The sequence below is a fragment of the Perna viridis genome, chromosome 4, assembly GCF_037379345.1.
Source record: "Perna viridis isolate PV_CMFRI_1.1 ecotype Kerala chromosome 4, ASM3737934v1, whole genome shotgun sequence".
NCBI lineage: Eukaryota > Metazoa > Mollusca > Bivalvia > Mytilida > Mytilidae > Perna > Perna viridis.
Window position 1 is genome coordinate 44455830 of NC_142448.1, and position 121896 is coordinate 44577725.

Consider the following 121896-nt stretch of genomic DNA (forward strand, 5'->3'; position numbering starts at 1 on the left):
TTCAAGTAGTATGGTTGTGTTCAGAGTAGAGTCTATTTCAGATGTGAAGAGGGTATATGTTTGATTTGGAAAGTGATACTGCAAGTAGTATGGCCATATGAAGAGTACAATTCACATCAGATAGTTTCGTTTTAGTAGAAATTACTAGTCTCAGTAGTAAGCCAATTTATGCCAACACTCCGTATTATATGTGATGACTTCGTACTTTCCATTTCAAGTAGTATGGTCATGTTAAGAGTATGGCACAATCAGATGTAATGAGCATGTTTGATTTTGGTAGGAAAGTGCTTTTTCAAGTGGTATGGCTATATTAATAATAGGGTTTGAATAACATATGATGGGTATGTATGATTTTGGTTAGGAATTGCACTTTGAAGTAGTATGGCAATAGTTATAGTACAGTCCGCGTCAAAAAAGATGAACATGTATATTTTGAGTAGGAAAATGCTATGATAGGTATTATAGCAATACTAAGAATACGGTAGAAATGTGATGTGATGAGTTTGAATGTTTTGGGTAGGAAAACGCTAGTTCATATAGTACCGATACATTATGAGCATATACGAAAAAGATGGAATCAACAAGTACACTTTTTGTATGAAAACCCGTTCTTACGTTGTCAATCAATGTTTAGAGTACATTAGGTATGGTTGGCTATATCAAGAGCACAGTACAAATCAGATATAAGAACATGTGTGAATATGTGTGAATCTGTTAGGAAAGTACTATTTTTAGTTATATGCCCATGTCAGCAGTGGGAGTCGGAGAAAATGTAATGACTATGAATATTTTGGGGTAGGAAAATGCTATTTCAAGTTCTTTGGCTATATTTAGAGAGAAGTCGGCAACTGATGCGAGAATCACATATGTGTTTGGTAGTTAAGTGCTATCTCAAGTGATTTGGCCATATGATGGGTACTGTCCACATCAGATGTGATGTTTTCGGTCGGAAAGTGCTATTTCAAAGAGTATGACAATGTTATCAATAGGGTTCGAAACAGATGTGATGAGCATGTACGATTAGGTACAAATGTATCAAATATAATGAGCATATATATTTATGTTGGAAAGTGCTGTTTCAAGTAGTTTTGTTATATATTATGAGTGCTGCTGGCGTCTTATGTGATGGGCATGTACAATTTTGTGAGGAAAATGCTGTTTCAAGTAGTATGGTTGTGTTCAGAGTAGAGTCTATTTCAGATGTGAAGAGGGTATATGTTTGATTTGGAAAGTGATACTGCAAGTAATATGGCCATATGAAGAGTACAATTCACATCAGATAGTTTCGTTTTAGTAGAAATTACTAGTCTCAGTAGTAAGCCAATTTATGCCAACACTCCGTATTATATGTGATGACTTCGTACTTTCCATTTCAAGTAGTATGGTCATGTTAAGAGTATGGCACAATCAGATGTAATGAGCATGTTTGATTTTGGTAGGAAAGTGCTTTTTCAAGTGGTATGGCTATATTAATAATAGGGTTTGAATAACATATGATGGGTATGTATGATTTTGGTTAGGAATTGCACTTTGAAGTAGTATGGCAATAGTTATAGTACAGTCCGCGTCAAAAAAGATGAACATGTATATTTTGAGTAGGAAAATGCTATGATAGGTATTATAGCAATACTAAGAATACGGTAGAAATGTGATGTGATGAGTTTGAATGTTTTGGGTAGGAAAACGCTAGTTCATATAGTACCGATACATTATGAGCATATACGAAAAAGATGGAATCAACAAGTACACTTTTTGTATGAAAACCCGTTCTTACGTTGTCAATCAATGTTTAGAGTACATTAGGTATGGTTGGCTATATCAAGAGCACAGTACAAATCAGATATAAGAACATGTGTGAATATGTGTGAATCTGTTAGGAAAGTACTATTTTTAGTTATATGCCCATGTCAGCAGTAGGAGTCGGAGAAAATGTAATGACTATGAATATTTTGGGGTAGGAAAATGCTATTTCAAGTTCTTTGGCTATATTGAGAGAGAAGTCGGCAACTGATGCAAGAATCACATATGTGTTTGGTAGTTAAGTGCTATCTCAAGTGATTTGGCCATATGATGGGTACTGTCCACATCAGATGTGATGTTTTCGGTGGGAAAGTGCTATTTCACAGAGTATGACAATGTTATCAATAGGGTTCGAAACAGATGTGATGAGCATGTACGATTAGGTACAAATGTATCAAATATAATGAGCATATATATTTATGTTGGAAAGTGCTGTTTCAAGTAGTTTTGCTATGTATTAGGAGTGCTGCTGGCGTCTTATGTGATGGGCATGTACAATTTTGTGAGGAAAATGCTGTTTCAAGTAGTATGGTTGTGTTCAGAGTAGAGTCTATTTCAGATGTGAAGAGGGTATATGTTTGATTTGGAAAGTGATACTGCAAGTAGTATGGCCATATGAAGAGTACAATTCACATCAGATAGTTTCGTTTTAGTAGAAATTACTAGTCTCAGTAGTAAGCCAATTTATGCCAACACTCCGTATTATATGTGATGACTTCGTACTTTCCATTTCAAGTAGTGTGGTCATGTTAAGAGTATGGCACAATCAGATGTAATGAGCATGTTTGATTTTGGTAGGAAAGTGCTTTTTCAAGTGGTATGGCTATATTAATAATAGGGTTTGAATAACATATGATGGGTATGTATGATTTTGGTTAGGAATTGCACTTTGAAGTAGTATGGCAATAGTTATAGTACAGTCCGCGTCAAATAAGATGAACATGTATATTTTGAGTAGGAAAATGCTATGATAGGTATTATGGCAATACTAAGAATACGGTACAAATGTGATGTGATGAGTTTGAATGTTTTGGGTAGGAAAGCGCTAGTTCATATAGTACCGATACATTATGAGCATATACGAAAAAGATGGAATCAACAACTACACCTTTTGTATGAAAACCCGTTCTTACGTTGTCAATCAATGTTTAGAGTACATTAGGTATGGTTGGCTATATCAAGAGCACAGTACAAATCAGATATAAGAACATGTGTGAATATGTGTGAATCTGTTAGGAAAGTACTATTTTTAGTTATATGCCCATGTCAGCAGTAGGAGTCGGAGAAAATGTAATGACTATGAATATTTTGGGGTAGGAAAATGCTATTTCAAGTTCTTTGGCTATATTGAGAGAGAAGTCGGCAACTGATGCAAGAATCACATATGTGTTTGGTAGTTAAGTGCTATCTCAAGTGATTTGGCCATATGATGGGTACTGTCCACATCAGATGTGATGTTTTCGGTCGGAAAGTGCTATTTCAAAGAGTATGACAATGTTATCAATAAGGTTCGAAACAGATGTGATGAGCATGTACGATTAGGTACAAATGTATCAAATATAATGAGCATATATATTTATGTTGGAAAGTGCTGTTTCAAGTAGTTTTGTTATATATTAGGAGTGCTGCTGGCGTCTTATGTGATGGGCATGTACAATTTTGTGAGGAAAATGCTGTTTCAAGTAGTATGGTTGTGTTCAGAGTAGAGTCTATTTCAGATGTGAAGAGGGTATATGTTTGATTTGGAAAGTGATACTGCAAGTAGTATGGCCATATGAAGAGTACAATTCACATCAGATAGTTTCGTTTTAGTAGAAATTACTAGTCTCAGTAGTAAGCCAATTTATGCCAACACTCCGTATTATATGTGATGACTTCGTACTTTCCATTTCAAGTAGTATGGTCATGTTAAGAGTATGGCACAATCAGATGTAATGAGCATGTTTGATTTTGGTAGGAAAGTGCTTTTTCAAGTGGTATGGCTATATTAATAATAGGGTTTGAATAACATATGATGGGTATGTATGATTTTGGTTAGGAATTGCACTTTGAAGTAGTATGGCAATAGTTATAGTACAGTCCGCGTCAAATAAGATGAACATGTATATTTTGAGTAGGAGAATGCTATGATAGGTATTATGGCAATGCTTAGAATACGGTAGAAATGTGATGTGATGAGTTTGAATGTTTTGGGTAGGAAAGCGCTAGTTCAAATAGTACCGATACATTATGAGCATATACGAAAAAGATGGAATCAACAACTACACTTTTTGTATGAAAACCCGTTCTTACGTTGTCAATCAATGTTCATAGTACATTAGGTATGGTTGGCTATATCAAGAGCACAGTACAAATCAGATATAAGAACATGTATGAATATGTGTGAATCTGTTAGGAAAGTACTATTTTTAGTTATATGCCCATGTCAGCAGTAGGAGTCGGAGAAAATGTAATGACTATGAATATTTTGGGGTAGGAAAATGCTATTTCAAGTTCTTTGGCTATATTGAGAGAGAAGTCGGCAACTGATGCAAGAATCACATATGTGTTTGGTAGTTAAGTGCTATCTCAAGTGATTTGGCCATATGATGGGTACTGTCCACATCAGATGTGATGTTTTCGGTGGGAAAGTGCTATTTCACAGAGTATGACAATATTATCAATAGGGTTCGAAACAGATGTGATGAGCATGTACGATTAGGTACAAATGTATCAAATATAATGAGCATATATATTTATGTTGGAAAGTGCTGTTTCAAGTAGTTTTGCTATGTATTAGGAGTGCTGCTGGCGTCTTATGTGATGGGCATGTACAATTTTGTGAGGAAAATGCTGTTTCAAGTAGTATGGTTGTGTTCAGAGTAGAGTCTATTTCAGATGTGAAGAGGGTATATGTTTGATTTGGAAAGTGATACTGCAAGTAGTATGGCCATATGAAGAGTACAATTCACATCAGATAGTTTCGTTTTAGTAGAAATTACTAGTCTCAGTAGTAAGCCAATTTATGCCAACACTCCGTATTATATGTGATGACTTCGTACTTTCCATTTCAAGTAGTGTGGTCATGTTAAGATTATGGCACAATCAGATGTAATGAGCATGTTTGATTTTGGTAGGAAAGTGCTTTTTCAAGTGGTATGGCTATATTAATAATAGGGTTTGAATAACATATGATGGGTATGTATGATTTTGGTTAGGAATTGCACTTTGAAGTAGTATGGCAATAGTTATAGTACAGTCCGCGTCAAATAAGATGAACATGTATATTTTGAGTAGGAGAATGCTATGATAGGTATTATGGCAATGCTTAGAATACGGTAGAAATGTGATGTGATGAGTTTGAATGTTTTGGGTAGGAAAGCGCTAGTTCAAATAGTACCGATACATTATGAGCATATACGAAAAAGATGGAATCAACAACTACACCTTTTGTATGAAAACCCGTTCTTACGTTGTCAATCAATGTTCATAGTACATTAGGTATGGTTGGCTATATCAAGGGCACAGTACAAATCAGATATAAGAACATGTATGAATATGTGTGAATCTGTTAGGAAAGTACTATTTTTAGTTATATGCCCATGTCAGCAGTAGGAGTCGGAGAAAATGTAATGACTATGAATATTTTGGGGTAGGAAAATGCTATTTCAAGTTCTTTGGCTATATTGAGAGAGAAGTCGGCAACTGATGCAAGAATCACATATGTGTTTGGTAGTTAAGTGCTATCGCAAGTGATTTGGCCATATGATGGGTACTGTCCACATCAGATGTGATATTTTCGGTGGGAAAGTGCTATTTCACAGAGTATGACAATGTTATCAATAGGGTTCGAAACAGATGTGATGAGCATGTACGATTAGGTACAAATGTATCAAATATAATGAGCATATATATTTATGTTGGAAAGTGCTGTTTCAAGTAGTTTTGTTATATATTAGGAGTGCTGCTGGCGTCTTATATGATGGGCATGTACAATTTTGTGAGGAAAATGCTGTTTCAAGTAGTATGGTTGTGTTCAGAGTAGAGTCTATTTCAGATGTGAAGAGGGTATATGTTTGATTTGGAAAGTGATACTGCAAGTAGTATGGCCATATGAAGAGTACAATTCACATCAGATAGTTTCGTTTTAGTAGAAATTACTAGTCTCAGTAGTAAGCCAATTTATGCCAACACTCCGTATTATATGTGATGACTTCATACTTTCCATTTCAAGTAGTATTGTCATGTAAAGAGTATGGCACAATCAGATGTAATGAGCATGTTTGATTTTGGTAGGAAAGTGCTTTTTCAAGTGGTATGGCTATATTAATAATAGGGTTTGAATACCATATGATGGGTATGTATGATTTTGGTTAGGAATTGCACTTTGAAGTAGTATGGCAATAGTTATAGTACAGTCCGCGTCAAATAAGATGAACATGTATATTTTGAGTAGGAGAATGCTATGATAGGTATTATGGCAATGCTTAGAATACGGTAGAAATGTGATGTGATGAGTTTGAATGTTTTGGGTAGGAAAGCGCTAGTTCATATAGTACCGATACATTATGAGCATATACGAAAAAGATGGAATTAACAACTACACTTTTTGTATGAAAACCCGTTCTTACGTTGTCAATCAATGTTTAGAGTACATTAGGTATGGTTGGCTATATCAAGAGCACAGTACAAATCAGATATAAGAACATGTGTGAATATGTGTGAATCTGTTAGGAAAGTACTATTTTTAGTTATATGTCCATGTCAGCAGTAGGAGTCGGAGAAAATGTAATGACTATGAATATTTTGGGGTAGGAAAATGCTATTTCAAGTTCTTTGGCTATATTGAGAGAGAAGTCGGCAACTGATGCAAGAATCACATATGTGTTTGGTAGTTAAGTGCTATCTCAAGTGATTTGGCCATATGATGGGTACTGTCCACATCAGATGTGATGTTTTCGGTGGGAAAGTGCTATTTCACAGAGTATGACAATGTTATCAATAGGGTTCGAAACAGATGTGATGAGCATGTACGATTAGGTACAAATGTATCAAATATAATGAGCATATATATTTATGTTGGAAAGTGCTGTTTCAAGTAGTTTTGTTATATATTAGGAGTGCTGCTGGCGTCTTATGTGATGGGCATGTACAATTTTGTGAGGAAAATGCTGTTTCAAGTAGTATGGTTGTGTTCAGAGTAGAGTCTATTTCAGATGTGAAGAGGGTATATGTTTGATTTGGAAAGTGATACTGCAAGTAGTATGGCCATATGAAGAGTACAATTCACATCAGATAGTTTCGTTTTAGTAGAAATTACTAGTCTCAGTAGTAAGCCAATTTATGCCAACACTCCGTATTATATGTGATGACTTCGTACTTTCCATTTCAAGTAGTGTGGTCATGTTAAGAGTATGGCACAATCAGATGTAATGAGCATGTTTGATTTTGGTAGGAAAGTGCTTTTTCAAGTGGTATGGCTATATTAATAATAGGGTTTGAATACCATATGATGGGTATGTATGATTTTGGTTAGGAATTGCACTTTGAAGTAGTATGGCAATAGTTATAGTACAGTCCGCGTCAAATAAGATGAACATGTATATTTTGAGTAGGAGAATGCTATGATAGGTATTATGGCAATGCTTAGAATACGGTAGAAATGTGATGTGATGAGTTTGAATGTTTTGGGTAGGAAAGCGCTAGTTCAAATAGTACCGATACATTATGAGCATATACGAAAAAGATGGAATCAACAACTACACCTTTTGTATGAAAACCCGTTCTTACGTTGTCAATCAATGTTTAGAGTACATTAGGTATGGTTGGCTATATCAAGAGCACAGTACAAATCAGATATAAGGACATGTATGAATATGTGTGAATCTGTTAGGAAAGTACTATTTTTAGTTATATGCCCATGTCAGCAGTAGGAGTCGGAGAAAATGTAATGACTATGAATATTTTGGGGTAGGAAAATGCTATTTCAAGTTCTTTGGCTATATTGAGAGAGAAGTCGGCAACTGATGCAAGAATCACATATGTGTTTGGTAGTTAAGTGCTATCTCAAGTGATTTGGCCATATGATGGGTACTGTCCACATCAGATGTGATGTTTTCGGTGGGAAAGTGCTATTTCACAGAGTATGACAATGTTATCAATAGGGTTCGAAACAGATGTGATGAGCATGTACGATTAGGTACAAATGTATCAAATATAATGAGCATATATATTTATGTTGGAAAGTGCTGTTTCAAGTAGTTTTGTTATATATTAGGAGTGCTGCTGGCGTCTTATGTGATGGGCATGTACAATTTTGTGAGGAAAATGCTGTTTCAAGTAGTATGGTTGTGTTCAGAGTAGAGTCTATTTCAGATGTGAAGAGGGTATATGTTTGATTTGGAAAGTGATACTGCAAGTAGTATGGCCATATGAAGAGTACAATTCACATCAGATAGTTTCGTTTTAGTAGAAATTACTAGTCTCAGTAGTAAGCCAATTTATGCCAACACTCCGTATTATATGTGATGACTTCGTACTTTCCATTTCAAGTAGTATGGTCATGTTAAGAGTATGGCACAATCAGATGTAATGAGCATGTTTGATTTTGGTAGGAAAGTGCTTTTTCAAGTGGTATGGCTATATTAATAATAGGGTTTGAATAACATATGATGGGTATGTATGATTTTGGTTAGGAATTGCACTTTGAAGTAGTATGGCAATAGTTATAGTACAGTCCGCGTCAAATAAGATGAACATGTATATTTTGAGTAGGAAAATGCTATGATAGGTATTATGGCAATACTAAGAATACGGTAGAAATGTGATGTGATGAGTTTGAATGTTTTGGGTAGGAAAGCGCTAGTTCAAATAGTACCGATACATTATGAGCATATACGAAAAAGATGGAATCAACAACTACACCTTTTGTATGAAAACCCGTTCTTACGTTGTCAATCAATGTTCATAGTACATTAGGTATGGTTGGCTATATCAAGGGCACAGTACAAATCAGATATAAGAACATGTGTGAATATGTGTGAATCTGTTAGGAAAGTACTATTTTTAGTTATATGCCCATGTCAGCAGTAGGAGTCGGAGAAAATGTAATGACTATGAATATTTTGGGGTAGGAAAATGCTATTTCAAGTTCTTTGGCTATATTGAGAGAGAAGTCGGCAACTGATGCAAGAATCACATATGTGTTTGGTAGTTAAGTGCTATCTCAAGTGATTTGGCCATATGATGGGTACTGTCCACATCAGATGTGATGTTTTCGGTGGGAAAGTGCTATTTCACAGAGTATGACAATGTTATCAATAGGGTTCGAAACAGATGTGATGAGCATGTACGATTAGGTACAAATGTATCAAATATAATGAGCATATATATTTATGTTGGAAAGTGCTGTTTCAAGTAGTTTTGTTATATATTAGGAGTGCTGCTGGCGTCTTATGTGATGGGCATGTACAATTTTGTGAGGAAAATGCTGTTTCAAGTAGTATGGTTGTGTTCAGAGTAGAGTCTATTTCAGATGTGAAGAGGGTATATGTTTGATTTGGAAAGTGATACTGCAAGTAGTATGGCCATATGAAGAGTACAATTCACATCAGATAGTTTCGTTTTAGTAGAAATTACTAGTCTCAGTAGTAAGCCAATTTATGCCAACACTCCGTATTATATGTGATGACTTCATACTTTCCATTTCAAGTAGTATTGTCATGTAAAGAGTATGGCACAATCAGATGTAATGAGCATGTTTGATTTTGGTAGGAAAGTGCTTTTTCAAGTGGTATGGCTATATTAATAATAGGGTTTGAATACCATATGATGGGTATGTATGATTTTGGTTAGGAATTGCACTTTGAAGTAGTATGGCAATAGTTATAGTACAGTCCGCGTCAAATAAGATGAACATGTATATTTTGAGTAGGAGAATGCTATGATAGGTATTATGGCAATGCTTAGAATACGGTAGAAATGTGATGTGATGAGTTTGAATGTTTTGGGTAGGAAAGCGCTAGTTCATATAGTACCGATACATTATGAGCATATACGAAAAAGATGGAATCAACAACTACACCTTTTGTATGAAAACCCGTTCTTACGTTGTCAATCAATGTTTAGAGTACATTAGGTATGGTTGGCTATATCAAGAGCACAGTACAAATCAGATATAAGAACATGTGTGAATATGTGTGAATCTGTTAGGAAAGTACTATTTTTAGTTATATGCCCATGTCAGCAGTAGGAGTCGGAGAAAATGTAATGACTATGAATATTTTGGGGTAGGAAAATGCTATTTCAAGTTCTTTGGCTATATTGAGAGAGAAGTCGGCAACTGATGCAAGAATCACATATGTGTTTGGTAGTTAAGTGCTATCGCAAGTGATTTGGCTATATGATGGGTACTGTCCACATCAGATGTGATATTTTCGGTGGGAAGGTGCTATTTCACAGAGTATGACAATGTTATCAATAGGGTTCGAAACAGATGTGATGAGCATGTACGATTAGGTACAAATGTATCAAATATAATGAGCATATATATTTATGTTGGAAAGTGCTGTTTCAAGTAGTTTTGTTATATATTAGGAGTGCTGCTGGCGTCTTATGTGATGGGCATGTACAATTTTGTGAGGAAAATGCTGTTTCAAGTAGTATGGTTGTGTTCAGAGTAGAGTCTATTTCAGATGTGAAGAGGGTATATGTTTGATTTGGAAAGTGATACTGCAAGTAGTATGGCCATATGAAGAGTACAATTCACATCAGATAGTTTCGTTTTAGTAGAAATTACTAGTCTCAGTAGTAAGCCAATTTATGCCAACACTCCGTATTATATGTGATGACTTCGTACTTTCCATTTCAAGTAGTATGGTCATGTTAAGAGTATGGCACAATCAGATGTAATGAGCATTTTTGATTTTAGTAGGAAAGTGCTTTTTCAAGTGGTATGGCTATGTTAATAATAGGGTTTGAATAACATATGATGGGTATGTATGATTTTGGATAGGAATTGCACTTTGAAGTAGTATGGCAATAGTTATAGTACAGTCCGCGTCAAATAAGATGAACATGTATATTTTGAGTAGGAAAATGCAATGATAGGTATTATGGCAATGCTAAGAATACGGTACAAATGTGATGTGATGAGTTTGAATGTTTTGGGTAGGAAAGCGCTAGTTCATATAGTACCGATACATTATGAGCATATACGAAAAAGATGGAATCAACAAGTACACTTTTTGTATGAAAACCCGTTCTTACGTTGTCAATCAATGTTTAGAGTACATTAGGTATGGTTGGCTATATCAAGAGCACAGTACAAATCAGATATAAGAACATGTATGAATATGTGTGAATTTGTTAGGAAAGTACTATTTTTAGTTATATGCCCATGTCAGCAGTAGGAGTCGGAGAAAATGTAATGACTATGAATATTTTGGGGTAGGAAAATGCTATTTCAAGTTCTTTGGCTATATTGAGAGAGAAGTCGGCAACTGATGCAAGAATCACATATGTGTTTGGTAGTTAAGTGCTATCTCAAGTGATTTGGCCATATGATGGGTACTGTCCACATCAGATGTGATGTTTTCGGTGGGAAGGTGCTATTTCACAGAGTATGACAATGTTATCAATAGGGTTCGAAACAGATGTGATGAGCATGTACGATTAGGTACAAATGTATCAAATATAATGAGCATATATATTTATGTTGGAAAGTGCTGTTTGAAGTAGTTTTGTTATATATTAGGAGTGCTGCTGGCGTCTTATGTGATGGGCATGTACAATTTTGTGAGGAAAATGCTGTTTCAAGTAGTATGGTTGTGTTCAGAGTAGAGTCTATTTCAGATGTGAAGAGGGTATATGTTTGATTTGGAAAGTGATACTGCAAGTAGTATGGCCATATGAAGAGTACAATTCACATCAGATAGTTTCGTTTTAGTAGAAATTACTAGTCTCAGTAGTAAGCCAATTTATGCCAACACTCCGTATTATATGTGATGACTTCGTACTTTCCATTTCAAGTAGTATGGTCATGTTAAGAGTATGGCACAATCAGATGTAATGAGCATGTTTGATTTTGGTAGGAAAGTGCTTTTTCAAGTGGTATGGCTATATTATTAATAGGGTTTGAATAACATATGATGGGTATGTATGATTTTGGTTAGGAATTGCACTTTGAAGTAGTATGGCAATAGTTATAGTACAGTCCGCGTCAAATAAGATGAACATGTATATTTTGAGTAGGAAAATGCTATGATAGGTATTATGGCAATACTAAGAATACCGTAGAAATGTGATGTGATGAGTTTGAATGTTTTGGGTAGGAAAGCGCTAGTTCATATAGTACCGATACATTATGAGCACATACGAAAAAGATGGAATCAACAAGTACACTTTTTGTATGAAAACCCGTTCTTACGTTGTCAATCAATGTTTAGAGTACATTAGGTATGGTTGGCTATATCAAGAGCACAGTACAAATCAGATATAAGAACATGTGTGAATATGTGTGAATCTGTTAGGAAAGTACTATTTTTAGTTATATGCCCATGTCAGCAGTAGGAGTCGGAGAAAATGTAATGACTATGAATATTTTGGGGTAGGAAAATGCTATTTCAAGTTCTTTGGCTATATTGAGAGAGAAGTCGGCAACTGATGCGAGAATCACATATGTGTTTGGTAGTTAAGTGCTATCTCAAGTGATTTGGCCATATGATGGGTACTGTCCACATCAGATGTGATATTTTCGGTGGTAAGGTGCTATTTCATAGAGTATGACAATGTTATCAATAGGGTTCGAAACAGATGTGATGAGCATGTACGATTAGGTACAAATGTATCAAATATAATGAGCATATATATTTATGTTGGAAAGTGCTGTTTGAAGTAGTTTTGTTATATATTAGGAGTGCTGCTGGCGTCTTATGTGATGGGCATGTACAATTTTGTGAGGAAAATGCTGTTTCAAGTAGTATGGTTGTGTTCAGAGTAGAGTCTATTTCAGATGTGAAGAGGGTATATGTTTGATTTGGAAAGTGATACTGCAAGTAGTATGGCCATATGAAGAGTACAATTCACATCAGATAGTTTCGTTTTAGTAGAAATTACTAGTCTCAGTAGTAAGCCAATTTATGCCAACACTCCGTATTATATGTGATGACTTCGTACTTTCCATTTCAAGTAGTATGGTCATGTTAAGAGTATGGCACAGTCAGATCTAATGAGCATGTATGATTTTGGTAGGAAAGTGCTTTTTCAAGTGGTATGGCTATATTAATAATAGGGTTTGAATAACATATGATGGGTATGTATGATTTTGGTTAGGAATTGCACTTTGAAGTAGTATGGCAATAGTTATAGTACAGTCCGCGTCAAATAAGATGAACATGTATATTTTGAGTAGGAAAATGCAATGATAGGTATTATGGCAATGCTAAGAATACGGTACAAATGTGATGTGATGAGTTTGAATTTTTTGGGTAGGAAAGCGCTAGTTCATATAGTACCGATACATTATGAGCATATACGAAAAAGATGGAATCAACAAGTACACTTTTTGTATGAAAACCCGTTCTTACGTTGTCAATCAATGTTTAGAGTACATTAGGTATGGTTGGCTATATCAAGAGCACAGTACAAATCAGATATAAGAACATGTATGAATATGTGTGAATTTGTTAGGAAAGTACTATTTTTAGTTATATGCCCATGTCAGCAGTAGGAGTCGGAGAAAATGTAATGACTATGAATATTTTGGGGTAGGAAAATGCTATTTCAAGTTCTTTGGCTATATTGAGAGAGAAGTCGGCAACTGATGCAAGAATCACATATGTGTTTGGTAGTTAAGTGCTATCGCAAGTGATTTGGCCATATGATGGGTACTGTCCACATCAGATGTGATATTTTCGGTGGGAAAGTGCTATTTCACAGAGTATGACAATGTTATCAATAGGGTTCGAAACAGATGTGATGAGCATGTACGATTAGGTACAAATGTATCAAATATAATGAGCATATATATTTATGTTGGAAAGTGCTGTTTGAAGTAGTTTTGTTATATATTAGGAGTGCTGCTGGCGTCTTATGTGATGGGCATGTACAATTTTGTGAGGAAAATGCTGTTTCAAGTAGTATGGTTGTGTTCAGAGTAGAGTCTATTTCAGATGTGAAGAGGGTATATGTTTGATTTGGAAAGTGATACTGCAAGTAGTATGGCCATATGAAGAGTACAATTCACATCAGATAGTTTCGTTTTAGTAGAAATTACTAGTCTCAGTAGTAAGCCAATTTATGCCAACACTCCGTATTATATGTGATGACTTCGTACTTTCCATTTCAAGTAGTATGGTCATGTTAAGAGTATGGCACAATCAGATGTAATGAGCATGTTTGATTTTGGTAGGAAAGTGCTTTTTCAAGTGGTATGGCTATATTAATAATAGGGTTTGAATAACATATGATGGGTATGTATGATTTTGGTTAGGAATTGCACTTTGAAGTAGTACGGCAATAGTTATAGTACAGTCCGCGTCAAATAAGATGAACATGTATATTTTGAGTAGGAAAATGCTATGATAGGTATTATAGCAATACTAAGAATACGGTAGAAATGTGATGTGATGAGTTTGAATGTTTTGGGTAGGAAAGCGCTAGTTCATATAGTACCGATACATTATGAGCATATACGAAGAAGATGGAATCAACAAGTACACTTTTTGTATGAAAACCCGTTCTTACGTTGTCAATCAATGTTTAGAGTACATTAGGTATGGTTGGCTATATCAAGAGCACAGTACAAATCAGATATAAGAACATGTGTGAATATGTGTGAATCTGTTAGGAAAGTACTATTTTTAGTTATATGCCCATGTCAGCAGTAGGAGTCGGAGAAAATGTAATGACTATGAATATTTTGGGGTAGGAAAATGCTATTTCAAGTTCTTTGGCTATATTGAGAGAGAAGTCGGCAACTGATGCAAGAATCACATATGTGTTTGGTAGTTAAGTGCTATCTCAAGTGATTTGGCCATATGATGGGTACTGTCCACATCAGATGTGATATTTTCGGTGGGAAAGTGCTATTTCACAGAGTATGACAATGTTATCAATAGGGTTCGAAACAGATGTGATGAGCATGTACGATTAGGTACAAATGTATCAAATATAATGAGCATATATATTTATGTTGGAAAGTGCTGTTTCAAGTAGTTTTGTTATATATTAGGAGTGCTGCTGGCGTCTTATGTGATGGGCATGTACAATTTTGTGAGGAAAATGCTGTTTCAAGTAGTATGGTTGTGTTCAGAGTAGAGTCTATTTCAGATGTGAAGAGGGTATATGTTTGATTTGGAAAGTGATACTGCAAGTAGTATGGCCATATGAAGAGTACAATTCACATCAGATAGTTTCGTTTTAGTAGAAATTACTAGTCTCAGTAGTAAGCCAATTTATGCCAATACTCCGTATTATATGTGATGACTTCGTACTTTCCATTTCAAGTAGTATGGTCATGTTAAGAGTATGGCACAGTCAGATCTAATGAGCATGTTTGATTTTGGTAGGAAAGTGCTTTTTCAAGTGGTATGGCTATGTTAATAATAGGGTTTGAATAACATATGATGGGTATGTATGATTTTGGTTAGGAATTGCACTTTGAAGTAGTACGGCAATAGTTATAGTACAGTCCGCGTCAAATAAGATGAACATGTATATTTTGAGTAGGAAAATGCTATGATAGGTATTATAGCAATACTAAGAATACGGTAGAAATGTGATGTGATGAGTTTGAATGTTTTGGGTAGGAAAGCGCTAGTTCATATAGTACCGATACATTATGAGCATATACGAAGAAGATGGAATCAACAAGTACACTTTTTGTATGAAAACCCGTTCTTACGTTGTCAATCAATGTTTAGAGTACATTAGGTATGGTTGGCTATATCAAGAGCACAGTACAAATCAGATATAAGAACATGTGTGAATATGTGTGAATCTGTTAGGAAAGTACTATTTTTAGTTATATGCCCATGTCAGCAGTAGGAGTCGGAGAAAATGTAATGACTATGAATATTTTGGGGTAGGAAAATGCTATTTCAAGTTCTTTGGCTATATTGAGAGAGAAGTCGGCAACTGATGCAAGAATCACATATGTGTTTGGTAGTTAAGTGCTATCTCAAGTGATTTGGCCATATGATGGGTACTGTCCACATCAGATGTGATATTTTCGGTGGGAAAGTGCTATTTCACAGAGTATGACAATGTTATCAATAGGGTTCGAAACAGATGTGATGAGCATGTACGATTAGGTACAAATGTATCAAATATAATGAGCATATATATTTATGTTGGAAAGTGCTGTTTGAAGTAGTTTTGTTATATATTAGGAGTGCTGCTGGCGTCTTATGTGATGGGCATGTACAATTTTGTGAGGAAAATGCTGTTTCAAGTAGTATGGTTGTGTTCAGAGTAGAGTCTATTTCAGATGTGAAGAGGGTATATGTTTGATTTGGAAAGTGATACTGCAAGTAGTATGGCCATATGAAGAGTACAATTCACATCAGATAGTTTCGTTTTAGTAGAAATTACTAGTCTCAGTAGTAAGCCAATTTATGCCAATACTCCGTATTATATGTGATGACTTCGTACTTTCCATTTCAAGTAGTATGGTCATGTTAAGAGTATGGCACAGTCAGATCTAATGAGCATGTTTGATTTTGGTAGGAAAGTGCTTTTTCAAGTGGTATGGCTATGTTAATAATAGGGTTTGAATAACATATGATGGGTATGTATGATTTTGGTTAGGAATTGCACTTTGAAGTAGTATGGCAATAGTTATAGTACAGTCCGCGTCAAATAAGATGAACATGTATATTTTGAGTAGGAAAATGCAATGATAGGTATTATGGCAATGCTAAGAATACGGTACAAATGTGATGTGATGAGTTTGAATGTTTTGGGTAGGAAAGCGCTAGTTCATATAGTACCGATACATTATGAGCATATACGAAAAAGATGGAATCAACAAGTACACTTTTTGTATGAAATCCCGTTCTTACGTTGTCAATCAATGTTTAGAGTACATTAGGTATGGTTGGCTATATAAAGAGCACAGTACAAATCAGATATAAGAACATGTATGAATATGTGTGAATTTGTTAGGAAAGTACTATTTTTAGTTATATGTCCATGTCAGCAGTAGGAGTCGGAGAAAATGTAATGACTATGAATATTTTGGGGTAGGAAAATGCTATTTCAAGTTCTTTGGCTATATTGAGACAGAAATCGGCAACTGATGCGAGAATCACATATGTGTTTGGTAGTTAAATGCTTTCTCAAGTGATTTGGCCATATGATGGATACTGTCCATACCAGATGTGATGTTTTCGGTGGAAAAGTGTTATTTCTCAGAATATAACAATGTTATCAATAGGGTTCGAAACAGATGTGATGAGCATGTACGATTAGGTACAAATGTATCAAATATAATGAGCATATATATTTATGTTGGAAAGTGCTGTTTCAAGTAGTTTTGTTATATATTAGGAGTGCTGCTGGCGTCTTATGTGATGGGCATGTACAATTTTGTGAGGAAAATGCTGTTTCAAGTAGTATGGTTGTGTTCAGAGTAGAGTCTATTTCAGATGTGAAGAGGGTATATGTTTGATTTGGAAAGTGATACTGCAAGTAGTATGGCCATATGAAGAGTACAATTCAAATCAGATAGTTTCGTTTTAGTAGAAATTACTAGTCTCAGTAGTAAGCCAATTTATGCCAACACTCCGTATTATATGTGATGACTTCATACTTTCCATTTCAAGTAGTATTGTCATGTAAAGAGTATGGCACAATCAGATGTAATGAGCATGTTTGATTTTGGTAGGAAAGTGCTTTTTCAAGTGGTATGGCTATATTAATAATAGGGTTTGAATACCATATGATGGGTATGTATGATTTTGGTTAGGAATTGCACTTTGAAGTAGTATGGCAATAGTTATAGTACAGTCCGCGTCAAATAAGATGAACATGTATATTTTGAGTAGGAGAATGCTATGATAGGTATTATGGCAATGCTTAGAATACGGTAGAAATGTGATGTGATGAGTTTGAATGTTTTGGGTAGGAAAGCGCTAGTTCAGATAGTACCAATACATTATGAGCACATACGAAAAAGATGGAATCAACAAGTACACTTTTTGTATGAAAACCCGTTCTTACGTTGTCAATCAATGTTTAGAGTACATTAGGTATGGTTGGCTATATCAAGAGCACAGTACAAATCAGATATAAGAACATGTATGAATATGTGTGAATCTGGTAGGAAAGTACTATTTTTAGTTATATGTCCATGTCAGCAGTAGGAGTCGGAGAAAATGTAATGACTATGAATATTTTGGGGTAGGAAAATGCTATTTCAAGTTCGTTGGCTATATTGAGAGAGAAGTCGGCAACTGATGCAAGAATCACATATGTGTTTGGTAGTTAAGTGCTATCTCAAGTGATTTGGCCATATGATGGGTACTGTCCACATCAGATGTGATGTTTTCGGTGGGAAAGTGCTATTTCACAGAGTATGACAATGTTATCAATAGGGTTCGAAACAGATGTGATGAGCATGTACGATTAGGTACAAATGTATCAAATATAATGAGCATATATATTTATGTTGGAAAGTGCTGTTTGAAGTAGTTTTGCTATATATTAGGAGTGCTGCTGGCGTCTTATGTGATGGGCATGTACAATTTTGTGAGGAAAATGCTGTTTCAAGTAGTATGGTTGTGTTCAGAGTAGAGTCTATTTCAGATGTGAAGAGGGTATATGTTTGATTTGGAAAGTGATACTGCAAGTAGTATGGCCATATGAAGAGTACAATTCACATCAGATAGTTTCGTTTTAGTAGAAATTACTAGTCTCAGTAGTAAGCCAATTTATGCCAATACTCCGTTTTATATGTGATGACTTCGTACTTTCCATTTCAAGTAGTATGGTCATGTTAAGAGTATGGCACAGTCAGATCTAATGAGCATGTTTGATTTTGGTAGGAAAGTGCTTTTTCAAGTGGTATGGCTATATTAATAATAGGGTTTGAATAACATATGATGGGTATGTATGATTTTTGTTAGGAATTGCACTTTGATGTAGTATGGCAATAGTTATAGTACAGTCCGCGTCAAATAAGATGAACATGTATATTTTGAGTAGAAAAATGCAATGATAGGTATTATGGCAATGCTAAGAATACGGTAGAAATGTGATGTGATGAGTTTGAATGTTTTGGGTAGGAAAGCGCTAGTTCATATAGTACCGATACATTATGAGCATATACGAAAAAGATGGAATCAACAACTACACCTTTTGTATGAAAACCCGTTCTTACGTTGTCAATCAATGTTTAGAGTACATTAGGTATGGTTGGCTATATCAAGAGCACAGTACAAATCAGATATAAGAACATGTATGAATATGTGTGAATCTGTTAGGAAACTACTATTTTTAGTTATATGCCCATGTCAGCAGTAGGAGTCGGAGAAAATGTAATGACTATGAATATTTTGGGGTAGGAAAATGCTATTTCAAGTTCTTTGGCTATATTTAGAGAGAAGTCGGCAACTGATGCGAGAATCACATATGTGTTTGGTAGTTAAGTGCTATCTCAAGTGATTTGGCCATATGATGGGTACTGTCCACATCAGATGTGGTTTTCGGTGGGAAAGTGCTATTTCACAGAGTATGACAATGTTATCAATAGGGTTCGAAACAGATGTGATGAGCATGTACGATTAGGTACAAATGTATCAAATATAATGAGCATATATATTTATGTTGGAAAGTGCTGTTTGAAGTAGTTTTGTTATATATTAGGAGTGCTGCTGGCGTCTTATGTGATGGGCATGTACAATTTTGTGAGGAAAATGCTGTTTCAAGTAGTATGGTTGTGTTCAGAGTAGAGTCTATTTCAGATGTGAAGAGGGTATATGTTTGATTTGGAAAGTGATACTGCAAGTAGTATGGCCATATGAAGAGTACAATTCACATAAGATAGTTTCGTTTAAGTAGAAATTACTAGTCTCAGTAGTAAGCCAATTTATGCCAATACTCCGTATTATATGTGATGACTTCGTACTTTCCATTTCAAGTAGTATGGTCATGTTAAGAGTATGGCACAGTCAGATCTAATGAGCATGTTTGATTTTGGTAGGAAAGTGCTTTTTCAAGTGTTATGGCTATGTTAATAATAGGGTTTGAATAATATATGATGGGTATGTATGATTTTGGTTAGGAATTGCACTTTGAAGTAGTATGGCAATAGTTATAGTACAGTCCGCGTCAAATAAGATGAACATGTATATTTTGAGTAGGAAAATGCAATGATAGGTATTATGGCAATGCTAAGAATACGGTACAAATGTGATGTGATGAGTTTGAATTTTTTGGGTAGGAAAGCGCTAGTTCATATAGTACCGATACATTATGAGCATATACGAAAAAGATAGAATCAACAAGTACACTTTTTGTATGAAAACCCGTTCTTACGTTGTCAATCAATGTTTAGAGTACATTAGGTGTGGTTGGCTATATCAAGAGCACAGTACAAATCAGATATAAGAACATGTATGAATATGTGTGAATCTGGTAGGAAAGTACTATTTTTAGTTATATGTCCATGTCAGCAGTAGGAGTCGGAGAAAATGTAATGACTATGAATATTTTGGGGTAGGAAAATGCTATTTCAAGTTCTTTGGCTATATTGAGAGAGAAGTCGGCAACTGATGCAAGGATCACATATGTGTTTGGTAGTTAAGTGCTATCTCAAGTGATTTGGCCATATGATGGGTACTGTCCACATCAGATGTGATGTTTTCGGTGGGAAAGTGCTATTTCACAGAGTATGACAATGTTATCAATAGGGTTCGAAACAGATGTGATGAGCATGTACGATTAGGTACAAATGTATCAAATATAATGAGCATATATATTTATGTTGGAAAGTGCTGTTTCAAGTAGTTTTGTTATATATTAGGAGTGCTGCTGGCGTCTTATGTGATGGGCATGTACAATTTTGTGAGGAAAATGCTGTTTCAAGTAGTATGGTTGTGTTCAGAGTAGAGTCTATTTCAGATGTGAAGAGGGTATATGTTTGATTTGGAAAGTGATACTGCAAGTAGTATGGCCATATGAAGAGTACAATTCACATCAGATAGTTTCGTTTTAGTAGAAATTACTAGTCTCAGTAGTAAGCCAATTTATGCCAACACTCCGAATTATTTGTGATGACTTCGTACTTTCCATTTCAAGTAGTATGGTCATGTTAAGTGTATGCACAATCAGATGTAATGAGCATGTTTGATTTTGGTAGGAAAGTGCTTTTTCAAGTGTTATGGCTATATTAATGATGGGGTTTGAATAACATATGATGAGTATGTATGAATTTGGTTAGGAATTGCACTTTGAAGTAGTATGGCAATAGTTATAGTACAGTCCGCGTCAAATAAGATGAACATGTATATTTTGAGTAGGAAAATGCAATGATAGGTATTATGGCAATGCTAAGAATACGGTACAAATGTGATGTGATGAGTCTGAATGTTTTGGGTAGGAAAGAAGCGCTAGTTCATATAGTACCGATACATTATGAGCATATACGAATAAGATGGAATCAACAACTACACTTTTGTATGAAAACCCGTTCTTACGTTGTCAATCAATGTTTAGAGTACGTTAGGTATGGTTGGCTATATCAAGAGCACAGTACAAATCAGATATAAGAACATGTATGAATATGTGTGAATTTGTTAGGAAAGTACTATTTTTAGTTATATGTCCATGTCAGCAGTAGGAGTCGGAGAAAATGTAATGACTATGAATATTTTGGGGTAGGAAAATGCTATTTCAAGTTCTTTGGCTATATTGAGAGAGACGTCGGCAACTGATGCGAGAATCACATATGTGTTTGGTAGTTAAGTGCTATCTCAAGTGAGTTTGCCATATGATGGGTACTGTTCACATCAGATGTGATGTTTTCGGTGGGAAAGTGCTATTTCACAGAGTATGACAATGTTATCAATAGGGTTCGAAACAGATGTGATGAGCATGTACGATTAGGTACAAATGTATCAAATATAATGAGCATATATATTTATGTTGGAAAGTGCTGTTTGAAGTAGTTTTGCTATATATTAGGAGTGCTGCTGGCGTCTTATGTGATGAGCATGTACAATTTTGTGAGGAAAATGCTGTTTCAAGTAGTATGGTTGTGTTCAGAGTAGAGTCTATTTCAGATGTGAAGAGGGTATATGTTTGATTTGGAAAGTGATACTGCAAGTAGTATGGCCATATGAAGAGTACAATTCACATCAGATAGTTTCGTTTAAGTAGAAATTACTAGTCTCAGTAGTAAGCCAATTTATGCCAACACTCCGTATTATATGTGATGACTTCGTACTTTCCATTTCAAGTAGTATGGTCATGTTAAGAGTATGGCACAATCAGATGTAATGAGCATGTTTGATTTTGGTAGGAAAGTGCCTTTTCAAGTGATATGGCTATATTAATGATGGGGTTTGAATAACATATGATGGGTATGTATGATTTTGGTTAGGAATTGCACTTTGAAGTAGTATGGCAATAGTTATAGTACAGTCCGCGTCAAATAAGATGAACATGTATATTTTGAGTAGGAAAATGCTATGATAAGTATTATAGCAATGCTTAGAATACGGTACAAATGTGATGTGTAGGAAAGCGCTAGTTCATATAGTACCGATACATTATGAGCACATACGAAAAAGATGGAATCAACAAGTACATTTTTTGTATGAAAACCCGTGATTTACGTTGTCAATCAATGTTCATAGTACATTAGGTATGGTGTAAAGAGGGTATATGTTTGATTTGGAATGTGATACTGCAAGTGGTATGGCCATATGAAGAGTACAATTCACATCAGATAGTTTCGTTTTAGTAGAAATTACTAGTCTCAGTAGTAAGCCAATTTATGCCAACACTCCGTATTATATGTCGTATTATATGTGATGACTTCGTACTTTCCATTTCAAGTAGTATGGTCATGTTAAGAGTATGGCACAATCAGATGTAATGAGCATGTTTGATTTTGGTAGGAAAGTGCCTTTTCAAGTGATATGGCTATATTAATGATGGGGTTTGAATAACATATGATGGGTATGTATGATTTTGGTTAGGAATTGCACTTTGAAGTAGTATGGCAATAGTTATAGTACAGTCCGCGTCAAATAAGATGAACATGTATATTTTGAGTAGGAAAATGCTATGATAAGTATTATAGCAATGCTTAGAATACGGTACAAATGTGATGTGTAGGAAAGCGCTAGTTCATATAGTACCGATACATTATGAGCACATACGAAAAAGATGGAATCAACAAGTACATTTTTTGTATGAAAACCCGTGATTTACGTTGTCAATCAATGTTCATAGTACATTAGGTATGGTGTAAAGAGGGTATATGTTTGATTTGGAATGTGATACTGCAAGTGGTATGGCCATATGAAGAGTACAATTCACATCAGATAGTTTCGTTTTAGTAGAAATTACTAGTCTCAGTAGTAAGCCAATTTATGCCAACACTCCGTATTATATGTCGTATTATATGTGATGACTTCGTACTTTCCATTTCAAGTAGTATGGTCATGTTAAGAATATGGCACAATCAGATGTAATGAGCATGTTTGATTTTGGTAGGAAAGTGCTTTTTCAAATGGTATGGCTATATTAATAGTGGGGTTTGAATGGCATATGATGGGTATGTATGATATTGGTTAGGAATTGCAATTTGAAGTAGTATGGCAATAGTTATAGTACAGTCCGCGTCAAATAAGATGAACATATCTATTTTGAGTAGGAAAATGCTATGATAGGTATTATGGCTAAGCTAAAAATATGGTACAAATGTGATGTGATGAGTCTGAATGTTTTGGGTAGGAAAGCGCTAGTTCATAAAGTACCGATATATTATGAGCACATACGAAAAAGATGGAATCAACAAGTACATTTTTTGTATGAAAACCCGTTCTTACGTTGTCAATCAATGTGAGTACATTTGGTATGGTTGGCTATATCAAGAGCACAGTACAAATCAGATATAAGAACATGTATGAATATGTGTGAATCTGGTAGGAAAGTACTATTTTTATTTATATTCCCATGTCAGCAGTAGGAGTCGGAAAAAAAGTAATGACTATGAATATTTTGGGGTAGGAAAATGCTATTTTAAGTTCTTTGGCTATATTGAGAGAGAAGTCCGCAAGTGATGCGAGAATCACATATGTGTTTGGTAGTTAAGTGCTATCTCAAGCGATTTGGCCATATGATGTGTATTGTCCACATCAGATATGATGTTTTCGGTGGGAAAGTGCTATTTCATAGAGTATGACAATGTTATCAATGAGAGTGTTATTTCAAGTAATATGGTCATGTTGAATCAGATCAGATCGGATAAGCAGCTTTAAACAGGGTTATAACTTTCTTTTTTGAATTGTTAGGTCGTGTTAAGTGGATGTTCGAATTAGATTTTACGAGCATGAATAATTTGGGTAGGGAAGTACTACTCCAAGTAGTATAGCTATGTAAAGAGTATATAATAAACATGTTGAATTGGATTAAATTGATATTTGAAGCAGAATGACTATGCTAAGAATGCGATTAAAATATAATGTGATGATATGGAAAGAAATGTGTTTTTAGTAGTATGGATGTGTTGAGAGATCGGTCATCATTAAATATGATGTGATATTATGATTGTAATAAGAAAGAGCTCTGTCAAGTAGTATGGCCATATTTAAAGTACAACCCACATAAGATGAAATTAGGATGGATGTTTGAGTAGGAACGTGCTATTGTTATGTTAATAATATGGTATGAGCCTTATGTTTTGGGTTGAAAAGTGCTAGTTTACGGTAAAGCTATGATAAGAGAAGAGTTCAAATCAGTTTGATGAACATGAATGATTCTGAGTTAGAAAGTGCTCTTCCAAAGAGTGTGGTCATGTCAGGAATGTAGTTCACTTTACGTCAGATTTAATAATTATGTATGTTTTGAGTTTAAAATGTGCTATTGCAATATTTAGATTAAAGTTTTAATCTGATGCAATTATCATGTGTACAAAACTTTATCTCACCAAGTATGTGGTACGGTTCGCAACAGATATAATAGGCATGTACTATTAAGATAGGAACGTGCTATTAAAAGTTGTTTGGCCATGTTAAGAGTAGGTTTTGAAGCAGATGTAATAAGCATGGATGCTTTTTGTAAGAAAGTGTTGCTTCAAGTAGTATGACCATACTAAAAGTACGGTTAAAATCAGGTGATTTTATGTGTAAACATGCTATATAATAAGAACGTGTTAAGAGTACAATACGCGACAGATGTAATAAGCATGCACATTTGGGGGTAGAAATTTGCTCTGTCAATTAGTGTCGCTACATCAAGAATATAGTCTGCATCAAACTTAATGAGCATATATGTTTTGGGTAGAATAGTTTTTTTTCAAGTGAAATTAACATGTTCAATGTAATATTCGAATTAAATATCATGAGCATGAATAATTATGCGTATGAAATTGTTATTTTAAAACGTAAGGCCATGTTAAGAGTACCATATGCAATAATCATGCAAATTAAGGGTATGAAATTGCTTTCCAAATAGAATGACCATTTTAAGAGTAGCGTTTAAATCGGATCTGATGTAGGAAGATCATATTAAGATTATCAAATATGGTTAGCATGTATAATTTAGGTAGAAAAGCGACGTTCGTAAGGTGAATGGCCAAATTCAGAGTACATTCGATCAGATGTGATGAGCATTCATTTATTTGGTAGGAAAACGTAATTGCACATAATGTTGCCATATATCGTCATTATCATATGTAATTATCATTTATACTTTTGGGTAGGAAGTGCTATTTCACGCGAAATGGCCATGTTTATAGTATGTTTCCAATAAGATGCGATGTACGAATATTACTTGGGCAGGAAAGTACTATGAACATTTCAGAAGTACTATCTGTAGCAGTTATGATGAAAATGTATGTTTTGGATAGGAATTTTTTTTCAAGTAGCATTGAATGTTGCGGATACAAACCGCCTCTGATCAAAAAAGCATGTTTGTTTTCAGTGGTATTATGTTGGGTTTTTTTCATGGTATATGTATTTCATTGTAAAGAAAAAGGTTTGCAACAGATGTCATAAGAATGCACGTTATTATGGTCATGCTAATTGTACGGTTTGCAACAGCTGTGATGTTTTGGGTAGAAAGCGCAATTTCATGGTAAGAGCACGGTACGAATCGAGTGTGAAGAGCATGTATGATAGGTAAACGCTACTTCATGAAGTATAGCTATCTTAAGATTGATTGATTGATTTAATGTTGGAGTCTAACCACTGAGCAGCGACATTTTAGGTATATCCAGGCGATGAAAATGAAATGAAGAATGGGACGGGACACAAGGATGATAGGGTCGGCAAAGTTTGATTGCCTCTGGAAATAGGGAGAGGAGGGTATGGTTGGGCAATTCATCCTCATGTGGAGGAGCTCAATAGTTCCTATCCCGATAGAATGCCATAGAAGGGTTCTTTAACATGCGAGGAACAAGGCATTTTTTCAAACACGTCGCACCACTATGGTTTGTGGCCAGGTTTTCCGTATTATTGGCTGACGACTCCAGCATGTGGCATGCCTAGGGTACACCATTCCATCAATCGGGCACCACTTTAGACTTCATACAATTATGCCTCTTGAACAAGGGTATGTTGCTACAAAATACTCCAATGTCAGATTATTTAAAAGTAAACATTTATTAGTATAAAGATGCTAGCAATGTTCCGCGTTAGTGATCATACTTGGAACTGGAACATGGTAGATATAAAAATATACACCGTTAAGAGAGAAGTTGACAAATATGCAAAGTTTTAGATGAGTTTTCAATTGCAAAATAAATGAGGGGTTAAGGGCAAATTAAAAAAAAGTTTTGTCAGATAAATTCCCAGATTTTCGCCAGCTTGACTCTTTTGATAAACTTATTATTATTCTAAATTAAGATATGGGTGATTTACCCATTATTGTAGATTTAATGAAGCTGTCTTTAGAAGTGTGAAAATGAGGTCCACATTGGTTAAGTGCATACGTATTTAATCATTTTTCATTTCATTTCTATGTTTCAATAGCTTAATATGATTTAGTGTTTCTTCTTATATTGTATTTGTTTCTTTACTTATCCTATAAGGGTTTATATTCAATAAAAATACTATAAAATTAACTAAATCAATAAAATGATAATTAAAATATACATTTTATAAAGATATATGAAATGCTCTTTTGTAGAAACTCTTTTGAATTCTGAACAAGATTAATCTAATATTGGTCTGAATTGAAACTTGTAATATTAATATTACAGTGCAAGGTAAAATATACTTAACTCCCCATAGTGCTTATTATTACCAGATATCCTCTTTTGTAACCTACTAGGTGTTTTACTATTTTACAATTTGACCTTCATATGAATGATGAGTGATTTCGTATCATTGCAAGCCTCGTTATTTTTATTTTTGGAAGGAAATAGCTGTCAATCAACATTTAAGCTTTGAATTTCAGTTCAACAATGAACGTATGTGTTTGATTTACTACCACCCTAAATAATAGTTGACTGGTGTGTCGTAATTCATAGTTGTAGGTAGAATTTTACTATCTCGTTACTACCAATACATGTGAGTTCAAAATTTGTCATTCATTCAATTGCTTGCTTTACTTGAGACTGTTAATCACATCTTCTTATCTATTGCTTAGACATGAAAATCAGTTCAATATTTGGTCTGGTACACAAGTTACACAAAAATCATTTCGTAAAAAGGTTAACAGTTATTGACTCTTGAAACGCACACGAGGGCCGATTGCAGTGTAAGTTTTATAATTCAGCAAGGACATCATAATTTGCAAGTATACTTGCAATCTTGGTCGGCCGAAGATTTAAACAAAACAGGCATAACGACATGTATCTGCAAATGGTGTTTCAAAATGTGAAAACAAATACTATGTGTGTTAACAACAAGCGGGTTAAGCAGGGTCTTGTGCAAAACTTTGTATTGTACACCCAAGGAAACCACAATTTAATATTCATTGGAGGATGCTGCTACGATCAAATTTGAAATAAAAGACAGGATTGAAATTATCGGACAATAAAAAGTCACGACAGTCATAAAATAAAGGAAGGCAGGACGGATTATTGTTAATATACATTTTTGTCTATATTTAAAAATTTATTCATTTAAAAGCCAACTTAACATGTAAGTTTGACTGTACGATTCATGAAAAATGGTATAATTTCCGTGTGCGAAATGTAATTTAGTAATCTGGTGAGAAGTGTACGAAATATGGCAGATTGTTCAAAAGTTTTACAATATTGTTTGATGTTAATGATTTGAACCGTTTCGTCTAACAACCACTTTCACATTGAAAATAAACATTTATTTTTATAGTTACAGTAAAATCAAAATCAAGGCAGATATGATATATTGAAAATGTAAATATAAACAAGCTTAATTTCACCTCTGTTTTCTCCCTGATTTTGGGTTAATAAAAAGTAACACGGATGGTTCGATTGATTGTAGCACAGTTCGTATGCTTGTACTACCTGATACAAAGATACATTTATTAAGATCCTTCAAAACATCATTAATAATTCTCTTAATGTTAGTGGTGCGTTTTTTATATTAAATTGCATGATTTTATACTAAAACAAACCGTCTGATATCTCACAAGCTGTCTTTGTCAATGACACTTGTATATAGCTTTTTAGCAGGTCGAATGCACTGACAAAATGTGCAATACCAATACTATCAGTGTGGTCGTCTTTTATAGGGAATGAGATTATGAGTTAAACTTTGAAAGAAAGTTAACCGCACAAAACACCCTAAAAATGCAAACGGTCTTATTAGGTTTAGGGAGCTTCATTAACTGGTACTTGGCCCAATAATATAATTTTTATAGCTTATATTAAATCTCTATTCGCACGACTTCCAGCTATAAAGAACAGCCAGTATGATGTTGCTGTTTTATTAAAACAACATCAACATTATGGCAAGCAGCTATCTTAACAAAATCTGGCGCACATGCATGTTTCAAAATTTCAAAGATGGGTCTCATTCAAAATTGTAACACTTATAGTGCAGACGAGAATTGCTATGTGCAAAAGAAATAATTTCAAGCATCTAATCAAAATATGGTCTGTTGGGGAGCGTTCAGTCATCTGCCATCAGTAATTACATTAAGGTTGTATTTACAGAGGCCAGTTATTCATTCCTTAAATTATAGTGTAGACATGTTGTGACTAGAATGACAAGTGAAATGTCATCAAATACTTCAGCAAGTTTGTTTTTAATGATGTTTTTACAGGGTGTTAAATGTTAAATTCTAACCCATTGATTTCTCATTATATAAATGGAATACCACATAGTTAAATTTTTAGTAAAGGTCAAAATGTTCAGTCAACAAGCGAAAAATTACGATTTCAATCATTTAAATAAAACGTTACAAATTCCATTATTTAACTATAATTGAAAATGTAAATATCCATCGAGTCCAATGTACTATTCAACTCTTAATTCAAGGTACAAATGTTTGTATAGAAGTCTAGTAATTAAAAAAAATAAAGCACTTTTATAAAATAGTTAAAAAAAAAAACACTGATGAGTCGATTAAATTAATTTGAGTGTAAGAAACCCAGCATTTAAGTACAAAGTCAAAAATATTCTAAAAATACTACGATTGTTCTGGACCAATTTACAAAGCAATGCATCATTAAAGAGTCGCGAAAAACAGTACTTGTTTGGTTATAAAGTCTAGAAAAAATCATTTATTAAAATAATATATTTACAATATTACTACTTTTATATTTAGCAATGATAATCAAACAAGTATAATAGTAGCTAGAACATATTCACCTTGAATGTAAAAAGCATATATAGCATTCTAACACCCCCTAAATACAAATCAAAATGCTATAAAGCTTACAAAATTGTAAAACATGCTTTTTCAATATTAATTTCTACCTAAAATATGGAATTGGTTGGTCAACCAGATCTGGCTTCTCCTTGCACAGGACAGCTCCAACTTAAACGTCGTTTGCGTCTACAAAAAGTATGAAAACATTTTCTTAATCTGGAGATTTTAGGACCGGAAAACTAGTCAACAGTGATTTTATATTTTCAACAGTTATCTTGCATTTGCCATTCGACCGAAAGATGGGATTCTCCCTAAGACTAAGAAGTTGTGTTAAATGTTCAACGGCAGTAGCAAAATTAGAAAACAAATATCTAGAAAAATTAAACATGACCATATACCTCATTATTTGCGTTGGAGTAACGAAATGAACAATTGCTTCAACTTTAGCAATAAGGGTTAGACATGTTCTTGACATCAGCACCATGAAAACTGATATATTCAACGGGTCATAGTTTTCCTTTCCTCGTTTTTCTACCCCGGACTTGACTTTTTATGAGCAAGTAGGCGGGTGTTTCTAGAAAAGCAGAGGACGCTTACCCTACCGGTACATCTGGTCCATGCTCCCAGTTTTTAGTGGAGTCCGAGTTGCTCGTTTGTTTATGTTACTTTGTATGTATGATTTTAGTTACTTTATGTTTTTTGTTGTGTATGTCTGTTTTCCATGTCGGGTCTTTGTCCCTGCATTACATTATTTTGATTACCGCTATAACCTTGGTTCCCTTGATTACTCCTTGACCTATAGTATGCATTAAGTAGTCAACTGTTGATTTTCAAACTTCGAGATTAACAGTGAGATTAGCAGTTGATAACTTATCAGAAGTTCCCTCTAAATATTTGATGGGATCAGACCACCTATAACCACATACAATTAAATCATCAATATACATGGTAACTTACACACTGTGCATCAAACAGTCACATGTGACGTGTTATTAGTATCTAATATTTCCAAAAGTCCAATGACCATAAAGGGACGACAAAAGATTTTCTCCAACTAGTCAAAAAGGAAAGATAATAGTTGACCGACGCAGAACATAACACAGTTCTATCAGATGCTCTTGTTTCCGTTAAAAAGGTGATTTATTGTCATTAAACAGTCCTAGTTTGGGGAATTTTATACATCGCATCTTCCCATAAGAACTTGAGATAAAGAATACTACAGACATTGTTGATTCGGCCTTATATCTTGACTTACACTTACAAATCGATGGTAAAGGAAACTATTGACAAAGAATACGCAAACGCGATGACTTTTCTTTCCGTATTGTCAACTTTCTTTTCAATTTCAAATTTTCTTTGCAAAATTTCTTCAGTATTTGCGTATAAAGTTCACAAATCACAAATCATAAGTCAGAGCTTGCCGTACCTACACAGACTTTTTGTACCACTCTAGAATTCTTACAGTTAGACTTTTGGAACAGGTTTACTGATGCTTCCAGATTGAAGTCATCACAAGAAGTTACATGGTCGTCATCAGGTACTCGTGGATAGTTACTGTGTTATCTGCACCATAATAACCTATCTGTTGAACGTCTCAAATTTTCTTTCTTTTCTTTTTTTTTCTCCGACTTCGTACTTGACTTTTTATGAGCAACCAAGTTAGTGTTTTTAGAAAAGAAGAGGATGCCTACCCTACCAGTACACCTGGTCAATGCTCCCAGTTTTAAGTGTAATCGATAACATTCTATTGATTTCCGCTGGAATCCTGGTTCAGTTGATTACTCTTTATAAGCATTTAAACAGTAGAAACCGTATTTCAATTGATTACAGAAGAGCTCACTGAATGTGTATTAATCTGATACTTACGATGTTTTATACTAGCAGTTACAAAACCTTATGAAACCATAATTCAACTCAAACAAGTATAATTTGAGGATTTCTTTCGACAAAGTCCTGAAAAAAAAATTCGATATTTATATAATGCCGTTCTATTCCAGAATTTATTGAAAAGGAAATTCATAATCATGCTGATATAAGTTTAAGCACTGTGTTAACAAGATGAGTTTATGTTTAATATCTAGCTAAGAATGTCATACAGTAAAAAGGAACAATGATTAACCCGAAATGACTGAAAGGTAAGATAAAAATGCAGTCACAAAATACTTTTTGTTTATAACAACACCTTGATTCTGCACATCTAGAGCAAGTACATGTTTTTATATCAGTTTCTCCCAAAAAAGGTATAGTGTGAATGCAACATTTTATTTTCAAAAGCGCTTACCAATAATGTATTTACTACCGGTCAGATGCCATCTTGAAATACAAATAAGGAATGTCGGATAACTTTTATGAAATAATGTATACAGAGGAAGATGTTTACAAAATGCTGGAATTTTTAATCGACAACATATTTGTCCAGTGTGGTGGACGTGTTTTTAAAGAAACAGTCGGCATTCCAATGGGAACAAATTGTGCTCCTTTACTTGTTGACCTATTCCGTCACTCTTACGAGGCTGACTTTATAGCTAATCTGATCAGAAAGAAAGAATATCGTTTGGCTAGATCCTTCAATCTCAGTTTCCGCTATATAGATGACGTATTATCTTTAAACAATCCTAATTTCGGGGATTTGATACATCGCATCTACCAAAAAGAACTTGAGATATAGGATACTACAGACACTGTGAAGTCAGCCTCATATCTTGACCTACACTTAGAAATCGATGATAAAAGAAAACTATTGACCAAACTTTACGACAAACGTGATGCCATTTCGTTCAGAATTGTCAACTTTCCTTTCATCTGTGGCAACATCCCTTAGGCTCCTGGGTATGGAGTGTTCAAATCACAACTCATACGTTATGCCAGAGCTTGCCGAAACTACGCAGACTTTTTGTATCGCGCTAGAACTCTAACAAATAGGCTTCTGGAACAGGGTTATGTTGCTACAAGATTGAAGTTATCACTACAGAAGTTTTATGGTCGTCATCAAGAACTCGTGGATCGTAACGGTGGAGCCATCAGCACCATGAAAACTGATTTATTCAACGGGTCATAGGTTTCTTTTCCTCGTCTATCTACCCCGTACTTGACTTTTTATGAGCAACTCGGAGGGTGTTTCTAGAAAAGGAGAGTACGCTTATCCTACCGGTGCACCTGGTCCATGCTCCCAGTTTGTTTTTAGTGCAGTCCGAGTTGCTCATGCACTTTTGTTACTTTGTATGTATGATTGTAGTTTCTTTATGTTCTTTGTTGTGTATGTCTGTTTTCCATGTCTGGTCTTTGTCCCTGGATTAAATTCTTTTGATTACCGCTATAACCTTGGTTCCCTTAATTACTCTTTCATAACGAATCTTTGGCTTTAGTAGAAAACAAAGAAAATAAATAGTCAAAGAATTGTCCCTAACTCTTAGCAATAACACTTTCAAATAAACTCATATTTGCCAATGTAGAACACAGCTTTTTCGTTTTCTTATAACCTTACCATTATATAATGATGTTATAACATACAGTGCAAACAATGTTTTACATATATGTTGGCGATTCAGAACATCTCAAACTGTCATGAATATGCCTATTTTCTGTTCAATAACACATCAGAATAAAGGGCTTTGCAGTTGATTTCTGCTGTAGTGTAAAAGACGGATACTTACGTTTTGATACAAGGGTTGTAAAAACATTCATGCCCATCTTTGTTTCGCCCGAAAGAGTCTATTTTGAGGAAGGATTTCGCCCAAGTCGTTAAAAAATACAGGATATTCATATAATGCCTTCACTATCCGATACTTGTTTTGAGAGAAATTTTGTATACACTGATAGAGCTGCCCGCTGTAAAATGATTTTTTTTTACCTTAATAATATGGCAAAGAACGATGATTCTCTCTATGATATGTTTAAAATTTAAAGTAAATACATGTATGCAATTAATCTTACGAAAATATGTTTCGCCTAAAAGGACACATTTTGAGTATTTGTTTCGCCCAAGCTCTGAGAAAAAATACAGGATATTTTCATAATGCCGTTGTATTCAAGAATTATGATATAAAGTTAAACATTGCATTAAAAACATGAGTTTGCGTTTAATATCTAGCTAAGAATGACCTCCAGTACAAAGAGACAATGATTAACCCTTCAATGGTTGAACAGTAAGATAAATATGCAGTGACAAAATACTTTTTGTTAACAAGAACATCGAGATTCTACACATATAGAGAAAGTCCATATTTTTTCTTTATATCAGTTTCTCGAAAGTAAAGGTATAGTGTGAATATAATATTCTATTTTAAAAAGCGCTAAACAAAGATTTATTTACTACCCGTCAGATGCTATCTTGAACTACAAATTAGGAATGTCGGATAACTTTCATTAAAAAAAAGTGTTTTCATTACGAATCCAGGGCTTTAATAAAAAAAAGAAAATAAATAGTGGAAGAATTGTCCCTAACTCTTAGCAATTACTCTATCAAATAAACTCATATTTGCCAATGTAAAAACAGCTTTTTCGTTTTCGTATAAACTTACCATTATATAATGATGTTATTACATACAGTGCACAAATTTTATACATTTATGTTGGCGATTCAGAACATCTCAAACTGTCATGAACACATATGCCTTAATAAAGTGCTTTGCAGTTAATTTCTGCTGTAGTGTAAAAGACGGATACTTACGTTTTAATACAAGGGTTGTTGAAATTTTCATGCTCATGTTTGTTTCGCCCAAAAGAGTCTTTTGTGAGGAAAGATTTCACCCAAGTCCTAAAAAAAATACAAGATATTCATATAATGCCTTCGCTTTCCGATATTTATTTTGACAGAAATTATTATATACACTGATAGAGCTGCCCGCTGTAAAAAGATTTTTTTCTTTGATCTTAATCAAGTAGAAATTATCATATGGTAACGAACAATGATTCTCCATAAGATATAATTAAAATGTAAAGTATGCAATCAAGTTAAAATACTTTCTTCTGCAATATTGAAATTCTATACATAGTGTATACATTCTTGCTACTTTCATTTCAAAATTTAGAAAAATTGCTTCGAAGCCAATAATCAATAATTACCTACTCATAACAGATGAAAGTTTGAATTCCTCATTAAACACACATATCGGGATAATGTAAATTTAACGAAAGTCTAACTATCTCTACGGCTTGTGATTATTCATTTCTACAAAGAAATTTAGCAATAGAATTTTCTTGAATTCTAAAACATTCACCATTACATGCCCGGACAATTATGTATTCATCAACCTCATATCTTTCAGCATCCGTCAACAAATCAATTCATAACTTCTAGTACAAGCTATACTTGAAATTTAACGCCTATTGTTTTGTTACAAAACCTACAAAAACTGATGCACAGATATGGGATCTTCTAAGAGAAGTCACTCAGATAAAAGAAATATTTTTTTATCATTACATGTATGTCATCTCCAAGAATCATGAGCTCGAACGAATCGATACAAAACCAACATTTTATTGATCAAACACATATTGTCGTTAACGGTTTCGGCCATTCTTAACATCTCAAATTTTTATGAGAACGCAATGTTTCTGTGCATTAAAGCATTAGAAGTCATGTAAAATAATATGTGCATTGCAGTTGATCTGTGCTGAATTGTGTATATGTATGATACTTATGCTTACATTTAAAAGCTGTTCAGATAAATTGTAAAAATATGTTTCGCCCGAAAGAGCGTATTTTAAGGAGAGGATTCTCCTAACTCATGAAAATGATACAATATGTTTTTTTTTATAATTTCATGAAAACGCAATGTTTTTGTGCAATCAAGCATTAGATACCGTCTTTAAATTTATTGCAGTTGAATTTGACGAATGTGTAATATTAGGATACTTATAGTTTAAAACTCACAGTTCACTGGGAAGATTGTTCCATAAAGTGGCAGCTGCCTTGTCGAACCTACGATCACCGTACGATTTCGTTTTCACTCTTGGCGTTTCAAGTGTCACAGAGTTCTGGGAGCGTAGTGATCGTGATGGGCGGTATAGACTCAGAAGTTTTTTGAGATATGCTGGAGCGATACCATGCAGTGCTATAAAAAAGCATAAGATAAGTTTGCATTGATATCGGTATTCAACAGGTAACCAGTGTAGGTCAATTAAACCAAGTGCTATGTGGTTATATTTTCTGCGCCGTGATATCAATTTGGCGGTAGCATTCTGAACTCTTTGAAGCTTGTTCAAGCCACTAGATTTCATGTCATATATAAAGGAGTTGCCGTATTTCAATCTCGATGTTAGAGTTTTGCAAGCACTGTCCGTAATGTAATAACGAATTCGGCCAATCTTTCTGATTGAAAGAAAACATGACTTGGATACAGTGGGAATGTGTTGTTACATGTTTCATGACTTGTCTAAGTGTATCCGATAGGCTAAGAAAATATACAATAAACTCTGGACCCAAAAACAGGTCCCTGCGGAACGCCAAAGTTTAATTTGATCAAGTTGGATTGGATGGCTCCCACGGATACTTGTTGAGTCCTACTTTCTAAATACGAGAGAAACCATGAAAGAGCAGAAATTGCCGTAACGTCGTAATGTACACGTAATAATAATGGGTTAATCATTGTTTCTTTTTTACTGTACGTCATCCTCAGCTAGATATTAAACATAAACTCATGTTGATAATGCAATGCTAAACTTTATATCAGAATTAATATACTTTACATATCAGTAAATTCTGGAATACAACGGCATGATATAAACATCCTGCATTTTATTTCTCAGGATAAGGGCGAAATAAATCCTCCAATTGTGCTCTTTTAGTCGAAACGTAGTTTCGCAGGGTTTTGTATCTGTTAGAATACGAGTTTATTGATCTATTCTATCACTGGCATTTTTAACACAGTAATGTTATGTTCTGAATTTTTTTTTTTCAATGGAAATATTTTTTTATTGTTTTTAATTCTTATTTCATTCAAATGATAAATATATCAATTTCTAGATATTTTTACTTTTGCTATAATTTTTAGATTCAGTAATTCATTCTAATCTTGGTTGAGCTTTAACAGATTGCTCGTCATTCATGAGCTGATGTCCTCAACACAAGCTGCAAGTCGTGTGGATATTTCGGAGCAGTTGTCAATTGGTTCAATTACTAAATATATCTGCGAATCATTAGCGTAACAATGATTAAGCATGTCATGTTGTCTGAAAATTTCTATCTAATATTTTTATACTATTTAAAAAATGTTTTAATACTTAATTATGCTTTAATTACATAGTTTATAATTATTTTTTGTTTTTGTTTTTGTTCGTCTTTTCTTTTCTTACTTTACAAATTTCTATATATTAGATACATAATTACTGTTCTGAAAAATATTTCTCTTTTCACATTCTTTTGTATAATTTTAGGTGTTGATTACTACGTACTTTGTATTGTATATCATTTATATGCTGTAAAGCGCTTAGAGTAAATGCTGTTTAGATTGGCGCTATATAAATATTGTAAATAATAACTAAAAAAAATGGTGTTGTCATCACCAAGCTAAAAGCTTAGAAGAATGATTTAGTAAGTATGCCTTAGAAGAAAACTCGAATAATAAACAAGAAAAGTCTGATACATTTGATTACAAAGAAATAATTATATCAGTACGAATTTGTGGATAATAATGCATTACAAAACAGGATTTATCCTACTTATTTCTCCATTACATTCCTGAAGATTATTAATCAACCTCATAATTCGTTGACATGAATTTGATATTTTTCTGGTACAAAAGGAAGTGTAATCAAGAGAACCAAGATTCTAGCAGAAAAGAAAATAATATATACCAGGGACAAAAACAGACATCAGTAACAGGCACACACAACGAATGACATGCAATAACCAAAATAATACTTTACCCTTAACGAAATGTTTTATCACATATACTGCAACGACTAATGTAACTGTAGCCTTGGTTACATAATTTAATCAATCATAAATTGAAAAAAAATCTGATAAAATTATGTTTGCCATTGTTGAATTGATATCATACTTGATATATTTGTGGAAAACGAATGCTTTATTGATTATACCTATCTGATCAGTATTGCATTTTATTATTCATCAAATAAAAAAAGAAATAAATAAGTTTGGGATGCAATAACGGGACAGATTTTTATTCTAACAAAAAAACTTAATTAAACACAAATGCCCATTTACATTTGTATAGGGAGCAGCAGACGATTTGACATTCTTTCAATCAAACTTGTGAAGGATCATTGTCTGATACGTAGTTATCTAAAGAAGAAGCATATACATCCCCGGGTTGTATCAACCATAGTATTGTAAATCGTTTGTTTGATCTCTTATAAGTTACAAGTAATGATAATGCGACAGTAAACGACGCCTACATGATTCAGAAATGCCTCAGTATATCTGCTTGTAACGACACCGAGTCATCGATCTCAAGTTTTTTTTTCTCCGTGGTTATTGAGTAAAGTGAGAATTTTCCTACTAAACAATGGACTCCTACAAAGCCCGCAATGTAGCAATTGGTTAAATCTTGCAGTTTATTTATACACCTGTCATCTCTGGTAGCCTTGATAGAGAATAATATGAATTTTTATCTTATATGACAGAAGTAGCTAATATTTTGACAAACATTTCTCCTTAATTACTTCTTCACATACCGACTTTACACGCTATGCAGTTTGATGACTAAACTGTTTAATGACATTACTTTCATTATTAATTATTTCAACAATTCTTTCTGTATCTATTAGAAGGTATAACATATCTGTGACATAACATCCTGTTGTCAGAAAACAAGGACAAAAGCAAATTATGTGTAAATACAACACGTCAATATTTTATAAATTTTGTTTAACTAGGTCAACATAGTACATTATAGTAAATTTTGATATTAATGTCTATGTCCAAATAAGGACAAAACGTCATTTGTCTGTTAGATATTTCCAACCAATCAAATTGTGTTGTAATGTATTTTACATCGGTTAACAACTGTCTCTACAATATATATATATATATATATAATAAAGAAATTAATGAATTTGTAAAGTTCGTTCAATGACGATTATTCACGTATTGACGATATAGGCAGGTACCCAGATGAAAGGGCATTAAACCGAAACGGGTGACTAAATCAGTTTCAGGTTAAGATATGTCATACATTGGCATACTGGGTATTCGCATGCAAAAGAAAAAGGAATGTAAGTTTCACCTAAAGTCATATATTTTGAGTGAAATTTTTCTCTCAAACTGACAAAGGCGCATATATATATATATTCGCCCTTGGCTTTTTGGGCGAATACGATATTTTCCGATATTGGAAGAATTTGTTTGGTCGTAAATATTTATTAAATTATGAGGCATTTTTTTTAATATCGGAGGTTATATAGTGTTATTTTTTGCTGGTCAATCGATTGGTCAGTTGTATTTTTAGTTTAATTTGATAAAAAAAGTTCTCCCGATCAAATTTCTCCCTTATTATATAATACTCAAGTGAAAAAAGATGTTTTGAAACATGGATAGGTTGTGGGAACCAGGAAAAGAGGATCATTTTTTAGGGTAAGTGTAACACATTATCAACAACAGCATTTTCGTTGAGATTTTCTCACCATTTCAATAAAGAAAGACACTTTTTAAAAGGATTGAAGAGCAAAATTTTCTCATGAAAAATTCTACGATTGTATGGGACTTGAATGTTCCAGAACAGAGCCTCGAAAGATGGCCACACCCATACATGCGTTTTTTCTGACTGTTATCCGAACCTAGTCATTCCAAACAGGTAACCACCCTTTTGCTATAAGGAATTTATCGGACCTTTTCATAATTGAGGATAATTAGACCCGAGACGATTTGACAATCTTCTTCAATATTACTTTTTACAAAAAATATGAAATTGGTTGGTCAACAAGATTTGGTGTCTCCTTGATTAGGACAGCTCCTACTTAGTGAAATTAGCACTTGATAAATTATCAGAAGTTTGCTCTAAATATTGATGGGATCAGACCAGTACTACATACAATTGAATCATCAATATGCATGCTTAACAAACTTACACACTGTGCATCAATCAGTGACGTGCTATTAGTATCTATTATTTCCAATAGTCCAACGAGCATAAAGGGACGAGTAAAGATTTTCACAAACTAGTGAAAAAGGAAGGATAATAGCTGACCGACGCAGAGCATAACATTGTTCACTCAGATCCTTTTGTTTCCGTTATAAAGGAGATTTATAGTCAATAAACAATCTAGTTTCGGGAATTTTATACATTGCATCTACCCATAAGACCTTGAGATAACGAATACTAAAGCCACTGTCAATTCGGCCTTATATCTTGACCTACACTAACAGATCAATGGTCAATGACATTATTGACAAACAATACGACAAACGCGATGACTTTTCTTTCCGTATTGTCCACTTCCTTTTCGTCTAAGGCAACATCTCTTCAATATTTGCGTATAAAGTTCAAAAAGCAAAAGTCATAAGTCAGAGCTTGCCGTAACTACAACGACTTTTTGTATCACGCTAGAATTCTTACAGTAAGGCTTTTGGAACAGGATTACTGATGCTTCAAGATTGAAGTCATCACACAGTTTCATGATCGTCATCAGGAACTCGTGGATAGTTACTGTGTTATCTGCACCATGATAACCTATTTGTTGAACGTCTCAAACGTCCTTTTTTCTTTTGTCTACATCGGACTTTTAATGAGCAACCCAATTAATGTTTCTAGAAAAGCAGAGATGCCCATCCTACCAGTGCACCTGGTCAATGCCCCCAGATTTAAGAGTAATCCGAGCTGCTCATTTACCTTGTATGTATTATTTTAGTTACTTTATGTTCTTTGTTGTGTTTGTGTGTTTCCCATGTCTACTCTTCGTGCATTGATAACATTCTTTTGATTTCCGCTGGAATCTTGTTTCTATTGATTACTCTTTCTAAGCATTTAAACGGTAGAAACTGTAATTCAATTGATTACAGAAGAGCTCACTGAATGTATATTTATCTGATACTTACGATGTTTTATACTAGCAGTTACAAAACCTTGTGAAACCATAATTCATCTCATAAAAGCATAATTTGAGGATTTCTTTCGCCCAAGTCCTGAACAAAAAATATAGAATGTTTATGTAATGCCATTGTATTTCATAATTTATTGAAAGGGAAATTCATACTCATTCTGAAAAAAAAATATTTGCATTGCATTAACAACATGAGATTATGTTCAATATCTAACTGAGAATGACATATTGTAAAACCAACATGAACAATGATTATCTCTAATGATTGATAAGTAAAATAAAATATACATGCAATGAAAAAAAAATCTACTTTCTGTTTACAACAAAATCGTGATTCTGCACATAAAGAGCAAGTCCAGGGTTTTTTTCTCCTAACAGTTTCTCCCAAAAACGTATAGTGTAAATGCAACTTTTTTATCTAAAGCACTAAACTACAAATAAGAATGTCGGATACTTTTATTAGTGGTAACAAAGAAAACAAATAGTCACTTATCCCTAGCTCTTAGTAATTACTCTATCACATTTCCTAACGAGAAGTAAGTATTACATAAATTCAAATTTGTCAATGTAAAAACATAGCTCATTCGTATTCGTACAAACTAACCATTATATAATTATGTCATTACATACAGTGCAAAGATTATTCTGCGTATGGAGTGTTCATATTACAACTCATACGTTATGCCTTGGCATTCCGAGACTACGCACACTTCTTTTTGTATCGCGATATAATTCTAACAAATAGGCTTCTGGTGCAGGATTATGTTGCTACAAGATTGAAGTTATTTCTACAAAGGGTTTATGGTCGTTACTATGAACTCGTGGGTCGTTACGGTGTATCAATCTGCACCATGAAAACTGATTTGTTCGACGTGTCATAGTTTTCCTTTCCTCTTTCTTCTACCTTCACTTGAATTTTTATGAGCAACTCTGCAGGTGTTTCCAGAGAAGCAGAGGACGCTTATCATACCGGTACACCTGGTCCATGCTCTCAGTTTTTAGTGAAGTCCGAGTTGCTCATTTGCTTTTGTTACTTTGTATGCATGATTTTAGTTACTCTATTTTCTTGTGTATGTCTGTTTTCCATGTCTGGTCTTTGTCCCTGGATTACATTCTTTTGATTACCGCCATAACCTTGGTTCCCTTGGTTACCCTTTCAAATTATATGTAGAAAAGCGATGGAAATGGCCACAAAATGCCGCATGACCCTACGTTTTGAAAGTTATCTTTGTCTCATGAACCTTAAGGAGTGATATATAAAACTGCTTGATTTTTACAGGTTTATTCACAAGGGGCATCACTTAAAACATGGGTTTGCATTGGAAGCGATGGGTGTTTTTTACTGAATTTATTCCTACAAAGATAATTAGATATAGAATGATATTAATTGCTAACACTTTTATCATTACCCGCCGACATGATAATGTATTCATCAACCCCATTTCTGTCAACATAAATATAATATGAGATCTTCTAGTACAAGAAATACTTTAAAGTTAACGCCTATTGTTTTATTATATATACCGCAAAAAAACTAATCCACAGATAGGGGATCTTTGAGGAGGATTGTAAGAGGAAAATATATTTTTCATAAGTATTTCATCTCTAAGAATGAGCTTGATTGTATCATTATTAAGATACAAAACCAATAATTCTTTGATCAAACTCATATTGTCGTGAAAGGTTTCAGCCAATCTAACATCTCAAACTTTCATGAAATCGCCATGTTTCTGTTCAATAACGCATAATAATTCCTTAATCAGGTACATTGCAGTTGATTTGTACAGTAGTGTAAAAGACGGATACTTACACTTTTATGTGCTGAATTGTATAAATGTATGACACTTATGCTTACATTTAAAAGCTGTTCAGATATATTGTAAAACATGTTTTGCTCGAAAGAGCGTATTTTGAGGAAAGCATTCGCCTAATTCCTAAACATGAAATGATATATTTTTATAATTTCATTAATACGCAATGTTCTTGTGCAATGATGCATTAGATGCCGTCTTTAAATTTATTGCAGTTAAGTTAAACGTATATGTAATAATAGGATACTTACAGTTGCATATTCTGGCAGATTCAAAACCTTTCGAAACTATTTTTGACCTAAAATAGCACAATTTGAGGATTTGTTTCGCCCAAATCATGAGAAAAAAAATACAGGATATTTATATATTGCCATTGCATTCCAGAATTTACTGAAATGTAAAGCATATCAATTCTGATATAAGGTTAACATTATATTAACAATATGGGTTTATGTATAATATCTACCTAAGAATGACATACAGTTAAAAGAAACAATGATTAACCCTAAAATGATTGAAAGGTAAGATAAATATGCAGTGACAAAATTCTTTTTTGTTGACAACAACATCGTGATGATGCACATAGAGAGCAAGTCCATATTTTTTAACAACGAAAATGAATGCACAAGTATGGGATCTTTTAAGAGAAATTATTCACATCAAACGAAAAATATATATTTTAATTACAGTTAATTTGTGCTGAATTGTGTAAATGTATGATACTTATGCTAACATTTAAGAGCTGTTCAGATATATTGTGAAAATATATTGCACCCGAAACAGCACATTTTGAGGAAAGGATTCGCCTAACTCCTGAAAATAATATAATATATATATATATATTTTTAATTTCATGAATACGCAACATTTTTGTGCAAGTAAGCATTATATATGTCTTTAAATTTAATGCAGTTGAGTTTAACGAATGTGCAATGATAGGATTCTTGAGGTTTTATATTCTAGCAGATAAAAAACCTTGCAAAACTATGTCTGGTCCAAAAGAGCACAATTTGAGGATTTGTTTCGCCCAAGTCCTGAGAAAAAATACAAGATATTTATATAATGTTGTTGTATTTCAGAATTTAAAATAATTTTAAAGTATATTAATTCTGATATCATTGCATTAAAACATGAGTTTATATTCAATATCTAGCTAAGAATGACATATAGAATGAAGAAACAATGATTAACCTTAAAATGATTGAAACGTAAGATAAATATGCAGTGACAAAATACTTTTTTGACAACATCGAGATTATTCACGTATTGAGCAAATCCATCTTTTCTATATCAGATTCCCCCAAAAAGGTATAGTGTGAAATGAATATTTTTTTTCAAAAGCTTTAAACAATAATTTATTTGCTACCCGTCAGATGCTATCTCGAACTACAAATTAGGAATATCGGATAACATTCATAAAATAATGGCGTCATTACTAATTGTTGTTTTATTAGTAACAAAGAAAATAAAAAGAATTGTCAAAACTTATGAATTTTCAACTCTTTATACTTCTATTCCCCATACTCAATTAAAATCCCGATTTAAAAACATTATGCATATTTGTTTTTCCAAAAAAAAGATGGTACAAATATATAGTTCTTGGTAGAAATTTCTCACACTTTGTAAGAAATATTTGTCCAGTGTCGTCGACGCATTTTTTCAACAAATGGTCGTTATTCCAATGGGAATAAATTGTGCTTCTCTACTTGCTGAGCTATTACTTCACTCTTATGAGGCTGACTTTATAGCAGATCTGATAAGAAAGGAGGAATATCGTTTACCTAGATCCTTTGATCTCAGTTTCCGCATTATAGAAGATGAATTATCTTTAAACAATCCTAATTTTGGGGATTTGATACATCGCATCTACCCCAAAGAACATGAGATCAAGGATATGACAAACACTGTGAAGTCAGCCTCACATCTTGACCTACACTTAGAAATCGATGGTAAAGGAAAACTATTGACCAAACTTTACGATTATCGTGATGACACTTCATTCAAAACTGTCAACTTTCCTTTCATCTGTGGCAACGTCCATACAGGACCTGCGTATGGAGTGTTCATATCACATTTCAAAAATTATGCCAGAGCTACCCAGACTTTGTATATCTCGCTAGAATTCTAACAAATAGGCTCCTGGAGCAGCGATTATGTTGTTACAAGATTGAAGTCATCACTACAAAAATTTTATAGCCATCACCATGAACTCGTGGATCGTTACAGTGTATCAATCTGCGCCATAAAAATGATTTGTTCAACGTGTCATAGTATTCCTTTCTTCTTTCCTCTACCCCGGACTTGACTTTTTGTGAGCAACTCGGTGGGTATTTATAAAGGGGCAAAGGACGTTTGCCCTACCAGTGCACCTTGTCGATGCTCCCTGTTTTTAGTGGAGTCCGAGTTGCTCATTTGCTTTTGTTGCTTTGTATGTATGGTTTTGGTTACTCTTTGCTCTTTGTTTTGCATGTCTGTTTTCCATGTCTGGTCTTTGTCCCTGGATTACATTATTTTGATTACCGCTAGAACCTTGGTTCCCTTGATTACTCCCCAACTCCTAGCAAATACTCTATCACATTTCCTAGCTAGAAGTGAGTATTCGTCACACTCATATTTGTCAATGTAAATAATAACTAATTCGTTTTCATGTAATCTTAATTATATAATGATGTTATTACATACAGTGCAAAGGTTATTATAGGTATGTTGGCGATTCAAAACATCTAAACATTTCGACAAAACGCCATGTTTTCACTTACGCATAAAGATTCCTAAAAAAAAAGAGTATTGCAGTTTATTTGTGCTGTAGTGAAAAAAAAAATCTAGTGCGTTCTCCCATAATATCGAGATTGGATTACGGCATCTTCCTTTTATATGGCGTGAAATCTTGTGCCTGTAACAAGCTTCAAAGAGTTTAGAATACTGTCGCTAGATTGATATCACGACACAGGAAATATGACCACATAACACCTGTGTTAATTGACATACACTAGTTGACTGTTCCATTCCGATGTCAATACGAAGTTATCTTATGCGTTTTTAAAGCACTGCATGGTATAGCTCCAGCATATCTCCAAGAGCTTCTGACTCTATATCGCCCATCAAGATCACTACGCTCCCAGAACTATGTGATACTTGAAGCGCCAAGAGTGCAAACGAAATCGTACGTTGATCGTGGGTTCGACAAGGTAACTGCCACTTTATGGAATAATCTTCCCGGTGAACTAAGAGTTTTAGACAATTTTAACATTTTTAAATCCAGACTTAAAACTTCATCTTTTTAGGACAGCTTATGGTGCTTTTTTTTTTTTTTTTTTTATAAATTTTGACGTTATTATGTTTTATTGATGTTCTATTTTATCAATGGTATTTTTAACACACTATTTTTCAAATGGTAACATTTCTTATTGTTTTTAATTCTTATTCATTTAAATGATAAAGTATTTATATATAACCTATTCCCTAGATATTTTTTTTACTTCTGCCATAATATTTAGATTCAGTAATTATCTTATTTTTTTACCATTGAAATAATGTTTTGATACTTAATTATGCTTTAATTACATAGTTTGTAATTTTTTTTGTTCGCCTTTTCTGTTTTGGTTTTAAAAATTTCTATATCTAAGATAAATGATTACAGTACTGCATAATTTTTTTTTATTTTCACTTTAATTTGTATAATTGTAGGTGTTGATTACCACGTACTTTGTATTGTATATCATTTATAAGCTGTGAAGCGCTTAGAGTAAATGTAGTTTAGATTGGGGCTATACAAATATTGCAAATAATAATAATAATAATAATAAAAATCAGATCAAAAATGATTTATTTATATTTATGTTTGTCATCACCAAGCCAAAAGCTTCGACGAATGATTTATTAAGTATGCTTCAGAAGATAACTAGAATAATAAACAAGAAAAGTCTGATACATTTGATTACAAAGAAAATATTATATCAGTACGATTTTGTGGATATAATGCATTACAAAAACATGATCAAGGAATGTATCCTACTAATTACCCCATTACATTCCTAACGATTATTAAACAACCTCATAATTCGTCGACATGAATTATATGTTTTTTTCTGGAACAAGTGCAATCAAGGGAACCAAGATTCTAGCAGACATCAAAAGAATATAGACCAGGGACAAAAGCAGACATCGAAAACAGACACATACAACGAATGACATGAAATAACAAACAAATAATACTTTACTCTAAACGAAAAGTTTTACTACGTATACTACAACGACTAGGGTATGTTTAGTCTTAGTTTTAACATTTATTTAATTACTTCTTCACATATCGAGTTTACACGCTATACGGTTTGACGACTAAATTGTTTAATGACATTCCTTTCGTTATTAATTATTTCAACATTTCTTAATCTATTTGAAGATGTAACAAATCTATGACATAATATCATGTTGTCCGAAAAGAAGGACAGAAATCAAATTATGTGTAAACAAAACATGCCAATATTTTATAGATTTGTTTATCTTTAACTAGGTCAACATAGTGCATTATAGTAAACTTTGTTAATAATTTCTATGTCCAAATAAGGACTATATGTCATTTGTCTGTTAGATATTTCCAACCAATCAAATTGTGTTGTAATCCGATACACGCACCAAAAAGTATATGTTACATTTTGAAACTTTATATTTTTAATAAATTTTATTGCTTTTGTGTTTTTTTTTTGGAAAATCATTACGGAATTGTGATTCTATATTTTACATCCATTAACAACTGTCTCTACAATATATATATATAAAATAAGAAAGAAATTAATGATTTTGTAAGGTTCGCTCAACGACGATTATTCACCTATTGACGATATAAGCAGGTAAGCAGATGAAAGGGCGTTAAATCGAAACGGGTGAATACACCAGTTTCAGATTAGTGCATGTTATAAATTGGCATACTGGGTACTCACATGCAAAAGGAAAAGGCATACAAATATGTAAAAGAAGTTAAATTGTACACTTGAAAATTAGGGCGACACCACTTTTTTCGCCTAAATAAAAGTTTCGCCTAAAATCATTTATTTTGAGTAATTTTTTTCCCCCAAATTGGCAAAGGCGAGTATATATATATATATATATATATATATATATATATATATATATATATATATATATAAGGCAAAACATTCAACAAAATTAGGATAACTGCAGTACAAATTCCAAATTATAGTAAAAGATGGTACTGACAAACATTTAAAAAAATGTAGTTCCCTTTTAACTTGGTAACAAAATGCATTTTATTTCTTTTTTTATTAAAATAATGGTCAGACAGACCAGAAGTTGCATACACACAAATAATGATTTCCCCTTAATAAAATACTTCAAAACATGCATAAAAACTCCTTACGAATCTAGTTGTGACAAAATACATATTTAAATGGTAGTTTAAATTAAAAAAAATGTTGGTAATTTTATTTGCTTTATTTCAACATCTAAGAATAATAAAACTAGCGTTTCAAATCAAGTATAAACAAAAACATGCATTTACGATTTGTTAGTTGTATGTATCACTGTGATACATCAGTGTAAAGAATTTACTAGATTGTTGCGATTCTGCTAATTTCCATGGTAATTTATATTGCTAATCTTGTCAACGATTATTGTAAGTAAGTATCATAACTCAATTACATTTCCGTTTTAACGAAAGCGAAAATTATAAACCTGTTTATTTTTTAGTAGTAACGGTATAGAAATCATAAGATGAAATCCATCCAAATAGGATCCACATTAATTTTGGTAATCATTTTGTAAATTACCATCATGTTAAATTTCCAAATACTTTTATATAAGGAAAATAAGTTACAGTCTGAATATGATTCATTACCTCAAAAGAAGGCAAACAAGAAATCATACAACTTGATCTCAAATTCAAAGTTCAAGGTCTGGACCTTAGGTAACGACCCAGATAAAATGCGTATTTCAAAATGCCAACTATCTAACAAATACAATTATCATGCCCAATATCTGTTAAATAAAGTCAAAATAATTATTCGTCAGACTTATGTTCTCGTGCGGGCTAATATAAAAACATAACGTGTCCTTATTTTAATGACGTAACTGCAACACCTGCAACTTGGAAATATAACAACTTATGATTTAAATGAGACAGTTCAAATCCTTAGCTACTGATTAATCTATTATACTGAGCAACAGAAAAACACATCTTATATTTCTAGTTTAAACTATTTTACAAATTTTAAGTATAAGGTCAAAATCAAAAATTTGACAAAAAAATCATTTTCACAGAATTACCCTCTATGGATTCCGCAAACAAAATGCCAAACGTTTAGTTGACTACAGTAATTACAATACTTTGGTGCGTACTGATTACTATTGTTATAAAAAAAAAATGTTTTTCACTAATCTACACTTCGGTTGTCTCTAAACTTAATTCAAATGTTTCATTGTCAAAGGCGTGTTTGAAATCTGTATTGAGTAGTTCGTCATCATCACCCGCAGGTGGAGTGTGCATCATATTTGATTCTCCACGTTCTCGTTTGTGTTGTTCAAGAACCATTGCAAGGGCGTCAGCTTCACCCTGTATTGCCCCGGTTTCATCAAACATGTCCATGACGGCTACCTTTTCTTCATCACCACCAATCGGTGCTTTTTTCTCAAATTGCATGGAGTCATAGGATGCGACGCTAAAATACATCACAAATTTAAACAAAGTTATTTGTGTATACTGTACTGAATGTTAAAGTGTAATCAAGGGAACCAATGTTCTAATAACACTAAGCAACTAAAATAATATATAGAAATTAACAAAAGGCAAGTAAACAACTCGGACTCCACTAAAAACTGGGAGGATGGACAAGGTGCATCGGTAGGGTAAGCTTTCTCTCCTTTTCAAGACAAATGCGCCCAGTTATTCATAATAAATCAAGTCAGGGGTAGATGGAAGAAGAGTAAAGGAAAGGAAAACTATGACACAATTAGCAAATCAGTTTTCATGGTTCGGATGGATACATCGTAAAAATCACGAGTTCATGATGGCGACAATAACACTTCTGTAGTGATTAGTTCAATCTTGTAGCAACACAGCCCTATTCCAGAAGCCTTACTGTAAGAAATGTAGCGTGATACAAAAAGTCTGCGTAATTAGGGCAAGCTCTGGCATAATATATAAGTTGTGATATAAAGACTTTATACGCAGGTGCTGAAGGAATGTTTCCACAGATGAAAGAAAAGTTGAAAATTCTAAACGATAAGTCATCACGTTTGTCTTAAAGTTTGCTCTATAGTTTTCCAATTCTTTATGTTCATACTAAGCGTAAGGACAAAAACAAAAACAGAAGATGTAAAGAGTATAAATGTATTAGATAATTAGTGTTTTAAAATTTGCAGTTGATATGTTTACTAAGCAAAGATTTTGAAATACAAATCACAGACTTTACTGACACGTTTAAGTTATTAAGGGGCTTTATTGAAGAGATGTATAGCAATGAACATTCAAAGAAATAATAACCTCGTGTTGTCTTCGTATCGTTTGTAGTCGACAGTATTAAACTCTGCTTCTTTATCCAGGAGTGGATTAGTGCTATATAATGAAAAGATTCAGTAATTTATTTTTAGTATATGCCAGTAAAGTATTTTCACAGATTCATAAAACATATTTCTTTGAGAATAAAGTTTGTTAAATTGATTGAATTTTTATCACCCGATAAATAACTGAACAAATAATCAGGCCGCTTTTACTTCTTTTATTTTGTAGGTGATCTAATTTCTCTCTAAGAAAAGAGTTTAAAACTCTTTGTCCATTGTCTAATTGACTAGATATGATAATACATCGAGGAATTTTTATTCATCAAAGGAATACCTATTCTGTTTTCTGAAGGAACATGTAACATGGTAAACATGTAACTCGCTGTAATATTTATTTTGATTAGATACTTAATACTAATTCAAATACTGAACTGCAATGTAGTCGTTACTGTGTTTTGCGTTTCCCTTTGTTTTTGGTTTAGATAAATTTAAACTAGAATGAACGTTGATTGAGCCTCTATATCTTACTTGTCTGTGAATTATAAACGCCCAACATACAATACAAAATTTCATCTAGGGAGTAATATGGTCATTAATTGGAAATAGTAAATAACCAAAATATTATCAAGAGTGCCGAAGAACACCAAGATTTAACGAGTGTGCGGAACTTGTTCTGTGTAAAAATTAAATCATCAAGCTTTCTTTGCAATCGATTATCCTACACAGGCAAAATTATTTCACATGATTTTCACACGAATTTCACATGATTTTCACCTGACTTGAGCAAATAAACTTAGTGACAGAGTTCACGAGAAATTCGGGTGAATGGAGCCTTCACGTGAAATTCACACGAAATGTGCACATGAAATTCGTGTTTAGTGAAATTCATATGAATTTCATGTGAAACTCGATTAACATGAATTTTACGTGAAAAATACTTGCCTGTGTATTTACTATATATATATTTTCTTCATAGGTCATCGATATTTTAAATATGAATTTTAAATTCTGGATTGGCGAGTTGATATTAAAGTTATGACGTTTTTGTGGGAGCACACGGATTGGAATTAGCGATTTTATTTCACAGTGTGAATTATCGAAATGTATTGCACTGGGAACATTCGATAAAACACTGCTGTCTATATAACAAAACATTTTACTTATATAACGTAACAAAATACCTACCAACAAAATATATGAGAATAATTAGGTAAGACGTTTGCCATGAACCGATAAAGAAAGGTATGACAAAGATATAAATAACATGGAAATACGCAATACATGTAAACTTCACCTAGACACTTGGCTTGATACCAGTCAGATAAATTCAAATGAAAAGGGCAATTGGATATGTCAGTACACTCACCTTTTAGCATACAGGTTAGTTCCTGGGTGACTCTCTTTTAAATCTACATCTATAACATTGAACATAACGGTAGTAATGTCTTTTTGCATTTTGTAACAATAATTGAAGTATGCATAATTGAAACATTAATTGATTGTTTTAACTGCATATCACAACATAATTATATAAACAGTGTTAGTTAGATATACTTTAAAACTAATGCTTTCAAGTCAATAAAATATGTGAAGTGCAAATCATATATTCCGTACTTTCTTCTTTTAACTGATAAATACTTACCAACTATGGTTTTGGTGGTAGCAGCTTTAAGCTTCCTTTGGTACCTAATTTGAACAGAAAAATATTAAACCTTTAAAACGGAGTTCACATAAATTACTTATCACATATTTCGACTTGCAATGATTAGAAATGGTTAGATATGTGCCAAACCTTTATATAAATAATTCGCTCTTTTCACTTGTGTCCATTAATGAGATGGTTGTAAATAAAATCAAAGAAGCAATAAAAAAGAACATTGCAAAAAGTAAACAAAATAAAGTGTCTATTTTAATCTTCCTTGTAAAATCAATTTAAAAGCTCTACGATTGTGAGTGATCTTTTTTTTTTCAACCTGGACTAAATATTTTATTGACATACAAGTAATGAAACCAAGATCACTCGAAGGCTAACGTTATTGAGGCAAAACGACCCTCTGTAAACAAATAAAAACAAAAACAAACAAAAACTAAAACTAAAACGAAAATAAGTCATTTTTTAACTTCCTTTTTGTTCATTACTAGCTACTTGAGTCAATAGGAATCCAGTGATCAATAACACCTAAGTATGATAATCAACATACTATAAGGTAAACGATTACATGCAACCATTGTGATATACAAATCGTTAACCTTATAAAGATATATTCACATATCAATTAAAAAAAACAAAACAAAACAAAAAACACCAACTCATGTATGATAGTCAACATGAAAATAGCCCGATCTTGAATATAATTTTAAAACAATTAATTAAGCATTAGTCTCCCATTAGTTTTCAGTTATGGACAGTTGTTTTTACATATAAAATATAAGCCTTTTCAAAATAAAACTTTCATTTCAAGCAATGGGGAGGACCCATTTATTTCAAAATATAATACGTTTAATTACCTGGTAATGCTATGGCAGTAACAGAACCCAACGGTAAACACTGTAATTCCAAGTATAACAATTATTCCCACCATTATATATAATGTTTTAATTCCCTCGTCTTCATCATGAGGTAACGTGTCTTTATATTCCTAAAATTAAAAACAAATGTGTGCCTTACATAATACTTTTTTTACAGTATTAATTTAATATTTATATAAGACAAAGTAAAACTAATAAGGAGTAATCAAGGACACCAAAGTCATAGCTATAATCAAAAGTCTGTAATCTAGGGACAAAGACCAGCTATGGAAAACAGATATACACAACAAAACATAAAGTTACTAAAATAATGCATACAAAGTAGTAAAAGCAAATAGGCAACTCGGATTTCACTAAGAACTTAGAGCATGGACCGAGTGCATCTATAGGGAAAGTGTTCTCAGCTAATCAAGAAACACCCGCCGAGTTGTTCAAGTGAAGTCCGGGGTAGACTAAAGAAGAAAGGGAAACTATGACACGTTGAAACAAATCATGGCACAGATGCATATATGGATACATAGTTACGATCCATGAGCCCATGATAACGACAATAAATATTCAGTAGTGATGACCTAAACCTTGTAGCAACATAACCCTATTCCAGAAGCCTATTTGTTAGAATTCTAGCGCCATGCAGATAGTCTGCATAGTTTTGGAAAGCTCTGGTATAACGTGTTAGTTGAAGACTTCATACGCGGGTGCTGAAGGGATGTAGCGACAGATTAAAGGTTGGTTGACAATTTGTGACTCTTCGTATGCTAGAATATAACGCAGTTTGTAACTGTTTGTCATGAAATAATGATGCAGAAATTGTATAAACTATTGAGCGCACTTTCAGTAATTTCAACTAATTATATGAGTTTAGTCGCGTCATTATAAGTTGCTTTAGACATGTGTTTGAATTTCTGATATCATCATTTTAAAATAAAACTCACTTTCACAACACTTATTTTATACTTCGATGCAAGAGCACTCAAATGCTGTGCATTGTCGTCAATGAGTCTAGAACAAATGAAACAGACATATAAGTATACGGTCAAACATATAACAAATCAGTAATAGCATGAGTAACAAAAACAGTAAGATAAAAAATGAGTATAATACAAAATGTAAAACGCATCATCCGTGATCGGACATTACAGGCGCATAGTAAGCAAATGCCAGTTCAAACTCGTTATAGTCAATAACTTGATTACATGACAAGGATATTTAAGAATACAATTTCTAACGATATTCATATTCATAATTCACCAGAAAATTGATAATTGAAATATATATATCATTCTTGTTTTACTAATTTTGTTAGAAATGAAAAGTACTGACTAGATACACCAACAAGGAAAATGTCTCAAATCAAAGTAATCAAAGGATTCACAAACAAAAGGAAAGGCCATATATTTTTTTTTCTCGTCTAAACATGAACTTATAATATCGTATAACGTTATTGCTAATAGGAGTAGTTGCAATTGTAATTGCTTACGAGATGCCCATCCTTTGATTTTGATTATCTCCCTTTGACTTCCTACGACAAAGATTATATTTCTTTATGCAAATCTACATATGATACCTAACCTTCCCGTATAATTCCATCAAAATCCCTTGAGCGATGAAAGAGGAGTCGCATTTGCAAGACATGTGGACAAATTAAGGAGCAAACAGAGACGAATAAACGAAGGACGGACAGACAGGTTGATTCCTATATAGCCCCGAAACTCTGTTTTCTGGGGTATAAATATTTGGGTTTTGTATACGCATGAAAATTGAAAAGACTGCATTACACTAAACATGTGTTAAATGATATAGTCGTTTGAAATAATCAATAAAAATTAGCACGAATATAATAATATATCGGCAGAGGAGAATTTTTGTAAAATTGTAAAAAATTAAATTAACTCTCGGATCATGAATTATCATTAAACTCCAGCACGACAACCATGAAAAAGTAATCAAGAAAACCAAGGTTAAAGCAGTAATCAAAAGAATGTAATCCAGGGACAAAGACCAGACGTGGAAAACAGACATACACAACAAAGAATATAACTATAATCATACATACAAAGTAACAAAAGCAAATAAGCAACTCTGACTCCAATACAAACTGGGAGCATGGACCAGTTGCACCGATAGGATAAGCGTCCTCTGCTTTTCTAGAAACACCCACCGAGTTGCTCATAAAAAGTCAAGTCAGGGGTAGACGAAAGAGGAAACTAAAACTACGAAACATTGAACAAATCACTTTTCATGGTGCAAATGGATACACTGTAACGATTCACGACATAATGACAGCACAAAACTTTTGTAGTGATGACTTTAATCTTGTAGCAACATAACCCTGCTGCAGAAGTCTATTTGTTAGAAAATCTAGCGCGATACAAAAAGTCTGCGTAGCTTCGGCAAGCTCTGGCATAAGTATGAGTTGTGATATGAACACTGCTGAAGAGATGTTACCACAGATGAAAGGAAAGTTGACCACTCTGAATGAAAAGTCATCACGTTTGTCGTAAAGTTTGGTCAATAGTTTTCCTTTACCGTTGATTTCTAAGTTTAGGTCAAGATATGAGGCTGACTTCACAGTGTCTGTAGTATCCTTTATCTCAAGTTCTTTGGGGTAGATGCTATGAAGCAAATCTCCAAAATTAGGATTGTTTGAAAAGAATACGTCATCTATTTAGCGGAAACTGAGTTTAGAGGATCTAGCTAAACAATATTCTTTCCTTCGGATTAGATCAGCTATAAAATCAGCCTCATAATAGTGAAGGAATATTTCAGCAAGTAGAGGAGCAAATTTGTTTCCAATTGAAATGCCGACCTTTTGTTGAAAAACGCCTCCACCACACCGGATAAATAGTAGTATACAGTGTTGAAAAATCATAGGTTTTAATGCTATTATATTCTGATAATAGTCTTGAACTGTTTGTCTCCAAAAGATCTTTCGAATTTTTCAGGATCCACATTTAATAAATACTACGGGAGTACCAAGTGTTTTGGTAGGACTGCAAACCCTCTCTGACAGTTGAGAATAAAGAAGTCAAAAGTTTTGAAAGAGGTTTGGTGGTACACTTTGCAGATCCAGGTATGTAAAGTTGTTTGTATGAATTATTGTGGAGTTTAGGAATCCAGTACATAGACGGTAAATCACAGTCATCGTTCTTTGTAGAGAGACCAAAAGAGGATAGCACATATTTATGGTTTTCCACAATTTCTTCTTCGGAGAGTGTGGTAGCAGTATAGGTCTTATCACTGCTATTATTTTCTACGTTTACCTCTGATAGTAAACATTGGATGTAAAACGATTTGTAAACAAAAACAATGTTGTTTTGGGCTTTGTCTGCTGGTACGACAACATATTTGTCATGTATAGTAGACAATGTGTTTGCTACATCAGGATCCTTGAAAACTGATGCAGCATTGGCACTCATTGACCTACTTAAAACTTTCATTCATTTCAAAATTAAGGATCTCACTGTCTTTAACCACTCCGACTGAGAATCAATGTCTTCTTGTTCTCGTTTTATCCATTTTCTTGCGTAGTCCTGTATATTCGGAAGATGATTTGGAAGTATTTCTTACAAAGTATGAGGAATCTCGAGCAAGAACGTTTATTTGTATCTAGGTGTACCATCTTGTTTTGGAAATATTTACTGAATATGGGAAACAGAAGTATACAGTGTTGAAAAATTATAGATTTTAATGCTATTACATTCTGATAATAGCCTTGAACTGGTTGTTTTCAAAAGATCTTTCGAATTTCTCTGGATCCACATTGAATTACATGTAATACCACTACGGGAGTAACAAGTGTTGTGGTAGGATAGCAATTTCTCTTTGGTAGCTATGATTATAGAAGTTAAAAGATTTAAAAGAGGTTTGGTGGTACATTTTGCAGATAAAGATAAAGGAATTAACAAAACAAGTTAACTTACTTCTTTGCTTCCACAGCCTGCAGAACCTTTCCATTATCAACGACATGAAAATAAAGATATGTCCTGAAATGTAGTGATAAATCAACACAAAAGGGACTTTCCGTCATCTTTTTCAAAGATTATCGATTCTTAAATACTATACTTCTGTGATATACGAAACATATTTTTCAACAGATTTTTATAAGGGTAGACAAGATATTAGCTTCGAAAAGACTCAATGATTAAAGTTTTAAGGTCTTTAACAGTAATATTCAATCGGTTATGCTAAAGAAATATGTACATTTGATAATTTGATAGCTCTCTAGTTGATTGCTGTTACCGACAAATTTCAGTTTCTGAAACATATTATTCACTTAACAAGGGATGTGAAGTTGGTTTAACAAAAACGGATTTGCTCCTCTTCACAGTTGATAACATCGTGTTTTATTCGATGGCGGATTTTCGCGCAATTTAGTTTCGTTATCTTATGCGGGGTTTGCGTTCCTACGAATTCAATTTTGTCAGTTAAAACTAAACAGGTTTTGTCTCCAATTTAACCCCGGTTTGATTTGATGTTTTCTTTTCTCTTCCACATACATAATTATTTTCAATTATGATGTTTTACCTTAAATTATCAGTCATGCCATCTTGAACGAATGATTCGATGCCATTTGGAACGAACTCTTTTCCGAGAAGTTTGGAAAGGTTTCTGAAATACAACAAAATACCAGTTTTATATATTGTAAATGTCGATATGCTGTACGCGTGTTTCAATCCATCACCCATGATTTGAAAATTGAAAACCTATATTGTTTTGTAATTATATGTTTTTCCGTCAATATTAAGTGGTTAATTTGTTTGATCTCAGATGAATATGCTGCACTCTAGTGTCCTCAAAATATTAAATCGTAAAATAGAGGGAAACCTTGCAGAAATGTATTCACCGCCTCTAATAAATAAAGATATCATGCTTTGTTACCATATTTGACCAAAACAATGTTGCACAAGAGCATATATCGATGAATGCCGTAAGTTCAACACAATACCCAAGGCACTTTAAAATGTTGGAAATGCCTTCAAAGTGTTTAAGAATACATATTAAAATAGTAAACACGGTTCCCTGAGATAAATGGTGATAATAAAAATGTTGTATAGCCATAATTAAACTTCATTTTATGTTCCGTTTTTACAGCCAAATTTTATATTTAGAATTAAATTGGGCAGGGGTCCACCGATGCCACGTAATGCCAATAGGTCTGAGAGAACACAGTATACATTTGCTAAAAACCAACATAAAATGAGTTGTATCTATTGAGATCATCTGAATTATATTTGTGCATTTGATTTTTTTTTTTTTTTTTTTATTTGTTTTTTAAATATATTTATTTTGTTATCATTGTTTTTCTCTACAGGTCATATAATGTTAACATTATAAATATACAATTGAAACAAAATATAAAGATCTTGTAATAGGTATTTTTTCTTGAGGAAAAAAAGGTTTTGTTATGAGATGTATAAAATCAAATACCCTAGATACATGTCTGATTAAGTAAATTGTAAAAATAACAATGTTTCATTATTTACTTCAAGAAATATATACGTTACCCAAGTATATGACCTTGATGTTGTTTGACATATGCCTTGCCGTCATAAATAAGCATTGCAGCAGTTTGATCATCTGATATAATGTACATCTAAAATAAAAACACGGCAAATAGTGTATGAGTAGATGAAAAAGAAGGTGGGTACTGTGTAACAGTCGTAAGTAATTACCTTTAAAACTGAAGTTCTGGGTATCTCTTGGCGGCCATTAAGTTAATTGCAATTTTGTTTAGAAAACTACTAAAAGGGAATATCGAATACTTTAATGCCAAAACTATTCATAAACTCATATAATCAGTTTACCGACTTTTCCCCTAGCAAAAGATATATATAGCCTAGCTTGCTGAGTGGTCTAGGGCGCTGATTTTAATATATATGTCACAGCGGTACAAGTTCGATTACCGCAGAGGAAACGACTAAAAATTGCCTTTCGAATCAAACATTGTTGGTGGTATACCTTCAGCACAGCTGTTGAATTTCCAGCGATATCTGCTGCCATTACAGGAATTGAAATATACCCCTTCATATTTTCTTCAAACAACATATTTGTCAGTAATGTGCCATTAGGAGTTAGGCACACTGGCAAATTCTTTTGGTCTTTGGGACAGATGAGAATGTTTCCTGAACTAGTGCTTTGAATCTTCATCTTTAAATCCACACTAGAGTATGTTATTTTGTCATAAATTGAAAACGAGTGGATTTTGTTTTCTCCTATATCAAGATCTGTTGTACAATTCTGTAAATATATGAATTTTGTACGTACTTCAAAATGTCTATAAAAAAACTTATCTAAATACTTCAAAATTTCTATAAAATAATACTTATCTAAATATAGTGGCACTTTTTTTATTGTCTATGCAGTTTATGAGTATAATTCTTGCTGACTTAGCACATAGTACTTCTAATAAACTAAACGATACATGTAACTTTAATATGCTAAGATGAATTGATTTCTTTTTAGTAGCAATTTAATATAGTTAATGACTCATAATTTCTTAATGTTTTTTTCCATGCTGTACCATTTCATACTTCTGACAAATGCAGATTTTACGTACAAGAATACTTGATTTGTCAAACAATTGCAATGAAAACATGTACTCAATTCAAACCTTAAGATCTTCAATCAATGTTTCCAATTTGCTGTTTCTCCGGATGCCTTTACTAAATTGCTTCCTAGTAAATGTCGGCGGATTATCATTTACATCCAACACTACAACGATGACATTTGCGCTCGTAGTCATATTGACAACTGGTTTATTGAACCCTTCACAATCTTCAGTAATATTGCTTGCTGTGATGTCAGTTGCCAAGACAGTTAAAGTTACTCCAGTTTGATTTCCGTTTTCTCTGTCTAACTCTTTCACTATCCAAATAGCACCAGTCGTTTTATTTATTCTAAAATATTCACGCAAGTCCTCCCCTAAAATAAACAAAATCCTTGAGAACTATGTTTACTCAATCAATTATAGAAAAGAAAGTATCCAAAACTTAAACAGAAAATCAACTACAACCAGTTATTCTTGAAAAGACAATTTGGTTGATTAACGTGGATGCATTGTGCATAAAATACAAGTAAAACAAAAATGAAATGTTGCGTAAATAAAAAAATAAAGGGATACATGAAATTCACATCTGTGGGTATGTCCTTATAGAAAAAAAATTAAATGTTATAGACATGCTGTTTTTAACCAGACAGATACATTGTAACTATATTACTTGGATAAGGCAAGCATATTCATCTGAGATCAAACAAATTAACCACTTAATATTGACGGAAAAAACATATAATTACAAAACAATATAGGTTTTCAATTTTCAAATCATGGGTGATGGATTGAAACACGCGTACAGCATATCGACATTTGCAATCTTATGGCAGATAACATATGATATTTACCTTACTATTGTAAATATATATTTATTTCGTTTTTATTTTTGTTTGGTGTGATATGATTTCACCATTTGTGCATTTTTTTCTTACTTATTGATTTAAAAAAACTGATTTTTGAAAACAATTGTATTAAAACTATATGTACTTACGATCAACCTTTTCAATGCTATAACGTATGTCTGAAATTAGGTCATCGTCTTCTGCATGCACCGTAACGACCAGTTCATTCGTTACATTTTCTGGAACGCTTGCATATATTTTATCATTTACGAATTTCGGTGGATTATCGTTCACATCAACAACAAATATGTTGATCGGTAGGGGATCAGATGTCAGTTGCGGACTTCCATTATCCGTAGCTAGAACTGTGAACTGAGTTTAGAGCAATAATTGTTGTCATTGAATTTAAAGCTTCAACGTCAAATTTGTAACGAATTATCTGCCTTATACTGTATCATGACATTTTAAGTAGTTTATTAATGTTTCAAAATCAAAATGCAACTATAAATAGATAAATAACGAATGAAAGAGCTTAACCATATGGTGGAAAAGATATGAATATGTGCCGTTAGTTTTTTTTAAATACAATTTAACATGATATTTACCTGATATTCACTGTTATTCGCAGCATTTAGTTTCGTTTTGGTGTAAATGTCACCACTTGCATTCACGAAAAAAATTGCTTTGATATCATCTGAGGTTGTTTCAATAAAAGAGAAGTTCAATCTACTGTTCGGTCCAGGAGCATCACTGTCGTTAGCAAATAATTTTGTAATATGTGTCTTGATACGTGCGCACTGTGAAAATGATACAATTTGACTATAGTTTAAAAATACTTTCGACATATTTTTGAAATTCTTTTATATTTTTCGTAAGGAACATGTACTGAATGATGCATTTTTATATAAAAAAGTAAATGTTTCAATTAATATATAAAATATGTCTATAGTTTCTTTTGACACATTTTACCCCTGAGAAATGCCGTAAGGTAGAAAATTTTTGCTTCATTTGCTTTTTATTTCTACGTTTTATTTATATTTTCTTTGTATATACTTCGTTTATTTTAAATGTGGTCATTGTTAACTTATTCATTATTCCTTTTAAACGTATAACTGTGCCAATTAACAACATATATTATATCTAGTTCAAGTAAATATGACCTGTTTGAAATAGTGTTTCACATTTAAAGATAATGTGCTACTTTCAACTTGGGTAGTGACCTCGCTCACCTCGTATACTTTGAATTTTGTGTCCGGAACATAGAATATAGGTTTATTATCATTAGTGTCTGCTACAAATATGCTGATATTCGCTAAATTCCTTAACATGGTGTTTTCCTGATCAATAACTTCAACTGGGAGAACGTGTGTACCATAGTGACCTCTTAAATCTGATTTTACCAATATTTTTCCTTTTGGCTCAAGTGTGAATAATATCTCTTCATTCGTAAAATTGAAAAAATGTTTGTTGTAATCATCTCCATCAGTGTCAAGTGCTGTTAATTGCAACACAGTATAGCCAACCTCGGCGTTTTCAATAACTGATGCATTTAATCGGCCCTTGAATTCAGGAGCATTATCGTTTAAGTCTACAACATCAATAACAACTGTCGTCGAGCCTGTTCTTTGTAGCGTTGAGTCTTTTGGATTGTCTGTAGCTTCAATCAATAGGTTCAAAACTGTTACAGTCTCTCTGTCTATGGAACCACTGATGTAAATATTACACTAAAAAGACAGCATCAAAATTATTCAAATATTGGTTCACCTCTTATGCATAAAATGTAGATTATATTAAACATCATTAATATAATGTTTTACTTAGAAAATATCACATCGCAAAACGGGTTAGGAAAAATATTCAGTTTACCTTCTGCAATTTTCATATGATGATAGGAATAATAATTGTAAAATAAAACTTATTTATTACCCACCCCATCTTTTAGGTTTACAATTTCACGATATTTGTCCGGTTTAACTGACTCCAACTTATACGATAAGTCTGCATTTGGTCCAATATCAGCATCAGTCGCCGACATGTTGAGAAGGGAAAAGTCCTTATAGGTCGCGTTACCTGAAGTTTCCGTCAAATTTACATGTATTGAAGCTTGGTTAAACTTAGGTGGATTGTCATTGAAATCATCTACGGAAATGTTGAATAATGTGCAATTTGTATGAGAACCGTCTCCAACACATAATATCATTTCAAGTGTTTCATTTGTTTCTCTGTCGATAGGTTTGTCTAGTCTTGCAAGCTGTACCGAACCTAAAAGTATTCAATTAGAATTTTGGTAAAGGAGCTAACTTTAACTTAAAAAATGAAGACCTACCAAGTATTTTGTTCTAAAAATGAACAAGACAAATGAGTGAAAAATCGAGTCAATGTTTTTATTTAACCTAACAATGAAATTACATGTAAAAATGAGCTTCATTGAGATACACATTAAGTTGATTTAAAGAAAACACAATATCAACAGTTAGCACTCTTACTTGATTGTTTCGGAGATTTCTTATTTCAGTTTGTCATATATTTTGCGGATACCATGTCTTTCTGATGCAAACATTCTTCCACTTTTCTATTCTGTAATAGTTCTTTTTTGTTCCAATTAAAATGCATATTGTATTTTTTGTTTTGTACCATGTATGCATTAATTATTAATTGTTTTTCAATGAAGAAGAACAAATCGCTTTTTATACGACTGTGGGTATACATCACTTTACTTACCAATGTGCGACTTAGATGCAACGAGTTTAAATGCATCTAGAGGGTTTTTCTGTAATGAAAAATTAAAATCTGTTTTTGAATCACGGTCGACTGCTGTCAGTGTCGCTACAGTCCCAGATAGTGCTCCTTCTATTAAGCTTATATTAGTCGATGAATTAAAGAACGGTGCATTGTCATTCACGTCGTCGATTGAAAGATGTAAGGTTGCTACAAATGGAGAAAAAAAACATTAACATCATGATTTTAACTTCCCTTTTTATAATTCACAACACATAGATGCATCAATGCTGAATTTCCTACCTTAGTTATCCTTTTTCAAAACAATTAAAAAAGTTAAGACTTTAACCCATTAAAGGGTATGAGTTAGAAAATATTTTGTATAAGGCTATGTTCTTTTTTAGTTTTTGTATCGCTAAAATTCCAACAAATAGGTTTCTGGAACAGGGTTAGGTTGCTACAAGATTAAAGTCATCACAACAGAAGTTTTATGGTCGTCATCATGAACTCGTGGATCGTTACGGTGTATCCATCTGCGCCGTGAAAACTGATTTGTTCAATGTGTCATAGTTTTCCTTTCCTCTTTCCTGTATCATGGACTTGACTTTTTTATGACCAACTCGGTGGGTGTTCCTAGAAAAGCAGAGGACGCTTACTCTACCGGTGCACCTGGTCAATGCTTCCAATTTTTAGTGGAGATGTTTATTTGCTTTCGTTACTTTATATGTATGATTTTAGTTACCTTGTGTTCTTTGTTGTGTATGTCTGTTTCCCATGTCTGGTCTTTGTCCCTAGATCACATTCTTTTGATACTGCTATAACGTTGGTCTCCTTTATTACTCTTAAGAAAGTGAAGATCAAGTTTTTTATAGCAATACTACTACCTGGCAGATGGATGAAAGACAAGAAAATAAATAGCATATTTTACAAATTGTTTTGAGCAAGAAAAAAAATGAACAAACCTGTTGCTGTTTGATCTCCTGTTTCACTATTAAGGTCCTTTACCTCAAGTTTCAATGTTAGTTCAGAAAAAATTTCCCGATCTAACGCTGACTCCAAATATACAACACCATCATTATAAATGTGGATTCCCTAGAATACAATTTAAGAATTAAAATGGCTAATTCGCGTATTTTACTGATGATATATATTCCATACGTTGTAAACCTATATTCAATTAATCAATCAATCAAATCACATAGAAAGATTAAAATTTTTGAATTATTATGTCCCTTTTCAACTTAAATATCATAATCAACACTTTTGATGTAACTTGTATTTTGTGCATTTCGAACGAATATAATTTTATTTACCTTTTTGTTTTCATTACAGTTATTTGAAATACATGTTACACTTTAAATCGGGAAAGATATTAATTGTTGGCCTATTGAAAAACTATACATGCATCCTTGATATGTCTTTTCTTTCTTTCATTTTGTTCAAACTCGGTTTTGCACTGATAATAAAAAAAAACAACATCAATCTAATTCTCTCCAATTTTTTTGTACTTTTACTCTCAGAGGTACTTACTGTAGCTAATTCATTCTTATTTGCCCAAATCGAATATTTTATTTCAGTTATATTTATCGAATAACTTAAATTCGAGTTTAAATCGTCGTCATATGCTGCACATGTGGTGAAATTGATGTTGGATGCCGTTTCGTTTACAGATGCAGTGAAGGGACTTTCGTGAAATTTTGGATTTTCGTCGTTTTTGTCATTTACATTAATAACAACAGAAGCTGTTCCATTCATTGGCGGCGTACCTCTGTCGATTGCTAGAACTGTTAGATTGTACGATGGAACTGTCTCACGATCAATTCTAGGATTTAAGTCTACAGTTATTTCCCCTGTGTCGCCGTTCATTCGAAAATTGTCCATGCCACCCGTTTCGATGTAATATGATATTTTTCTATTCGCTTCCGTTCCATCAGCATCGGTTGCATAAACAAAACCGATTGAGGTTTCTGGAAACAGTAGCGCAAAAACATTATATTTTACTTTGTCGTTTAAAACAACTCGATTAAATAAAACAATTTTTCAACATCACAAACGATATAGAGTAAGCTATGCTTTGTGTTATATACATCGAGCCTCATTTATTATACTTTAAAGAATGTTCACACAAAACTGGTTCGTAATTCATAAAATTCTACATATTTTCCTAATGCTACATATATCTTAACTTGTGCATACGCTTGTCTCACTTATATCAGTGTTATGGTAATATGTTATGATCTAAGTTAATAGTGGTTGATTTCTTAAATAGATATGGTCACAATGTTCCCGGCAACCTGAAATTAAAGGTTCACTCCATGCAACGTACTTGTGTTTCGGAGAGCAACATATTATTCAAGTACGTAATTTACACTATTTGCATACTCGGTGTATAGTAATGATACATTAGCTACATCGTCAATACATTATGTGCATGTTTTTTTTTGTTTTTGTTTAACTTGCACTTACTATGTTCTGCGCCTTCTTTAACTTCAAAAGTATAAGATGTCTGGTTAAACGTAGGTGCGTTATCATTTATATCCTTAAAGCACGAAAAACGTTTAAATATAAATTACTTATTCAAAAATCATGTTGTTTTATTAACTTACAAGTGTAAATGATATTTTTGTAATTCATATTTTTTATTATATTCGAATTTGAATCATAGTCAAAGCTAATGACTTTTAAATCAAACTTGTGTAGTTTCTAAATCAATGAAATATCATTGGATTTGCTAAAACATTAGCAGATGGATTGCCTCTCCTTAAAGAATATTCAAAAGATCTCCATCTGTAGTACTATGTGAGATACTTGTATTATGTACATTGGTATGGTAATGTATTTTGGGACTTCAAACTGTCAAAGGACACTTTGACCAGGTTTGTTTCATCAAAACTACGTAAACAAAGTTATGTTCTAGATTATCATTAAGATTTTATTGGCACTTTGAGGTCTTGAGCCAGGTCTCGTATTACATCCGTAAACATTGTTGTTAAAATATTGTTTCTTTTGAAATGTAAGCCAGTACGTTAAGAATACAGTGGACCTGATTTAGAATTATCATGATCTTAAGAAAGGGACATTGTTTACAGATATACCTACCTGTACATGAATAGTAATGTTTTTAGTCGATGTCAGCCTTGGTTCACCTAGATCATATGCATGCACTGTTAATGTTAGCCATCCCTTTTCTTTTGTTAGATTCTCATAATCGATACCATATACTAGTGATATGTTTCCTGTGTTGTTGTTTATACCAAAACTACTTTTCAGGTAATCAGGTTCTATGCTGTAGTAATACAAAACAGCAGAATTGTTTGTACCGCCTTGGTCTCTGTCGGTCGCCTGAAATAATCTATTATTTATGTAATAAACATTTCTGCTTTAATTTTTTTCTCTGTTTACTTCGCCTGTTTTACTGAAAAGTTGTGTGGCTATTATAGCACAAATACGTATGTCGCATCTTAATGTTTATCTTTGTTTGTTTGTTTGTTTGCTTGGTTTTTTTTTTTTTTTTTTTTTTTTTTTGTTTTGTTTTTTTTTGTGGGGGGTATCTACAGGTTTAAAAAAGATTATGAAATCGTAATTTCAACGGGTCATAGTTTTCCTTTCCTCGTTTGTCTACCCGGGACTTGACTTTTTATGAGCAACTCGGCGGGTGTTTCTAGAAAAGCAGAGGACGCTTACCCTACCAGTGCACCTGGTCCATGCTCCCAGTTTTTAGTGGAGTCCGAGTTGCTCATTTACTTTTGTTCTTTGTATGTATGATTTAATTTCTTTATGTTCTTTGTTGTGAATGTCTGTTTTCCATGTCTGGTCTTTGTCCCTGGATTACATTCTTTTGATTTCCCTACAACATTGGTTCCCTTGATTACTCTTTCTATAGATAAACGTGTTCAAATGATGTCAAATGTTTAGAATTATAAGCATCGATTCCTGATCTATAGTGAAAACGAGTTATCTGTTCTTGCAACAGAACCTGTCAAATTTACGCGTTTTGTTAAATATTTGACTACATTTGTATCTCAATCCGCTGATTTTAGAGTGGTTTTAATTGTAAATTCTAAGTAAAGTATGTTTATTTCCATTGCTGCACTAAATGATAAGTGAAAATCATATGCATTTATCAGTGTACTTCTTAATAACGTATCCTATGATTGTGAATCACAGAATAACACATATTAAGATCGTAATATAAATACGAAACATAAATTTTAACTGTATCTTTAGATAATTATATTCTAGTCATTTATTTAGTGGCCATACGTACGTTTATAACAGTATCTTCTGGATCAAAAATTCTTTCGTTTTCATTGACTGTAAACCTTGTATATCTGGTTATGAACTGTGGTCGATTGTCATTAATGTCTGTTATATTAATATAAATTGTAGTAGTGTTTCTTAGTTTGCCTCCATCAACAGCTTCAACAATCAGAATGTAGTTGTCCCTATTCTCTCTGTCTAATAATTTATTTGGGTCAACAACAGTTCTCAGTTCCCCAGTGGTTTTGTTGATCATGAAACTGAAAACAAATTATGCCATAAATTTGCTTAGATATAAATGATTGAACACATTGAGATGGATTATAGTATTAAAAAATATTGATAAAGTGATATTTCTTATAATTGTTTATTTAAAAAGAAAATAGACGTTTCCATTCTAAAACAAATTATTTATTTATTAAAGATTCACATTTACACATTCAAGTTGTCTTGATATGTGTGAGCATACCATTTTGTGGTAGAAGTAGAAAGTGTACAAGTAAAAATGTTTTTATTTTTAAATTTTAATGAATTACCATAATTTATTTCCCGAAGGAATAAAAAGTTTTGTGCAGTATTTGTGTTATTTGACGAATTTAAAGATATGATAAATAACAAGCAACAACTAAAAATGATCTGCACATCATTTAATGTTCGTCGATCAACGCAAATATTCAAATGTGAAACATGAAAATACATATATACTATACTAAATAGGAAAATAAATGATGTATTCAAAATGATAAACATATTTACCATTATTTCATAAAAAAAAGGTCATTTTGTAACCATAGCTTTCGAATATTCCTCTCCCTTACACTTGTAGCAACGGAAGAAAACAAATAAAATTGTTGAAATTTGCGTAGTGAAATCTTATGAAAAGGTTTTGAATGAAGTACTTGACAATAAAATTGTTTAAAATGGGTGAACCAGATACATCTTCAGTTTCTTGTGGATTACAATATTTCTACTCACTCAAGGTTTTTAAGTATCTCAAATGTCGAAATATTTTATTCTACTTACAACTGAAAGAAAATTCATTTCTATAAGTTAGTTGTATCTAAGATCGCATACGAAGCCTGAAGCGTTGTTTATGTTGTATATATACTTACTTAGAATCCCTACTAACCAGGTTGTATTCTACAACACCGAATAACCCAGAATCTGCATCTGTAGCCTATTCAAATATTTGTTGATCGTTATTATTTACAATTAGAGATGATATATAACGTCCCATTTTCACATGTCTTAATTAATCAAATTATAAATGTGCGTTTTCAAGCTTTATGATAAACATATAGAATGAAATTTTGTTAATATAAAAGATGTTTCCTTTCAGAAAAATGTCACAGAAATGTACATAAAAATACCAATATCTTATCAATATTACAAATGTTGTATGCTCAGCAGCAAAAGAATGTAATAAACAATAAATTGTATACAAGACTCAAAACCAAAAATACCAAACATTTTAGCAAAACATAGTGCCTAGAACTCCTGACACGTGCAATGCAATGAATGAAGCTTCTGTACGTATGTTTCGGTAAGTAATATAATACAAGTATAAAAAGTCATAAAACACAAAACACGTTTCCAAAATTTACGGACTTCAGTGCATTAAAAGTGACAAACAAATTAATAAACTATAACTTATATTAAGTGTTTTTTATTCTATGTTATTAAAAGATTGTGTCACCTACCGTGATATTTAAAATTGATTCATCCGTGTTATTTGCACCAGGGCTAGGGTTATGTTCTTTTGCATCCGCGCTGTATTCATTATATGTAAATTGTGGAGTGTGTTCATTCGTATTGTTTATATATACTGTGATTATACATGAAACTGTTTCATTCGGATAGGAACTATCTCTGGCAACAAGCTAAAAGATTTAAACGACTAATTACAAAACGGATACTTGTTGTAATGACATATAAATAGGATGGTTTTAAGAAGGTAGACCTATGGTAAAGAACACAACTCATACAAATCTTTGGAACGTTTGTATTCAGCATTTTAAATCAATCTTATGTAAGCATCAAAGTAACTTGTACATACTGTTTCGAATGAAAGTTTGTTTGTTTGTTGGGGGTTTAACGTCCGAGCAACACTATTTCAGCTATATTCAGACGAAAACTTGATATGCTTTGGTGAAATTGAATATGACACAAGCATATCACTGATTTCAGATATAAAGAACTTCGACTGGACAGGATTCTGATAGAAATTAAAAAATAATTGGCATGATGGATTGTTATACAATCAAAAATTTTAAATAAATAAGTGATTGTTTCTGTTAATACAAACTTAAAATATTGATTTTTGGTATCAGAATTTCAGTAATTGAGAAGGTATTTTTGTTCTGTAAGCGAACTCGTTCGAATCGCATAATACGACATATAATAGAAGTGTAACAATTTTAATTTCTAGGTGCTGTAGATTTGCAATTACAAAGTCGGTACTTGCGATAAACTTACAACATATTGTACTGTTCTGTTAGTTTCGTAATCGTATGAAAAGCTTTTCCCCAGTCTAAGAACAACCTGGCTTTTGCCATTTGCCTTTTGTGGTTGAGGATATACATGATCTTTGTTCACTTCAGATCCATCAGTATAATGAAGCGATAAAACGTACTCATTGTTCTTTTTCTGAAACAATCAAATACATAAGAAACTGTATATATATATAGATATATATATATGCTGTGTAGACATTCTCTATATCAGGAACCAAATTGATCTGCACCATACTAAACGATTGTTTTCATCTCTACATGAAGCCCGTGCAACATCTTTTTTTTTCTTTCTTTTTTTTATTTATGCAGTTCTGAATAATTTGTACAACCCCGGAATGTATTTTAGTTTTCCAATGATGACAGGAATCTCTAGTACATAAAATACGATAAAAAAAACACGCCACACACACAGACGCAACTGACTGCATGCTAATTGAAAAAAAATATATATTGTCTTTTATATCTAAGAAAAGCTATCCTTCGATTGGTATTATGCCATATATAAAGCTATATTTTCGCAGGCGTGTAAAGTCCATGACAGCAACAAGTAGGGCAAAGGAAGAAAATAGAACGATAGTATGTACATCCAACTTAAGATCGGGAAAAAATTAAAAAGCGCTCAATATTATCAGTTATAGGTTTCTATTTCCATTGTAATTTTAATATTGTTTTGTATCTCTATTGTCATATGAAATGTTGATTTTTCCTTACTTTTTTCAAGTCACTTTTTTTTTTGTTACGCCCGCGAACTGACCTCTGTTTGTTGTAATATTAAGCAATCTTACTCGAAATAAATTATTTAACCGTAGTGCTCGCTATAAAATAAAACGGTCAAATTCACGGGAAAAATAAAACTTATGTATGTGTGTAGAATTGATTGTGTATGCAAAAAAAATGCAGTTTTTGAACATTTCAAAGCAATTTGTAGAGAAAGCCTTAACGATACTTCCAAATGTCTTTCGAGATTATTTACCTTCATATAAAATATATGTTTTTATACAGGTACTTAATTCGGTAAGTTTTAGGCGTTAATATAGCAAGGACAACTATACCCCGTCATGATTTATGGTTAATTAAAGGTATATTTTTACGAAAAATTGATAAAATAACCTGACTGAACAAAGAACCAAATTTTGACTTCAATCGGTAAGACCATTACACAACAGAACTGTGTAAAATGTGAAGTGAATTGAAAACGGGTTTATCAAGTTATAGCAGAGAATAACTACATTTTGACATGTATCTCGACGTGACAGGATGTAAAAAAATATCGGTTTTTATTCAATAATAACATCATGACAAAGCATTAAAAAAGTCACTTATAAAAGGTCAAGTCCTTGGTAGACGAAAGAGGAAAGAAACATTAGAACACGTTGAACAAATTAATTGTCATGATGAAGATGGATTCACCGTATAGATCCACAAGCTTATGATGACAAACATAAAACCTTTGAAGTGATGACTTGTAGCAACATAACCCTGTTCAAGTAGCCTAATTGTATGAACTCAAGATCTATACAAAAAAGTCTGCGTAGCTTCGGCAAGCTCTGGCAAGCTCTATAGGTTGTGATACGAAAACTCCATACACATATGAAGGGATGTTGCCACAAATGAAAGGAAAGTTGACAATACGGACAAAAAATCATTGCGTTGGTCGTATAGGTTTTCTTTACCATTGATCTCTTATTGTAAATCAAGATATGAGGCTGACTTCACAGTTTCTGTAATATCTTTTATCCCAAGTTCTTTTGGGTAAATACGATGTATAAATGTACAAAATGAGGGGGTGTTTTCTAGAATAACATTTGAACAATCCCATAAAATTCTATGAATTTAAAAAACAAAACGTATCAACCAAAACAGCATATTTTGTAAATTTTTAAGTTAATTAAACAAGGATTTTTTCTTAAAGATTCACGGGGACGGACGGACAGACATATGGAATGGCATATGTTCATCATGATACAAAAGGTGCCTTTCACATAATTATGAAATGCCTTGTGACAATTACACTGATTTCTACGTTAAGGAACAACACCTTCCACAAAAGCTTTTAAGACAAGTGTATGCCGTTTGCAAATATATATTTAGTGTAATTAGCACATGAACTAAAACAGTTGAAATATATTATGTCTAGTAAACCAACCTTTATAAAACTGCAAAATCGCTCCTCAAATGGAGACTTTAAAAAACAATACGTATGCCTTAACAATAGGATGGGAATCACAGCTTGCACAATTATAAAACTTCCCTCCTATTCTAATTAATCACGCATTTCTTCTTACATGAAGAATGTTTTGATATATGTGTTTTACGATAAAACTTGTAATTCAGATAATTTAAACAAAAATAATTTATTCGACTAGTATAGTTTTAACAATAATATAAAACAAAATCGATACATTTCACTTACGTCCTGATCTTTGTCTTCGACGATAATATCCTCTCTGAGATTAAGCGGAACATTACTTGTGTCTTCCAAGACTGTAGCACTAGAGTGATTTCTATTGAAGGTCGGTACATTATCATTCAAATCATTGATAGTAATGCTCACTGTTGTATTGGTACGATCAATGCCAGACTTAGTTTGGGGTAAACCAGAGCTGTTTGTTTCTATAGCCTTAAATAAATTATGAATAATCAATTTTTATAAACGAATGCAAGTTGTTGTTTTCTAACTGCATTACAACGAAACATGTCAAAACCTACCGCTGAGTAATCCAAAAACTGTATTAGTAAGACACATTTCAAAAGCTCCCTGATATCAGTTGAAAGGTAGTGTTTATCATTGTTAAACAAATGTTTAAATTGAACCCATTTTATGACGAAAAATAGTTTGGTTTAAACAGATTTCACTGTATGATTAATGACAAAATAGCCAAAAGTTCGAACAAGGTTAAAACCTTTGATCTTAAATTATGAACTGTTTTTGTTGCTACATTTTGTCGTTTTCATTTTTTACTTAACGTACAACATCTTTGTGGTCTCTATGAAACAGTATGATCGCTATGAAGGAGACGAAAGTTTATGTTCGATCCGCGACTAATTCTTCAAATGAATGACCAATCCAGTTATTCATTCTGAGTCAGAAAAAACCGCAAATGTCACGGAACAAATGTTTTGTGAAATGTTGCTTCTATTTGATTACACAGCCAATGACGAGTTCAAGACAGAGATGCTAAGCTGATCAACTGTTCTAGAACTTTATCACAAAAACCGACTTAAGGATTTAAACTACAATCTTTCAATAGACCGAGTGCTACCGGTAGTTGCGATGTTTTGCAAGGAAATGGAAGGTTTGCTTTCACATGTACGATATACAAGGATATGTAACGATTTCAAGAGATCGTGACCGATGCGAACATTTGTTGTCTTGAAGTGATTTGTTCTCAGATGTTTATTTTGCTTTTTCAAATTTCTGTATTTCCGTTGACTATGAAAATAAAATTGAAACCGTTTTGACAAAGGTTAAGTTTATCCTATATGAGTTGTTTTTTTTTTAATAATTTGTGTAATTAATTTTCAAATTAGTCAGTTTTTTTTCTCGCTGTTTAAGTACTGGTTCATATTAACTCTATACCCTGACAATTGTATTCAAGTACAAAAAAGAATTAAACGAACACATGGTGCTTTTGCCATCTACTTATGCTATATTTTTTTCATAACAATAATGCTCTTTGAATTTAGATCTGTATTTTTTTTTTTAGAAAATCATGCATTTACCTGAAACTCAAATCAACCAAATCCATCTAAATTAAGAACGATAACTCTTTAAAATTACATGTACAAGTTCATGTACAATGTTTGTTTAAATCAAAAGACTAATTATGTGATCAATGACTGTTTCCCAACAAGAAATAAAAGTGAGTTCGGGTGGTTTTGACATAAATGGAGAACCTCCTGTCTTATTATTTTTTCTTTCAAAAGACAGCTTCTAAACATGCAGTTTGTTGTTGTTCAAATCTAATCATTTGGTTGTATTTATCACATATTTTACTCCATAAAACATAACCAGACATTACCCTTTTGGATCTTCGTCGTGTATACATACATTTAACTTCGCGAATTCGAATGTTACATTTCAAGGAAATAGATTTGTTAATCTTTAGATTTTTGAATTTTAATCAGTAGGCTTCGTTAGTCAATTATTCACAAAACAACTTGTATTACGCAGTTTCCGACAATATACAGAATTGTTCCAGATAGCGTTTTTGCTTTGTTTCTAGTATTAGTCTTCTTAATATGTTTTTGTTGACATGTTAACTTTACTTACGCCATTTAAATACAATTCCGACAATACATGGACAAATGTAGTTCCAATTAAGTATCTATAAGCATCCGTTGAAAATTTAGAACGATGCGATTGCGGCAAAGATATAAGTAAATAATCTTAGGGTGCACTATACAGTTACATTAAGGCACACTGTTGGCACACCAAGTTACCCAGGTCAAATTTTGTAAAACTTAAAATTAAAAGTTTAAATTTGGTGGATATATTGTTTAAATGTAGTTAAATGCATGCTTTTATCCTGTGTTAGTGTCTAAGTGGCTGATATTTTATAAAACATAGTAACTGGCTGTTAGTTTTGGAAAGGCACCCGTGATTTGTACTAAAACTCAGTAATTTTTTTTTTTAGTTTGTTACCATGGCTACTGGATTTTATAACACTAATCACTAAATTATTTATAAATGACTTGAACCTACACACACCAAGGATTTCAAAAATATGCACTTTTTATGACAACACACTAGAAATTTATATCCGGACTGCCTCAAAACAGCTGTTTTCAACAAAATGAGACAAAATGACCTAACTGTATTGTACTACCATAATCATTTAGAGAAACATTATTGTATCGAAAAAAAAGGAACTTTTTGCTCCAAAACTGTGAATTCATAAAATTGCACTTTCACAAAACACGTTTATATTAAATAGAACTTATTTGAGATAAACATGTTCAATTCCTTTTTACCTCTACGACTATCCTACAGACACCATTGATGTCACTGTCAGCTATTGGTAGACTGTCTCGATCAAATTTATCGCCTGTCACGTTTGTGAATATTATACCATTGTATTTGTCGATGCCGAATAGCCCATTACATTTCCCAGCATCTAAACATATAAAAGATATTTACAATTACTTAATTATCAAAGGTGATATATCTCTATCCATTCAAAATATATATGAAAGACATTTACGACGATTGGCATAATATTAATGATTTTTAATTGCACTCAATGCATTTACTCTAAATGCAAACAACCATTAACAATTAAAGTTTATGGAAATTTATGAAAAATGTTTAATTTCAGATTTCGTTGTGTTTGTTTATAAAAGGCAAATGAGTTTATAAATAACACTTCAGAGACAACAAAGAATATGGGCAACAGTTTGCAAACGGATAGGTCAGTTGTCACCATCATAGAACAAAATATCTAAAAATGGAAGTTTGAAAACGAAATGCTATCCATCCAATAATACAATCTTTGTAACAATGTAGTATTTGCAAGGAAAAAAGTGGCATAGTAGTATTAATATTCATACAAGGAAGATCTATTTCTTTAAATTAGATATATACTGCTGACATCCTGGTTGTGCTTTTTTGAGAATTAGCCATTTCTTCTATTACAAAGTTTAAGAAGTTAATGACTGTCATATTTTTATCAATGTTAAAATTAATTTAAGCATGTTTACCGGTAATGGCGTATTCTACATTATTTGGAACACCAATATCTCGATCATAGGCTTTTATGGCCAGATTCAGGCTCTAAAACAAGAGATGTTAATCAAGTGAACAAGGATTCAAAAAGTATTACAAAAAGAACACAATCATAGAATAACGACTAGAAAAAAAATTATAAATGCACAACAAATAAGGAACATAACGTAACTTGCTCATTGAAAAAAAAGTAAATGAGAAACATGGACTCCATTAAAAACTAAGAGAGTTGATCATTAAAACTTAACTCCTCGGGAAGAAAATGTAAATATCAAGATATAGTGAAAAAAAGTTATGAAGGTGCTAATGGATATACAATAATGATCTTTGAATATATGATGACGACCACATTTTTTTTGGCTATTGAAGTTATGATTTTAATTATGTAAAAACAAAATATACAGGCTATCTGACAAAACGTCTAGTGTGATACTAACAGTAGTTTGAGGAAGTTCTGGTATAATCTACGAGTTGTGAAATAAAACCCCAATACGAGGGGACTGAAAGTATGTTTCGTTTGATGAAAGGAGCGATGACAATACTAAATGCAATATCATCACGTATATCGAATATTCTAGTCATGTTTATTTTCTGCAGCAACATTTTTTTTCGGTTTAGTTATAATTGTCAGTAAAAAAATGAAAAAAAAAAATAAAATACAGATACGGGTAAAGTATTGCAATGGAATACACGTATACAAGTTCATACGGTAGTTCATATGGTCTCTACAACATTATTTGGATTTTTATAGTTTGATACCTTGTTGAAACCAGACTGTTTTGGGATGTAAAAAAAAACATGCGTTAAAACATGTATCACTTACTGTTTTTAAATCAACATTTTCGTCAATGTCTATCCTATATGGCAACCCTTCGAAATATGGCGGAGAATCTTGTATATCAAGAACTTTAATCACCAGGCTTACATTACTTGAGTGAGGAGAAGAGCCCAAATCCTAAAAGAAAACGAAACCCGCAGTCACAATACTAACATTTTTATGGTTTTATAAGGCAAAGTGGATGCTGTAAAGAACTGCAAAATACGAAAGGAAACGAAATAAAGCTTGATTACAGACACTTTAGACAATAAATAATTTCGTTTAGGTGGTTAACAAACTTAATGTAAAAACAGGCAAATTTGATTGAAACAAGCTTTAGTTACTTGGTTCTCCATATAAATATATAACAACGATTAATACTGCGTCAATCACTGGTGATTTTTTTCCAATACATGCATGTGCATGATGTTCTTTCATAATATCACATTGCAGGTCAAACATGTTTCAGGAATTCTAATGCATTATTTTTTTAAACACCTACATACATTTAGTGGGTTCTAGTAACTGATAGACTTAAGAAAGAGTCAATGCAAAAACAAGGCAGTGGGTGGCACATGACAGAATATGTTTTCAGAGAAAGAGTAATCAAGGGAACCAAGGTTACAGCGGAAATCAAAAGAATATAATCCAGGGAAAAAGACCAGACATGGAAAACAGACATATACAACAAAGAACATAAAGTAACTAAAATCATACATACAAATTAAGAAAAGCAAATGAGCAACTCGGACTCCACTAAAAACTTGGAGCATGGACCAGGTGCACCGGAAGGGTAAGCGTCCTCTGTTTTTTCTAATAATTCCCGCCGAGTTGCTCATAAAAAGTCACGTCCGGGGTAGACAAACGAAGAAAGGAAAACTATGACCCGTTGAATAAATCAGTTTTCATGGTGCAGATGGATACATCATAACGATCCACGAGTTCATGATGACGACCATAAAACTTCTGTAAGTACTATATATTTGTATCTAGGTGAACCATCTTTTTTGGAAAAAACAACGATGTATAATATTTTTTAGTCGGGATGTTAACTGAGTATGGGGAATATAAGTATACAGTGTTGAAAAATGATAAGTTTTAATGATAGTATATTCAGATAATAGTCTTGAACTGATTGTCTCCAAAAGATCTTTCGAATTTTTCAGGATCCACATTGAATTAATATCACTATGGGAGTAACAAGTGTTTTTTTGTAGGATTGCAGACCCTCTTTAACAGTTGTGAGTATAAAATTTAAACGTTTTGAAAGAGGTTTGGTGGTACATTTGCAGATCCAGCCATGAAAAGTTGTTTGTATGGATTCCTGTGAAGTTTAGGAATCCAGTACATAGACGGTAAATCACAATCATCGTCATTGATAGAGAGACCAATAGAGGCTAGCAAAACGTTATTTATTTTTCCACAATCTCTTCTTTGGACTTTGTTTCGGGCTTTGTTTGCAGAAAATGTTCACCCATTTCATAATAAAAATGCATCTGTTCATAAAGTTAAAAGTCGGTTTTTGATTAACTTCACTGATTAAAAAGAAATAAATAACATAGCAAAGCTTAAAGCGTTTCAAGTGAAAAAAAGGGAAATAACTCTTTTTTTAAGCAACGTTTGGTTACTTTGTTTATTTTTACATTAGGTTGAAAACAAACCACATTCAGTGGGATAAAGCGTGTCCAATGCAACCTATTTCATTGTAACTGTCTGGTTTAAAAATTGGCAACCCCATAAGTGTATAAACTTTTAGTTTGGTTCCTGTGCCTAAGAGATTTAAGCATTTCAACAGTATACTTTTTGATCACTTTGGAAAGAAATAATTAAAACGATCTTTTCTATCACGTTTTGATTATTTCATTTTTTATCAACATAGTCTATGGGTAAATAATAATTGTATTACCACAAAAAGTGAAGAAAATTTAAGAAGTGACACTAATCAGAAAACACCACAGTTTTATAAAACAAGGCATACAAAAATACTTTGTATGCAATGACGAAAGGAAAGAAAAACGAAAAATCATCTAACCTACGAAAAAGGGAAAAAAGGTAGATTTTCAAATTAAACCCTACATGCGAACTGTAGTAAACACATAATTATTCATAATTTGAATTTACATAAAATGACACTCTTAGATGAAGACAAGTTGGTAGTATTTCGTCCTTTTGGTTTGCGAAAATTTGTCATTGCAAATCACTGAGTATTAGTCGTTTTCTTATTCTAATTAAATGTGTTTTTTTTCAGATTATTTTGAAATAAATGATGTATAAATGCTTATCTATACGTACTTTTGAAGCACAAAAGCTAAACATAGCACAAAAATTAAACAGAACCATTTCTAACTTTCGCAATTAATTTGCAATGCTGCAAAATCAGTTTTATATTTCATTAGTCATGACAAAGACTATAATGGACCTTCGATTTGGTAAACATACGTAACAGGTGCAAGATTAGTCTGCATTAAACATGCATTTGTAACTGTTTCAGCTTAAAAATATTTGAATTCGTACATTCATACTTATTGTTTCAACTATCAAACTTTTAGATATTTTAACATTTGGTATAAATATAAATATAGACATACTCACTGTGGCATGAATTGTGTACTGATAAAAACTCGTATTCTCAAAGTCCAATTTTTTCTTGAGAGTCACCCAACCTGAGTTTTCGTCTATGTCAAAAGAGCCATTTATCAAACTAGCAGACTTAGAAAATAAAAACAATTTCAATACATTTTATATTTGCTAAAGTACGCATGCACAGAAACTTTGTATAATTCTTTTTCGTATACATCCTTTTGTAAACAAAACATGTTTCGTAATCGAAACGATTGTGAATAGTGATCGGGAATGTGCAAGGTTTATCATTTTAAAATCATAAATACGATATCTACTAGTGTTTAAAAAGCATCAATGGCATTAAAAGTACATACAACACAAATCAAAAAACACAACCTAACGTTTACACACATTTATTGTGACATTTTTGGTTTAAAAGTAAAAACGGGCAAACGTACAATATGTCAAAATTTTATCCAAGAGATTCAGATACATTCAATTTAGATAACAGCATATTTTCGACATTTAAGGTAATATAAATCTGTTTTAGTTTTTTTTTGTTTTGTTTTTTTTTTTTTTTTTTTTGTTTTTGTTTTTTGTCTTTTGTTTTTTGTTGTTTTTTCTGTCATTGGTTGAGATGTCTGGTCACTAAGGCTGGATTGACTGTAGTTCTTTCAAATTACTCATTAATATTAATATAATATTACTAAAAGTACGTACCTGACCTGCAGGCTGGAACGAAAGTTTATGTTTATTAGCCACACACTTAATTATATAAACTTAATTATAACTGCCATATTGGTTGCACAATAAAAACAAGGTCCAGGAAAACCTTATTCGTCCACCTTATATCCCTTTCTTCGACTGATGAATAATTATGTGTGTCAGTAATAAAAAAAATTACCCATTGATATGTTTCCCCAATCTTCCTCTGTTCTAACGAATCGGATAAAAATTGCAACTAAAGGTTCTTAAGAGCATGAATCGTCCACCTGGCTTGATGAGCCACATTCTTTTTTTCATATATAAAAGCCGCCATGTTTTTTTTTCATGGAAACAAATTTCTAATGCTTATACTTAGGGACAATTATATTAACTTTCACTGAAATCTATCCGGTAGTTCACAGGAAAGGAGTTTTGACAATGTGATATCCTCAAAAATAGAAGAATTCGGATATACCTAAATGTTTTGGATATCTATGCAAAAATATACTGCTGTCTAACCATTTTGTTCTGTTTTACTATCACTAAATGGATTCTTGCGTAAGGCTGATCATAAAAATTATTTCATGAATTAAATTTGTCTTTCTACACCCCAACTCTAAAATCGATGTGAGGTTGCAAATTTGCGATGCAAATTTGGTGGCTCCCTCAGCGGGATTCGAATTCATACCGCTGTGACATCAATGGCAACACCGCCTGCACAAAGCCCAGCGACCTAGACCACTCGACCAGCTAGGCTATATAAAATATCGCTCTCGCTGGCCGGGTCATTCCTCCTCGTAGGATTAATCTAGGGCTGTAACTTAGTACACAATGTATGGTAGTACGGGACTGTTCATTTATATGTTATTATGTAGGATAGAGGATCAAATTAAGAATGCATGTCACAACAAATCAATATTATACAAACGTCTCAGAATGACAACTCTATTGGCTACACTCCTCCATCGGATCAAATTGATACAAGGAAGATATGGAAACGTATAGAAAGGTCTGAAAATTTCCAAACGATTTAGAACTGTCAAATTTGCGATGCAAATTTTTGGTCGCTCTCTCGGCGGGACTCGAACTCGTACCGCTATGACATCTATGGCAACACCGTCTGCACAAAGTCCAGCGACCTAGACCACTCGACCAGCTAGGCTATATAAAATATAGCTTTCGCTGACCGGGTCATTCCTCCTCGTAGGATTAATCTAGGGCTGTTTCTTAGTATACGATGTATGGTAATACGGGACAGTTCATTTAGATGTTAATATGGAGGATTAAATTAATGATGCATGTCACAACAAATCAATATTATACAAACGTCTCCGAATGTGACGGCTCTATTCGCTTTCGCTGGCCGAGTGGTCTAGGGCGTTTAATTTTTATTTTTATTTTTATTTTTTATTTTTTTATTTGCCTTGTCAAAGTGTCAAACCTACATCTATAATAAGAGTAGTCATATCACTTCTACATGTACTATTTGACACAGTTTGATTAATTTAAACACAAGCTGTGTTCATGGAGGGAAAATAATAATTTATTTAACGCAGGCAAAACCTTTCTTCGTCAGTTGCAAATGACAAATATCAACAGATACAGATGTAAGAAAAATATTGGGAAAAACGTAAACACATTCTTAATAAACCCCCAAAATTTAAAAGGTATTTCCATGTCAATCGCTTAGCTCCTTTGGACCTAACAAAAATTTGTCGGATATCATAGTTCATCAAAAAAACATCTGACGTAGTAAGAAATAAAATTGCTCATAACAAATAAAAATAAAAAGGGTTGTGGGAGGAATTAAGCAGTTTACAGTCAAATTTGTCATGTAGAATTACGAACATGATCAGGTTAAATGTTACAAAAGTAATGGAGCATGGACCAGGTGCATCGGTAGGGTAAGCTTCCTCTGCTTTTCTAGAAGCACCCGCCGAGTTGCTCATAAAAAGTCGAATCTGGGGTAGACAAACGAGATCCATGTTCCCGGTTTTTAGTGGAGTCCGAGTTGCTTATTTACTTTTGTTACTGTGTATGTATGATTTTAGTTACTTTACGTTCTTTGTTGTGTTTGGTCTGTTTTTCATGTCTGGTCTTTGTCCTTGGATGTGATGATTTCATTTCCGCTAGAACCTTGGTTCCCTCTTTCAAACATGTCTTACCTCTAATCTGAATTTAAAGGAACCTCCTGCACCATTATCTGGATCAGAAGCTTTAACTCTCACTAACTTTTCACTAATGGTTGCGTTCTGGAAAAAAAAATTAAAAAAATTCAAAGTAAGAGTTCACTTCTTACCTTTACAAAAAAATTACAAAAGCATATCAGATTTAACATAATAAACTGATAACCTTTTTGGTTTCGCATTTTTTTAAGTCAATGCTTCATAATTTAACGATTTCGGATTATACGCATTTTGATTTAATGAATTTTAACATATATACAGTACCTGTATGTGAAAACTTTCAATTCTATGGAATACATGTTTTGTGGATGAGAATTTGGGTTTTTTGTGGAAAATAGGGAAATTGTTTTTTAAAAGTATATGTCATTTGAAAAATCTATTAAATTTAATCAAAAATTACAGTTTAAATGTTGAAGAAGTGAAACATATAAAGTTCAATTTGACAATTTAAATACTTAACAAATATAAAAGAGCAGCGTTCCAATTTTCCAAGCGTAAAAAAAGTGTGGAAAACTTTAAATTTACTGAAATTTTCTTAGAACAAGGGCGATAACTTCAGTAAAAATCATTCAACAATAGCCAAAGTCGAACTTAATCTGTAACTTCTCATAGTAAGACTACATACAAAAGATAAAATCAATTGATAAAACATTTGAAAAACAGTGCAGAAAACTGTAAATTCACTGGATTTATTTAAGTTCAAGGGCAATAACCGTAAAAATCATTCAACAGTAACCAAAGTCAAACTTAATCTGTAACTCTTCATAATAAGGCAACATACCAAAAACAAACTCATTTGGTAAAAGCATTATAAAAAAGAGTGCGGAAAACGCGGACGAACAGACGCCCGGCATTTCCATGTCCGGAAATTCTACAAGGAATGGGAAATGATGGAATGGCATATACTGTAAATAGGAAATTTATACTGTCCTAGAGCCGTACGCTGATTCTTCTTTTTCTTTTTCTTTCTTTTTTTAAGCTCTATTTATATATTAAAACAACACATTAAGGTTACCCATGCTTTCGAGATCAGGCCCAAAAAATGTATGTGTATTTACTGTACCCTGGTAAAAAATATGGTCGGTAGGTCGATTTCTTTTTCTTAAATCATGCAGTTATATATGTATATTCGTATTTCTGTTGGAGATGTCAGATACTGAGATACTTACTATGTTTCTCTGATGCTTAGTTACAGTTTTATTGCGTAAGTCAATAATAGCTGTTATGCACCAATGTATTTTCATTTTGGATGGATTTAATTTTAAATTTTTAGTGTGAATCTGTAGTTCCAGATTTGATAGAGGCACCAGTAAAACTATACATACTTTTTTCTGAATGATGGATAGTCTTGTGATTCTTGAAACAAACTTTAATGTGACTAGGATATTTCAACAGATGTTTTATGCAAATTAAAGTCTTATTTTGGCTTTTAGCAACAAATAAATCTATTATATAGATAGCGATGTTTTATCGAATGTCCCCGTTGTAAATAATTTTCGATAATACACACTGTGAAATAAATTTCACTCTCAGACTTTCTCCTGCAAAACGTGACAACTTCGATGTCCACCCGCCAATCACAGAATTTAAACTTAATGTTGAAAATATTGATACATTATTTAGAAAATCTATATAATAAATAGGATAATCAATTGGTTATCGTGAATAACTAAAATATTATCACTCGTACTACGAACACATGCTAATTTAACTCTTGCACGGAACAAGTTCTGCACACTATTTATATCTGGGTGTTCTTTGGCACTCGTGATAATTGTTTGGTTATTAACCCCAAAGAACTTGAGATAAAGGATACTACAGACACTGTGAGGTCAGCCTCATATCTTGACCTACACACAGAAATCGATGGTCAAGGAAAGCTATTGACCAAACTTTACGAAAAAGGTGATGACTTTTCTTTCAGCATTGTCAACTTTCCTTTCATTTGTGGCAACATCACTACAACACCTGCGTATGGAGTATACATATCACAACTCAAACGTTATGCCAGAGCTTGCCGAAACTACACAAACTTTTTGTATCGTGCTAGAATTCTGACAAACAGGTATCTGGAACAGAGTTATGTTGCCACAAGATTGAAGTCATTACTACAGACGTTTTATGAACGTCATCATGAACTACTGGATCGCTACGGTGTATCCATCTGCGCCATGACAACTGATTTGTTCCACGTGTCATAGTTTAACTTTCCCCTCTTGCCTACCCCGGACTTGACTTTTTATGAGCAACTCTTCGGGTGTTTCTAGAAAGGCAGAGGACGCTTACCCTACCGGTGCACTTAGTCCCAGTTTTTAGTGAAGTCCGAGTTGTTCATTTACTTTTGTTACTTTGTATGTATTATTTTAGTTACTTTATGTTCTTTGTTATGTGCGTCTGTTTTCCATGTCTGGTCTTTGTCTCTGGATTACATTCTTTTGATTACCGCTATAACCTTGGTTCCCTTGATTACTCTTTCTAATTAATTATCCTATCAAAATCCGATAAAACGTGAAAGATAAACATAACATGCGTGTTTTTTATGTAATAGAACTAACCGGCCATGGATTTGACTCGGAGGTCGCCATGTTTGTTTGAATTGATAATTGGTCAAAATCGGATGCGCACGCAGCAAATTTCCGGATTTTTTTTATTTTCTGCGAATTTTTCCTATAAAAATGTTTAAGGTCGGCGTTGGAAAATATTGTCGATCGGGGTACCGTAAACACACATATATTTTTTTTATATTCCAAAATATATTATTTCTGATGTCGTGCTTGGCGGTAGGCATGTCTTCCTTGTTCTTATTATTATTGCATAACATTAAGATTTAAGCCAATCCAATACAAAATACAAAAGTATGCAAATACGGGATATAGACGTCCAATACGGTTTTACCCATCCAATACGACTTATTGACCTATCTATTATCTACGCTGGCCAAGGCCAATATGAAGTTTTGGACTTGTTAGTCAATAATTGTATAATTGCGTACAATAATACTATGATTTGGAATTAAGCAGAGAGTAACTTATGAATGAGTAGTCAGTTTTATTTTTGTACACCATTACTACATGTAGTTGCCTACTACATTGTCTCTTTTTATGCATACATGTACCTCAAATATTTGTTTTTGATAAAATGGCTCCTCAAACATTGGTGCATTGTCATTTATGTCTAAAATGGAAATGGTCACTCTGTAAGCAGGTACCTACAATGTAATATTCAATTTAGTTTATCAACAATTTTGTCTTAAAGGGAAAGGCCACCTTTGTGTTACGTTTGGCTCTTGTGATAAATCATATCCACGTAAACAAAAATAAATAATCTTTATGCAAAATGCGCTTTTATATAATGCTCAAGGCTATGCAAAGTTCGAATTCCTTGAAATATAAGTGGATAGCTATCTTGCATAACTCTCCAATCGGAAGGAAGATCATAGTCAGACTTTATTGATTTTTACCGATAGCTTCCGATTGGCTCGTGACCTCAATAAGTAGGTTTGGTACTGAAACAAGTACTGCAAATAATATGTAAACAAAGAATATTCCGTAAATATTTCAACGATCCTGTTTATTTAATCACCAAAACATCATGATTTGTCAAGCTTACAATTGCACGAATGATAAAAAAGAAATGTCCTAAAAGTTTTTTTGGGTTTTTTTTACCAGCAACACGAACATTCTTCGGAAGTCATGGAAGTAGCCTTTTCTTTACAAATACTAGCCATCTGGCTGCAAATCCCGTTCTTCGTCAATGATGTCTGGTATTTGCTTACATGCTGTGCCTCAATCTCTTCTTCTATTTATTTTGTGCTCAATTTATAGGGGGAAGTGCCAAATTTGCGATTTCTTCGGACATTGTAATCTATTGCCTATTTACTTTCACTTTACAAACCGACTTCGTGACGTCACAGTTCAACCGATCATAGTTTCTAATAACAAATCTCAATTAATTAATTAAGAAAAGGAAATTATTTTGTTTCAATTTAATTTTCATGAATATTTAACAGAATAGTTTCGATATTTATTACTTGCACAATAACATGGTTTTCTCCTTTAATGAAGCTTTGTTGAAATCACATTCATCACACTGTTATTCGTGTCTTGTATTGGTTCGTTTTATCTGTATGCTTTTGTGTTTATCAATTGAACTATGCTTAGCAATAGTTTAACTAGTGGAAGAAACAGCTTCAGAGGTTAAAAGTGACTACATGTTTTCTCTTTCGTTTCATTTCAGAATCAAATACCTGTTCCTTTCCTATCTTGCTATCAAAGGCTGCAAAAAACAGCTCCATGGAAGACATCTGCAATGTATAAGAAAATCAATTACAATACTTAATAAGCGAGGCTAATTATTTTTGATTGGTTCTAAAACAATCAAACAGATTTGTCTTTGTTATTTTATTAAACGATTAATACCGTTTTCCTCACTTTTAATTCAGTACTTCTTTTCAAGAAATGCAAATATACTTGCTATTAATGTGGCCGTTAATTCAAAGCTAAGATACAGTATCAAAGTATTTGCAATTCAAAGGACGTGGGCTAGGGGTTTCTGCACTACGAAAATATAAAAGACCACAAACGTAGAATAAGTCAAACACCAGACAAAGGAACTGAAATGTACACCCTTAAATGAATAATAACTGTTTTGTATGGTGTTATCATTTTATGGCAAAGAATGTTTAAGTTGTAAATTGTATTTTTTTTCCAATTTCATGTGACTTTTGTGTGATCAACAACTTTAAAACGTACACTAGTAAACCATACTTAATAGTTTAGAATCGCTGCTCGTGATACCTGTATATAATACCCGAATTAGTTATATTTATAATAGTTGAAAAAATCCTTAAGATTTTATTTCGTACCCTTTCTCTGTCTAGTTCTCCATTAAGATAAATATATCCTGTTGCTTCGTTACCGGTAATATTGTACTTAAATATAATTACTGCCTCAGTTGCTGCATCATATGGCTCTATTATAACATCGACACCGTTTCTGCCACGGGCAGTAATTGTTCCTAACAGTGTACCTTCAAAAGGTAAAAAAAATTAAGTTTGAACAGAAAATTAGAACATTCGTCTCCTTAACCAACGTAAACACCTAATACATATGTAACTTTTGTGAAATTTGAAATCGTTTATTGTACAATGTAGGTATTGAGAAGCAAGTAGCATGTAAAGGTCACATGTAAAGATCACATGTAACTACTAGTTATACTAAAACTGTAAAATACGAAATCAATTTCCAGAGAACCTGTTCTGTTTTCGAACTGTTGGTACAACAGAACAGAATGAATATGTAACATGTTTTTTCAAATGATCAATATTGTATATGCTTTTTTAAGCAAACAAATATGAAAAGATTGACATACATTTTCTGTTATTAAATAATTGAGCGCTCAACAATGTTAAAAGTCAAAAAATTACATATACATTTAAAGAATTTAAAATTAGCAAGTTAGGCTTGAAAATAGGGGTTCAGGTTCAATAATTTTACGCATTTTCTGTTTTCCTTAAGCGCCCGTCGATCTGTTCTTACATGTATATAAATGCTGTCATTTCGAATTTAAACGAAGGTGGAAAACTCTGGCATTGCTTAAAAGTCATCTAGCATGTGAGGGAGAAAAAAATAAGAGAACGTTACAAAGATTTTTTTTGTATATAGGTTATTTCAAATAAAATCGGGCGTTACTATCTTATAGACTGATGAAAAGTGTCCGATTTATGAATGGCTTATTTCCGATTCCTATCTTTTACACCATCTTCGTTAAGCAAGGGTTACGGTCCTGCTCATTCCCTCTCGCAATGGGAATGGCAGGACCGTAAACCTCGGCTAGCAAAGATGCTTTTACAGTTGTAATAAATCCAAGATTCAGTTTAATTTTAGTTGATTTTTAGATTATAACAAATCAGAATTCGAGAGGTGAACCATAAAGTGGCTTACTTTTTCATTCTTTACGTGGAGCAGACAGACGTGATTGACTGTCTACGGTTACTACATATATTGTCTAAATTTCCCTTAAGGTTCCCCAATATACTAACGAAAAAAAAGTCATGTCCCGGAAGTAACAAAAAGTACCTGTCCTCACGGAGAAAATTCATCGCTTCCTTATACAAATCAAATAAAAGTACAGAGGTTAAGATTTGGATTCAGAAAAAAATAAATTCATTTTTTCTGATAGTTTCCGAGTCTTTCTCTATTTTCTTTACTAATTAAAAGAAGTAAATATGGTGTTTCTAAAGAGTTCGGGAAACACGAGGATGTACGTACGTGTAATTTGCTGTTCAACTGTCGCTGTTGTCAAGAACCTAATCCGCCTTGGAAAAAAATATAACTTCGATTATGTTATTCCAATCGAAGCATAGCTTTTCTAAGGTAGGAAAGGCAATCGTTTCCTTGTTTGAAATTTGCAGCTAGCGTCTGAATTTTGTTTACGTCATATGACATGTGTAAAATATTCCCACCATCGGTGGAAAACTGTAATTTTCCGGTGTCTGTACAGATTGTTCAGACGGTCCAAAACTGAAAAGGATGTTGCTAAAGGTGCCCTTAAGGGATACAATATGTTAAGTATTGCGATGTGCTATAAAGTTATCGACCACAGGGCATTATTACCTGTCTACCTAAGGGAAATAAACCAAGACATTTTTTTAAAGAATTGGAGACCCATATCTTTATTGAACACAGTATATAAGATTTGTTCTGGTGCTTTAGCTATGAGATTTAAGACTGTTTTGAGTAATATTATACATACTGATCAGACTGGATTTATCAGTGGAAGATATATTGGGGAGAATATTAGACTTATTTATGACATTATGCAATATAGTGAAGAAAATGATATACCTGGCCTTTTATTATTAATCGATTTTGATATACCTGGCCTTTTATTATTAATCGATTTTGAAAAGGCTTTTGATTCCATTTCATGGAGATTTTTGAAAAATGTTTTAAAGTTCTTTAACTTTGGGGATTCTATTATAAAATGGACAGAAGTTTTATACAATAACATAAAATCCGCTGTAATTCAGGGTGGGAATCTTTCAGAGTTTTTCTTAATTGAACGGGGCTGTAGACAAGGGGATCCCTTGTCACCGTACTTATTCATCTTATGTGCTGAAATTTTTAGTGTGAAAATTAGAAAGAACAATGATATAAAGGGAATCATCCAGGTTGAACATAAATTGTTCCAATTTGCAGACGATACATCTTTACTTTTAGATGGTTCGGAAGATTCCTTGAACCAGGCATTACATGAACTTGATTGGTTTGGCCAGATTTCGGGACTTAACATCAACTTTTCAAAAACTCAAGTTGTTTGGATTGGGAGCAAAAAGTATTCTAAGGAGGTTTTATGTAGAGAGAAAAATCTTTCTTGGGGAGTTACATCTTTCAAATTATGAGGTGTTAATTTTGAGGTCGACCTGGATAAGATGATAAAATAAAATTATGATGAAAGTATCAGAAAGATCAAAAGTATAATAAACCAGTGGTCAAAACGCAATATCACAGTAATTGGTAGAATAACATTTGTTAAAACACTTTTGTTACCACTTTTGAATCATTTTATAATGTCACTTCCAAACCCAAGGGATGATATGGTGAAAAATATAAACGACATTTTTTATACATTTGTGTGGAATTCACCTGTTCATAAAGTTAAGAAAGATGTATTACAAAAATGCTATGAAGAAGGAGGCCTTAAGATGATCAATGTAAATGCTTTTATTCAATCCATGAAATGTACATGGATAAGGAGACTTTATAGAAATGAAGGAAATTGTCAAAATATTTTCTTATCACAGGTAGACAAAGAAAAAATGTTCAAATATTAAAAATAATTTTTGGCGAGATGTTCTGTTGTCATGGGAAATGGTAATGGAGAGAGAGAAAGATAAAAAATGGGAATATTTTTTAGCCAGTCCTCTTTGGATGAATAATTTGTTTAAAGTTGGACAACGACCAATTATTTTTAAGAACTGGCTTGATGGAGTATTCGTTATGTTAATGATTTGTTTGGAGAAGATGGTTCTTTTTTGAAACACGACGAATTACAAAATATTTTTGATGTAAATTTGAATATAATGAAATACAATAGTATTATGTCTCTGACATCAAAGATAAGTAAGCAGTTTACAAAGGAAAGCTACAAACCAGCATCTCCTTTCATTCCATCACATGTGAAAACTATATTAAAGAGTCAGAAGGGCTCAAGAGATATGTATTGTATTTTAAATAGAAATGATTGTACGTCTACAGGGAACACCAAGTGGAGCACAATTTTAAATGTAGATACTGAGAATTGGAAAGTTTTTAATAAACTTCCATATGTCGTTACACAAAATACAAAACTGCATTGGCTCCAGTACAGAATTAATCAGAGGATTTTGACAACCAACAAATTTATCAATATAGTTGACAATGCCTCCTCTCCATTTTGTTCTTTCTGTAATTCAGGAATAGAAACTATTGAACATTTGTTATGGGAATGTGAATACGTACAGGATTTTATTGAAGAAATTGATCAATGGCTCCTTCATAATGGTATAAGCATAGCATTCACTAAAATCATATTTTTGTTTGGTAATATTAAACAATGTCGTAAAGGTTATCCACAAAATAATATTTTTCTTTGGATGAAACATTATATTTACAGTATGAAGTGTTATAATAAACCATTAAATGTGCAAGGAATGTTAGAAAAAATGAAGTATATGTATAATATTGAAAAAATGATAGCTGCGAAAAACAAACGTGTGAAAAATTTTGAAAAAATTTGGAACTCTTATAGATTTTTGAATGCAACCTAATGATCCCAATGTTGTAAACATTGAGCCAGACTTTTTTTTCTTTTTTTTTCAGATCAAATTATTCCTTTTTTCACCTCTAATTTACTGTATTTTTTAATAAACCCAATAGGATAAAGCATATATCTCATTATTAAGCTGGTTGTTTGTATGTACAGAATGATGCGGTTTAAGTAAACAACATGTGATGTTCTTCATGTAGTTTAAACTGTCTGTTATGTATATATGTATCTTATTGAATAAAAAAATAAAAAGTTAAAAAAGAGTTATCGACCATTTTGAGAGCGAGGGAAAAGGGGGTATGGGGTTGGAGCTTTGGGCAAAAAAAGTTATTCATTTAACAAAAACAACTTCCCCATTAATTAACAAGGCAGATTTTCAAATAAAAGTGTTCAATTGGCTTGCTGCTTAGATATAAACAAAAATATTGCATTCGCGAAGCAAACATTTTCTTCCGGGTAGACCCCTCCTATTTGCACTGTCCTTTTTTATATTTACGAGTCTCACAAAGACGGTACATGCATGGTAAAGCTCTTGGTGCTCTTGGCAATGCCTACCCCATATTAATTATAACATTGTAAATGTTCAAAACAACTTTTTAGCCTCGTCCAAACATGACAACAGAAGTCAATGCTCAAACCACTTAGTACTATAACTGCTCTGTCCATGTGTATTTACACCGCAAAAAAAGTAAGTTTATAACAACTGATTGACAGTAATAGCAAATGATAGATTGTATCCCCTGTTTATAAACGTCTTGATCAGAACCCCTCTGTTTTTGTAATATTCTTGGTTCGCTTCTGCCCTTGGCAATGATGTTTCCTTTGATCTAGTATTCTATAAGAACTATGTACTTCAAAGGGGTTTTTAACGTCCTTGACTACCCTGTCGGGTCTCGCACGGACGGTAAGAACTATATTATCATTGCGTTCTATCCATACCGCTACTACAACTGCATGAGACTTTTTTAGAGGTAAACAATTCTTAGAAGTTTTTATTGCTTATAGACTACTTTTCTCTTTTTGCGTTAGAATTTTTACAAGGAATCTGGTTAAGTATAATCAGTTCAGAGCAGCGGCGAATCCAGTTGACGCCCCTTTTTATTGGAAAATTTAATATATTTTTTTTATATTTTTATACATACTTCTTTACAAAGTTTACAGTTCACAGTTTCGATTGATCTTTTTTACATTTTTTAAATTCTATACATACTTGTATAATCTTCACATGATATTTGTTTTAATTTAAATGAAAGATTTCACATAAATTACTTATCAAAGTGTATACGGGTCGATTGATCGTTACCCTTTCTCAAAATAATGCTGAATAGCAGACAACTTTTCCACCTTTCAGTTAGAAAAGAATGATATTCAAAAACTACATAGATTCATCTTTCTATTGACATGCATGCATAATATAGCGGTATACCCTCTAGACCTATTAAAGAGTAATCAAGGGAACCAAGGTTATAGCGGTAATCATAAGAATGTAATCCAGGGACAAAGACAAGACATGGAAAACAGACATACACAACAAAGAACATACAGTAACTAAAATCATACATACAAAGTAACAAAAGCAAATGAGCAACTCGGACTAAAAACTGGGAGCATGGACCAGGTGCACCGGTAGGGTAAGCGTCTTCCGCCTTTCTAGAAACACCCGCCGAGTTGTTCATAAAAAGTCAAGTCCGGGGTAGACAAACGAGGAAAGAAAAACTATGGCCCGTTGAATAAATAAGTTTTCATGGTGCAGATGGATACACCATAACGATCCACGAGGTCATGATGACGACCATAAAACAATCTTGTAGCAACATAACCCAAAGCTCAAAGTCTCGAAAAAGAAGGTTATTTTACAGTAATAGAGAAGGCGGTTAAAAAGAAACTAGACAACAGTTTCAGAGTACGCATGGTGTAGGTACGGAGTAGGCCTTTAAAATAACGTTAGTTTAACAGTTACGGAGTAGGCGCCTACAAAGATATTTGTTTTGCAATTACCGCAGATGTAGGGGCAACAAAACATTAATAAAACATCACTATTTATTATTTGAACACTAAGAATTACATGCACTTTACTTTCTGAATATTACAAAACCATAAAATTATTATTAAACAGGGGAGCAGTATTGGATTAAATTGTACATGTACATACCATTAGGAGTACCACTTGCCTCTTGGTATCCGTTTGCATTTATTGTGTTACCAACCCACAATGGGGGCGAACTTGACTGCAGAGCAGCATCTAAAACACAAAGCACACTCGAAATAAAATTTATACTACCTAATTCCGCAGAAAAGACAAAAAATTATATATCTGGTCAACCAAATTCACACTACGTAACCTTATTGTTAAACAGATACGTATTAAACAATTGAAAAATATGTTAATGTTTTAGTATGCATTCTTACTGCAATATTTGGGTTTTTTTGGGTTTTTTGTGTGTGTGTGGGTGTGTGTGTTTTTGTTTTTGTTATTTTGTTTTTTGGTTGTTTTTTTTTTAATTGTTTATCTGTTTGTACAGCTTACATGAGTGAAGATTAAAGTTTTAGTAAATCTACATATAGGCATCATCCTCCTTCCCGCATTAATCATAACAAAATTCATCCCATGATATACAACATGTTTTATAGAATGGGAACTTAACATGTAACAATACATTGAATGTGTTTGCTTACTGATGCAATGACAACATCAAAAGTATAGGAAACCTTTCAAGCCAATATAACAATACCATAAATATGATAAATTTATTTGACAAAAATCCAAGATGGGAAAGAAAAGAGTCATGGCCATCGCCACTATACGTCACCTAAGTTACATGGTGTCTCCTTAGATAGTCTCCTCCCTTTCATACAAAAACCGCTTGGACTTCATCACATTAGAACCAAACTCTATTCTATACCTCTCACTTTACTACACTCCCTTTACAAAACAAGTCTTGACATTCCTGTTTCTGACCCCACCTCATCATTATACAGACTTGTTGCCATCATTTTGGATATTGGTTTCCAATGACCCTTTAAACCAGTTTGTGTGAAAAGTCAGATGAAGTAAAACGATCATTTCTTCCACTACCGTTTGTCAACAAAGGTATAGATGCAATTAATCTGGCTAACATCCTCCATCACAAAAACGTTACCAACAAATTTCGCCCATATTTCAAAGACAAATCCATACCAGTTATTTCATATTCCTGTACTTCACCCATTGCATCCAAAGTTTTCAATTATAAAAGGCTATTGCAGAACCTCGAGATTGAGGACTTCAAGGCTAAACCACCTGACTGTTCTTGCAAAAACTATCCATTCAAATATGGTCCTACAGGTCATATCAGTATAGGAGATTTAACCATCATCGAAAACGAATCTCTGCGTAATATCCGTTCTAAAGGTCCCATGTTCCGTGAACCTCGCTCCGTAAATTGGAACTATAACTTTAAAGTTCTTATGGATACCGTCGAGGACTATGCAAGAAAATGGATAAAACGAGAAGTACACTGATTCTCTGTCAAATTGGTTAAAGGCCGTGAGGAATTTAGTTTGAATGAAAGTTTTAAGTAGGCCAATGAGTGCAAAGTTTACATCGGTTTTCAAAGACCCCGATTTAGCAAAAACTTTGTCTACTATACATGACAAATATGTTTTCGTACCAGCAGACAAAGCCCAAAACAACATTGTTTTTGTCTGCAAACCATTTTACATCCAATGTTTGTTATCAGAGGTAGACGTAGAAACTAATAGCAGTGATAAGACCTATACTGCTACCACACTCTCCAAAGAAGAGATTGTGGAAAACCATAATCTGTGTTATCCACTTTTGGTCTCTCTACCAAGTACGATGATTGTGATTTACTGTCTATGTGTTGGATTCCTAAACTTCACAAGAATCCATACAAACAACGTTTCATAGCTGGATCTGCAAAATGCACCACCAAACCGCTATACTCACAACTGTCAAAGAGGGTCTACAGTACTACCACAATACGTATTACTCCCGTAGTGGTATTAATTCAATGTGGATCCTGAAAATTTCGAGAGATCTTTTGGAGGCAATCAGTTCAAGACTATTATCTATATAATAGCATAAAAACCTATGATTTTTCAACGATGTATACTTCTATTCCCCATACTCAGTTAAAATCCCGATCTAAAAACATTATACATCGTTGTTTTTCCAAAAAAGATGGTACACCTAGATACATATAGTTCTTGCTAGAGATTCCTCATACTTTGTAAGAAATAATTCCAAATCATCTTCCAAATATACAAAGGAAGATTTGTCCAAAAAACCTGAGATAAAAGATACTACAGACACTGTGAAGTCAGCCTCATATCTTGATCTACTCTTAGAAATCAGTGGTAAGGGAAAACTATTAACTAAACTTTACGACAAACGTGATGACTTTTATATTCAGAATTGTCAACTTTCCTTTCATATGTGACAACATCCCTTCAAGACCTGCGTATGGAGTTTTCATATCTAAACTCATACGTCATGCCAGAGCTTGCCGAAACTACGCAGACTTTTTGTATCGCGCTAGAACTCTAACAAATAGGCTTCTGGAACAGGGTTTTGTTGCTACAAGATTGAAGTCATTACTACGGAAACTTTATGGTTGTCATCATGAACTCGTGGATCGTTATGGTGTATCCATCTGCACCATGAAAACTGATTTATTCAACGGGTCATAGTTTTCCTTTCCTCGCTTGTCTACCCCGGATTTGACTTTTTATGAGCAACTCTTCGGGTGTTTCTAGAAAGGCAGAGGACGCTTACCCTATCGATGCACCTGGTCCATGCTTTCAGATTTTAGTGGAGTTGCTCATTTGGTTTTATTAATTTGTATGTATGATTTTAGTTATTTTATGTTCTTTGTTGTATATGTCTGTTTTCTATGTCTGGTCTTTGTCCCCAGATTACATTCTTTTGATTACCGCTATAATTTTGGTTTCCTTGATTACTCTGTAAGTGTATTACCCCATGTTACTTGAAAAAACTTGTATTTTCAACTATCTATAATATCCCATGGTCATCGATAATTCGTTTGCATCACTAGACCAGGACATAGTTTGATCATGAAACTATGGAAGAATGGTTATGTTAAAAAAAAATAAAAGAGTTACCCGTTTGGTAAATATTAAATTACGGTGCACAGTTTTATTGATACAAAAAATGTACACCGAACGGTCATCGTCAAGCTCTACCGTGAAATCTTATATAAAGTTGATTTCTTGAGATAAATTATTAGCTTACAGAACGCCTCAAATACTGTGCATGTCATTATTCTCAATTCATTGCATGGATTGATTACAGAATAGCTGAAGATTGTGAGGGCAATATCACAAATGGGGAGAGCCCACGGATAGTGATATGGACCATGAACATTGATATCACGCTATAGGCTCAAGTGATAATGATTCCATTAGCATGTATGTAGTTCCCCAGCTGCACCCGTCATTTTGCAAATTAGTATAAAATGGTGATAACCTAACAACAATATCGCAGCTCCCCGACATGCGTAACATAGATATTAAATCAAAACAATTCACACTTATGCTATAAATCTCAAATCATCAAATTTAAGCATCATAGTGTGAGTAAGTAAACAATGCAGAAATGATGGAATATTTTCCAAAATAGAGAAATGAAATTAAGGTAATTAAATATCATAAAACATGAGACAATATCAACTGCATACATTTGTATGTAAAAAGGCCGGAACATTTTATCTTGAACTTGATATTACAAACAAATTAATCATACGAGGAAAAAATGACATCGTGTCAAAATTTGTATACGCATGGCTTTGTATTGTTAATAATGCTTAAGTTCTAGAATATACTCACATTTCAGGTTTAAGCAAACGATGATACATGTTTTGATGACCAACGACTTCATCTATATTCTGAAACAAAACAGTAAAGTCGGCATTAGTGATCGTACTGACTAACAGCAATGAAATTGGAACTTTAAGAGCGTCTATTATGTGAAACGGCAAAAAGGTCTTGTTCCATTAAAGCAACAGTGTAACACAGTAATTTTATTTTATAACTATCATCATAAATTATAGTTTGTATTTTGACTTTTTACAAATTGCAATTTGTTCAAAATACACTTGCAAAAAAATATAATTTGTACAAAAATCGATCACAAACACTTTCAACTTGTACAGAATTATAATATATACAGTTTGTTTAGTCTAATGATACAAGAAAAAAACTTTGGTGTACAAGTAACCGTCATTTGATGGAGAAATACATTGTATGATGTTATTCAAGTGCAAAGATTACAGAAACTGATACATCCTCCAACACCACATACAAGTTAGACATTCTCAAATCTGCCAATTAAGTTAAGAAATAGCAAATACTCGAAACGGAATGTGATTATATGTAACAAATATCGTAATTCAGAGAAAATAACCATGGAACAGAACATAGATGCATATCAAACAAGGATCAACTTACTATAATAAATGCATAAAGAGAAACAAAGGTTAAATACAGAATTGATTAAGTTTGTCCTTGTAGACCAACTAAAAATGGTAGGTATCAGAATTCTATGATATTTGGCATTTCGACTTTCAGACGAACCATCATATATTATTGGGCCCCTTAGAAGACATTCTCATTAAATTATTTTTTTTGTATTACAGCTAGTTGAATTACACCAGTGTCAATTTCAATACAAATTTAGGTAGGCTATAGTGAGTAATTTGAACCGAGATCAAGTACGTTGGATATTCGATGTTCTTTCCAACATCAAACTGAATATCAAACGATAAAATTTTACCGTTTGATATTCATTACTGGCTACTTTTAAGAATATAAACTGTAAATGAATATCAAATGAATATTATTCTATATTCAATATATAAACCGTAAACAAACGCAATGGCTATCTAAATTTTCTCTCCGACTAAGAAAAGTAAAGGTCACAAGACCTAGCCTTGGGGGAGCTCCTGCGTTCGTGTAACATTCCGAAGATACAGAGTTTTTAACAAATATGCGTTGACGCGTAGAAGAATGAAAAGCAGTTGATAACAATCTCTAATATTGTATTTCTTTTGCATAGAATCACACAAAAGCCAATTGATATCATGATATATATACTGTCATAAAACAGTAATAATAGTTCGGTATTAAAAATATTGCCATTTCCTAGCTTTATACACTATACAAAATAAAAAAAAACATTTTCCCGCCGAACGTTTTACTACAAACATATTATGGTATTACCCTGAACTTGTTCGCATCTGTTAACTTCCCTTTATTTATTTATGATACCCGTCTACTCTTTTTGAAATTTTAATACATGTACATTGTTTCTAGGGAGAGTCCTGTAATTTTTGGAGGTTTTGACCCTTCACCTTTGAAAAAAGGCGGCTATAATGGGAAATGGGTGTTATCGAAGAGTTAACAGGAAAAGTTTCTTTTTGATAAGATTTTCTTGATTCATATGTCAAATGTGTTCCTTTTGAAACAGGAGAACGAAATTGGGCCACATCCTCAAAATGTAATATTTATTTGTGGTCTGATTTCTGAATTTGTGTTTTATTGGCTGCGTTTGTTAATCAGATGTCAGTTATCTCTTACTGTACGTTTTCGAGTTATAATGGGCCAAAAGGGACTATTTCCAAAAAAAATCCTCTTTTTTTATTTTCGGTCTGATTTCGAAAACATTTTTATACCATTCCTAATAAAAATTCCTACCAGTCATATTCAATCAGATCAGATTTTAGAACCTCTTAAGAACCACCACCCCTAACTTTTGCCTTTTTTATATTTTTGGTTGGAATTTGAAACTTTTGTCAATTGGATTCCTTATGAAAATACCAGCCAGGTTTTTAAATCAGATTAACATCTCGATAGTTTTCTTTGAGTTACAACGCTTTCCATAATAGTGTTTGGAAAATGGAACAGTATGGTATGAACGCTGTTTCAGGAAATGGAATACCCACTTTACCAAAAGAAATACCAACTATTTTAAACCCCGTTTTTGATAAAGTTAATATTGAACGCATCAAAGGAAGACTACAACATTGGTGTTGTTTGTTTACAGATCAAATTAACCACTCTGAAAAAAAGTGGTGGACAGAATTCCTTAAAAAATTAGACAAAATAAAGAGAAACACTTTAAACAGAAGGACAGAAGTTACTTCAAAAGCAAAGTGGGTGTTGCCACTGTTACCAAAGCAGTCATTGACCTGCCATAGAAACAACTCCGACCAAGATATCCCTCCGGAGATAAGATGATTGTTGGAACATGAGAGAGGAGATTACGTTGTTCAGGTACATATAGATGTAATTAGCCGTAATGGATTTTAGTATATCATGTATTTTTGTTAAACCTTTCATATACCATGTAGGTCTCCTTAGTAACATCTAAGTAGGATGTTCTGTTAGTAGTTGTACTAGCTTGCATATTTTTGGAGTGATGGTAAAACTAGACGTACAGACAAAATGTCGATTTTAATAGTCACAGTTGAATCAATAGTTTAATAGTGCTTGTTGGTTTTCAAAAGGGGTGCGGTCGAACCCCACCTGCCCTTGTGTACGGACCCACAGTATATGTTCATACCAAGTAAGTGCTATTATTACTTTTGAAAGTTTTTCTTAACCTTCCTGTCTATTTCAGATTCAAATTAGACAGAAAACTGTAACAGAAAGGGACAAACAAAAACGAAAATCCAACTTGTTGAAAGATATGTACCACTAACATGTAACATGGGTGATATAAAACTCTTTGCACCAATGTTCTATTTTTGTAGAGTTTAAATACAGGTTACAGACCAGCAATTCAACCAATAAGTATTTGGAACGTACACGAAAAAAATAGTCCTACGCAGAAATTACCCCCTGTTCCTCATAGCGCTGTGAAACAAGTTCTCATTTTATTTTAAAACTTTAAACAGTTTCTGAAAAGGAAATATATTTCTGTACATTTTATAGGTGCATTTTGCTTCTTGTTACATGAAGCCTAATCTCCATAATGATTTCTAAATATACCCCTATCGTGTGGAGACACTGTGATTCCGCATGCTATTTATAGATCCTTCACTTCCGGTGACCAGTACTGCACTGCAAGTCTGCTAATCCCACATGCCATTCTGAGGATTGTGAGCTGACCTATGTAGAATCATGCTGATATATATTCCTCTGCAGGTTAAAGTTGAGGTCAAGTTCAGAGAAGCCATTGAATATTGTGAAATTAGCATAGAAGCCTGTGGGAAGTGGAATTAGTGGTTTCTAGCCTACAGCTGTATACAGCTTAATGTCATTAAAGTAAAGTAGAAAATTTAATTTAAGTAATTTTCATCGTCGACTTAATATTAAGGTAAAAAGTTTTTTTTCAGACAAAACAACATCAAAGAAAAGGAGAAGAATCAACAGAAATCGACAGGTTTATTCGTCATTTGTTTATTACATTCCAACCTTAAAAAACTGTAACAAACACATGATATTTTATTTACTTTATCTCTTGCTTGAGTTCTTGTTCATATACATATATCTCACAGAATTTACTGAACTAGTAGTAAGGACAACCTTACAGACATTTTGCTTCATATGGGAAATTATCATTGCATGCCATTTGTATCACGCTAATGCGGAAATTTCAATTCCTGACAAAGTAGAATGTTCAAATATTGGATTATATATCTTTTAAAAGTTTTGTAAATGTTTGCTAGATGCATCATGCCACGGAGGCTAGACATATATTTGAGTTATACGTGCCCGTATTATTAGATTTATGGTCTATAGACCAAATTTATTAGCAACATACACAGTGTATGACATGTTTGTATCAACTTGCCTATACTACATGTATGAAAATTCTGGTCTTTAGACCAAATTATAGAAATAATAGTATTCATTGTACATAGGTTTTTTGGTCTTTAGACCAATTCTATAATTTAGGTTCTTTTACCTACATTAAAACTTAAGTGTCTCGCTCAATTATGATGCTTTTACTGCTTCATAAAGTATCTGGTCTTAAGACCAACAATTGTATCACAGAAATACACACATCAACAATGTGAGTACTTCATTTCTGGTTTAGACCAAATCAGTCATATGATTGATAAATAGACTAGATCTCGTCGCTACTCTGTTACCGAAATCACATAATATGAGACAAAAACATTATTTAACTGCATTTTTAAGCTGTTATATGTGGTTCGCTGATCACAATTAGTAAAAGGGAAAAGAAAAACTATTCCTTTTTGAAAATGGGATCAGTTATGTATAACCCAAAGACTGGGTATTGTCCAAAGCACATAAAACACAACAAGAGCTTATACGTCAATAGAAATAAACAATTCAACAAAGTTTCATAAAGTTGTTTTCAAATAGTTGAGCAATAATGGGAAAATCCCACTTTTTTTATGAATAAAGTATCCTTACTTAAAACAGAAAATCATAAAGTCATAGCAAATTGCGGTTTCCATGGATCAAATTGAAAACATTGCTCACTCTCTGGTTGGACAGTTTTTTATTCGTGGCGCGTGTCCTTTTTTGCAGAAAACAACTTGCCAAAAAAGTATGATAAGGTAGAATGTGACATAATTAATACCACAAGCTACAACATAGAAACCAACAATGGTATTTTTTTTTCTGTCTGTATCGTCTATTTCAGTTATAACAAGTTTTCCCTTCCCTAGGCTTGACCACAGGTTCACAGCTCTAGAGAAATTAAAACCACTAGTTGGTGTGGTCATTTTATTGATACCATTAAACCACGTGCATTTAACAAGTTCTTCATAATTTAACCACGAGTACTTTGACAGTAATACGTCGTGTTCGTTCGACTTGTGTCTTTAAACAATTCTTTACAACTTTTGGAAGTCGATCCATCGCATTTTCATAAAAGTTGGGCAAATTGAACTGCTTTTCTCTGTCAGAAAATTGCCGATCGCTTGATCGTTAAGACATTGTTGTATAAATTAAGATAGTCTTCCTCCCTCTCCGATCACATCTTTATCAAATTGTTTTAAACTCTTGATACTTTCTATATTTTATTAAAGAAAAAGTTTTCAAATTTTGTTAATTTAAACAAGGATTTATATAGCATCTATATTTAACTTCTTGATTAAAAAAAAACAGTAGCTTGAAATCATTCAGATTTTTTTAATCTTAGTGATTTTGCCAACGATGATAATCGTAAATTTGACAGATCCGAGATGTGTTTACACACGCGTTTCACTTCCTGACACATTGACGCTGACCTGGCTTGATAAGCAACATACTACTTTTGTACATGTACGCGTGGCCATGTTTTTTCTTGAATAAAATTGTTTTAATATTGTACCTAAAGAACAGTCATAACAACTTTTATTAAATTCTGTCCGGTATTTTTAGGAGAAGATTTTTGAAAGAAATAAGATTAAAAAGTTTGAAAAAAAAACGTTAAAGAAGGACAGTAAATCAATTAAAGCTTAACAGATTAACAGAAAAAATTGACCACACATAGATCTCGTCATGCTAAACACATTAATCTTGTCACATTTTGGCTTTATATAATTGTTTAGGGGATATGAGAAAAACTTCGCACTGAGCATTATGTTCTTTATTTAGTAACGGCGGCCTATTAGCTAGACAATATGAGTTACCTGAAAAGAGAATAAGTTCCGCTTAATAAATTTTAAAACGAGTATCTGATCATAAAATTTAATTTTACAATCAAACACAAAGTTAGAATGCATTGATTTGTCTTCAATGTCAAGCCCCTTGGCTAAGGTCGAACTTAAAAATTGACCAGCATTTGATAGTGCTCTGCATATTTCGAATTTCTTCAGAGACTCCAACTTTCTTCTTTTTTAAGGTTACAAATATCAGCTGAAATTACTTGCCGGTTAACAGTTAGAATTTTCGATCGGTTAACTGGTCAACCCGTAAATCTTGTTAACGGCAAAATTTTCCATATTGTTTTCTATTTGATTTTATATATGTATATAAAATATACGCATATAAGTTAATTAAACTTTATACACATGTTTGACAAAAATAGGTACAACAAGAACATGTGAATGCAAGTGTGTACAAGTCATAGTTTTAGTATCTGGAATTTTTGTTCAAGTGACAGCCAATTTCTTATTTTCGTAGATAAGAGTACAGCCCACAAGAATTTACATTCTGAGGAAAGGAACGTTCCTGGATTGCTAAAATACATGTACTGACGGACCAAGACTGATTGAATGGGGGTATTTTGCACCATTCAAGTGGGGATTTATCATGAACTTAACGCTCTTTCATATGTATCTCTCGGAGCTTTGTCGTTAAGGTAATTTAGCATATTTCTTGTCCCGCTTGTGCAGATTAGTTCAAAGTCACATAGTTTACATGTGTTTTCGTCAATGAGACCAAGCATAAGAAGGTGCGTTTTCATATATAATAATGCTACGATCATACAGTGTCAACCAAACTATAAAATCGATTTTGCGACCAGACATGGAAAACAGACAAACAACAAAAAGCATAAAATAACTAAAATCCTGTAATGTGTACAAAGAAAAATGAGCAGCTCGGACTTCACTAAAAACTGTGAGCAAGGACCAAGTGCAACGGTAGGTTAATTGTTCTCTGCTTTTCTAGAACCACCCACTTAGATGCACATTAAAAAAGTCAAGTCTAGGGTAGACGAAAGATGAAAGGAATTAACAAATGACATGTTAAACAAATCTGTTTTCATGGGGCTGATGGGTATACCGTAACGATATTAAGGAAATTAAAAGTAAAATAAAATCTGAAAATGACTTGTACAGATAACCGATCACTAATATCTACCTATAGCTAGATTTGTATTGAAAATGGAGCTGGTTAATTTTAACTACAATATACGTGTACATGTAGAGGTAAAGCTACAGTTGACTCCAGTTCATTTAATAGATATGAAAAATTCTTGTATTTTTTTTTTTTTTTGCCTTTTTGTGTACACATTATATTCTGTGCAAGTGTATTTTGGACAAAGTATTATAGCTCGTTTAAAATCAGAATACAAATCATAATGTTACATTTTTTTCATAAAGTATAATTTGTTTGAAAGAGTAATCAAGGGAATCAAGGTTATAGCGGTAATCAAAAGAATGTAATCCAGGAACAAATACCAGACAGGGAAAACAGACATGCACAACAAAGAACATAAAGTAACTAAAATCATACATACATGTACAAAGTAACAAAAGCAAATGAGCAACTCGGACTCCACTAAAAACTGGGTGCATGGACCAGATGCACCGGTAGGGTAAGCGTACTCTGCTTTCCTAGAAACACCCACCAAGTTGCTCATAAAAAGTCAAGTCCGATGTAGACGAAGGAGGAAAGGAATGACAACTTGTAAACAACATACAAAGCTTAAACAAACATGGTTACCCTCGCTCATTGAAGACGTAAAATTGTAATATCTGCTTTATTTTATTCGCTTCCGACATCGCATATTCAAAAACAAAACAGAAAAATTAAAAAGGCTGCCAGTAACCCCTATTTATTTTGAATATTGAAGTTGACATCGGTGTCACGCTGGACATGGTCGTTTGAATGCCACCATTTGCGATGTACATTTTGAGTGTCAATTTAACCGAATGAACATTTCAAAGATAAAAAAGCAAAAACCACTTATTTCAGGTAAATTGGGATTGGAATTATAAGGATTAAACCCTGTTTTACTAGAAATTTATGGATGTTTGATATCGAGCCATTTACTCTCAAGTCCTTGGATCATCTTCAAACGGTAGTATGTAGAACAACAATAAACATTACCTTTCATAAGAAAATTGTATTTTTTTTAAACGTTTATGGCTACTTGTTATTCATAAAAGTTGCTTAGTGTCAGTTTCATATTATAATGAAACTCATCAACTGAAATATATGTAACACGTTGTTTTGGGCACTGCTCACAAGTGTATATGTACATGTAGTTTCAAACTACTCAACAAATTTCCTCGACACATAAACTACCCAAACTGGTTTGGAGGGCATGCGCAAGATGTGAAGACGCAGACACGAGCACTCCTGAAAAATGGTAAATCTATCACTGGAAAACTAAATAGAATCTAGCCAGAACTATTTACATTTCTGTATTATAGTAATGTGAGTGTGCAAACGTCAATTATTACTAAATTTGTGCCTTTATTGAATTATTAAGTAATAGTTCTAGTTGACTAGACGAACAAAGTGAAGTCATAATCTAGAACAAACATGGTGAAATCTGTTAATCTAGATAAGGTCCCTTTATTGTGAAAATTTACCATCCACGCATAAACAAGAAAAACGACAGATACGTAGGCGAAATTGTGGTTCAGTCGGCGACCTTACAACTATCCCGGCTATACCACCTTACAAACAACAGAATAAACAAGCCAAACCACCAACCAAAAAAACCACAAGCATCTAAAAAGGACATTACAAGTAAAATAGTCGAAGCCTTAAACATCCCTGATGTTATTAACCAAATTGTGCCTATCTTGTCTGAAAAAAAAAATAGGTGAGAAAATAGCAGAAATGATTGAGTCACAAGTCAAAGCTTGTCTAGAAACTGAGATTCGACCACTGAAAGAGACAATTTCTCAACAAAAAGAAACAATCGACTCATTCCCAGAAAATATGCAGTCAATTCCTCAAAATTCAATCCCTTGAGTCTACAGTCAACAAACAAAAAGACATCATCAATGAACACGATGCTGAGTTTAATTTCCAGCATAAAAAGATATGTGAACTGAAAGCAGGATAGAAAATCAGGAACAATACTCTCGTAGAACTAGCCTACGATTCCATAATATTCCTGTGCCTGTGGACAATAGGAGAAGAGTAGTGCACCCTGTTGACACTGATCAGCTTGTGCTCGATGTATGTAACAACAAACTTTAAGTACTGGACATTGTTTATTTTATCGTTTTAAGATTTTCTCCGTATCTATATTAATTGATTGACATTTATTTATTTGTAATTGATTTTGGTCGCCCAATTGTTCTTTAATCCCCTATTAATCTTTATTTTTGTTATTGAGCTGAGAAACCGCCCCAAGCAAATTTGTCAATATAGCAATTATCGCTAAATGATTTAATACCTAAAAAAATCGGAATGTTGTAAGTGTTTTATGATCCTCTGTAAAAATATAGAACAGGTTTTTGTCTAGTTGAATGGATGGGTCTGTCCCTTACTTCCGAACTGTACACATGTATTTTCACAAGATGCAAATAAAGTTGTATATAGTGTACTAGGACTTAGCAATTATTGCATATCATGCCGTAAACCGTCAATTATAGACCATATGCATAAAGACTGTGTAACCCGCCAAATTAAAGGGTTATAATTGGGGAGATCCGCCGACTCCCGGTTACCAACAGCACCTGATGCCAAGCGAGTACTGCTACATGTAACTAGTTCCCTCTTTACAACCAAATAAGGTGTTACCTAGATTGTAAAATTTTAGAGCGTGTGATACGTCAAAAGCTGAAACTTGGATCACAAGTTATGAACACATGTGCGATTTTGCAAAGTGGGACGAAATCCAAGCTACCAAAGGTTTTGTATCCTTCACAGACAATGATGTGTTAGCATGGTATATGCTATTAGACGATGAAGATAGGAAAACTGAAGACAAACTATTGCAAAAGTTTCGGTCATGATTCTGTACAATAGGTATAGAAAAGTACCAACTTTGGCAAGATGCTGCTCAACAATCAAATGAAACTGTATCTGAGTTTATTTCGCATTTGGAGAAACAGTGTTTTCTTCCAGGAACGACACATTTTTTTAGAAAAAATTATATTTAGGGGAATCCTACCCGATTATAAGATTCCGTCTGTTTCGGCTACCAAACGCAAACCGTCATATTCAGTAGAAGAGGCCGTTAAAGCAGCTAAATTAGCAGAGTGCACTATCACGTTGACGAACCAAGTTGAGACCCATGATGCGCCTGCAATCCAACCAATACTGATCTAAGTCCAGCCTAATGGTAAGTGTGGTTCTTTCTTGCGTAAGAATGAACACATTCAGAATACACAAGCTCATAACCCTCGTCTCCTCAATATTTTTTAATAAGGTCACAAGTAATAGGCAAAGTAATTCACGGGAAAATGTATATTCCCGCGACCAGTTAGTGCAAATAAGCCCACCTATTCTAAAGCACAAGTGTTCAATTCTAAAAATATTGTGAACTTATTTGCTACTTCCAGCAGTTCTAGTGCAGATTGTAAAATTTATATTAGGATACGATCTTCAGTTCTTTCTTCACTTATTGACACTGGAGCGTCCGTGTCAGTTCTGAGAGAAAGTGAATTAAAAAAAAATGAGGTTAGCAGTTCAATATCCCATAGAAAAATCCGACTTTATAGGTGTACGCGGTGTCAACAACAATTTCATTAGGGTTTTAGGTAAAGTCACATTTCCAATTGAAATAGGCAAACTGACATTGTATCAAGATTTTTATATTTTGCAAGATTTAAACATGCCCGTTATTTTAGGTAGGGATTTTATGTACGACCAAAAGGCGGAAATAAGTTTTCCAAACCAAACTTTGTCGTTGCAAAATGGTATCACGGATGTTTCTTTGTGTCAAGGGAACAATCGGAATAGTTCTGACAATTTCGTCCGTACTATTTCCAAAATTACAATTTCACCGAGGCATAGAATAATTTTACCAATAAAAATAGACAACTTATCTGAAAACACCATTGGTGTAATAGAACCAAGCTTTTCGTTAATTGGGAAACAAAATGTTTGAGGGGCACGTTGTTTAGTTAGTACAGTGAAAGAACAATCAGTTATTGAATTATTAAACCCAACAACTTCTCAAATCACATTAAAACAAAACATGGTTGTACGAAATTTTTCGCACACGCAAGAAAAAAAACATTTTTGGGGAGTTAAAATATAAAACAGATTACGTGAACACCTTAAATCACCACAAATACATAAACACATTACATATCTTTGGCTAAAGACATAGGGATAGATCTTTCAAAATCGGATCTATCGGAAAATCAAAAAGATAACTTGTTGACTCTGTTAGGGCAATATAGTCAAGCTTTCGCCAAAGATCTGTCAGCGATCGGATGCGCCAAGGTAGGCAGATACGTAATCGATACCGGTGACGCCAGACCAATCCGTCAATACCCATACCGCTCAGCGCCTAAGACAAAAGGCGAAATGGATAAAATATTAGACAATATGGAAGAGCATGGGATAATTCGAAACAGTATGTCACCCTGGAGTAGTCCTGTTTTGCTTCTTACTAAGCCAAACGGAGAGAAAAGATTCGTTGTCGATTACAGAAAGCTCAATGCTGTGACAAAAATATTTACCCTCCCCCTACCGTATCTGTCAGACGTCCTTGACACATTAGGCTCGTCAAAAGCCCAAGTCTGTGACATCAAAAAAAGTTTCAGGCAAATCGAAATCGACGAGGCAAGTAAAGAGAAGACAGCGTTCATCACACACAGAGGCCAGTATGAGTTCACCAGCAACTTTCAACTTGGTAATGAACGAAGTCATTCGAAACCTGAACTGGCGTACTATGCTACGTAGACGACATACTGATATTCAGCAAGAGCTTTGATGAACATGTGCAACACTTGGCAGCCCTGTTTGACAAACTAATAGACGCCAATATAAAGTTGAAACCATCCAAATGTCAGTTCGCATGTCACGAAGTTAGGTATATGGGACACATTATATCAAAAGACGGTGTTACAGTTGACCCCGAGAAAACATCCTCGATCCGGTCATTTAACCGACCTAAGAACCTTAGTAACTGAGAATGTTTCTAGGTTGTGTAAATTACTTCAGACGATTTATACCAAATTTCGCAGATAGCCACGACGCTAAACAAATTGCTTCAGAAAAACAAAAAATTCGAATGGACAGATGATTGTCAACATGCAGTGGATACCTTGAAAGATATGTTAATGTCGCCACCAATACTAGTACTGCCAGACTTTGACAAGGAGTTTGCACTCCACACTGACGCGAGCACTACAGCTATAGGCTTTGTTCTACAGCAATACTGCGCAGAGACTAAGAAACTCAAAGTCATATCGTATGGCGGAAGAATGCTACGAAAAGCAGAACAATTATGGGATGTCAAAGATCGTGAATGCCTCGCGCTAGTAACTGCAATCAAACAGTTCCATGTTTACCTAGCCAACCGCAAATTCTACGTATACACTGACCGCATAGCCCTTCAATATTTACACAAGATAAAAGAAAGTACTGGTAGACTCGCAAGATGGGCAGTGTATCTACAGTCTTAAAACTTTGAGATTCACTACAAACCAGGCAAAGATAATGTCTGCGCTGACTTCTTTTTTAGAATAGAGCACTCAGAAAACAAGCACCAGCGCCGACCTAGTATTGAGGTCATAGTGGGCTACCTTACTGAACACCCATCTGGTACCCAAAGTAATAGTCATACAGGGACCGTCAACGAGGAACAATTATCGTTCAATACTTAAGTTTCGGCACTACAAGCCATAACTGAAGCAGAAGTGAGGTATCGTGATCTCGACCCAGTAGCTCACATATTTGAGACAACAGCTATCACAAGAGACAAAGTTAAAAAGGCACAACGTGAAGACTCCGAACTGAGACAAATGTGTGACTACATTGAACAGAATACCCTGTCAGAGGATACAAAGTAAGCCGATTTAGTTATACGGGAATCTAACCACTATGTTATTTCCGACGGTATCTTGTTTCATCACTATTATCCGAGAGGGAAAGGCCATATATCAGATAGAGTCGTTAAGCAACTTGTAATCCAAAAAGCTCTTCGAAAAAACGTTCTGCTGTCGTATCACGATGCAATTATAGCCGTACACCCAGGATTCGACAGGACATACAACAATATTAGGCTGAAGTATTTCTAGAAACGCATGTACTCTGACATTGAGGATTACGGCCGAACATGCTTAGAATGTCAGCAATGTAAAACCAGTTCACACATGAAAAAGGCGCCGTTACAGCCACTGCCAGCTACAGGATTATTTGAACGGGTTCAAATGGATATACTTTGCAACCTACCAAAGTCAGCAGAAGGCTACAATCAGATTTTAGTCCTAGTTTGCTCACTCACAAGATGGCCAGCAGCCTTTCCTATGAGTAGCGGTTCAGCAGCCGAAACGGCACGCATCTTCTTCATTGAGATTATCTGCAGGTATGGTCCATGTCGAGAAATCCTAACAGATAGAGGACAGAATTTCATGTCAAAGTTATTGAAAGAAGTGTGCTCAATTTTCCAAATAACCAAGTTGAGTACCTCGTCGTACCATCCAGAATGCAATGCAGCTACGGAAAGACAAATCCCTACACTCACAACCTCTCGGCGAGTGTACGACGACAAAAACCAATCAAAGTGGCCAGAATACCTCCAAAGCGTAATGATGGCTTACAGAAACACGGTAGCAACCGAGTCAACAAACTGCAACCTGTTTTATCTCTGCTTCGGTCGGGAACCTAGTACCCACTTGACCTTGCATTAATTCCAGAATCAGCCACAGGTTTGAGTGGAAAGGCAGAAGCAACCTTTAACACAATTGTTGACAATGTGAAGTCAGCCAGAGAAATCGCAAAGAAAAACATAGAAGGAGCTCAGGAAAAATATAAACAGCAACACGACAAGATCGTCGGTGAACCGTCATTTCATCTCAACGACCAAGTTTGGCTGTACTGTACCAGAACTCCAACCGGCCTTTCACCAAAACTTCAAAGAAAATGGATAGGTCCATACTACATTATCGAACTAATTAGGAAGTATACCTACCGACTACGGCGATGTACTGATGATAAAATATGAGCACCAGTCCATGCAAATCTTTTGAAAAAGTATCATGATCCGAAGGACAGACCGACCAACTCGCCACATGATGTGAATGAAGATGAAAATCTCGACCCTGTCGAAATGCCTGGATTCTTGACAGAGTCAACGACGCAATCGAGTAACATAACAAAAAGCGCAATACTCAAGGGGAACATAATGGGAGCCTACTCGAACCAGAATCACACATTTTGTTTCTGTTTATATCATTTTACTTTATTAATAGAGCCATTTTCATTTACTAGTAAACTAATATTTATGCGGTGTCATTTTTTTTCGCACACCACGGAATTATCAATGGTCTTATTCACGTCAAAAAAAATCATCGCATTTTTGTGAACAAAGAGTATAAGATAGACTCGTCACCTATCTTGTATTCTAGTCCTTCTGTATGTATAGGCGTGACGACCTTGTACTACAGTCAGTAATATTTTGTAGTGCACCATTTTCAGTGCTGCACATATATAACCATTAACAGTTCGAAAGCATAAAACACTTACAAATTCCAGTTCCCTAGAAAAGATAATCCACCCCTTTAATATCCATGTAAAGATCGCTCGTATTTCTCAGTCAGTATAGTAAGTTCAATTGGAACCAGTGTGTATTGTAAGTCACCTGAAAATAGTAACCTGCCGGGACATAGAATTGCTCCTTAAACTGCAGTGGTGAAACGTTGACGATACGCATCAAGTTTATATTATTTAAATAGCTCATGTTGGTCTTTTTATTCAATAATTTGTGCATTGTCATGTGTTCATTGTAACAGTTGTACAAGTAATTATCACACTTCAGTCGCCCAGGAACCGGAGGATCACAACGAGAAAACCCTTACCACACAGACGTTACGATATTTTTATCCCATTGAAATTCAGCCGAAACGACCCATCTATAATGTTCAGTTTGTACCATTGAAGATACACTCGTCCATGTAAATAAGACAACACAGTTGTATTCCGCTTAGACGTTACGATATTTTTGTCCCATTGAAATTCAGCCGACACGACCCATCTTCAATGTTCAGTTTGTACCGCTGAAGATACACTCGTCCATGTAAATAAGACGACAACACAGTTGTATTCCGCTTAATAGTAATGTTCTGTGCTTGATCATTAAACCTTTCGTTAATAGCGATACCGTTTCTGCGCAACACCAATTCCAGAGTAACAATATTAACAGTTTAATTCAATGTGTGTCAAATTCAAATAATGTGAAATTTAGATAAATATTTATGTGAGCGAGGTCGCCCAATTTGGGGAAGTAGGGGGAATATAACCAAGAGAAAACGGACAGTCGGACCCCTTGGACGTTTTTAATGGAAACAGAACTTTATTGAACTTTAAGTGCTGGACATTGTTTATTTTATCGTTTTAAGATTTTCTCCGTATATATAGTATCTATATTAATTGATTGACATTTATTTATTTGTAATTGACTTCGGTCGCCCAATCCTTTAATCCCCTATTAATTTTTATGTTTGTCATTGAGCTGAGAAATTGCCCCGAGCAAATTTGTCAATATAGCAATTATCGCTAAATGATGTAAAACCTAAAAAAAATCGGAATGTTGTAAGTGTTTTATGATCTTCTGTAAAAATACAGAATAGGTTTTTGTCTACTTGAATCTAGGGGTCTGTCCCTGACTTCCGAACTGTACACATGTATTTTCACCAGATCTCATGCTGTAAACCGTCAATTATAATACACCATATGCATAAAGACTGTGTAACCCGCTGATTTAAAGGGTTATATTTACTTTATTACTATTACTGTTATTACTACTTTTGTTAACTCATGTTAATTACTTTATATAATTTATGTTGTAATGAAGCAACTCGGCAAAGGTTCGACTGTCTTTATTAACATTATACATTTGCCATTTTCAAGGAGTCCATACTTTAACAGATGCATGTGTACAATACATGTGCGACAATTTGTTTGCTTACCATATCATTTTTCTTACTCTGATTGTTTATTTTGAAATGTGTGCTACCTTTTCTTACTATCCTTTCTTCATGTGTGATGTGAGTGTACTGATTCTGACAGACAGAAATGTTGCTGCTCGATATTGCTTACCTGTACCAATTATCTCAACCAATGGATAATAGTGTTGAAGCGTACAGGACAGCAATAGGACTGTTTGATATCAGCAGGGGAAGTCTTCCGCAAATTTTTTTGATACACAGTAACTTTTCTCCGTCGTTCGTTACAATATTACTTACCAATGTTAGGTGTTCAATTCTCGTGGTCTCACTTTCGGTGTTACAATCTGCTGCACCAAATATGAATGTATTATTTCTACTATACGTACTGCACTTTATACTTATTATAGGTACATGTAATGTCGAGCAAAATCCAGGTCCTCCGAATCATGACAGTATCCATATTGCTGAAAATTCGTTATCTATTTGCAACATAAGTATCCGTAGTGTTCGAAATAAATTAGAATTTTTGGAAACTTTTGCGGATGAATTTGATATTCTGATAGTCACCGAGTCAAAATGTGACGATAGCATAAACGATAAAGATCTTGAACTAGAAGCATTTAAAAAAAATGTGGTCCGTAAAGATCGGAATAGAGCTGGAGGTGAAATATTAATCTACTCCAAGTAAGTATATCCAGATTAAATCACTTAGAAAATGAAGTAGCTGAAATTATGTGGGCAGATGTCTAATCATGTGGTCGACATGTCTTTTGTGTGCCACTTCCCGACAGGAGTGGACAGATCAGGGCTATTTGTCACGATTACAGTATGCTATTAAATTGGCGTACCAATGTAATCAAAATATTATCATTGCCGGTGACTTAAACTCTGACCTCCTCGTCATAAACAATAATTAAAGGCTAATAGATACAATGAACATTTTCAATCTAAGTAATGTAATAAATAAACCTACTAGGGTAACTGACCATAGTCAGACGTTATTAGACCCCATCATAATATCTGACTCCTTAAATTCTTTATACTCGGACGTATTAGATGTTCCAAGAAACATCATTGACCACGATGCCGTAATAGCACTAGTTGAATGTCCTAAACCGACTTTTCGATTGTTTAAACGGAAAATTGGGCTATATGATCATGCAGATTTCAATACGTTTTCCGAGATGATGAGCGATACAGACTGGTGTGAATGGTTTAAAAGGAAATATGTTGTCGAAACTTGCGAAATATTTACTGAAAGATTTCAGACAATTGCTGGTGACAGCATACCATCAAAACACGTTACCATCTGTAGTCGTGACAAGCCAGGGTTTAATAACCAAATTCGTAAATAAATTCGTATAAGCGATAGACTACGGAAAAAAGTACAAAAAGTCTGGACGCGATTCCGATAAAGCACGGTATAAAAAACAAAGGAATAAAGTTAAAAATCTTAAACGATCATTGAAAGAAAAATTTGAAAATAATTTAGATAATATTATCTTAGAACACACATCGAATCCTAAGGCATACTGGAAAATAATGAAAATATTAATAAAATCCAACAAAGGTTCCAATGAATTGTCACCCTTACAAAACATCAATGACCACAATGTAGAAGCAAACACTTATAGTGACGAAGATTAGTGTAACCTATTAAACAAGTATTTCTCATCGATATCAAAAATAGATGATGATAACCAGAACGATCCACAATTCGTCAGTTAATTGAAATGTATAACAATATACTCAATTCATTGGAAAAGAAAGAAATATCGTATTTTGTATTTTGCGATTTCCCAAAGACCTTTGATAAAGTATGGCATCGGGGGTTATTGCATAAAATGAAATCATATGGCATACAAGGTAAACTTTTGGGAGTTACTTTTAGTGACGACGCAAAAATGAACGATCACATAGAAAATCTAGCTACCTCGATTAGAAAGCATCTTAGTATCCTTCGAAAATTAAAATTTAAACTTTCTCGGAATCACTTAGAAAAACTATTCACAGTGTATATTCGACCTTTATTTGAATATGCCTCAGAAGTCTGGGATAATAAACACTCAAAAGCTAGAAACTTTACAACTCGAAGCTGCTAGAATAATAACTGGAGTACCGATATTCACCAAATCAGAGCAAGTATATCGAGAAATTGGATGGGAAAAACTAGAAGATCGAAGAAAACATAAAAAATTAAATTTATTTCATAAAATATATAATAAAATGGCTCCGGAATATTTACAAGATCTAATGCCACCGAAGATTCAATTTACTACAGTATATCCGCTTCGGAATGGTGAAGGTATTATTGTTCCCTTTTGTAGGCTGTCGGTGACTCGTGAATCCTTTTTTTCCATCAACATTAGTTGAATGGAATAAACTAGATAGAACATTAAAGAAGATTCAGGCACCCAAACAATTTAAATTATGTGTACTGAACACCAGTAACAAATTAACTGTTCCCAAACATTTTTGCTACGGCCCAAGAAATTTAAATATAGTGATCACTCAACTTCGTAATTCTTTATCCTTTTTAAACTTTGGTTTGTATAGAGTCAATATTATACGAAGTCCATCGTGTCATTGTGGTCATACGTACGAGACTGCTTACCATTACTTTTTTGTATGCCCTCTTCATAGCAACGCAAGAACGAAACTAATGAGCGACCTACAGTGGGTTCTTGAATTTTGAAATATAGACCTACATCTACTTGTTGGTCTTGCAGAAAATCTATCAGAAAAACAATATCAGGTTGTGTTGGACTGTGTATATTGCTTTGTTAAATGCACGAAAAGATTCCTTAATGCTTTAGCTGAATTAGTACACATCACATCACATCACCTCACATCGCACCACATCACTTAATGTTACATTTTTACTGTCTCGTCTTAACTTTGTAAAACATAAATAACACTACTGAATTTGTATGCCTATATTTTATTGTAATTATTATTATTTCAGGAGAAGACTTCATAAGAATGTTATTTTACTTGTGTCTGATCCATTTTGTTTATTACAAATAAAATATGTTTAAACTAAACCCAAACTGGTATAAATACTGATTTATAGTTAGTATAATACTTCTATTGTTCATCTATTGACGAACTGAGTCATTGATTGGAACACTGATAGAATTCGACAGCAATAATAAATAGAAAACCAATAAGTCTTTGTGAGCTATAATCTTGCCGAAACATACAATGAAAATGTCATAAGCATGACACAAACATTTCGAGGTAAAATATTAGCGAAATGATTACACGAGGAATTTATATTTCATTGAGACCATCACCATAGGCGCCGATCAAGTACCATGTGCATGCAGCCCGAAAGCCGGCAGATTTCAGATTTCCAAAAAGAATGCAGAAAAGAATTAAAAAAGTGATTCATCTTATACATGTATATGGAAGAAATTATCAACTAGATTCAAGAAAGAAAGTCTAAATTTAGACGGAAAAAAAATATCATTAGTTCATGGCTACATGAATTCACCAAGACATACCCGGATGTGTCTTAAGCAAGTACAATGTACATTACTTAGTTTTAATGTAACCGCATGCCCTATCATGAACCTTTAAGATATTGGTATTTCACAGGCTTTCATTTATTTACAGTAGTATTAAACTCCAGAATAGCTATGTAACTGAAATTAAACACCTTACTTTATGGTACTTGTTACAATAAATTGAAGTAATAAACTGTTCTTACTGTGAACATGTGACATATCACACAATGCAGATAGTATAGCCATCACGGAAGGAAAGCATAGGTACAATGTATATACGTGTAAATACTTAACTCAACGAATTCAATATATTATAATGAAACCTGTCTAAAGTAGACCCTTGGTAAACCACAAACTTATGTAACCGAGACAATTTCTTATGTCTGTTCATATCAGTTTCAATGCATTTTGCACCTGTGTAAATCGAAAACCTGTCTAAACCGAACATATTCTTTAATCTAAAGGGGTTTGGGTTTGAAAGGTTTCAATGTCCATGTACAGTGACGTAAAATTATTACGTGCATGTACCTTATCAGATTTTAAATGAGGCAAAGACCTTGGGCATTGTATGGTTGTACTTAAAAATCAATTAAAATTGTTTTATGTGAACGATATGGTTCTGATTTTTTTTAATGTAATTGGGGAACAACACATTACCAGAAGTGGCGGATCCGGAGATTCTGTAAAGGAGGATTCATAAAGAGTGGGTTCCATGCTATCATTTGCGTATCGAAGATTTTCGACTCCCGAACGCATTCTCTGATCCGTCACGACTTATAATAGTTGCTAATTACAGCGCCATACAAGACACATTCCTCGACCTTGTTTTTATAGGTAAATACGGTAAATCGATATAGGCATACCGCATAGGTACATATACCTGTACATTGAAAGGTACATGTATGATGCATGGATCATATGTTTGTATTTGTAGCACCATCCGAACTTTCATTTCTGGATAGTTAACGATATCAATCATAATATTCCTAAAAATCTTCTGAAGTTTTTACTGTTCAGGCGTTTAAATTTTTTTCAATCTTACAGACTACATGTATTTTCGTTGTATGAACAGTCAGGTTTATTTTTTAATGTGACTGGTAATAAATGTGTTAAAGTTATACATGTGCATAAATTGTTTATACCAGGATAAAAAAGGTGTACCATGATATAAAAATACATCTACAATTACTTTGTACAAAATGTACAGTCATGTACATTTGTACAGATGTATTGTGTGGCAGGCAAGTTTTCACCATCGAAAAAATAATAATGCACTTACTTTAAAACTTGTTTAAAATGATCTCCAACAAAAACGAAAAACTGTCTAAACCACACACTATTTAAATCAATGTAAATATATTTTAAACCTTTGTAAACCGAACAAATTGTAGGTCAAAGGGGTTCGATTTAGGTTTCACTTGTTACTTACTGTGTATATTTCAAAAGTAAAAAATATAGACTAATATAAAGCGTACAACAAAAAATATGTACTATGCACCAAATAAGACAATAAATCGTTTATCATTGATTCCGTCAAACGATCTGGATTTACCGCACACTTTTCTATTCAAAAACTCGAACATGTTATACGTTTTCACAAGTACATGTACAATAATTTACTCCAGCTTTCGTTGAATGAAAATTTAACTAAGTTTATATTCCATGTTTATCTTTAATTTTCCCCCAAAAAATGAAACTTTTTTTTCAAATAAAAGAAATGTAGACACAGACCGAAAAAGATGAATGTCTAACTAGGAAGGTGTGTGTCAAGATTATTCAATCATTTTATCAATAAACATTGTTTGCACATATTTCAGTACAAACTGATAACGTTCAGGAAGAAATAATCAAATTGATAAGAAGAAAATCAATTTGTATTACATGTAACACTTAAACACGCCATTGTTATTCACGGTCAAATTCAGAAAATACACAAACATATAGAAATTAGAGAAAAAGCGATTTTTCTTCACTTACCTTAATAAGAAGTGTGAATTTCCGGAGACGTTCGAATTTTGATATAAAGTACTATTGGAGATGGTCACCTGTTTCACATAATAAACGTCTTAAAATTTCTCGAACGGTTATCTGTCCACGTGATCGACCGGGGTCTTTTTATCGATTACCTGTAATTTATAAATGCATATAAAATTGCAGTACCTGTTTAGGTGACTTCGATTTTTATCAAAGCTTGAAATACCATACATGTACAGGTATTTTTAATCAGTACTGTGAATGCAGTTTTCTACACTGGAAATAGAACGCATTTTATACACTCCCTTCAGTCGAGCTTTATAATGATCGGCCTAGGGTGGTCCGTAGTTCAGTCTGCATTTCCGTTACACTGAGTGGTACCCTGCTTATCCTGCTATGTTCATTACTGACTGGAAAACAATGCAATTTTTACAGAATCTTGATGTGCATCTTCTATTCTAGAATTTGACTTAATTTTCGTGTTTTTATCTAGTACGGAAGCGTATTCCTCACATGTAAATCACCTAAACCTTTAATTATTATTATTATTATTATTATTATTATTATTATTATTTGCATTAAAATATTACTACGCAAACCTTTGAAATATCATTCAACTTAACAGCAAACTTTGCGTTATTTATAACGCAAAGTTTAGTGTGACACTTTAATGTTTCTGTACACTAGTATAAACATGGACTATTTTCATCCCCAACATGGAGTAGTAGGGTATTTGGTAACTGGGCATTGCTTTTTTTTCTAGTTAACATCTAAGATAATACATGTAGTACATTAATTGTACATTCAAATTACCCGAATTAAAAATTATCATGTAAATCTACATGTTAAAAGTGGATCTCACAGGGAAAAAGAAAAATTGTAAAACTGAAGAGAAGTTTAAAAGTAGGAAAAAGAAATCCAAAATAAAATCAATTTATAATTTTACAAGCGTTAACTGATGTCAAACCTAATAATCATGTTTGTAACACACAAATCTATAAGGAAAGTGGGTATTCGAACTGTCTGTTGCTTTTTCCTTTTATAAGGGGGGGGGGTGATAGCAGAAATCTGGATTTTTGTTCTCTTTGTATCTTCTTTCCTCTAAGATAAACAAACAAGATGTGAGCGTCTATTTTTCTATAAAGGAAAGAGACCCGGAAATGGACTAATGAATTGAATGTGGACCAAGTTTGAATTTAATGATGTAGCATTTTTGTAGAAACATTTACTCTGATAGCGGACGACAGTATACATATCGTTTGATGATATTATTTATGTTTTGTTTTTTTTTTTGTTTCTTAAGAAAAAGAAATATTGAATTATTCTAGTTTTCAAAACTATAATATCTATCAAATTTATAAGAAAGAAATTTACATTTTGCATCAAATGTAGCCGCCCACCTATATATTTATATTGTTTGTGTGTTTATTGGATCGAAAATATTAAAATTTCGTTGTTAAAAATGTTTCAGAGTGATGGTATTCAAGTATTGTCTTAGTTGATGTATCTAGTAGTTGCTGAAATACAGTGTAACGATGAAATAAATGTTATATAATCTACTTGTGGGAAGATATACTGTACATGTAACTCTGATTTCACGACAGCAAACCAAGACAGAATCGGAAAGAGACTAGAAGTGATTGCAACTAGCTTATCATGATTCTTATGGAAGGCTTTTCATTTTCCGGTTAATATAGATATACATGTAACTAATTACATGTACATACATGTATGTTCATCGCCGATGTATAAAATTAGCATTGCAGAGAAAAGCCGGTAGATAAGTACTCAGTGGGTAAGTATGTAAAAACATATTCTGTATCATAAGACATGTACATTAATTTTGTTAATATGCTTAAGATAAAAATGATGATACGTAAATTGGAGTAAATTTAAAGATTAACATTTGTGTGTACAGTTGTACATATTTAGCACCAATCAAAATCAAATTCATCGTACCTCTAGGCCTAAAACGCAACGTCTAGCACAATATTGAACGCGTCCGGTACCGGACGAAAATATGTCGCATCCTGTTTAGTACCGCAATACACGAACACAATCTCATACATGTACATGTACATGTATATATTATAAATACAATGCACTATTTCAATCTGAAGATCGTGACGTTCCGATATCTAATGCAAGGCGTTCTATAGATAACCCTGACCAGTATTTCATATAAGGCTTTAGATCAAGAATTGAAGAAAGGTATTGTCACTTTTTTCATTTGGAATTTGCATTTGCAAGTGATTTATGAAGTAAAAGATTAGTAGGTTAGGATGATAAAGAACATATCCCACATAGCCTACCCCTCTTCAACAGAACACAATCGTTTAATTTTCAAGCTACATGTTCATCATTATTGGATAAAGTTAATCATCAAGGTGTATGCGGAAGTGTATATGTCCCCGTCGTCGTCGTAAAAGTGTTTGGATATAGTGGCGCAAATCGGTAACATATTTGAATGCTATGGGCAATGCGAAATCATTAAGCCATTATTAAGCGAGTACCGAACAAGTGCTTTCGAGTTTTTTAATGCGCTTACATAACACAGAGCTATATTATATATCTTTGAAAAGGTCTTTAATCGTACTTTCATGATTTCTTGATTGTAAAAATGGGAAATGGTCACAATTTTTTTTAAAACTGCAAAAACAGTAAAAAATGAGAACTTCAAAATCAAATAACATTTAAATAAAAACGTCGTTTAAAAAAAAACAATTTTAAAATCATATCAGAATTGTTTTTGTAATAATTTAAATCTTAGCTGTATTCATTTTTAAATTTAACTTCTATAAGTTCTTCAGAATTTAAGACAAAAAAAGGCATAATTTTGTAAAAAAACAAGGGGTTCATAAAAACGACCGGCATTTTTTTTTTGTCTTATAAACATAAAAACAACTTTTGTAATCGTCACAAGAACATATTTATCCATTTTTGTAAATCTAAGATCGAGGTTGATTCACCCCTTTATTGTTCGAAATGCAGTTTTTTTTTAAACGCAAAAAAAAAAAAACAAAAAAAAAACAAAAAAAAAACGCGGGAAAAGGTATTAAATCTATACTTTTAAGTATTGCAATCGAAGAATTTAATCATTATATCTAACGAAAAGTTGCGGATCTTTGATGTTTTGGTCCGTTCAAGTATCTGTCCATACGTCCGTACCTGTGTCCGTGGGTCGGTCCGTCTGTTCATGTGTCCGTCATAACGTCTTGTGGCCTAAGTAACGCCTCTGTTTTGTACAACTTTACTTCAAACTTTAGTGAATGTTTAGTAGCAATAATATCTTAGACGATTTTTACATACATCGGTCAATAGGTAATATTTTATTTGGGTACATACATGTACAGGATTAAATGTTTGTAAATGTGTAATTGTTTGCGCGTTGGGTATTGTGAGGGTGCTTGCTAAAATTCTTAAAAATGTTCCCCTTTTAGTTAAACAAATACACAACTACGAATATCTTAATCGGAAGCTAAACCAACGCTAGAAAAAAAGGTGGAGTCACTGGCAACCTCAGTAAAGCATGTTGTGCAAGACGCCAGGGGTCCATTGGGGGCCTGGGGGCGTATTGTTTTGGAGACAGAAAAGTAAGGCAACAATAAATTTGTGCCTGCAAATGAAGGCCTTAAAATGCATATCACGTTTTCACTCTTCACCCGGATATTAATTAGTAAAACTTTTAATGCTTCAAGAACTTAGAGGCTGATTATTAATGCCCATACTTAAGATTTTTTCATTTTTTACCCGAGGTTACTTGTATTGCTTTTTGATGATTTTATTTTTGATTGATTACCGAACATGAGAGAACGGCTTATAAACTGTCAAATGTTGTATGCGGCATGCCAAAACACTGTAGGTATTTCAAGACATTCTTGTTACCTGATACAACCTCAAAAAGAGCAGACCCAGTTGGCTATATGTCTAACATAGGAGTATGAAACTTCGTATACGGCGCAGCTGGACTGTTTTCCTGGAAGCATATGGTAAACAGGAGAGACTGCATATAAATCGGTTTCTACAAACAGATATCAAAGGCTCCCATTTTCCCATTTTTTCCTAATGATGAATTAAAACACGGCAGAGTATGAAAACCATTAAACCACAGAATGTGTAACTCACAACAGACACTCAAGTATGCACAGAAAATGGTCAGCATATCTATTTACATATATCAGCACACCACTGATGTTGTTTTTATGCTTGTTAAACATAATACATACAGTAAAAGAAGAATTTCCTGCATGTCAGTCGTGGTAATTTACATGGTAGCTCAACAAATGTCAGTGGTAAATTTCTAAAGAAGTATCCAATAATGAGAGGTTTCGGCCTGGAAAGGATACATTCCAATAGCTTAGAAAAAACGTAGTCGTTTTG

At 33.3% G+C, this 121896-nt stretch overlaps 1 protein-coding gene across 3 annotated transcripts; it reads right to left on the bottom strand.

Moving 5' to 3' along the window:
* Window positions 1–47834: 47834 nt before the first annotated feature.
* LOC148620230 (cadherin-23-like) lies at window positions 47835–117668 on the bottom strand. 3 transcript variants are annotated; one of them, XM_088580932.1, is made up of 37 exons: window positions 117520–117668; window positions 96150–96208; window positions 92455–92544; window positions 86359–86522; window positions 85741–85797; window positions 84610–84702; window positions 81474–81560; window positions 79324–79335; window positions 78634–78750; window positions 76048–76179; window positions 75200–75272; window positions 74474–74616; window positions 71913–72119; window positions 69462–69632; window positions 68687–68866; window positions 68099–68163; window positions 66994–67246; window positions 65826–66068; window positions 65193–65265; window positions 64257–64693; window positions 63689–63818; window positions 62730–62936; window positions 61939–62270; window positions 61238–61732; window positions 60614–60805; window positions 60158–60380; window positions 59227–59537; window positions 58575–58853; window positions 58121–58209; window positions 57141–57224; window positions 56537–56599; window positions 53549–53615; window positions 52593–52723; window positions 51727–51770; window positions 51451–51499; window positions 50068–50139; window positions 47835–49243 (listed from the first exon to the last, which is right to left on the bottom strand). In XM_088580932.1, the coding sequence occupies exons 2-37, from the start codon at window positions 96199–96201 to the stop codon at window positions 48964–48966; spliced, it is 5697 nt and encodes a 1898-aa protein (XP_088437058.1). In that variant the 5' UTR covers window positions 96202–96208; window positions 117520–117668; the 3' UTR covers window positions 47835–48963. The 3 variants fall into 3 exon arrangements, with proteins under 3 accessions (XP_088437058.1, XP_088437059.1, XP_088437060.1); XM_088580933.1 differs by lacking the exon at window positions 117520–117668 and adding an exon at window positions 87764–87810 and having other exon boundaries at window positions 96150–96200; XM_088580934.1 differs by lacking the exons at window positions 47835–49243; window positions 50068–50139; window positions 51451–51499; window positions 51727–51770 and having other exon boundaries at window positions 56537–56562.
* Window positions 117669–121896: the final 4228 nt, after the last annotated feature.

What these genes read in the sequence shown, in the direction of transcription:
- LOC148620230 (XM_088580932.1), bottom strand. Translation starts at nt 96,201, where the DNA reads ATGAAGTCGTTGGTCATCAAAACATGTATCATCGTTTGCTTAAACCTG. An exon ending in ATCAAAAACAAATATTTGAG is followed by an intron (nt 81,561 to 84,609) that starts GTACATGTATGC and finishes TTTTTTTTCCAG; the next exon opens with AACGCAACCATTAGTGAAAA. An exon ending in AGGAGATCAAACAGCAACAG is followed by an intron (nt 62,937 to 63,688) that starts GTTTGTTCATTT and finishes CTCCATTTGTAG; the next exon opens with CAACCTTACATCTTTCAATC.